The sequence below is a fragment of the Dreissena polymorpha genome, chromosome 4 (assembly GCF_020536995.1).
Source record: "Dreissena polymorpha isolate Duluth1 chromosome 4, UMN_Dpol_1.0, whole genome shotgun sequence".
In the NCBI taxonomy this organism is placed as follows: Eukaryota; Metazoa; Mollusca; class Bivalvia; order Myida; family Dreissenidae; genus Dreissena; species Dreissena polymorpha.
This window is the reverse complement of record NC_068358.1, coordinates 132095960-132226091: the sequence shown is the minus strand read 5'-3', so window position 1 is coordinate 132226091 and position 130132 is coordinate 132095960. Positions and strand designations below refer to the sequence as shown.

At 35.4% G+C, this 130132-nt stretch overlaps 2 protein-coding genes and 1 long non-coding RNA gene across 3 annotated transcripts; 1 reads left to right on the top strand and 2 right to left on the bottom strand.

The window, feature by feature from the left end:
• Positions 1-9946: 9946 nt before the first annotated feature.
• Positions 9947-119165, bottom strand: LOC127878793 (coiled-coil domain-containing protein 18-like). The gene is made up of 13 exons (XM_052425322.1): positions 119000-119165; positions 111220-111328; positions 93100-93200; positions 86594-86662; positions 75805-75885; positions 65039-65146; positions 46193-46255; positions 43109-43189; positions 32261-32338; positions 30045-30113; positions 18020-18313; positions 15233-15434; positions 9947-10078 (listed from the first exon to the last, which is right to left on the bottom strand). The coding sequence occupies exons 2-13, from the start codon at positions 111325-111327 to the stop codon at positions 9947-9949; spliced, it is 1386 nt and encodes a 461-aa protein (XP_052281282.1). The 5' UTR covers position 111328; positions 119000-119165.
• LOC127876579 (uncharacterized) lies at positions 12810-13482 on the bottom strand. The gene is made up of 2 exons (XR_008047936.1): positions 13219-13482; positions 12810-13056 (listed from the first exon to the last, which is right to left on the bottom strand). It is a non-coding gene; the product is annotated as an uncharacterized LOC127876579 (long non-coding RNA).
• Positions 117239-118000, top strand: LOC127878792 (putative deoxyribonuclease TATDN2). The gene has a single exon (XM_052425321.1). The coding sequence runs from the start codon at positions 117239-117241 to the stop codon at positions 117998-118000; it is 762 nt and encodes a 253-aa protein (XP_052281281.1).
• Positions 119166-130132: the final 10967 nt, after the last annotated feature.

The window sequence follows — 130132 nt, the reverse complement described above, 5'->3', positions numbered from 1 at the left end:
ACAAATAATTAAAGGCATGCCATGTTGACCAACATTTGATTCCAACAAAACAAATAAGTGATGTCATATACCTTTAAATTACTTCCGGTATACACTTACTTTGCCGTGGGCACTATTTCCAGTTTATAGAAGAATTTACATTGCAGGTAAACTTAATATATTTCAAGCCAAATGATGTCTTTTTTTTACCAAATAAAGTGAAAAAAGCTGCAAAACAGTTTTTGTGCAGCAGTTAGTCATTAACAGGAGCTGTCCAAAGACTATTTCTCCGCTTTGATAGTACATTGTATAATGTATATTTTCTGTTAGTGACCTGATATTTGTCCAAAAAAACATATTTGAAGAGGAATAGCTGACGTATTTATTACATATAAATTTATAAATAGTGATCATACAAAAAATAAGATTTTCAAACTATTGCCAATTCATTAAGTTGCATTTAATAAAGTGTAAGAGCAGTGTATGCTTGGAGCTAAAATCACACAATGATACAGTCCAATACCTTAATCCAAACTAGAGTTATTGATGATATTTTATTTATCTTTTCATATTGACTTTGACCCAACCGGTACCAAATGAATCCCACTCGAGGTCTGCATGTCTAAGTCCTACAAACATAATTAAAGAACAAACCCTCAATCCAAACTAAAGTTATGAGACAGAAACACTTGTTTCAATTAAAGGTATCAGAACATTTACCATTCACACACAATAACATCACAATATCTCAATCATAATTTAAAACAAAACTGTCGATTTAACAATTGATTGTGACTGTTAAGTATCAGTCCTGAGTGTTACACTTCAACTGGTCATCAGGTATACTATATACAGTAAACTGAATGTAATAACAAGTAGAACATTATGATGTTGAGTAAGTGTATCATTAGGTAATGGAAACTTTAATAATCCAATGATTCCCAAAGTATAATTTATTAAAAATAAGTAACGAATGATAGACCATGAATATCATTCAAGTGCCATTCTTATGAGCTATGTAACATAAACTTAATATACAGGTTTAGCTTCTCATAAAACAAGCTTTATAATAACAATCACATAATTGACATCATTATATGATATAGTCAGTATTACATACAAACACATACATTAAACAAGATGTGTTGTGAAAACACTATGTCCCCATTTATTTGACCTTTGACCTTGAAGGATGACCTTGACCTTTCACCACTCAAAATATGCAGCTCCATGAGATACACATGCATGCCAAATATCAAGTTGCTATCATCAATATTGCAAAAGTGTACATTAAATAAGCGATTTTGACCCATATATTTGACCTTTGACCTTGAAGGATGACCTTGACCTTTCACCATTCAAAATATGCAGCTCCATGAGATACACAATCATGACAAATATTAAGTTGCTATGTTCAATATTGCAAAAAAATGAACATTAAAGGATCTTTTCACGGTTGGTAAATTGACAAAATTGAAAAAAGTTGTTTCAGATTCGCAAATGTTCGTTTTAGTTATGATATTTGTGAGGAAACAGTATTAATGAACATTTACCATAGTAAAAATATAGCCATTATATGTATCTTTTAACGATTCGAAAACCTAAAAAATATAAAGCGTTGCAACGCGAAACGATTGAATAATTGGAAAGTTCTGTTGTTGTCTTTTAAATTTACGAAACTATGAAGATTGCTTATATAAGGTATAACAGACTTATTCGTGTATGCTCGGCGGAATAGCCGAGAGGGCTAATGCGTTTTTACATCAGACTAACTCCAGGACTCACTGGTTCGAGCCTGGTACCGGCTACTTTTTTTTCTTTGTTTTAATTTTATTCTTGATTTTTACTGGAGCTTTTAAGATCCAAGGTTTACATTTATCAATATAAAGCATTTAATGACAAACTTCAAAATATGCCAAAATCTGCGAAAAGGTCCCTTTAAATAAGCAATTTTGACCCATATATTTGACCTTTGACCTTGAAGGATGACCTTGACCTTTGACCACTCAAAATATGCAGCTCCGTGAGATACACACGCATACCAAATATGAAGTTGCTATCTTCAATATTGCAAAAGTTATGGCAAATGTTTAAGTTTGACGCAAACAAACACACACACAAAGCAACAGACAGGGCAAAAACAATAGTGGTGGGGGACATAAAAATGTCTAAAAATATTTTAAAACAAGAAACCGTCGGAGAGGGGTGATGCTCCCCAAAGGTTTTTTTTTGTCACAATATTGCACTATATATTCAGATAAAAGGAAACGTTTAGTAGTTGGGGGGACAAGAATTGCACTATATGAACAGTTAATGGAAAATTTCAAAGGGTCATAACTCTGTGAAAAATCATCCGACCAGAACCGGCTGATAATATGCACATCTCCTCTTGGTAGTGAAGCTTCCCATAAAGTTTAATTGAATTGCGGTCATTCATTGCTGAGAAATAGCCCGGACAAAAATTGTGCATGGTCGGACGGACAAACGGACACACGCACGGACAGACGAGGCGGCGACTATATGCTCCACCCCAAAAAAAATTTGGGGGAGCATAAAATAATCTTATACGTTGAAATCATAAAATGACATAAAATTAAATAAGAATAGATAACAAATTTGGAAATGATCACCCATGCATATGCTTCAAACATAGTCTTATCAAAAGTAAAATGAACATGCTTCCAACATTTACATGCAAAACATGTTTTTTTTCTGCAGAGCTGTTGCAAATTGCTATTGAACCATCACCTTGATCTTTAATGGACACACATTTTGTAATGTATGTGTCTGGTCTTGGGGAATAAATGTCCAATATATTCAATTTTGTCATCACACTAGAAGTTATGGAGCAGAAATTAAACATTGAACTGACATTCAAACCTTCAAAAACAAATAATAACAATTGCATCAACATAATTTAAATTCACTTTTTTTGTGTTGCTTTAAACATCAAGGATAAAAAATACATAAACCAACATTACAAACAATACAGAAAAGCTTACAAGTACAAAAGCTTGGTAAATAAATAAATGATGTTATATCAAAGGAAGCTACACTTAAGTGATGCTTTCCAGATAATTGATGAAGTTCAGTCTCAAAAAGGTTTCCACAGTCATACAAGAACAAAAGTCCTTCCACATTTCAGGGAAGCTAAATATATTTAACTGAAGTTCATATACCTTCAAATACATAACATGATTCTGGACGAATCAATAAACTGGATTATGTTTATTGTTACAAACAATGCATTTACCAGTGATCAAATTAAGCTACTTGACAATTATTTTTTAGGTGGCTTTCCTACTTTTCTCTCAGTTGAAACAGTTCCCTTAGAAAGCATGCACCACCTTCTTCAGCATTGTACAGTGGTGGCCAGACCAGAAACTGGACTGTGTCTCCCGATTCGGAGTGTGCAGTATGTCGATTAGCATCAATATTTGTCGCCTTTTTTTATATTGAAATCAATATGGAGGGAGGTTCAGCTAATACCATTAGCCAACAAACATCAACACATCCTTCGAGGTATTTCAAGCAATCATCACTCAACTTCTGGTTTTTCTTCATTTTCATTATGAAACACTGCAAAGCACAAGTTTCAATATTACATGTTACGAAAATGACATTTTCCTCAACACAATTGTTTTTATACAATTATTAGTTTCAGCAAAATGTATGACTCTCCTGATCATAATTTAACAACACTAATGCAAAAGAACAAAACATGCAAACAAGCCTAAGCACATTTTAAAGTACACATTTGCATTATTAACTAGAGCTATCACTGACAATGATATATATGCCCACACTCCGTTGAAGGTCACAGGATGGTTTATGTCCTTCAAAAAAGAGTCAAAATTGTTTTGTTGTTTAAAAAATCCATGAACACATGCTTTATTCTTAGATTTGAAAACCTTATTTATTTAAAACTCTGGAATTTTCTGACATTCGACCTCTTAGTATGACTTTAACATTGAAGATTGTGCATACAACATCAACTAATACTGTTGAAATCCAATGGCTCAAAGAAGTTGTGAACGACAAGAAAAGTTGGAGACATCAAAAATTAGAGCCAAACGATTTCTAATGTAATGTGTTTTGTCACAAAGACATATTTAGACCTGTTAACTTTGGTTTAAAATCACAATAATATGTTAAGAAGATTAACATTATTTAATTATTGGAATTAACGACTTGCATACATTATGATCTGATTGTTTGTTAACAGTTTGTATGATTTATATTTATTACCATTCTGCCATTTTAATCCATACCATATGTGTTGATCATTACTTTCTTAGACTAAAGAAATTGTTATTCACTGATTAAAAATTAGTTAGTACATGTCAAGATAGGAAATTGTATATAAGAAATGAAATATAAACATTTAGGCAGAAAGAAACTTTGTAAAGTTATTTTGCACATCTTGTTATTAATATAGTGTTACATACTTAATTTAGTGTTTGAGCTAATTCCATTAAAGAAAATTTATTCCCAAGGACCAGGAATTTCCTTTGTGAAAGTTTACTTATATTCATAGTCTGCAGCAGATTCACATCTGGAAGAGTATTTATACTACCTAAATTTTGTACTACTTTCTGCTTATAAATTAATAAGAATAAAATATGTATTAATGTTTTTTAAATAAATATTAAATCAGTTTATTTTGCCCGATTTTATAGCCGAAATTCGGCTATGTTCCCAATCCCAAAAAGTATACTTTTTTCTCAAAATGGGCAAAAAATTCCCAATTGCCAAAAAAAAAAATTTTTTTTTTTTTTTTTTTAGAAAGAAGTCTTATGTGTCTTTTATCTCAATTTAATTTAATTACATCTAACAAAGTATTATATGATATTTTTCTTTTAATTTGAATGATTATAAAGAGTTAATCAAATTTAGTATTTCCCTAATCAGTGACTTTTCGTTTGGAAAAAAAGGCTAATGAATTTATTTTCCCATTTCATGAAAATGCCGATAAAATTCCCAATTCCAAAGCCATGGCTATCTTCCCAAAAAGTGGAAAAAACCCTGTATAATTAAAATACATTTACACGTATATTAAACATATTAATGTATAAGTAATGGGTTTCATATGGTGGAGTCGCTTTCAGCAAAACAAACAAATAAAATAAATGAATATATAGCAATAAAACAGTGGGTGATACGAGCCAACCAGAAATTTGAGCCATGAGAGTTCAAGCCATCGGGTTTTCGACTGTATTGTTTAACTTAATTCTCACATAAGGATGTCTACCTGTTTCACTAGTACTCCAAACCGTTGGTGCAATCTTTCGACATGCATCTCTGATGACACGCTGGTCCTTTGACCCAAGCCGCACTACTGGTTTACTTCCTTGCATTTCTGAATCATAACCATACAGGATTAATGACCAATGTGATAGCCACATTTACCAACAAACAGTTTTATGGAAACTTTGTATGAAAACGGTTTGAGAATTTAAAAGACTCAACATTTTATTTCCAGATAGTTGACTGTACCAAACACCTAAAAATACACTTTAAGTGATTTGTTTGTGTTTAGTTTATCTTCAAGTCTGCATGTATCCTTCTAACACAGAAAAGTTCAATGGAATACCTCAATCCAAACTCAAGATAACAAGTGGAAACTATTTTTTTTACATTAATTTACAGCAACCTTGGTTTCGAACCACTAGCCCTAAATGCAAACCAAGCTAAGCATGTACAATACCTGCACACACAATTTCAGCACACTATCTCCATCATCACTAAGTTGTGATCTTTTACCCGACCAGCCCCAAATGTAATATCCTGCTACGTTGTCATAAAAGCTTGCTACATTAATTTAATCAAAATAAAAAAGGTTGCTGTTTCTACATTTTAGTAACAGTTACTTTGACCTGACAGCACTTGAAGCATTTCAAAGCCAGGTCTTAGTGTAAACTACATACACATACAATTTTCGATTCACGTTCAAATTGTTGAGCGGAACAGTTTTTCCATTATCAATTAAACAGACCTTAACCTTTTACGCAACAAGCCCCAAATACAATTGAAATCTAGGTCTCCATGTAAGTTAAAGTTATTGACCAGAACCACCTGTTGAAGCTGCTCTCCCACATGTACTCAAGCCCCCCCCCCCCATTCCCAAATCTATTTATTAGGATTTTCAATCTATTTATTAGGATTTTCAATCTGTTGAAACAATTGTTAAACAAGAGCACCGCCTTGTGGGTGCAGACCGCTCATCTATTTTCTTTTTAAAGGTGAAGGGACTCTCATTTTCAATCACAAAGGAGGGAGGGGTGGAGTGAAGAGGGGTGTATAGTGTGGGGGGTGTGGAATTAATTACATTATCTTCAAAAAATGCGAAAAAAAAAACGGAAAAAAAAAATCCGGGGGGGGGGATGGGGGAGAGTGTGGGGGGGATTCTTGGGTACAATGGTTGGACGTTATTTCAAACATAAAATAATTAAAAAAAAATATTTGTGTTTTTTAACCGTTTCAACAAAAAAAAATTGGGGGGGGGGTGGTGGGGTGGGTGGGGTATAGTGTTGAGGGTGTGGTGGTAATTTGTGAGATGATCTTAAAAAAAAAAAAAAAATTTAGGGGGATTCAGGTGGGGGGGGAGGGGGGGGGTGGGGGGGTGGGGTGGGGGGGATTATTGGGTGCGATGGTTGGACGGTATTTTAAACATAAAACAAGAGCACCGCCTGGCGGGTGCAGACCGCTCATCTATTTTCTTTTTCGAAGGTGAAGGGACTCTCATTTTCAATCACAAAGGACAAAGGAGGGAGGGGTGGATTGAAGAGGGGTGCATTGTGTGGGGGTGTGGACATTTATTACATTATCTCCAAAAATGCGAAAAAAAGGAAAAAAAAAATTCGGGGGGTGGGGGGGGGGTGGGGGGGTGGGGTTGGGGATTCTTGGGTGCGATGGTTGGACGGTATTTCAAACATAAAATAATAAAATAAATATTTGTGTTTTTTAACCGTTTCAAAAAAAAAGTAGGGGGTAGAGGTGGGGGGTATAGTGTGAGGGTGTGGTGGTAATTTGTGAGATGATCTTAAAAAAAAAAAAAAAAAAAAAATTGGGGGGGGGGGGGGATTCGGGTTGGGTGGGGGGTGGGGGGGAGGGGGGTTGGGGGGGATTCTTGGGTGCGATGGTTGGACGGTATTTCAAACATAAAATAATCAAAATAAATAGTTTTGTTTTTTAACCGTTTCAAAAAAATTGGGGAGGGGGTGGGGTGGGGGGGGGGTATATAGTATGAGGGTGTGGTGGTCATTTGTGAGATGATCTTAAAAAAAAAAAAAATTGGGGGGGGGGGGATTCGGGGGGGGGGGGATTCGGGGGGGGGGGGGGGGAGGGCGATGGTTTGGGTGGAGTCTATTGTGGTATGTCAGGTAAGAGTAGTTTTGTCAAAGTATCAATCAAATCTAATCATAAATAAAAAAGTTATGGCAATTTTAGCAAAATTTAATAATTTGACATTGAGAGTCAAGGTCATTCAAAGGTCAAGGTAAATTCAACTTGCAAGGTACAGTAACCTCATGATAGCATGAAAGTATTTGAAGTTTGAAAGCAATAGCCTTGATACTTAAGAAGTAAAGTGGATGGAAACACAAAATTTAACCATATATTCAAAGTTACTAAGTCAAAAAAGGGCCATAATTCCGTAAAAATGACATCCAGAGTTATGCAACTTGTCCTTTTACTGTACCCTTATGATAGTTTGCGAGTGTTCCAAGTATGAAAGCAATATCTATGATACTTTAGGGGTAAAGTGGACCAAAACACAAAACTTAACCAAACTTTCAATTTTCTAAGTATAAAGGGCCCATAATTCGGTCCAAATGCCAGTCAGAGTTACATAACTTTGCCTGCACAGTCCCCTTACAATAGTTAATAAGTGTTGCAAGTATGAAAGCAATAGCTTTGATACTGTAGGAATAAAGTGGACCTAAACACAAAACATAACCAAATTTTCAATTTTCTAAGTATAAAAAGGGCACATAATTCTGTCAAAATGCCAGTCAGAGTTACATGACTTTGCCTGCACAGTCCCCTTATGATAGTTAGTAAGTGTTTCAAGTATGAAAGCAATAGCTTTGATACTTAAGGAATAAAATGGACCTAAACACAAAACTTAACCAAAATTTTCAATTTTCTAAGTATAAAAAGGGCACATAATTCTGTCAAAATGCACGCCAGAGTTATCTAACTTTGCCTGCCCAGTCCCCTCATGATAGTAAGTAAGTGTACCAAGTTTGAATGCAATAGCGTTGATACTTTCTGAAAAAAGTGGACCTAAACGCAAAACTTAACCAAAATTTTCAATTTTCTAAGTATAAAAAGGGCACATAATTCAGTCAAAACGCACGCCAGAGTTATCTAACTTTGCCTGCCCAGTCCCCTAATGATAGTAAGTAAGTGTACCAAGTTTGAATGTAATAGCATTGATACTTTCTGAGAAAAGTGGACCTAAACGCAAAACTTACCCGGACGCCGACGCCAAGGTGATGACAATAGCTCATATTTTTTTTTCAAAAAATAGATGAGCTAATAACAAAAAATATTTGTGTTTTTTAACCGTTCCCAAAAAAATATTTGGGGGTGGGGTGGGGGGAGTATAGTGTGAGGGTGTGGTGGTCATTTGTGAGATGATCTTAAAGAAAAAAAAAATTAGGGGGGAAGGGGGGGGAGGGGGGGGGGGGAGGGCACACGGGATGGTTTGGGTGGAGTCTATTGTGGTATGTCAGGTAAGAGTAGTTTTGTCAAAGTATCAATCAAATCTAATCATAAAAAAAGAAGTTATGGCAATTTTAGCAAAATTTAATAATTTGACCTAGAGAGTCAAGGTCATTCAAAGGTCAAGGTAAAATTCAACTTGCCAGGTACAGTAACCTCATGATATCATGAAAGTATTTGAAGTTTGAAAGCAATAGCCTTGATACTTAAGAAGTAAAGTGGATGGAAACACAAAATTTAACCATATATTCAAAGTTACTAAGTCAAAAAAGGGCCATAATTCCGTAAAAATGACAACCAGAGTTATGCAACTTGTCCTTTTACTGTACCCTTATGATAGTTTGCGAGTGTTCCAAGTATGAAAGCAATATCTATGATACTTTAGGGGTAAAGTGGACCAAAACACAAAACTTAACCAAATAAAGGGCCCATAATTCCGTCCAAATGCCAGAGTTACATAACTTTGCCTGCACAGTCCCCTTATGATAGTTAATAAGTGTTGCAAGTATGAAAGCAATAGCTTTGATACTGTAGGAATAAAGTGGACCTAAACACAAAACTTAACCAAATTTTCAATTTTCTAAGTATAAAAAGGGCACATAATTCTGTCAAAATGCCAGTCAGAGTTACATAACTTTGCCTGCACAGTCCCCTTATGATAGTTAGTAAGTGTTGCAAGTATGAAAGCAATGGCTTTGATACTTAAGAAATAAAATGGACCTAAACACAAAACTTAACCAAAATTTTCAATTTTCCAAGTATAAAAAGGGCACATAATTCTGTCAAAATGCACGCCAGAGTTATCTAACTTTGCCTGCCTAGTCCCCTCATGATAATAAGTAAGTGAACCAAGTTTGAATGCAATAGCATTGATACTTTCTGAGAAAAGTGGACCTAAACGCAAAACATAACCAAAATTTTCAATTTTTTAAGTATAAAAAGGGCACATAATTCTGTCACAATGCAAGTCAGAGTAATCTAACTTTGTCTGCCCAGTCCCCTCATGATAGTAAGTAAGTGTACCAAGTTTGAATGCAATAGCATTGATACTTTCTGAGAAAAGTGGACCTAAACGCAAAACTTAACCCGACGCCGACGCCAACACCAACGCCGACGCCAAGGTGATGACAATAGCTCATATTTTTTTTTCAAAAAATAGATGAGCTAAAAATAAAGAACTATAAACCATCATTTTTGTATATAATTATATACTTAAAAAAGTAATTCAAAAGTGAAGCCACTAAAGCCGTAAGTTGGGTTCAAAAACAACACTTACACTTACGGCCTCTATGTCCTGTACAGGATGAGCAAATACATTCTGAAGAGAGTACATCCATGTTTCAGCCTCTTTCTTACACATACCCCAACATTCCTGAATATTAAAAATAAAACTAAATTAATTCATTTAATGATAATTAACATTAATATTGACCTGTGATTAATAACATCCAGCTACTACAGAAACCATGTCAAAACCAGACACCACTAGTTAACAACAAGAAGCCATCAAAGACAGTGTATCCTTGCCACAGTTCCATTATTCTTAAAACGGTACAGTAAGACTTCACATTCCAATCAGTTGCCCAAAGAAGCATTTATTAAAATTTTTAACAGGGTTATTTCTCTTTTCTATGTAATTAATAAAAGGACAATAACTCTTTCAAAATAAGTGAAATAGTTAAACGTTTATGATATGTACTGTAGCAGTTGGCAATAATTCTTCTTTAACAAGAGGGCCTAGAAGGCCCAAAGTCACTCACCTGAGATAAGAGAAATGACCTGTTCTTTGCAGCCCAAGATATCAATGGAACAAATGTTCTAACCAAGTTGCATGAAGAATGAACAACAAATGGCACCCTGGTGGCCATGTTTTTTAACAGACCTGAACCACTTTTGAACTCTTCCAAGATATGTCAAAATTTCATGAAGATTGGGCAAAAAATAAGTCTTCTATACTGTTCACATGTTTTCACTATATACATATTTAGTAAACTGCCCACCCCCTGGCAGCTTTGTTTTTCCACTGATCATGACCATTTTCAAACTCGTCCGAGAGATCCACATAACTAATGTTTTGACAAAATTTCATGATGATAAGGCAATAAATGTGACTTCTAGAGTGTTCACAAGCTTTTTTACTATATAAATATAAGGAAAATGCCCCCCCCCCTGGCGGCCATGTTTTTTTACCGATCCCAACCATTTTCGTACTCAACCGTCATATCCAGAAAACACATGTTCTGACCAAATTGCATGAAGATTGGACCAAAAATGTTACTTCTAGAGTGTTCACATGTTTTCACAATATACATATAGAGAAAACTGCCCCGTCCCCTAGCAGCCATGTTTTTTTCCGATCTGGACCATTTTCGAACTCGTCCGAGATATTAATGAAACCAATGTTTTGACCAAGTTTCATGATGATTGGGCAAAACAAATAAGACTTCTAGAGTGTTCACAAGGTTTCTCTATAGCCATATAAGGAATACTGCCCCATCCCCTGGCGGCCATGTTTTTCAAGCGACCGGAACTATTTTTAAACTCAACAAACATATCATTTAGACAAACATTTTGACAAAGTTACATGAAGATTTTGCATCAAATGTGACTTCTACAGTGTTCACAAGGTTTTTCTTTTTTTTGACCTAGTGACCTAGTTTTTGACACAGCATGACCCAGTTTTCAACTCAGTCAAGGTATCAATGGGACAAATATTCTGACCAAATTTCATAAAGATCGGACTATAAATGTGGCCTCTGGAGTGGCCACAACTCAAAATGTTGAAGCTGCATGACTCACCAAGCACGACGGACAAAAGGCGTTCACAAAAGCTCACCATGGGCACGTTGTGCTGAGGTGAGCTAAAAAGGCAAATAACTCCTCAAAATTTACATCATCACAAAGCCTTGATAATACGTACTGTTGCTTTTGGAGATAATTATTATTAACAAGGGGACCTGAAAGGCCTAAAGTCGCTCACCTGAGAGGAAAGGAACTGACCTGTTCTGTGCAGCCAAAGATGTCATTAGAACAAAATGTTCTTACCAACTTTTATGACTAGTGAACACCCTGGCAGCCATACTTTTCAACAGACCAGAACCATTTTCATACACATCCAATATATCATTTAAACAAATATTCTGACAAAGTTTCATGAAGATTCATGAAGCCATGTAAGGAAGAATGCCCCGCCCCCTGGTGGCCATGTTTTTCAAGCAAATGGAACCATTTTTCGAACTTGTCCAAGATATCATTGGGAAAAATCTTCTGACAAAGTTTCATGATGATCGGACAATAAGTATGGATGCTAGAGTGTTAACAAAGTTTTACAATAGCTATATAAGGAAAAATGCCACGACCCCTCGGCGGCCATGTTTTTTCCTACAACCGGAACCATTTTCAAACTCATCCAAGATATCATTGGTACAAATCTTGTGATCAAGTTTCATTATGATTGGACAATAAATGTGGCCTCAAGAGTGTTAATAAGGTTTTTTCTAAATCAATATATAGCCATATTAGGAAAATTGCCCCGACCCCTGGTGGCAATGTTTTTAAAGAAACCAAAACCATTTTCAAACTCATCCAAGATATCATTGGCAAATCTTCTGACCAAGTTTTATGAAGATCGGAAAATAAATGTGGCCTTTAAAGTGTTAACAAGGTTTTTCTATAGCCATATATGAAAACTGCTCCACCCCCTGGCGGCCATGTTTTTCAACCAACTTGCATCATTTTTTAACTCGTCCAAGATATTATTGGGATGATTCTTCTGACCAATTAAATTTCATGAAAGCGGACAATAAATGTGGTCTCTAGAGTGTTAACAAGATTTAACTATAGCCATAGCCATATAAGGAAAAATGCCCCGCCCCCTGGTGGCCATGTTTTTAAAGCAACCAAAACCATATTCGAACTCATCCAAGATATGATTGGGGCAATTCTTCTGACCAAGTTTCATGAAGATCGGAAAATAAATGTGGCCTGTAGAGTGTTAACAAGGTTTAACTATAGCCATATAAAGAACAAGGGACAAAATTGTCACAAAACCAGGTTTTCATTGTGAAAAAAAATCTGATAAAGGGAGAAAACTCAAACTGAACTTTTGAAATGACCAAAAAAAATTAACCCCCTTTGTAAGTTTTTTTTTTTTTTTTTAAATCTATTTTTAGTCGTGGCGACCTTGACATTGGAGATATTGACGTGATTCTTTCGTGGGACACACCGTCCCATGATGGTGAACAAATGTGCCAAATGATTTTAAAATCTCACAATGAATGACATAGTTATGGCCAGGACAAGCTCATTTATGGCCATTTTTGACCTTTGAACTCAAAGTGTGACCTTGACCTTGGAGATATCGACGTAATTATTTCGCGCGACACACCGTCCAATGATGGTGAACAAATGTGCCAAATGATTTTAAAATCTGACGATGAACGACATAGTTATGGCTCGGACAAGCTCATTTATGGCCATTTTTGACCTTTGAACTCAAAGTGTGACCTTGACCTTGGAGATATCGACGTAATTATTTCGCGCGACACACCGTCAAATGATGGTGAACAAATGTGCCAAATGATTTTAAAATCTGACAATGAACGACATAGTTATGGCCCGGACAAGCTCATTCCGCCAGCCCGCCAGCCCGCCAGCCAGCCAGCCAGCCAGCCCGCCCGCATTCGCCAATCTAATAACCAGTTTTTTCCTTCGGAAAACCTGGTTAAAAATGCCCCGCCCCCTGGCGGCCATGTTTTTCAACCAACAGGCATCATTTTTGAACTCGTCCAAAATATTATTGGGATGAATCTTCTGACCAATTAAATTTTATGAAAGCCGACAATAAATGTGGTATCTAGAGTGTTAACAAGATTTTACTATAGCCATATAAAGCCATATAAGGAAAAATGCCCTGCCCCCTGGTGGCCATTATTTTTAAGCAACCAAAACCATATTCAAACTTGTCCAAGATATGATTGGGACAATTCTTCTGACCAAGTTTCATGAAGATCGGAAAATAAATGTGGCCTCTAGAGTGTTAACAAGGTTTTACTATAGCCATATAAGGAAAAATGCCCCGCCCCCTGGTGGCCATGTTTTTCAACCAACGGGCATCATTTTTGAACTCGTCCAAAATATTATTGGGATGAATCTTCTGACCAATTATATAGCCATATAAGGAAAAATGCCCCGCCCCCTGGTGGCCATGTTTTTAAAGCAACCAAAACCATATTCGAACTCATTCAAGATATGATCGGGGAAATTCTTCTGACCAAGTTTCATGAAGATCGGAAAATAAATGTGAAGGTTTTACTATAGCCATATAAGGAAAAATGCCCCGCCCACTGGCGGCCATGTTTTTCAACCAACCGGCATCATTTTTTAACTCGTCCAAGATATTATTGGGATAAATCTGCTGACCAAGTTTAATGAAGATCGTAAAATAACTGTGGCCTCTAGAGTGTTAACAAGAGTTTATTTTAGCCATATTTAGCCATTTAAGGAAAAATGCCCCGCCCCTTGGCAGCCATGTTTTTCAAGCAAAGGTTACCATTTTTGAACTCATCAAAGATATCAGTGGGACAAATCTTCTGAGCAAGTTTCATGTGGCCTCTAGAGTGTTAACAAGGTTTTACTATAGCCATATAAGGAAAAATGCTCCGCCCGCTGGCGGCCATGTTTTTCAACCAAAGGGCATCATTTTTGAACTCGTCCAAGATATTATTGGGATGAATCTTCTGACCAAGTTTCATAAAGATCAGACAATAAATGTGGCCTCTAGAGTGTTAACAAGATTTTACTATAGCCATTTATAGCCATATAAGGAAAAATGCCCCGCCCCTTGGCAGGCATGTTTTTCAAGCAAACATTACAATTTTCGACCTCATCCAAGATATCACTGAAACCAATCTTCTGACCAAATTTTATGAAGATTGGACAATAAATGTGGCCTCTAGAGAGTGAACAAGGCAAATGTTGACGACGCACAACGGACAACGCACGACGGACACCGCATGACGGACGATGGACAAAAAGCGATCACAAAAGCTCACCATGAGCACGTTGTGCTCAGGTGAGCTAAAAATCGTAAGCAATTGTAGGAGTAACACAGAAGATTTTTTTGTTACTTTAAACAAAGGGGAGTAACTCTTAAAAAAATAAAGCAATCTAAAACCTAGACAATAATCCTGTAAAACTTGGAGCTAATTATTCTGTAAAATGCTGATGAAATTTCCATGCAAATGTATCAAGAAGCTTGTATATGTATGCGTCAGCAAAGAGCAATAATTCTTTCAAAATTAATGAATTTACATAGCCTGGAACAAATGCCGTGTTAGAAGTACTTAAAAAATAACTATTCTGTAAAAGTCTAAAAAATTGCATGTCAAATCCATGAGGAGTTGCCCACATAAGCTTTTATATGTAGTTTTAAACAAAGGGCAATAACTTTTGAATAATAGCTTAAGCACAAATAGCAGGGCCTTATTGTGCTGTAGGAATTGGAGATATTTGTTCTGAATGATACCTTCAAGCTTTCCAAAAGAAATTGTATGGCCTCATTTGGTTTCTGTTTCTGTTTGTTGGTAAGGTCTTCAAACGCATCTGTCCATGCATCATCATACAAAGCTCCAAACTTGTCAGACAACTTCATGGCTCTGTTAGGATCACTAAGATCAGCGATATCTGGGTTTTGATCAGTAAGCATGTGACCCGCTAATTTGCTAAATCTGCAAGAATAGAATGTAATGTTGGGCTGTTGAGATTCAGCCTTTTTTTATACAACATAAGTCAAGTATTTTCCTAAATTTCTAATTAAAAACTATTTCTGAACACACCTACTCCTTGATTTTGAACAATGTGTGCCCCAATGCACAACATGCACAATTAAAAAGGAAGTTTCTATTAATGTTTCCATTTTTACATTCTCATCATAACAGCTAAATTTATCATTTAAATATAATAAGCTGAAACCATTTTTTACTTTAAGTAGCAGTGATATTGACCTAGCTTACAATGTCATAAACCGGAATCCATTTAAAAAAAATTTACAACTGACACTGAACATAAACTCATGAAAGTCCTATGCAATCCAAGCCCAGTCTGATACTAAGATTTTTGCAAGACATATATATATATTTATATGTAGTTTCAATACAATAGCTAAGTTTTATCTAGAGATATTGAGCAGGACTTAATTTTCAATATGTACTGAAATGACCTTCACCTTGACCCCATACAAATTTGCAATCACACTCTATGCATTTATTCAATGTATCCATGTATGAAGTTTCAATACACAAACTTAACCCTTTCCCACTCAGAGGCAAAGTGAAAATGGCTATGTGCAAACAGCATAAAACCAGAACAGCCTGTGAGTAACTGCTCGCTGCTCATCAGTAACTAAGGATTGAAAATGAATCCTTTGAAACTTCAATTCAGTAAGAAAGGTATTTTATTGAATTTAACTTTTGAAGGGACTACAAATGCGTCAAAATACGTACTTAAGTGGTAAAGGGTTAATTCAGTGTTAAGAAAGACAACATAATTCTTTTTTCAGTTTGAACATTTTTCTCGCGTTTCTTTCCATATCTAGCTTACAAATGAACTCATTAGCCTTTTACAAAGAGAGGAGTATATCTGCATATTTGTAGAAACCATGGTATTTTTACTGCCTTTTGATATATTATGGTTGTTATCAAATGAGATAAAGTGAGGTTTAATGTAAATTTTTAACTTGAGTTTGACTCACAGACTGTACTTGATAGTTTTTTACAAGTCAGTTCAGTTCGGTAATAATATTGATGGTGAAAAGTAAAGGAAAACAGAAAAGTTAAATCTATTTGAGAAAAAAAAAGAAATGTAACAAATTACTAACAATTCTTTTCTTATGTTCACCAACACATTAAGGTCATTGAACCACACAAGTTTAAGTGAGATGCAGCCAGTCTTTTATGAATTTTGGATATTTTCTTTAGCAGAACAAAGAAAATAGGGCAAATAATTCTGCCCAAAATCGTTTTTAAAAGTGCTTTCTTTACACAATAAGCTTTTTCATATGGGCACGATCCATCCATTTGTTTAAGAATAATTGAACACACAAGCTTCATGGTGTTGAAACTCCCACACATGTCAATATTTCTGTCAAACTTGCACAAATTTCTTTCTGTACAATCATCTGCACATTAAGTTCATTCAACTTTGAAAGTCTGAGCATGATCCACCTAGGAGTTAAAGAGGAGTTCAAACCATGAGATTCATATTCTAGAATAACACACAAAGGGCCATTATAATGCCAAAACTTTAAGCAACACAAAATCCTTGCTTTTTATCATCTTTCTGATGAGGGTAATTAAACTGAGAAAGTTTATGCACAATTCACCCAGCCTCTATAAAGAGCAGTTAAAACAAGAGACTAATGTGTTTGTCAGAAACACAATGCCCCATACTGCCCCACTTTGAAGCCATATATTTGACCATTGACCTTGAAGGATGACCTTGACCTTTCACCACTCAAAATGTGCAGCTCCATGAGATACACATGCATGCCAAATATCAAGTTGCTTTCGTCAATATTGCAAAAGTTATGGGCAATGTTAAAGTTTTCTGACGGACAGACTGACTGACTGACAGACAGACGGACTGAAGGACAGTTCAAAATCTATATGCCCCCCTTTGGGACATAAAAAACAAGCATTCGGATGAAATTATTTATTTATTATGTACATGTACCAATGGCAAGGGCAATTATTATTCCCTTCCATTTCGGGGTCTAAAAATGTGGCCTCTAAGAGATTTAACAAGCTAAAATTAGACAATGCCAGACATAGGTTGACCACACTTAGTGATCAAGTGAGTAAAAAACAATATGATTTTTAAAAAGTATTGACTCATTGGATGCTAACTAGTTTTTGTTTTTAAAAATGCACAACAAAATATTCTTAAAATTATAAACAGGTGTGCCCAGGGACACTTTAACAGGGGGTGAACAAAATTGTTGGAATTGTTTATATTGTGTCCTAAATGACTTCATCACAATACATTGTAATTGGATAATTATCAACCAAAAGAGGTACTTAGTATTTTGTACTAAATGCAGGAGGAAATACTGTCAATATTCCCCTTAAAGGTTCAATATAATCCCTCAAGACATTAAAGAGAAACTGTCTTACTGAACAACTTTAACTTAGCCAAGGATGCTGACGTCAACACTGGGAGCTGTAGAGAATAGCCAGCCTTTTTTTTAAGTCAAGCAAACAACAATAAAAAATTGTTTGTTATCATATAAACATACATATATATATACATATTTTACCTGCTTTTCAAATCGTTATGTTCTTTGGATATGCTTGTCAGATCATTTCCCAGTGACATGATAGTACTATCTCTATTTTCAATGTCTTGTTGATACTTCTTTACATCGCTGTCCAGTTTAGACACATTTTGAAGAAGTTGATTTCTTATATCCAATAAGTCTGTATAAGCTTTGTTGTTTTCCTTAAGTTGTGTTTCTGCTTCATTCCATCCCTTTTCAAACTTGCCAACGTCCTGTTTGAGGCTATTAATCTCTTCACTTAACTTCCTGTTTATTTGTTCTGCTTGCTCAATTCTATGAAAACAACAACACATTTGCATTCACCAAGTATAATGTATTTTTTAACCTTAACGTTATAGTAAAACATTTTTTTTTAAAGAATGATATCTGATTTCCAAAATGGTTCTCCTGCTTAAATGGTTGAAAAACAATGATAAAGATGTCATTGCAAAAGTCACTGGGTACTGCTCAATACATGAAAATCAGAGCATGGGGAAACAAGAGACATTTTCACGAATGAAACCATTTTTTCAATCATAAACCATATAATTTACTCTATTTACAAATTTAATTCTATAAATGGTCAAATCCCAAGCTAGGTCTCTAACTATGCCAACTTCACACAAAGTTTCAGCCCAATGTCACCAATTCCCACACAAATCAATGGTTGAGTGTAAACTGTTGTATCTGTGAATTTTTTTAAGAGATACAATAGATTTATACTCAACCCGCACTCTGGCAGAGAAAGAAGTTCCCTTTGAAGTGACAAAATTGTCTTATTTTACATTGTGTTGTTGAATAAAATGCTAAGAAGATATTTTATAGACAATGGTCTGAGCTAACAAAACATTCAACAAAAACAGAAACAACTTTATTATATAAATTATGCAATACAATACTTCAAAGTCATGAAGTAACACTGCAAATTTTTGCAATCCAACAGTGTATTTTATGCAGAGAAAAGAGGTGAAGTTTTGAAATATTTAATAATACAATTGATTGTCATAAATAATTTTGATGAACATAGAAGTTTATCAGAATAACAAATAAATAAAACAATTTAAAAAAAGAAATTACGTTCTATTGCTTTATGTTTATTCTCATCAATTGCGGAAAAAAGTAGTATACAATGCAGAAATTGTTTATTTTTGATAGGATTAATAATGGACGAGATAACATTGACTTTAAACATTATGATAAGCTTATAAAGAAGACACCTATATCCCCCTCCCTCAGATTGTATTGACCTTTGAGCTTTCATTTTGTGTGTTTGAATGATGACTTCTGGACATCCTTTGAATAACATAAACTGTTCATGAACATCCTGTAATAAGTATGAGAGATTTGCAGCAGATACAAACATACTGAATTAGGCTGCACTATTGACCTTAGTTCAGTTTTGACCTTGAACTATAGCTGATGTGACTGACTCATACCTTCCACACATCATCTCAATGAATTTAACATAGAAGCTCAGTTCCATTAAATTTCTTCAGAATATGAGATATAGAGCAGACAATAGTCTATTGAAATCTTATAGATTATGAGATATAGAGCGGACATCAGTCCATTAAAATCTTTCAGTGAATGAGATAAGCGCAGAAACAAAAAAGAAGGCTCAACATTTTTAGCTTAAAGTATACCTTGACCTTGAACCGAAAAAGCTGTTTTATTCCCCTGTAAACTGTGTCCATTACCTTAACATCTGAGGCAAGTTTCATGGACACAAAAGATATCGCTCAAACGTTTCACCTTCAAGTTTGTCCTTAACCTTAAAAAAGTGGGACTGACTCATGCCTTTAGAACTCATTAACCTAAACATTTTGTTGACTTCTTCAAATGCAAATTCATACCAGGGTAAAGATGATGAGGACCAGGGCACAAAAATGTGGCTCAGACATTTGATCATAAGTTTGGCCTTTATCTTGAGCCAACATCAATGACGTAAACATTTGAGCCAAATTTAATTAAAATCTTTCAAATAGTAAAAAAATGATATTTTGCTGACACAAAATTGGATACTGAAACCTTTGACCTTCAATCCTGACCTCAACCATTAACCCTTTCCCACTCAGAAGCGAAGTAAAATGGCTTTGTGCAAACAGCATAAAACCAGAACAGCATGTGAGTAACTCGCAGTCTGTTCAAGTTTTATGCTATTTGCTGCTCATCAGTAACTAAGGGTTGGAAATGATGCCTTTAAAACTTTAATTTAATAAGAAAGGTCTTAAATTTAATGTAACTTTCTAAGGGACAACAAATGCCTAAAAATACGTATCTAAGTGGTAAATGGTTAACTGGAATGACTGACATTTGCCTTCTTCATGTATTCTCAATCACTTTCATACTGTTAATATTGTTTATATTTTTATCTTCAATTATTACCTTTATCTTGAGCCAGAATGACTGACTCATGACTTCTGAGCAATGTCTCAATGACATCAAAATTGAATGAAAATCCTTAAATGTGAATAGGAGATATGAACCCCAGAGAGATGTTATGTACAAATTGACAAATGGATGGACAGACAAAGGCCATTCCAATAGTCCCACACCTGCTTTGATGAAATGTATTAAAGTTTGAATTAAGATCAATGGAAAAAGCAACAACAATGTGCTGAAATGTCATTTAGTAAAGGTGATTTACATTTAATTCTATTACGTCATACTATTTCCAGAATCAAATGAGATGTGCAATGACTGTATCATAATTCGTCAGTGCGCTGTTGTATCTCATACAGTGTACACCTGTTTTTGGTTTTACACTGAGAACAACTAGACCGTGACGATTTTTTCTCGTCAGTTAGAGACTTACTAGTTTTTTTATATTCTTCGAAATATTGGTCTCTACGCAAAAGCTATCTTGTTAGCTTAATTGTATTTTATTGTTTTCGGACAAAATACATTAAAATATATCTGCTCGCAGATTTAAATATAAATGTACGACTTTGTTATTTTACGGCAGTTGTCGTTAGGTAGTCTTTTTTCTCTTCGTTGCACGTGTGTTATGGCGGACAAAGAAGTTCAAAACTCTAAACAGTCCACGGTTTCGGCCGTTACAGGCATGAAAGAGCCTAAACCTCCAAATGAAAATGCAAACGCATCAAAGACTTCATCTGTGAAGCCAGGTAACTCCCATCAGGTACCCGCCACGAATGCGAACATGAATGAAGTGTTAGAAATTTTGCGCGTGCTAAATTCTAATGTCAATGCTCAAAATGAGCGCATAGAAAAACAAGAACATCGTTTCAATGAATTCATGGCTGCTTGTAATGAACCCATGGAGGATGACAGTAATTATGATGATTGTTATGATGTTGAAACAGAACACGAAGAATCCTCTATTGAGTCGGAACAAAAATCCATTTTCAAACAGCTGTCCGACAAATTTTATCAGCATGAACAAGTTGATGTTGATATTTATCCTGACGTGGCACGTCTTGTAAACAACTCTTTCAGAAATGGTTTATCTGAAGACAATCTTGATGACATTTGTAAGCGAATTTATTGCCCAGAAAATTGTGACTCACTGGTAAAACCAAGAGTTAATCAAGGCATTTGGCGCCTGTTGAAAAGCTACACTCAAGCTGAAGACGCACGACTTTGTGCCATTCAAGGAGTTGTGTTAAAAGCATCCATAAATATGGTAAAACTTGTTGAAAAGCTTGGGACAAATGAGTCGGAGAATGTCGAGTTAGGAACTACTGCCATCCCCCTGTTGGTCAGCTAATAAAATGATGAATACAAAGTGAAAAGAGCTCCATAAGCAAGATTTAGACTATAAATATCATTATCTTGCTTCAGCATCATTACCCTACACAGCCCTGTTGCATGTTGAATGACACAGATGTTAATAACAATGTTAGAGAAATCAACAACATGAATCGTATTGGCAAAATGGGGCTTGGTGGTCCTATGAGGGGCTTTAGCCGGGGACCCCGAGCTGGGTTCAACCCATATGGTCATCGCGGACGTGGCTTCCGCGGCAGAGGCAGAGGAAATGGCCCTTTTCGGACTGAAGCCTTTCCAAAAAACTTGAGACCCCAACAGAAGAAGTAGATAAGGTTGGTACTTTTGTTGCTGGTAATACAAAAAAAATCACATTGAAATTGGAGAAAAATTACAAATGATAATAATGTCCTAGATATTATTGAGCATTGCCATTTGGAATTTATTGAAGGCGAAAATCCTATCAAAACAACCTGTTATAGAAATAGATTCTCAGAAAAAGAAGAACAAATTATAAATACAGAAATACAAAATTGATTGGCAATGTGTGTTATTGAGGAAGTTGATCATCACCCTAATGAATATATTTCTCCAATTTTCATTATTCCAAAACAAAATATGGGTGAAAACAGGATGATTTTAAATTTAAAATTATTAAATAGTCATATTCAATACCATCATTTTAAGATGGACACCTTTGAAGCAGCTTTAAAATTGGTAAAGCCTGGTATTTATTTTGCAAGTATTGATATTCGCCATGGCTATTACAGTGTACCAGTTGCTGAGGAAGAGCAAGTAAAGCTCAGATTCAATCAATTAGGAAATATTTACCAGTTTAAAGTACTACCGAATGCCCCATCTGCCCCAAAGTTATTTACAAAACTCATGAAGCCTGTTTATGCATCTCTTCGTATGCTTGGGCATAAAAATTCTGGTTACATAGACGATTCGTTACTTCTGGCTGACACGTATGTTGAATGTCAATTAAACATACAAGATACAGTAAATCTCATTACTGATTTAGGGTTTATGATTCACGAAAAGAAATCGGTATTAGTACCAACTAAAAAAATAACATTTCTCGAAAACATTATTGATTCTGAACAGATGTCAGTCACTCTACCAGAAGTAAAAATTCTAAAAATAGTACAAGCATGCGTAGATTTGTACACACAGAAAAAGGCAAAAATTCGAGATGCTGCAAGGGTTTTGGGTTTTCTCAGCTGTTGAATATGGTCCGCTTTTTTACAGAACTCTAGAATATGAAAAAATTCATGCCCTTCAGCATAATGCTGCTGATTATGATGCAATCATGTTCATTTCGGAGAAAATGAAGCAGGAACTTAGCTGGTGGATTGAATGTCTACCACAGCAACAGAGAAAAATAACCCATAAAAACCCTGAGTTAATTATAACAACAGATGCAAGTGCTTTTGGATGGAGTGCTATATGTCTTAATGATAAAATTTGTGGTAGATGGGATGAAACTGAAATCCAAAACCATATAAATGTCTTGGAATTACTTGCTGCAAGTCATGCTATGAAATCTTTCTGTAAAACAAAAAGCAATATTCATGTATTGATACGTTCAGATAATTCATCAACTGTTGCTTATATAAATAATATGGGCGGAAAAACTGTACTTCTGAATGACATTGCTAGAGAAATTTGGCTGTGGTGTAAAAACAGAGAAATTTGGGTTTCAGCTACACATATCCCAGGTATAATGAATGAAGCAGATTTTAGTTCTCGAAATTTTAATGAAAATCTTGAATGGAAATTGGATGAATCTGTTTTCTTAAAGGCAGTGTAATGCTTTGGTTTGCCAGAAATAGACATGTTTGCTTTTCGTTTAAATAAACAGATCAGTAGGTTTGTGTCGTGGAAGCCAGATCCCGATGCTGAAGCAGTAGATGCATTTTCTGTTGATTGGCATAACAAATACATATATGCATTTCTGCCTTTCATATGCATTGCACAAGTTCTGCATAAAGCCAGAAAGGACAAGGCAGATATTTTACTGGTGGCACCATTTTGGACTAGAAATGGCGCGGCAGAGGCCGACGCGTATCCCCACGCCGAATGTTTGACCTAGGTGTGCCCCAGGATTGGTAATGGGGCCATGCATAGCTGAGATTGACCGTATTGTCATAAGAGAAGTTCATCATCAATTAGAAGTGAATTGGTGTAGAAATGAAGAAGTTATAGTAAAAGGCAATTTTGGGTGGGTGTGGTCTATGTGGGCGGGGCCCCAGGGTTGGTAATGGGGCCATGCATAGTTGAGATTGACCGTATTGTCATAAGAGAGGTTCAGTATCAATTTGAAGTGAATCGGTGTAGAAATGAAGAAATTATAGTAAAAGGCAATTTTGGGTGGGTGTGGTCTATGTGGGCGGGGCGCCCCAGGGTTGGTAATGGGGCCATGCATAGTTGAGATTGACTGTATTGTCATAAGAGAAGTTCAATATCAATTTGAAGTGAATCGGTGTAGAAATGAAGAAATTATAGTAAAGGCAATTTTGGGTGGGTGTGGTCTATGTGGGCGGGGCCCCAGGGTTGGTTATGGGGCCATGCATAGTTGAGATTGACCCTAATGTCATAAGAGAAGTTCAGTATCAATTTGAAGTGAATCCGTGTAGAAATGAAAAAATTATAGTAAATGGAAATTTTTTGGTGGGTGTGGCCTATGTGGGCGGGCGCCCCAGGGTTGGGATTGGGGCCATGCATAGTTGAGATTGACCCTAATGTCATAACAAAAGTTCAGTATCAATTTGAAGTGAATCCGTGTAGAAATGAAAAAATTATAGTAAATGGAAATTTTTGGTGGGTGTGGCCTATGTGGGCGGGGCGCCCCAGGGTTGGGAATGGGGCCATGCATGGTTGAGATTGACCGTATTGTCATAAGAGAGGTCCAGTATCAATTTGAAGTGAATCGGTGTAGAAATAAAGAAGTAAATGTAAAATAACCTAAAAAAATGAGTGATAATTTCTGACGCGGCCCCACCCCAACCGCTATAACTTTTGACCCAGGGGTCAGATCAAAATTCCAAATAGTGCAGGGTCGCACATATGCTCATAGCTACCATGTGTGTAAGTTTCAAGGTTCTAGTGCTTTTAGTGTAGGAGGAGATAGTGGCCAGGACGGACGGACAGACGGACGGACGGACGGACGGCGGAGATAACCACAATATCCCCACCTTTTTTTCAAAAAGCGTGGGGATAATAATACAGAATTTCTATACCAGCATCCTGGAGATGTTGACTCACGATCCTTATATTCTGAAGGTTGGTCCGAAAATATTGAAAATACCACAAACACAGAAGATTCATCCATTAACCAACAAACTACATCTGATGGTACGTCGCATATCCGGAAATCCTATGAAAAGCGAAACCTATCTAGCTAGTCTATTGACATCATCATGGCATCATGGAGAAAAACTACACAGAAGCAGTATTCCACGTACATTAACAGATGGGTTTACTTCTGCAATAAAAGGAAAATTGATCCATTTCAAAGCTCTATAGAATATTGTATTGAATTTCTTACAGAATTATATGAATCTGGACTGAGATATGAAACACTTAACGCAGCTAGAAGTGCTTTGTCTAATTTGTGTGAAAAACAGGATGGTTATTCAGTTGGATGTCATCCTTTAGTAGTTCGAATCCTCACTGGTGTTTATAATATAAGACCCGCAAATCCAAAATATCAAGAAACTTGGGATGTATCTAAAGTTCTGTGTTATCTCAAAACACTAAAACCAGTAAATGATTTATCATTGAAAATGTTATCTTACAAACTTGTTATGCTTATTGTTTTGACTCAAGCAAGTCGAAGCCATTCAATTTCATTATTGACATTGGAAAACATTGTTTTAAACAATGACTCTTATGTTTTGTTCTATAGTGGGTTGTTAAAACAAAGAAGGAGAGGAAAAGTTAATCCAATCCTTAGATTGTGTAAATATGTGCCAGACAATGATGTTTGTGTATATAGTACTCTTACTGAATATATTAAACGCACAAGTACACTGCGCAATAGTGAAAAGAAATTGTTAATAAGTTACATTTATCCTCATAAGGCTATAGCCTCTACTACTGCGAGTAGATGGATTAAATGTGTGATGAAAAATTCTGGCATTGAAGTTGACAAGTTTAAAGCCCATAGTGCGCGGTGTGCTGTAACTTCCAAAGCGAAACAAAGTGGCCTTCCAATTCCTGAGATTTTGAAAATCGATGGTTGGTAAACAGATATGACATTTGCTAGATTCTATGACAAGCCATTGGAAAAAGAAAGCAGCTGTTCTTTTCAAGACGCTACATTACAGGGTTGAGGTTTGTTTAGCAAAAAATTGGTGTTTTGCCTCAAATTGTTATCCTGCAAGCAAGGTTTGGTTTTGCGTTGAAATCTCATTTGATTCCGGAAATAGTATGACTTAATAGAATTTCCACAAACAAACAATACTTACCTGTAAGTTGATGTTTGGTTGGAATTCTATGTAGTCATATTACTATTGAAGGGATCAAATGCCCACCTCATGTTTGCCTCTCATGGCCCACCCTCTTTTTAGGAATAGAATATGTTTGATCCTTCAATAGGACAAATCTGGCTTGCAATTTCAGCGTTAAATACTGACGAATTATGATACGGTCATTGCACATCTCATTTTATCCCTTAAATAGTAATATGATAATATTAAATAATAACTGTAACTTTTAAAATGTTATTTCAAATACATCTATGCTGAACAAAGTCACACAGAGGATGACTAACAAGGGTTGATTTCTTGTATTCACAGTTGAGCTTGAACTGTGACTAAGACCTCGACCTCGCTCCCGCAATTTTCAATCCTGTTAACAATAATGTTCCTTTTCTGCAATGTTATACAATATTATACAATTGGGCAAATGTGAGCTCTGGACACAGGGTTGACAAATGTTGATGTGTCGAATTCCATCACATAATTCTTGTCACACCTGCCAAATTATTTAAAATTCTATATATGCTGAACAAAACAATTATCTCGACAAAATTTTAAGGTTGATTCCTATATTTTATCCAAAATGATGACCTTGGCCTTTTGGACCAGATTTTGGTGTGCACCTAATCATTCTGATTCTGTCCTCCAAAAAGTGATTGAAATATCAAGGTGTAATATTCGACGTTTAATATGCTTTGGGCATATTGTTTAGAGCCTGATTTCCAAAACTGACTCTAGACCTTAAAATACCTTGATTTTGAAAATTGGTACCCAGTTTTTATTTGTGTAACTAGTTTGTTTATCAGGTTTGCTTTGAAAAATCAAATGGACAAAGTCATTTTCCTGATGTGATAATCTGAGGTCTGTTATCCACCAACTTATGTCAAATTTAAAAACTGTTGCATAAATGTTGTATCCAAGTTTCTTTAAAATTGGGTAATAAATGTGTCCTATAGTTATTACCAATCTTTTTCTTTTCTCTGACTTTGCGATCTAGTTTTGACCCCACATGACCCAGTTTCAAACTCGCCTGAGGTATCATTTAGAGAAAAGTTCTGACCAAGATTCATTAAGATAATCAAATAAATGCCGCCTCCAGAGAGTTCACAAGGTCAAATGTTGATGCCACAATGAAGTAAACCCGCGATATAGAACAGACAAAAGGTGACCACAAAAGGTGACCATGAGAACGTTGTTCATGTGAGCTAAAAAATGAGTGATAATGCAGCAAAATTGTCTACACAAAATTATAGTTTATCCTGTAAAAACTGCAAAAGGGCTATTACGCTTCAAAAACTATGGGCAACAAAAAAGTATTTCTTCTCCATAATCTTCACATTAAGATCATTTAGCCATTAAAGATTGAGAAAAAATGCACCACTCTAAAAACAAGAGTGCCAAACTGTCACAAGATACGCCCATTTGAAGGTTTTTGACAGCTTGTTAACTTTACCATTCGAGTGGCAAAATGATAATTTCTGAACATTCGTGGAAAGCACGAATGAAAACTGGCGAAATAAGTGAAGCATGATATCAAAACTAATGGACTAGGGTAAGAGACACAATTAATGGTGATTGTTTTAAACACATTAAGTGACCATGTGACCTATTTTTTGACCCCGCATGACCCATATTTGAACTAGACCTAGATATCATCTAGACACAACTTCTGACCAAATTTGGTAAAGATCGGAAGAAAACTACTTCAATTAGAGAGCAGACACCATGCTAAATGCTTGAAATGCACTGTTACCTCATGACCTAGTTTTTGACCCGGCATGACCCATATTTAAACTTGGTCTAGATATTACTTAGACACAACTTCTGACCCAAGTTGGTGAAGATCGGATGAAAACTACTTCAATTAAAGAGCTTCAATCATGCTAAATCCTTGAAATGCACTAAGTAACACTGTGACCTAGTTTTTTACCCGGCATGACCCATATTCGAACCTGACCTAAATATTGCCTAGATAAAATGTCTGACCAAGTTTGGTGAAGATCGGATGAAAAATATTTGAATTAGAGAGCCGACACTGCTGTGGGCGCCGCCCGCCAAGGGTGATCTTATAATACGTCCCAATTTGAAAACGGGTGTATAAAAAGGATTTGAATAAAGAAACTTTGGGTGCTAATATTTTTTATTGGAAAAACAGAAGACATAATTCTGCCAAAACATGTCGCAGCCAATATCCTTCCTGTATATCCCTGTTCATGGTTCAAACAGAAATAGCAAACCTAAATTCAAGCACTTTTCAAGGACTTTTTAAGGCCAAATTTTCATTTTCAAGGCCAAGAACAGTACGCTAGTTTCCTTTAAAAAATGCATTTTCAAGCCAGATTAACACAGTAAATGTCATTTATTTGCTCAAACACATTAAACTTATTCAATATTAACTCATACATGTTATTTAATTACATACAAATACATGTTATCCATCCTTAACTCAATGAGTCTCACATATGTATTTACTTTTTAAAGTTATTACAAACAAACACATTGATTCTCAATATCATGTTTTCTGTGTCGGTTTCCCCTTTCTTGTGGCTTTTCAAAGCGCTTTCCCCCAACCCCCGACATCAATGGTCTAATGGTCTTCATACAGACTTGACAATGTGCTTTTCGAATGTCATTTGTTTTCTGTAACCAGGAATATTCAGTTAACCACCCTGGTTTGAAACGACACTTCCCCATCGCTGCGTTTTCACTCGCGAAAATTGATCACAACGAAGTACCTCTGACGTAGTACACATAATCTGTGACGTGTACACATAACATTTCGTACTCAATAGTGTACGAAGCTTATATTTCGTACTCAACTTTTTGCGCGAAGGAATTTATGATAAATTTTCATAATATTTCCCTTAAGAACGATTTAAGTTAATAATTAAAGCGATGATAAAAGTATTTTTTGAGCAGAAATAAACATTTTCAAGGCTTTTTTACATGAAACAAGCACTTTTCAAGCACTTTTTCAAGGCCAACCTTTGTTCAAGGGCTTTTCAAGCCTAGGACTCATTTTCAAGCACTTTTCAAGCCCTGTGCGAACCCTGCTGTTACACTGGATTGGCGTCCTGTCTATAAACAAGTTATTTTCAGAAAAGAACAATAGTGGTAGTAAGAACACAAATGTGTTTGCCCCAAATTATTTATGATTTATTATCAGTTAGGACAAGATATTGTAGGTTGGTCAAATCAATCTTGGGCTATATAACAGCGTCCACACTACATTCTTGGCATGTATTATATGACGCCACTGCCACAATGGGGTTTGTAATGAATTAAATCTGGATTTATGGCGTCCTCATGGCGATCCTACATCATTCTAGCCAGAATGCCAAAAGAATGCAGAGCCTAAGCTTTTACTTTGAATTTATCAATATAAGTCGCCCTTATGTTGCCCACTTTGGTATTTTTTGCATATGGATGTCCTTTTAATGTGTTCTCACTAACCCCAGCGTTCTTGGAAATCCTACCTCATCCTGGGTTGCCATAAGAACTTAGTAGTAATGGATTTTCGGCATTAAGGGGGTGTTATGACCATCTACACTGAGTTTTGTAAATAAACACAGAAATTAATGATAAGTTGAGTACACAATCTTGAGCATATATGTATGTTCATACCACTAGATGGATGGATGGACAAGTGCACTGCATAATTCCTCCCACTTGTTAGGGCATCAACTTTAAGTTGAAGTTATTTTGAAATCTTTTAAGCATAAGAAAGTAGATGGCCACAATAAAATATGGTCACACACACAAAATGATGGACTATCATCCAAGACTATTACAATATTACAACTGAAACTTACCTTTTGTTAAGTACAAAGTTTTCTTCTTTTTGTTTAAAGAATTGTTCTTTTGTCATCTCCATGTCATGTCTGTAAAAAAAAACCTTGAACCTTAAAAGTAATGATAGAAACTGGACGTTCTATGAACATTGGTATGTTGATATATAAGTGCCCACGTGTCAACAGAGTACAGCATTGTTGTGACACACATGTACAACATTAATTATTTATTGTACATGTGTTGCCCTTCGAGGACAAAATATTTAAGTTACCTTCATAACTAAAACAGGAAAACTTAAGAGAGGATATCAATTCATAACTTGCTACACAATAATATTCTCTAATTTGTTTTTTTACAAACATACCAAAAAGCTACAACCTCCAATGAAGGAAAGTCAAATGTTAATACTCATTCAAAGTAACTCATTTTTAATTCACACTTTTTATAGCATTATTCCTATCACATAATTTATTTTGGTAACGCGCTTACACCACACAATTCCATGTATTCTGACGTAGCAACAGCTTGTCACCTATGATAAATACCCCGACACAACATATATATATTTTGTAGCAAGTTGTAACAATAAATAAAGCACATTATTTGAACAGAGTTTGTAGAAAAATATATTAAAATGTAGTTTTTTACAAACTACAAACGACTATTGGGCCTTATAGATTTATCAAGTAATGTTGATATATAAGCCTATATAAACTATTTTTGATCAAATGAGAGTAGCCAGGTCTGACCACTGATCAGTATTTGATGGACTTGAGTAAAGGACCAATATACAAATTTACACACAAAGAATAAACACATGAAAACGTTTTAGTTTCATTTATATACTTTTCCATTAATAAAGTTGATATTAACACAAACAATTATCTTGTTTAAATCATTATTAGTTATACTGTAACTTGTAATGCAGGATAATAAAAATTGCACAAGAAGACCTTCTTAACAAAATAAACAATCCATGAAAGTTTGAATGCTGTACATTAAAAAGAACAGGAGATCTCATTTAGTCAAATTTGTGTCTACGGACTGGCGGAGAGACCAAATAGTAAATTCAGCATCCCCCATTAACTTACAAAGTTTTATATTCCTGAAATGATTTAACAGTAAATTTGGTACATATGAATAAAAATAGCTAATACTAAGTCCCAGCTTTGCCCCATCATGCTTATAATTTTGCCCTTCAGTTTTGCAATGCATTCCTACTGGACCAAGTTATGATCCACAGTGTTGACAACTTATGATTTACATTTGACATTTTTACTTGACCTTGGACCATGGCCACTTATACTAGTCACATAACTTCCAATATGTGCATATTTATTATTTTTGCTAAGTTTATAAAAACAAAGCAGGACCAGCTGTGATACAGAAAAAGTGTTGAGAACTTATTTCCTAATTAGGTTTTGGCCTTGAAATGTGGCCTCAAGACCTAGTTCTCAGGGGTCACACATGCTGCAGTCAAAGACAATTATTCATCGTATAGTCAGTCTGACCCAGCCCAGGTATTCCCTACTAGGGCCATCTAAAAAATTGGCATGTTTAAACACATGATAGTTGTTTCGGTGTGTTGATAAATAAAACACAAGATTAATGTGCATAGGATAAACATATGATTAGGAGTTGTATAACCAATTTACATTTATTTTATGATTTCCAATGGTTTATAGTGAAATATCAGTGAAATAAAACTGATATTTTACTGTTTCATTCAGTGAAAAATAACAGTGAAAATTATCGATAATTTATTTTTTTTAACCAGAACTATTTTTAGATATCTTTGGTTTCCCCACTGTGACCACCTCAATGTTACCAAGGGCGATTACTCTACATCAAATGTTTATAAAAACATATGGATAACCTACCCTTTAACATACATGTAATAACATTTACGGGTGCCCAATGGGGAATAATATTGTCCAGGATGTCAAAAATACAAAAATAATCATTTGTAACCATACAATTAAAAGAGAATGTGTTTGATTTGATGAATATCGATTTTAATTCACTCATGATCATAGAAAGAAATGCTGCGCCACTCATGAAAACCTCTTTTTCTACGATCACTTGTGAATTTAAATTGATATTCCACCAAATCCAACAAATATCTTCTATATCTTTTGCATATGATAAACAAAGGCAATGTCAAACATCACCATTTATATGTGAATAAATCAAATATGGTTTTGTAAAATGCTATTGAATATGAAAAAACTCATACTCTTTCTTTTTGTGTGATTCGCTTTCTTCTGGTGAGTTCACAGATTTTTTGTCTGCACCAGTGGCTGACGATGTGGACCTGAAACAAAGAAACAGCAATAAAGGGTTGCTACTTTACATTGAGAAATAGAAAACCCACTTTTACACATGCTTTCAAATTATAGTTTATTATGAAAGTTATTAAACTTGGCACTTTGTTATTAATTCAGTCCAAATTATAAAGGTAAATCTGATGACATATTAATCTCAAAATAGTTTCAACTTGTATGACTTATCAATTTAATTTACTGTTGTTTGATCACCTCCCTTATTTGATAGCACTGTGGCTTAAAACTTGTAAACAAGAGGGCCATAAAGACTATAAAGCGCTACCCTAAGCTCAAGTCACCTGATTATCGGACAGTTTGAGATCACTTGATTCAGAGGCTTTGATTTCCTCCTTACAAACATTTTTACCATGTTTTATCAAAATCGAGTCATAAATTTTCCTTTTAGAGAGGTTCTTTTTGCATTTTCGAACATTTGACCTTGTGGCCAAGTTGATTACGCCAGGTTTTGACATTGTCTAGATATTTCCAAAATAAACATTCTGACTGAAAACAAATCAATTCTGTCAAGTCCAAGTCATATATGTCACGTTTTTTTCGCTGTTTTATACCCTTTTTTACTTGTATTGAATTTGTTAATGCTGCTAACTTTGCAGCCATATAAGCAAGAAAGTTACTAGTGTTTATTTTGCATTAATATTTGCTCTAAATCTCGACATAACTCGCTACAAAATTTCTTAGCAGGATGACCCAATTACAGCTCCACTAAGAAAATTTGCAGAGAGAAAAGTATAGATATAAAGCAAATTAAACTACCAAATAAAAGCTGATCATTTTCTTTATTATATGGCTGGTAAATGAGTGTCTTTTTAAAATGAAACATTTTTTTTTTTCCGCAATTTTATACCTTTAAGGGTATAAAATTGCGAAAAAAAATACCCTTCTCGGCATGGACATCGCCATCTTGACTATCACGAGATTACCACCTATGATACTTCTTGACCATGTTTTGACCCCATGTTTCCAGGATTTGAATTGGGCTAAGATAGATATTGTTACAATAAACACAGTGTCTTTTGATGTTTGACATTTGTGCATAGTTATTTTAAAATCAATCATTTTATGGCAAAGTTTTGGCTGAGAAATGCCTTTTCAAGCTCAATGGGGAGAATCACATGGTCAGAATTGAGAAAACATGGCCGCCGATGCCTCGCTTAGATTGAAAAATTGAGTGTTCAAACAGGTACATCTTCCTTATTACTTACTTGTTTTTAATCGGATGACGCTTATCATAGGGCCAGCCGGACGCGGTTTCATTGAGTATCAACCGTTTCCCTCAAGTTGGTCTGAGTGTGGAGATTACTCATGGAATATTTTGCGATTTCCTGAACCGTCAATTGCTGTTGTACACGGACTAACAATAATATAACTGTTTTCACACTAATTAGCACTGTTTAAGTACCAGTTGTTCATGTGGACGCATTGAAACTGGCAAAAAAATGGATACATCAATTGCTAATGGCGTTATTTTCAAGGTAAAGTTGAGTTTCAATTGGTTTTACGATTGCTGTTGAGCACGCACATGGCTGTTATACACGGACAACTTCTAGAACAACTGTTGTTGAGCACGCATATGTCAGGGAATACCGTTATCTCCGCCGAATAAGTCTAAAACAACGTCGCATTGGCATGTTCTGATACATGTAGCGATACATATCTTATTCAAACGCACTGAAAATGTTAATTAGTATACGAAATTGGCAATCTGGATCATCAAAATTTTATTTTCAATAGGAATTTTATTGCTAGTCTCTTTCGGGGTGTAGCTGCCTTTTGTAATGGCTTGCGAGTATTTGAAAATGTTGCTTTTCCTCCAGACAGTTTTATTTATATTTGTTTTGGATTGCTGTTTTTTGCTTGAAGAAATCCCTTCATGATATTGTCATTTAATTGAATGTTCAATTGTTTTCAGAACAATTTTTTTCATGCTAAAGGGAAAAGTACATATAAACTTTATAAAGACAGGATAACATTTTACCCTATTACTATACAGTTTGTGACCAGAACATAAAGGATGAATATGATTTGGAATTGGGCATGAATTTAAACAACTTGAAAATGTATTTTATTTCCTACAGATTGTGTACTGTGTTTTACGCTTTCAGAGATCAATTCATCAAGTATTTTTGTAAAAAGTATAATTTTTTCGAGTGAATATACTTAACACATTTGATGATGTAGATTAGTAGCATTTTTTTTCGTCCCAGGTTAGTATTATCAAGAATATTTTTATTGAAATGATAGTCTTGCATTGGTCTCTTTTCAGTACTCGTTTTACATGAGCCGGATAGAGGACAGACTGTACATATAACCTCGAAGCGGACATAAAACCTTATAGCTACAGACACCAACTCAGACACATTTCAATTCACAAGGTAACTAGTTTACAACAGCAATCATCAATAAGCTTTGATCCTATAACTTCATTACAGTGGCAATATAAAGGTTAGGCCGCCGTGACCGCAGGTAAGTATTTCTGTAGTACTTTGATAAAAAGCTATTAAATTATGAATTAGTACTGAAAATAAGCCATATCAGACATAGAATAACGTATAATACGTATCAAATATGTTTTGGACACGACATTTATAGTCAAAATAGCAAGATGGTTTAATATGGACTTGGAAGCTGCCGTCGTTGGGAAAATCAAGAGTGGGGTACAATTATTTAATCTACGAAACAAATGGTTAAAAAGTTATGTTTGAAATTACCGTTGTTAAACAAGTCTGTCATACAGTATGAAGCCATTATCTGATCGAGCTGTTATTGTGGTAACAATCAGAAAAATGTATTGGTTTGACTGTTCATTCATTTGTCAAGATTTGGCCATATAACACTTAAGCCCCCCGCCAGAGGTGTGAATACATACTGAATGAACACAATGGGCGCATTCCGTGTGCATATCCACCCCTCTGGCAGGGGCTTAAGTGGTATTTTGCCCAAGATTTTATTATGTTTAGACTAAACTTCGATTATTGACGATTTTTCTAGTGTAAGAATCAGTTTCCAATATTATATCTCTACTGTAAAGCATGTATAAAACAAATAAAAACTTCAAAATATCTCTTCCTTTATCAAAGTTGACTCAATGAAACAAATAATATGATCTTGACATAATAGATCTATAACAGTGTTCTATAATGTATGTTCATCAGAGATCAGGCATGATGTGCATCAGCAGATACAGATGAACACCCAAGTTGCAACAGTAACAAGAAATAGCCTCATACTAAGTATGTATATATGTACGTATATAACTATTTGTGGACCTTGTTTCATTTATATAAGCTAAAAATTCAACTTTAAACTATATAATGATAATGTCATATTCTTTAAATTGAAATTATTTGCTAAGAATGAAACGGACAAACTGAACCAATAGAATCAGATCATTGCTTAACAATAACCATAATAAATTAGCTGATGGCTATCAATTATCAAAATCATTCAGAACAATGCTTATCATTTTTGTAAGTAGATAATAGAGTAAACCAAGAAAAACAAAAATATTTAAACATATACTGGTCACTGAGCGAAATGCAGATGGTGTACTATGCCAAACAGAACAGCTTGGCAGACAAACACGATAAGTTCTACGAAAGAATCACAGTACAGACTGATATTCTCATTAAAAAGATCCAAAAATGAGTGAGTACAAATGAGGTTATTACCTAAACATTGTTTCAAAAATATTATATAGGCATTGAAATAATATATTTTGTTCACTGAATGGTTGTTCCAATGCTGTTAAACCCACATAAACAAACAAGGAACCAAACTATCAGTGTATGACTCCGAGATATGTACAAGCACAAATATAATGAAAAAAAGTATAATTAATCTGTTAATTTCCTAAGTAAATTAATTTGCGACAATGGTATCTCTAACTCTTCTCCCATCCGATACAGCCTGAAACATATCTCCCTTGGCAACCTCTTCTAAAGGTTCCGGATCAACTGCTGGTTCCCCCACATCAACCGCAGATTATGAAGAACAGCACAGGCAATGATGATGCGGCTGACCTTGGCAGGCTTCATTCTAATCTGTTATAAACAGAAATTGGAGGAATAATATTGAAAAATAATGTTACATCAAAAGTCATTGTTAAAAATGTTGTCAAATTTGTCCCCAATGCTTGATGCAGAGTAAATAGTAACAACTACTTTTTCCCCCGAGTGTAACAATTTACTAATATCTTATGTATTTCTTATGAGCACTAACAGATACACAAAAACATATCTAAAAAGGTTTTAATTGTTTTAGCTGGCATTCAGTAATGTATCAGTACTTTACAGGCTGTTACATTGACTTGTTCAATATGTCGAAATCCAATACATTTATTCATATTTAGAATATTCAGCATATTTTTCCGTCTATTAGTAAGTTGAATTTAAGAACTGAAGCGTGTCTATGGCATGCAAAAATAATGTTAAGTTATTTATAGACTTGATTTGCCTAGAAATATATGATGATGTCAATTTCGATTAACAATCTTTGTTGATTAAATACATTTTATTTTTAATCTTCAATAAATTGTATCATTAATAATATAAATAATTTCCTTACATACCTTACCATGAAGGACATGAAAGGTTCGCTTCCAAACCCCCAAGGCCCTTTCAATACTGTTTGGTGCCTAGGTGAGCAGTATTATACTTTTTCTGAGCTTCTGACTCTTTGAAAACAGTTATAAATATGTTGATAGTTTTAATACTGAACTATTTTATTGGGAAAGTGTTAGTACTTAAAGAATCCAGGAAAATCTATTTCATAATTATATGCGTTGATTATATGTTTAGCATACATGAATGTTGTTTTGTCTGTTTCGTTTTGTTTTGCAGTTCATGAAAAAAACAACTTGTCATTATAATATTTCCATTAAAAGAAACATGGCAATTTTCAATTAAAATGTGTGTTTTGCTGGACACATAAGATATGTATAGCCACATTTACCAGAACATGCCAATGCGACGTTGATTTAGACTTATTCGGCGGAGAAAACGGTATTCCCTGACATATGCGTGCTCAAAAACAGTTGTTCTAGAAGTTGTCCGTGTATAACAGCCATGTTAAAACCAATCGAAACTCAAATTTACCTTGAAAATAACGCCATTAGCAATCGATGTATCCATTTTTTGTAAGTTACAATGCGTCCACATGCACAACTGGTACTTAAACAGTGCTAATTATTTTGAAAACAGTGATATTATTGTTAGTGCGTGTACAACAGCAATTGACGGTTCAAGAAATTGCAAAATATTCCATGAGTAATCTCCACACTCCGACCAACCAGAGGGAAATGGTTGATACTCTATGAAACCCCTTCCGGCTGGCCCTATGATAGGCATTTTTTTCAATCTAAGCGAGGCATCGGCGGCCATGTTTTTCTCAATTCTGACCACGTGATTCCCCCCATTGAAGCTTGTTATTGCTAAATTTTACTTTAGACCTCTTCATGACCTTGACTTTTAAAGAATGGAGACAAGTTTTACATGCACAAATGGTCTTATGATGATTTCCATTTGTTCAAAGTTATTTAAAGATCTTTGAATATATAGCAAAGCAATTGCTAAGAAGTGAATTTTAGAATAGACATGCAGACACTTGTTCAGCGCAACTGTTACATGCTGCCTTCCTCAAGGGGGAAGGGTTTGTCACTGAGCAGTGCATACTTGAATAATACTCAATACTGCAATCGATCAATGAAAACATATTGACTCTGTTTAGGTATTTATTTCACAATATTGTAAATCCAAATGAACATTTCTAAAAACAAATGTGTAAACCATGGAAAAACAGACATTAATTCAGAAAATCTTAGTCATACTCACAAGTAACTAAAAAATTGAATTGCAGTTGGAACCAAAACAGTCAAACTGTGTTTAAGGCAGTTAAATCGATATATTTCTTAATATAACAAACATGCAGCATTCTCCTGAAATAGATTTAAGTTAAACAAGAGAGCCATGATGGGCCTGAAGCACTGACCTGAGTTCAAGGTAAACAAATTGTCAAAACTTGAATTGGTGACTTGCTTTTGAACAACATGATTTGGCTCAGTAATTATAAAAATAACATTCTGACCCAGTTGTATCAAGATTGAGTCATTAATTGTGGCTTCTATCATAGAAACACGTTTTTTCTCAGAAATGATAAGCTGACCTATATTGGATGCACATGACCTGCATTCAATCTTGCCTAGATATTGTAAAGATTAACATTCTGACAAAATTCCATCAAGACTGAGACATAAATGTGGCCTCTACAGTTATAGCAAGGTGTGGTCTTGGGACCTGACTTTTGAACATGTGTTACCCTAATTCCAACTCTGCCCGTGTATTGTTAAGATAACCATTCTAACCATACATGTGGTCTCCAGAGAGAAATTAAGATTTTTCTAAGAATTTACCTGGACACCAAGTTTTTGGACGTACATGACCGAGATTAAAACTTAGCCTAGAGGTTGTCAAGTTAAAAATTGTGACCAAGTTTTAGTCTTAAATGTGGCTTCTACTGTGATAACAAGGTTTAACCTAGTGATTTTGTTTTAAAAAATACACATGACAAGCATTCAATGCGGGCCTAAATTTTGTTAAGATTTAAATTCTGAATAAGTTTCAATAGGATACAATGAGGCCCTTACAGTGAAAACAAGATTCTTTTTAAAATTTGGACACACAAAACCCAGATTTGAACTTGGCCTATATTTTAAAAATGTACATGTACATTATGACAATTTTTCATCAAGATACAGTCATTATTGTGCCCTCTTACAGTTTTAACAAAGGTTTTCAAAGATTTGCCCTGGTGATTTAGTTTTATCTCGCATGTGACCAATATTTGAACGCATCCTCCACATTTTCAAGAAAAAAATCTGAGCAATTTTCAACAAAATTGGATGAAAATGGGGCCTCCAATGTGATAATGAGCTTATCACTGACGATTTGTGTTTTGTGTCATAACGTTAATCTAAGTTTCTTTTCTGTATGACACAGACTTTCTGTGCTCTTTGCTCTTTGTCAGTATTTGTACAAATTATTTCTTTTTGTAAACATACATAAAAACAAGCAAGTTTGTTGAATCGATAACCCCAGCCAAATAACATTTTGTATATGGATGGGTGCATATCTCTTGATATACCGTATAATCATAAACTTGCAATTCTCCACATTCATATCTGTACACTCATAAAGTTTAATAAAGGAAATCTATTAGAGTTTCTGAGATAAAGCCCTGAAAAGTTACACCATACAAAAAACTAAAAAGGCAAACACTCTTATTTAAGAATTTATAGGGTTATGGTTCTTAAGCATGGCAACTCTCCTCATTGATATAAATACACCCATGAAGTTTCAAGTTGAAATTTTGTATTGTATCTAGATATATACCTGAAAATTTACAACAAACAAACAAACAAAGGGCCATCCATTTTATTTACGAAATGTTGGGTTATGGTTCTTGTGCATGGCACCAGTCTCCTCATTGATATTTATTTATCCATGAATATTCATGTTGATATCTTATATAGTTTTTTAGATATAGCCCTTACAAAATTTTGTGACAGACTGAGGGATAGACAGACAATGCCACTTCTATATTCCTCAACCTTTTGCGGGGATAAAAAATCAAGTAACCGCTGGAGTGGGACAAAATTTGACGCCAGACACATGATTTAAACAAGATACGTGTTAGTCAGAAACACAATGCCTACTGCGCCGCTTTGAAATAAAATTTCTATTTATCATTTGGCAGGTATAGAAATCATCTCCCTTTAAAGCTTATTACTTCCCTTGGATTTTGTCCAATCCAACCGAGGGGGGGGGGGTCTGTAGACAGTCAAAAATGACCAAGTCAGACATCACTGACAACCAAGGCCTGTGGTTTATCAAAGAGATCATAGCCAGAGTTCATCATGTATCTATGGACATAAGTCCACAGGTATGTAATAAACCCTACCATTCACAAATTAGTACAGGAAAGAAATGATAATTATATCATTTAAAACAAGAGTGCCAAACTGTCACAAGATACGCCTGTTTGAAGGTTTTGGACACCATGCTAAATGCTTGACATGCACTAAGTGACCTAGTGGCCTAAATTTTAACCCGGAATGACCCATATTTGAACTTCACCAAGATGTCCTTTAGACACAACCACTGACCATATTTGGTGAAGATCGGATGAAAACTACTTCAATTAGAGAGTGGACACCATGCTAAATCCTTGAACTGTACTTAGTGACCCCGTGACCTAGTTTTTGACCCAGCATGACCCATATTCGAACTTGACCTAGCTCTTGTCTTGATACAATATCTGACCAAATTTGGTGAAGATCGGATGAAAACTACTTCAATGAGAGAGCGGACACCATGCTCAATGCCTGAAATGCACTAAGTGACCTCGTGACCTAGTTTTTGATCCGGCATGACCCATATTTGAACTCGACCTAGATATCATTTAGGCACAACTTCTGACCAACTTTGGTGAAATCGGATGAAAACTACTTCAATGAGAGAGCGGACACCATGCTAAATCCTTGAAATGCACTAAGTGACCCCATGAGCTAGTTTTTGACCCGGCATGACCCATATTCGAACTTGACCTAGATATTGTATAGATACAACTTCTGACCAAGTTTGGTAAAGATCGGATGAAAACTATTTGAATTAGAGAGCGGACACTGCTGTGGACGCCGCCCGCCGAGTGCCTGCCCGCCAGCCGCCAGCCAAGGGTGAAACTATAATACATCCTGTTTTTAAAAAGTGGGCGTTAAAATTTTTTTGACAAATCAATTATTAGATATATAAACAATCAAAATAAAAAAACTGTATAGTAACTGTGAAAAGAACTTATATTCTTGGTAAGGAAATATATAATCTGAGATTTATAATTATATAAATTACTTCCCTTGAAAATAATTGTCTCTAACAAATCTCTATTTTTAGTAGCAAATAATTAAAAGCCACTACTGTGAGTGTAGATTCACCATTTAAAATGTGCAGCTCCATGAGATACACATGCATGCCAAATATCAAGTTGCTATGTTCAATATTGAATAATTATCTCCCTTTAAAGCTTATTACTTCCCTTGGATTTGTATTTTTGACCTTAGACCTTGAAGGATGACCTTGATCTTGACCTTTTACCATGATGTATTTGTCAGAAACACAATGCCGCCTACTGCACAGCTTTGATTTATTTAACAAAAAAATATATATTGGCAGGTCAGATAATTATGTCCATTTAAAGCTTATTACTTCCCTTGGATTTGTTTTTTCGACCCCGTGACCTAGTTTTTGACCCGGCATAACCCATAATCGAACTTGACCTAGATATTGTCTAGATACAACTTCTGACCAAGTTTCGTAAAGATCGGATTAAAATTATTTGAATCAGAGAGCGGACATGAAAAGTGTGACAGACAGACTGACAGACGGACAGTGCAAAAACTATATACCCCCTTTTCTTCGAAAGGGGGCATAAAAAAATCTTAAAAGAGGTAAACCATAAAATATTCTACACCAAATATTTAACCCTTGACACTTGCACTTTCATAGAATAAGATTTGTTTTAAAATCTTATTTACTATACAAGTCATTATAAATTATGTTACCCCTGCAAGTGGTTTGTTTTGAAACCATGTGTATGATTTGAATAAACTAGGGCAGACCAATTAGGACCCCAGAGGCATGATTTGAACAACCTTAGTAGAGGACCACCAAAATATGTTAAATGCCAATTATAAAACATCTGGCCCTAGTGATTTAAAGAAAAGTTTTTAACTATTTAAATCATGTTACACTCAGACATGGCCAGTTTTGATCCCAGATTCATGATTCTTACAAACTTGGTAGAGGACCACCATTCAATGATACATGCTTAATACCAAACCTCTCTATCATGTGCTTTCAGAGAAGAGATTTATTTTTTTTACTATATAAATATAAGGAAAACGAGAAACACTTAAGATGGGGCAAATTTTACCCAGGGGCAATTTTTTAACAACCTTTGAAACCAATACCATCATTTAATGTTATGCACCAAATATTAAACCCTTGCAATTATGTGGAAGAACATTTTTTAAGTGTTTTACTATACAAGTCTAGATAAATCATGTGATCCCTGGGGCATGGTCTATTTTGACCAAACGTGGGGGAGGGGGAGGATGGTTTGAACAAATTAGGTAAAGGAAAACAAAACGAAGTTAAAAACAAAATACTAAAGCCCTAACTTTCGTGCTTTCAGAGAAAAAGATTTTAATTAACAATGTTTTTCAACTCACCATAATTTATTTCAAACTCAGTCTAGTTACAATAAAACAAATATTCTGTAAATATTTGGGACAAAAAAATGTGACTTCTTTAGAATTTGCATTGCATGTGAGCTATTATGGAGTAGAAACAACTGTACTTTTTTATTTTGAAAATAATTGACCTTAATCTAATTAGGCACACAAATATTCCTAAGCTAGGTCTACAAGTTTGTTATATCCAACATTTGACTGTGTTGAAAACCAGAAGATATACTCACAAGTGTTTTCATTTGCATTTGTCAGATATATTTTTTTTTATACATGAATGCGGAGAATGAATGAATGCCTTCAAAAACTAAACAAAACAGAATAAGAAATGAACAAAAGATGCAGAAGTGTAAGCAATATTGTGGAGGTAAGCAACAAAATGTTTGATAGTGTCTTATAATGGCGTGAAATAGGATATGTGAGGACACAGGAAATATGATACCTGGCATCAGTCTCCTGATTGGTAGGCATTGTTCCAGCCCTGGTTAGTGGGTTTCTTTTTATTCCAATTTTAGATTGTCCACTATGTTAAACATTTAAATAGTAATTAAAAAAACATGCACAACATATATACATAATAAGGGCCAAGTTAGCTGACCTGTAAACATGTTTTTTATTTTGTGCATAAAGGTTTTGTTTAACAATTACCAGTTGTGACCCCAGGGACATAGATCATCTAGACAAGCGGCCTACAGACCTTTAAACTTATTATCAGCTGAGATATCATTAAAACACAAATGTGAAATGTTGTGAGCATGTTGCATAATGAGTTTGACTTCTACCATGTATTGCCAATATACGCAAATTGCCATGAGATTTAATAAGGTTTCACAGTTACTATGACCAATAACCTCCCACATACAGCTGTGTATTTCAAAAGATATAACTTGTATTTGTGTATAACATTCTGAGAAAAATTGATGATTTATTATTGCTATGTAGTGAAAATTGCATTCATCTCTGCCCCTGCGAAAATTTGTTCTAGAAATTGGAACTGATCTAGAACATCAAGAACAGTTCTAGAACATTTTATATTCACGTTCTAGAACTTATGTTTTGGAATTGTTCCAGAACAGTTTTCTAGAATAATTCCAAAACATTTGTGGAACAAGGCTTAGTTCTGAAACTGTCCCAATAATTTAAGAACATTTTTAGAACATTTCAAGGACAAAATAAGTTCAAGAAATTTCTAAAAATGTTCTAAAATGTAGTTCTATAACACATTTAGAACTCTTTAAGAACCAGTAAGTTCTACAAAAGTACTAATGGGGAATAAGAACACATATAGAACAGTTCTATAACATTCCATATTCACATTCTAGAACTTATGTTCTGGAATTGTTCCAGAACAGTTTTCTAGAATAATTCCAGAACATTTGTGGAACAAGGCTTAGTTCTGAAACTGTCCCAATAACTTAAGAACATTTTTAGAACATTTCAAGGACAAAATAAGTTCAAGAAATTTCTAAAAATGTTCTAAAATGTAGTTCTAGAACACATTTAGAACTCTTTTAGAACCAGTAAGTTCTACAAAAGTTCTAAATGGGGAATAAGAACACATATAGAACAGGTCTAGAACAAAGGTCTACAATTGTGCTAGATCTACATATTTCAAATAAACTAATTCCGACAATGATAATTTGACTTCAATTTCAAATAAGTAAGTTCTACAAAAAAAAATGGGGAATAAGAGCACATATAGAACAGGTCTAGAACCAAGGCCTACAATTGTTCTACAATTGTTCATGATATTTAAAATAAATATGTGTAACAGTGTGATATTACTTTCCTTTAAGATTAATTATACTTATTGTTTATATATAATGTTGGTGTGAACAATAGTATACTTATTTTTTAATTGTGTAACTATTTGAAGTATATTGTTGTAGTTAAATAAAGTTTATATATTTTCTTATATAAACTTTATTTAATAATGGAAGTTAAGATCAATCATCCCACCAGTTGGGCAAGGTAATCAGGTTATTCCTGATGAATAGTTCTCAGTTACAAGTTCTGAGGGGAACAATGTCCTAGAACTGTTCTAGAACATTTGTTCCAGACTTTCTTGAAGCAAACCTTCGGAACTGTTCTAAAACATTTCTAGAATTGTACTGGAACACACCGACTAGAATTGTTCTGTAATCATACTGAAAATCTACTAGAATTTTTTAGGAACAGTTGTTTAACGTTAAATGTGAATAATTTCTAGAACAATTGTTCTAAAACAGTTCTGGAAATTTATACAATAACAATTCTGGAATAGATCTAGAACAATGGCTCAAGAGTTGTTCTAGAACAAACCTTCAGGACTGTTTTAAAACTATTTGTTCTACAAATTATTCTCATTTAACGTTCAACAACTGTTCTAAATCATTCTAGACCATTTTAAGGATGATTCCAGAACACTTCTAGTCATTTGTTCCAGTACAATTCTAGAAATTTTATAGAACAGTTCTAAAACGTTTCGCAGGGGTGGTAGCCATGTATTAAGGCCATGAACTCAGCCAAAAATCATGGGAACAAATGTTGTGAGCAAGTTTTATGAATATTTAAAAAAAGAGGCTCTGAGAGTGTTCATAAGGTTTCAGACCATAGCCATAAAACAAACAAACAAAAAATGCTCCCTTCCTTCAGATATTTTCAACATTATATATTTTACCTAACTGGCTCCAAATAAGCCATGACGTCTGGACATAAGCAACCTACATACAAAACTTTAATGCAAAACCACCATCAAAACTATTCACTAGAAACCCATTCCCAATGTCTAACTACATATATTAACAGTATCTTGCCTGCATCCAAAGTCAAGTTATTGAGCTGAAACTGTGTTTCTATTTTTAGTAATAGTTGCCTTGAAATTGATCCAACATACCACAAATACAATTTGAAGGTACTTTTCTGATTACCATTCAGACCAAGTTTTATCAGGATTGAGTCATAAATGTGGCTTCTACAATAGTAAGAAGGTTTTCCTAAGATTGCATCCAGTGCCTTTGATTGTTTTATTCTACTCAGATTAAATTTCACAAGATTTTTTCTAGACATACATTCTGACAAGTTTCATTAAGATGGGTAACAAGCTTAGGGTCCAAAACTAGAAAGCAAAATTAAGTGTGTGAAAAACAGAATCTACAGTAGATATGCGTAATATAATTTATTGACAGGTCATGATATATCGGATGTGGCTGAAGTCTAATGGAACTAAATTTCACATTAATGACACCCAAGAAACAGTGACATACAAATCTACCAATTTTCTAATTAATATGGTCAATTTAAGTCCTGTCTAATAAAAAGACTGCTTGGCAAAAATTACCCTTGATCACTCACCTGTGTAAAGGGGCGTGGCCAGTTGTTACCCTAACAGCAGAGATTTTTTAAGTTAGGTCAATATAAATCTTGTGAACCCTTTTGCAAGGCTCGTTTTAAATACAGGGGCATGATTTGCACAAACCAAGCAGACAAGTTAGATATGCTATGATGGGACTATTTAATCATCTGTTAAGCTTAGAAATTTTCATACGGTTTTGTTGTTGGCGCAGAGCCATGGGCAACTGTTTCTGCTTCTTCAACAGTCTTTCCGTGTCTGAAAATAACCAAGTAGTTAATTTTAACATGGATGTGCCAGTCACATACCAGGGTATGAGAGAAGCAATAAAGATAATTGGCATCTGCAAATATATTTTGAAATTAACTCATGCAGGATAAAGAATTGACATGGCATGAACATTACTTTTCTAGTTTTCTAGTTTAAATATATCCAATCAGTAGTATTTGTACAATTTTTGTATCAATTATGGTTTGAGGTTAAACAGACTTGCTTACAGATTTCTGTATTTTTGAAAAATTACATGACATGATTTTTATCACTGATTTATTTGAAATGTTTTGAATAATTATAAAAACAAGTTAAAAGAAAATAAAAGAGCCAATTTATCACAAAAAATGCCAATGATTTGAAAATGATATATTAATCTGTTTTCATAAATGATAGCACAGAAAATAATGGAACAAAAATAAACATGGCAATCTGATGAAACCATCTTCAACATGTTAAGATTTATTCATCTATTTAAAAATCAAAGTACTGATAGTACTGCAGGTGTGACCATGCTTTTGAAGAGGATGGATATAAAAGCATCAATTTAAGTTTATCGACATCACCACAATTGTGTATGTGGGTACGAAAATTTTGGGTACGAAAAAAAATTTGGGTACAAAAATTGTGGGTACGAAAAAATGATGCCAAAAAAAAATGGGTACGAAAAAAAAATAAAATTGGGTACGAAAAAAAATTGGGTTAAAAAAAATTTGGTACAAAAAAAAAATATGGGTACGAAAAAAATTGGATACGAAAAAAAAATTGGGTAGGAAATTTTTTGGGTATGAAATAAAATTTGGGGGTACGTGGAAGTAGTACCCGTGGGGAACTTGACCCATTCAGCTAAACTGGGAGGCAGGTTACATTCTAGATCAAATCTAAAAATAACTACATTTGGGGTTTTCCCAGCGTCACAGCGTTTGAAGATCCACCTGGCAGTTTCGTGTCTGATTCCTGTCCCAAACCTCTCGATAAATTTGAAAGAGGACGGGAACCAAGCTGCCTTTACCTTTATTAATGATAATCAGTGAGGTATGCCGATTGAGAAAATTTAGCAAACTCAATCGGACTGGCTCGGTCTTTTACATAGGTCGTCATTGTGAAGAATTTTTTCATTGTATGATAACTTAGACAAGCTGCCTCGCTGAAGCAGCATTGTCAAAAACTAATGTGTAATCTCAAGAAGGGTCTGTAGAATGTCAGAAAAATACCTCCAGCCAAACTCAAGTAAATGAACTGGACCTTTTTTCTTTTCAGCATTTGAGACACTGACATATTGTAACGTAATGTACATATAATATATATAATAATAGAATTTATCTCATAGAACCTTCGGGTAGGGTATACATATAATATATATAATAATAGAAAAAATTCATTTGAAAGAGTGAGTTGTGTAACGTAATGTACATATAATATATATAATAATAGAATTTATCTCATAGAACCTTCGGGTAGGGTATACATATAATATATATAATAATAGAATTTATCTCATTGTACATTATTGTGTTGTTATTGTCGTGTTATTGTTGTATAAACAAACTAATTTAGGAAATAGAACCTTCGGGTAGGGTGTAATGAAATTTGAAAATTGATTATGTAGATGTGTAATGTAATGGGGTATAATGAATATATTACTTTATGAAAAGTCAATAGAAATATTTCAGCGAGATGTAACTAACAGAAAACATAAGAATCGTGACTCGCAAAATGCATATAAACAATTAGTAAATACATTAAGCGGGGAGGACCAGAAAACATAAGATTCGTGACTCGTAAAATGCATATAAACAATTAGTAAATATATTAAGCGGGGAGGACTGACATTCCGATACGTGTTCCAGGTGTGAATACACCTGTGAATACAAATTGGCTTGTCAAATTACATAGGGGCCCGCGAGTACAGGCGGTGTAAAATCTGTAGGGATCATACATCATCTGTCTATATACGTCAAGATACACACGTTGACGTCCATTACTTATTGACAGGCGTGGGTCACGAATTAAGCGAATACACAACGGGATCAGTATAAATAACCCTCAAAATAGGCAGACGGGACCTCTCTTTCTCTTAGGAATTATTCATGTTATGTTATTTACCTTGACTTTGAAATTACTATAGTACAATTTTGGTGTTAGGGAATAGAGTAAAATAAAAGAAATATTTTCGACATCAGAGACTTGTTTTATCTTCACTAAGTACATTCGATTACGTGACAATATATCCACCGGGCCCATATGCGATCCCAAGCTCAGCCTATATGGCAGCTAACTTCACATACATTTCAGTGAGAAACCTCTATCCAAACTCAAGTTATTCAGCAGAAAGTGTTCTTCTATTTTGTATAATCAGTGACCTTTACCTAATACTGGTCACAAATTCAATACCAAGCTAAGTCTTTAGGTAAGCTTATTGACAACCATAATATCAGTGTAAGTCTCATTCTGAACCTAAGATACATTTGAGAAGAAACCGTGGTTACATTTTAAAAAACCTTGACCTTTACCTGAAGAGCTCAATATGAAATGCCTAGTAGGTTTCCATACATGTAAGCTAGTTTCACACAAAATATAAATGCAATGCTTCTATACAAATTAAAGTTATTAGGCGGATTTTTTTCCTATTTTAAGTAAAAGTAACATTGTCCGACTATACCCAAATACATGAAGATTGGTTAATGCAAACTAAAGTTATTAACCAAAAACAACAATTATAGAGCAGACACTATGGAACGGTATTTAGGTAAAAATAACATCATTTGTGGTGAATATTTACATTATGACTGATGTTTATTCTAATATGCTTCATGACAATTCCAACATGCTTGTTGTCTATTTGTTTGTACTTGATGATTGTTGCAACATTACATCATTCATGGTGAATATTTACATTATGCCTGATGTTTATTCTAATATGCTTCACTACAATTTCAACATGCTTGTTGTCTTTTCGGTTATACTTGATGATTGTTGCAACATGCTTGGTGACTATCCAATGTTTGTGTGTTCATTATTCCTGAAACCAGTCATAATCGGTTTTTCCACTAAGTGTCATTAACAACAGGCAGTAAGCAGAATGCAACTAAGCAGAATGCAAGTTACCAAATTATGACAGCAGGTGGCGCATGTTTATTGTCCGTAAAGTGAATAAATTACATTTCCGAAAAAGTGAAAACATCCGAACCATTTTTACTACTACACTGAATAAGCTGAATTAGTTCCCTTTGTTTTATAATCTCCATTAAACAAAATACGTTTATTATTGCCATTAAGACCAGTAGGCCTACACAAGAAATTGACTGCCGTGAATGTTTTTGTTATTTGTAAGTTGCAGTTGGTACTCAAGAAAATATACATGTATTTTATTCAGGACATAACGGAGTTTATGTGTTGGTGATGCTGGTTTTGACACCAGACGCATATAAATTTATGAATGAAAGGCTTCTTGAAAGTTGACGTCGCTCTCGGTTACCAGAAAAATTCCCGCCCACGGATTTCAACCGTCATTGTTTACAATCAATTAAGTACACAAGTACTGGAATTGGTATAGCATTTTTTTAAGGTGTATGTCCAGCGCGTGTGCCGGGAAAACAGGGCTTAATGTATTTTTTTGTTCAGCTTTATTATATCTATATCAAATCTGTATGAAAAAATGTCGGTGAACATCAATCCGGTGTTTTTGTAATTTTTGAAAATATTGAGGCGTTAATTAATTATGGATCTAAAACGGAGATATAATCCGCATATAAAAAAAAAACACCGGGCATATTGCATATTAGTTCGGAGACATGAAATTATTTCGAAAGAAAGCAATAAGAGGTTCAATTCTTTATGAGCAAGTCTCGCTGCGCACGATTACGCTCTTACATCTTGTATATATTTGACTCTTATGAATCTTGGCAAATACCTAGGGTCATGCATCTATATGTACTTTAAGCAGCATAGCATGACTTCCAAATGACCAACAGCTCTTTCATATGTGAAAGAGATTGACATGAAATACCTACCCATCTATAATAAAGTTTATATGTGCACTTCAATATTATAGTTTTATAGCATTTTACGTAGTGCAATATAAGTGTAAATTTGAAATTATGTAATGGATTTCCTCTCAACATACACGCTGAGTTCCAGATAACTTTTTCAGCAAAATCTTGGTTTACACTCTATTAACAAATTCAGCCTTAAAGTGTATTATGAATTCCTTTTTACCGGTAAGTATAATTCTGGCACATCAGCATTGAGGTTTATAGTCTAAGAAGAGCTCATGACAATTGCCGGGTTACGGCAGACTTTTTGCGAAAAAAGTACCAGATAATGGAAATGTTTGGCTTTTCGACTGTTTTAAAGATGGTCTGTAATTCATAATAATGTAATGTGCTGTTGATTTCATAATTTTAATGAGGGCCTAGACGAGTGAGAACTCATTGATGAAATGTTTACATTATATGCATTGATATCGAGTTTTACGCATGATCACAAATTTTGAATTATTTTATTTTTTCAATGTGTAACCGTACGCACAGAATTTAAGTATACTTTTTTTACTAAATTTAATTAATTTTTCACGACTTTTTGCGTCTTATCTGGAGCTCTGCATACATGTATTAGTAGCATATTTTGAAATATATCCATAGAGTTTCTTTGGTTATTGAAGGTAAATGACTGTACAGAATTTATGGTTAGTCATGAACAAAAATAAAGTAACGTCTAGAAACACGCGGTTAATTTCGGTTCAGTAGCAAATATCACACAAAGGGGCGCAACTTCTGCTATAACATAACTTTTCCGTTATACGCCGTAAATTTCCGTAGAAGTCCGTAGCATTTCGGAACGACTGTCAATTGACATCATTGTATCATGCATGATTGTATGTTGCTTTGTGCTTGGGTGAAACTCACATCTTGCCATCGCGTTAATTTATTCAACGCATCAATGTTTGATTCCATTATGCACTGGGCTTATTGCACAAGTCTCTCTGCACAAACCAATATACACATACCCAGCATGCAATTTACGAACAAGAATGTTGCATATGTACACATGAATGATACCATTAAGCAGAATGTAAATAGACATTGATCATCAGGTAAGATGTAAGTGTCATCAAGCATGAAAAGGTGTCTACATACAAAATAAAAGTACCATCAAGAATCAGGACACAGTGATGAAGAAGGATGTAATATTTACCTAAATACCGTTCCATAGACAACAATATGTTGGCAACTTTTGGATAATTTGAGATCCATAGTTCTGGAGTGCTTCATGTAATGTGGCTGGTAAGCAAACCTAGTGGAAATTGTATGCACACAAACATATCCAATAATTATCAGGATGATCTGATTTTAACTATTACATTACACTTTATCTGGCTTTTTCTATCAATTCAAATGCAACAAGAGCCATGTTAACATGGCCATCCCCGCCGAAATGTGTTTGCTTGTATGAGAACATTTGTTTTAGAGAGTAGAATAATATTAGTAAAACATTGCACCTGTGTCATCTATTTATATTTCAAGGATCAATTAGTTAGTCCATAGTGTTGGAGTTATGCTGTAGAGAATAAAATATATCGAAATGAAAGAAAGGGAGGTAATTAAAAAAGAAGACTTTAAACAGTTACTGTTCTTGAGATAACAAGAGATGTGTTCGTCAGAAACACAATGCCCCCTATTAAGCCGCTTTGAATTTTTTTTTATTTTTATTTTTTACCTTTGACCTTGAAGGATGACCTTGACCTTGAACTTCCACCACTCAAAATGTGCAGCTTCATGAGAATGCTGCTTTGAAATTATTTTTTTTTTTTTTTTTTGACCTTTGACCTTAAAGGATGACCTTGACATTGAACTTCCACCACTAAAAATGTGCATCTTCATGAGAATGCCGCTTTAAATTTTTTTTTTTTTTTTTTTTTTTGACCTTTGACCTTGAAGGATGACCTTGACCTTGAACTTCCACCACTCAAAATGAGCAGCTTCATGAGATACACATGCATGCTAAATATCAAGTTGCTATCTTCAATATTGAAAAAGTTATGGCCAATGTTAAAGTTTTCGGACGGACAGACGCCATATATTTGACATTTTACCTTGAAGGATGACCTTGACCTTCACCTTTCACCACTCAAAATGTTCAGCTCCATGAGATACACATGCATGCCAAATATCAAGTTGCTATCTTCAATAGTGAAAAAGTTATGGCCAATGTTAAAGTTTTTGGACGGACGGACAGACACCATATATTAGACATTTGACCTTGAAGGATGACCTTGACCTTTCACCACTCAAAATGTGCAGCTTCGTGAGATGCACATGCATGCCAAATATCAAGTTGCTATCTTCAATATTGAAAAAGTTATGGCCAATGTTAAAGTTTTCGGACGGACAGACGCCATATATTTGACATTTGACCTTGAAGGATGACCTTCACCTTCACCTTTCATGACTCAAAATGTTCAGCTCCATAAGATACACATGCATGCCAAATATCAAGTTGCTATCTTCAATAGTGAAAAAGTTATGGCCAATGTTAAAGTTTTTTTCGGACGGACAGACAGACTGTCATACTGACTGACGGACAGTTCAACTGCTATATGCCACCCTACCGGGGCATAATTAAACAAGAGGGCCAAGATGGCCCTAGTTCGCTCACCTTAGAGGAGTCGGTTCATTCAATCTTTACCTAATGTCAAACTTGACCTAGATATTGACCAGACAAACATCCTGGTCAAGTTTCATCATTATTGAACCAAAACTCTGGCGTAGGGAGTGTTTTTGTTTTTGTAAGATTTGAAATGGTGACCTATATTTTGAGTTGACCCCCCTTACCAAACATCAAACTTTGCTTACAAGGATTTTGTATAATATAATGAAAATTTGGACAATCTTAGGGCAATAATTATGGCATTAATTATGTGATTTTGCTCATCATCAAACTTGACTGAGATCTTTCAGCAACTTTGATAAAGAATGCTTGAGAAATGTGAATGCTAGAGTGTTTACAAACCAAATGTGGACGGATGGACAGCGGACAAAGACCAATCCTAAAACCTCACCTGAGCAATCAGGTGAGCTAAAAAGTGTGTTTCACCGATCTGAGCCATTTTCCAACTTGTCCAAGAAATCAATAAAACCAATGTATTGACTAAGTTTCATGATGATTAGGCAAAAAATGTGACTTCTATAGTGTTCGATCACAAGGTTTCTCTCTATAAAGTCACATAAGGAAAACTGCCCCACCCCCCTGGCAGCCATGTTTATTGACCCATCGGGACCATTTGCAAACTCATCTGAGATATATATAAAACAAATCTATTCAACAAGTTTCATGATGTTTGGGCAAAAAATGTGACTTCTAGAGTGTTCACAAGCTTTTTTTTACTATATAAATATAAGAAAACCACCCCCCCACCCCCCCCTGACAGCCATGTTATTCAACTGACCAGAACAATTTTCCAACTCAACTCTCGTATCAAGGAATCAAATGTTCTGACCAAATTTCAAAAAATGTGACTTCTAGAGTGTTCACATGTTTTCACTATATACATATAGAGAAAAATGCCCAGCCCACTGGCGGCCATGTTTTTTCGCCGATCTGGACCATTTTCCAACTCGTCTGACATATCAATAAAACCAATGTTTTGATTAACTTTTATGATGATTGGGCCAACATTGTGACTTCTAGAGTGTTTACAAGGTTTCTCTATAGCCATATAAGGAAAACTGCCCCGCCCACTGGCGGCCATGTTTTTCAATGGACCAGAACCACTTTTGAACTCAACCAACATATCATTAAGACAGACATATAGACAAAGTTACATAAAGATTGGGCATGAAATGTGACTTCTACAGTGTTTACAAGCTTTTTCTTTTCTTTTGACCTAGTGACCTAGTTTTTGACCCAGCATGACCCAGTTTCAAACTCGATCGAGATTTCATTGGGACAAATCTTCTGACTAAGTTTCATGAAGATTGGACAATAAATGTGGCCTCTAGAGTGTTTACGAACAAATGTGGACGGACGGACAGACGACAGACAAAGACCAGTCACAAAAGCTCACCTGAGCAATCAGGTGAGCTAAAAACAAGAGCTGTCACCATAGGATGACATATGCCCCCTATAAACGCTTTGATAGAAGTTATAGCATTTTTCGAAACCTAAACGCAGATTTCGAAACCTAAACGCGGACCCTAAGTTCAAGATCAAGGTCACAGGGGAAAAAAATGTGTGCGTATGGAATGGCCTTGTCCATATACACACATACCAAATATGAAGGTTACATCTCAAGGGACATAGAAGTTATGAGCATTTTTTGAAACCTAAACGCAGATTTTGAAACCTAAACGCTGACCCTATTTCAAGGTCAAGGTCACAGGGGTAAAAAATGTTGTGCGTATGGAAAGGCCTTGTCCATATTTACATGCATACCAAATATGACGCTTATATCTCAAGGGACATAGAAGTAATGAGCATTTTTCGAAACCTAAACGCAGATTTCCAAACCTAAACGAGGACCCTAAGTTCAAGGTCAAGGTCACAGGGGTTAAAAATTGTGTGCGCATGGAAAGGCCTTGTCCATATACACATGCATACCAAATATGAAGGTTAAATCTCAAGGGACATAGAAGTAATGAGCATTTTTTGAAACCTAAACGCAGATTTCGAAACCTAAACGCGGACCCTAAGTTCAAGGTCAAGGTCACAGGGGTAAAAAATTGTGTGCGTATGGAAAGGCCTTGTCTATATACACATGCATACCAAATATGAAGGTTATATCTCAAGGAACATAGAAGTTATGAGCATTTTTTGAAACCTAAACGCAGATTTCGAAACCTAAACGCGGACCCTAAGTTCAAGGTCAAGGTCAAAGGGCTAAAAAAATGTGTGCGTATGAAAAGGCCTTGTCCATAAACACATGCATACCAAATATGAAGGTTATATCTCAAGGGACATAGAAGTAATGAGCATTTTTGGAAACCTAAATGCAAAGTGTGACGGAAAGACGGACAGACAGACAGATGGACGGACAGACAGTCTGATCACTATATGCCCCCTTTTCTTCGAAAGGGGGCATAAAAACATCCAACCTCTATTAACTATTAACACATAAATGAAACACAACTACACTGTATTATTATGAAAACATTAATAAGCAAAGGGGAGTAACTACTGTAAACTTAAATGCAATATTTAGAAGAGATGTCGCGCATGTTACATGACCTTAATTCATGATTGTTTGCAAGCCTTTTTACTATATAAATATAAGGAAAACTGCCCCGTCCCCCTGGCAACAATGTTTTTCAACAGACCGGAACCATTTTCAAACTTAACTCACGTATCTAGGAAACAAAAGTTCTGACAAAATTTCATGAAAATTGGGCCAAAAATGTGACTTCTAGAGTGTTCACATGTTTTCACTGTATACATATAGAGAAAAATGCCCTGCCCACTGGCGGCCATGTTTTTTCACCGATCTGGACCATTTTCCAACTCGTCCGAGAAATCAATAAAACCAATGTTTTGACCAACTTTCATGATGATTGGGCAAATTGTGACTTCCAGAGTGTTTACAAGGTTTCTCTATAGCCAAATAAGGAAAACTGCCCCGCCCACTGGCGGCCATGTTTTTCAACGGACCGGAACCACTTTTGAACTCAACCAACATATCATTAAGACAAACATTTTGACAAAGTAACATGAAGATTGGGCATAAAATGTGACTTCTACAGTGTTTACAAGTTTTTTCTTTTTTTTGACCTAGTGACCTAGTTTTTGACCCAGCACGACCCAGTTTTGAACTCGACCGAGATTTCATTGGGACGAAGCTTCTGACCAAGTTTCATGAAGATCAGGCAATAAATGTGGCCTCTAGTGTTTACAAACAAATGTTAACGGACGGACGGACAGAGGGACGACGGACAAAGACCGGTCACAAAAGCTCACCTGAGCAATCAGGTGAGCTTAAAACTAAGGTAGATAGAGTTATGGTATTTGGTCACTGCACTCTTCCTAGTTGTCATCTGTTTATATTTGAAGTTTTAAGTTAATCCCTTCAGTAGATTAAGAGTTAATCCCTTCAGTAGATTTAGAGTCATGCTCCGGACAAAACAGATACAAATTTACTATGAAAAACAATAAAGGGAGATAATTATAAAACTACGGCCAATAGAGTAATGGTTCATGTTTACTGCACTTCTAGTTGCCATCTGTTTATATTCTAAGTTTTAAGTAAATCCATTGAATAGATTTGGAGTTATGCTCTGGACAAAGTTTCGGACGGACAGATGAACTGAGACTATATCCTCTTCCAAATGTTTGGCGGGGATAATAATTCAGAAGAGCATCATGCAATATGGCTGGTTATTGATCTAAGCTTTAAGAGTGGTTATAAGTTTTTTCTAACATTACTTCTGCTGGCATGGTTGATAACGCTAAATCTGAACTTGGCCTACATATGGTAAAAATAAACATTCCAAACAAATTTCATCAGGACCAAGTCATAAATTTGGCTTCTGTTTTTAAAACAATGTTTTTCTAAGATTTGACCTTTTGGCCCTGCTTTTGACCCCATGAGACCAAGATTTGAATTTATACTAGTAATTTTCAGTAGAAGAGCACAAGACCATATTAAAAGACAAATATTAATGCCCTGACCTGGTTTCAGAGCAGATTTTAAAAGTTATCTTTTTTCAATACTATTCTTAGATCAGGTAATCTACAAATCGAATTGACAGGTACGATTTGAAAAATTTTGGTAGAGTTTCACCAAATGATAGTCTCTGTGATATGCATTAAAATCTGTCCAGCAGTTCAGGTGGAGAAGTCCTTAGCAGGATATCCTAAAAACCTTATAATGAGCATTATGTGCTTAGGTGGGTTAAAAAATGCAGCATAATTCTTATGAAGTCATTTGAAGTCATGCTGATTGAAGATTTAGGTGGTGACAATCGACCTTGAAGGGATTAAATTCAACAACAAAAGAACAGCAAATGTCTCGTATGAACTATTTATATGCATTGTGTTTCATTGATTATATTCTTGTATAATCAGTTATTAATTCAAGTATTTATTGTATGAGCCAGTTCTGCACAGTTTATACAGTATTATCTGTTTTATAAATTCACCATGATTCATAGATACAAACAACGCTGACCCATTTTATGCAATATGTCTTTGTTTCTTTGTTGTTTTTTTCAGATGTATTGCCGTTTTTAACAGTATTTTAGTCATATCACAGCTGTCAATTTACCAGCTCTAGACTTTTCCTGGGATTGATGGTTTATTAGTCATAAAAGAGCAGGATAATCAAGTAATATAATTGCTAGAATTAAAATAAAATTCAATTTACAAATAAACAAAGGCTTTTAGGTGCTCATGTGAGACTTTAAGGAACTTACCTGTTTTGAGAAGGTAAAGTTTTCATACGATAAATATGAACAAAAAAGACACATTTTAAAACTTGTCGCGTAATCGTTCTTTGTTCAGGGACAACACATAGTTACTAACAATGTTCAATACTCTTAAATTACCAGTGTGTAGCCTATCATTCGATATCCCGTCATGCGCATAATGCCAAGATGACGAGTTTTGCATTAACTACCATTTTCTCGTAACGCGCATGGGACAAGTCGGTCCCTCTCTATTTATGTTAATTTCTCTGCATAATATAGGATAAAATATTCAACAACACCACATATCAGTTTCTAGTCCAATTTAATGTCTAACATACTTAATATTTTCAGTTATACAAATACGTTGTGATTGCTACATGATTGTGTCTTTCTGGATCTGTACGTCTCCAAGTCTAAACGCTAACTGTCTTGTTTCCCTCTTACATCTGGCCCGTGAAACTCAGTTATGAATCCCATTGGTCAGTGTTCTATACGTGCTTGTTCCTGATTGGCTGAATTTCAACCTACTGGAGAAGTCACTATTCAAGTATGCACACGTTAATGAGCGTTGTGGTACAAATAATAAATAATGCAAATACAGCCTAAGGCTTGTGTCAACAGCATTGTAACCCCTTTGTTGTTAAACACACACCAGATCCAAATATTTAATCTTTTGACCGTCATGCATACTCGCTACTGATATACTTGTCAATATTTCGTACATAAAGAAAACCCAAATATTTCACCCAATTTCTCATCATTATTTGACAAACTCAACCAAGACATTATTAGAAAATCTCATCTTAAAAGCAAGTTGTATAATGAGTGGGTAAACATTTGACTTTGTGTGTGTACAAAAGATATTTATATTGCATTATATTGCATTACAAAGGTAGTTTCCTGCTCACCAGCAGCGATGTTTTTGAATGGACTTGAATCGATTTCAAACTTGGTCTAGAGATTGTTTTGACATATGTTCTGACACAATAACATAACAAGAGCACTGCATAACGGGTGCCACGCTTGGCTGCGGGTGCAGTTTTGAATAAATGAAAGCTTGTCAGAATTTTTTTTTTTTTTTTTAGAAGTCACAGTGACCTTGACCTTTGACCTAGTGACCCAAAAATGGGTGTGGCATGTAGAACTAATCATGGTGCAGCTACATATGAAGTTTCAAAGTTGTAGGTTGAAGCACTTTGATTTTAGAGCCAATGTTCAAAACCTTGACAAAATGTCAAGGTTTCAGCATGACGCGGACAGCGGAATACACAACGACGGACACGACGAAAACAGCCAAGCTAAAAATTAGGCAGAAGGATGGGGCTTCTAGAGAGTTCACATTGGATGTTAGCTACCTATACACTCAGCTAAAGTGCAATACCTTCATCCACACTCAATAATTGAGTGGAAACCATTGTTCTCTTTTAAGGGGAAGCCGTTTAACCCAGCTTTTCATCTTGAATGATCTTGGCGGGACAGTCCTGCTTTTGGGGTGTTTGTCCCGATGTGACACAATGTGTCCCAACATTCATAAAAACTACATACGTTCTATAAGACCACACTAAAATTCGCTATTCAAGCTCTGTCTGGCTTTAATTACCATTGGTAATCCCTTTATTGCCCCCTATTAACAAACCATCTCTACTAGTCGAGTGATCCAGTGTTGTTTTTGACACCTAATCAGCGATTTATCGGCAAATTACTGATTTTATCGGGCATTCATGACATGGTGTTTTTTTATGATAGGGGTCGCTAATTGCTAGCAAGAGATGCATCGTAGTGAATTAAAAGCAGACTGCTTTTGTATTTCATGGCCAAAATCAAGTACAAAGATACTATTACGCGGTATTCTGTGTATTATACAACCTGAGGCTTAAAAACCTGTCAAAACACCAGTTTTGTATATAAAAAAGATTGAGCGCTAAACAATACACATTGATGTTTCACATAAATTTACTTTCATTTTTGACCAATTTTCAGAAAATAATTTGTAGATATTGCATCAATCTAAATTTAGAGTTAATTGATGATTGGTTGAATAAAAACAGTGCTCCATGCGCGCACATCGCGTTGAATGAAACTACGCATGCCTCTGTTCCAAATCGAACTCAAATAGAGGCATGCCCCAATTTCACGTTATGGATTCATCCGCATAGTGCACATGTCTGTTTACATCCGGAAAATAGAGAACGTCTGTGTTCATGAAACTCTTACACACATTTATTGTCAATATTTGCCAGAAATAATGAGGTTTTATATGTAATAAATGGATTAATGCCTACAGTAAAGGTGGTATGATTGATCGTTTTAGGTGTCCCGCTTTTTGGTCAAATGTCCCAAAAAAAATTAATGGAATGTCCCGATTGGGACCTGATAATTTCTGGCATGTATGCATCAATGACCTTTACATAATTCCAGCAGACCGGACTGAATACACTCCATTCATTCCATAGGCTGATTTGAGCATAATCCTGCCAAACATTGGAAAAATCACCGTGTCTATGCAGTATCGGATGTTACACTAAACAGTGTAGGGAAATGCGGACTACTCTATGAATGTTCATACGAAACATGACACACATCAGGAAATGAATGAAAACTTACTGGAAATGCAATTTGTATTGTATCGTGAAACAAAACTACCAAAATAGTATAATGTCCATGATAGAAAAAAAAAGTTGAATTATCTAGTCTGTCAGTCTGTATGAAAATCTTACCTAAGTACCCAGAATATGCTACTTACAATTGCCAGTTTGCTATAAATAAAACAGTATGACTTCAATTTTCTATTGGAAATTATGGTCCATTTACAAGACACAATAGGATTTTAAAAGACCCTCGTCATGGAAAATGGGTCTTATGCAATATGCTGCCAGCATAGCTCCAGCCCAGCCTACGCATTCGCACAGTCTTGTCAGGGTATGCATACTGAGAAGGATACTCAGGAGATAACATGAAACCTTGCATGCTTTTTTATAGCAGAAAGCGAAGCACCTGTGCAAGTGCTCACGTAAATTTTGTGTCTACGAACACAGTGAGTATTATGTGATTTACTATACGTGCACTTCATAAGAAACATTTCATGCGGTGGATATGTGACTATTAAGTAAAAGAAGAACACAACAATACTTAAACCTTTTTTTTAAACTTAATTACATATATATAGAAACAAACATTTTCCACCTTTATTACAAAGTCAGGATATACACCGAATATCTTTTTAAAAGATTGTTATTGTTATTTTTAAGACTGACCTTGACCAAACTAGACATAATATAATCCCAAATGCACCTTACTGACAAGAAAACAAATGTTTGACTACTTTAAAAATCTGATTAACTACTCACTCAAACAAGTGTTAACTGCTTATTTGTCACACATCAAAGTTTTGATAAATGAATTCTGAGAATTAAATGAAACAGGGCTTGTAAGCAATTAAATATCATAATATTTGCTTCAAACCTTCTGATTTTGCCTAATAAAATCTAACTAATTTGAATAAGTAAAATGGACAAGAAATATCTTTTAAAAAGATATACGGCGTTCATTGTGGTTGGAGTTGGTGAAAGGTAAAGAGCTGAATGAGATCAAAGATAGCGAATGCCTTTTTATGTGCAGTTCTTCTAAGCTGCATCACACTCAGTACCCGGAGTTTTCGCGGCTTATTTTACATTATTACATATTGCTGGTCATAAATCTATAGATACAAAACAGGAAACCAAAAAAAAAATGGAAGTGAAATTAAAACATATAAATCAACCAGCCACACGCAAAGTATCCGTACATATTTTTAAAATTTATACGCGCGTTCTTCGAACAAACCTGTTTTAGTGGTTTGTCGAGCATTGCTATTTGATTTTATTATTGACAGTATCGAGAATCATCGCGCTCATGCTTAATACATTAGTCAATATGGTGGAATAATTCTTGTTAAATTAATCAAAAATAATATTTATCATGGTATTGTTGAAAAGACATTAAGAAGCTATTATTGACATACCATAATTATATCGCTGAATATCTTCATTTAACATATTTCTGGTCTAAAGAAAATTCCAGTTCACCTAGTTACCGTGATAGTGTCTATATTATAGAACGATTATTTTACTGGCCGCGAACTGACCCTGATACCTTTCAGGTTAGAATGCAATTCATTAAAGTGAGGTCACGCTTCCACTGCTGGAACAATGGCTTGTTTAAAACTTCATACTTGCACATGTTTAATGTTCAATTTCAAAAACAATTAAAATTGGTTTGGCAAAAACAAATATCAGGATAGGGGAAAATGATACTATTATGAACTTAAATATACTAGTACACAGACAGCAATATGGAAGTAATTACTAAATATGAGAACCTAGCCTTTAAAGTACAAATGCTCTGGCGCTGACAATCCTCTGAATATATAGGGGCACACACAAGCTGTATTGATGTCAAGAGTTGAGTGTAAAACTGTTCTATCCCTTTTCATCAGAGATAAAATTGTTTCATGCTGAACACGCAGTAAAACAGTGTTACAAAGACGCAGTCATGTTTCCAATGTTCTGGTGGATTATGCTAAAATCAGCCAATGGAATAAATGAAGAGTATTCATTGTGTCTAGCCGCGGGAAATTGTATTTGAATTTTATTTCTACACTTACAAAGGTCAGGTAAGGTGAAAAGCTGGCTTAGACAGCTACGCCGAAAAGATACAGAAGTGTAAGCACTGTTGTAAAGGTAAGCAAAAATGATTTGAAATTGGCCTATGTGATGTGTGATACCTGGCATGGGTCTTCTGTATGAAAGTCATTGATCCGGCCTTGTTAAGTGAGGCTATCTGTAGCTCAATTTTAGATGATCCCCTATGTTTAACATTAAATAGCTATTTAAAACAAAAAGTTGCTCACCTGAGATAACAAGATATTATTGGGAGAAATCTTCTGACCATGTTTCATGAAGATCGGAAAATAAATGTGGCCTCTAGAGTATTAACAAGGTTTTAGTATAGCCATATAAGAAAAAATGCCCTGCCCCCTGGCAGCCATGTTTTTCAACCAACCAGCATCATTTTTTAACTCGTCCAAGATATTATCGGGATGAATGTTCTGACCAAGTTTCATGAAGATCGGACAGTAAATGTGGCCTCTAGAGTGTTAACAAGATTTTACTATAGCCATATCAGGAAAAATGCCCTGCCCCTCGGAAGCCATGTTTTTCAGGCAAACATAATTATTTTCAAACTCATCCAAGATATCATTGAGACCAATCTTCTGACCATGAAGATTGGACAATAAATGTGGCCTCTAGAGTGTTATCAAGGTTTTACTATAGCCATATAAGGAAAAATGCCCCGCCTCTGGTGACCAAGTTTTTAGAGCAACCAAAACCATTTTCCAACTCATCTAAGATATCATAGGGACAAATCTTCTGACCAAGTTTCATGATGATCTGAAAATAAATGTGACCTCTAGAGTGTTAACAAGGTTTTACTATAGCCATATAAGGAAAAATGCCCCGCCCCCTGGTGGCCATGTTTTTCAACCAACCGGCATCATTTTTGAACTTGTCCAAGATATTATTGGGATGAATCTTCTGACCAAGTTTCATGAAGATCAGACAATAAATGTGGCCTCTACATGGTTCAAACAGAAATCTTTAACCTTAATTCAAGCACTTTTCAAGGACTTTTCAAGGCCAAATTTTCATTTTCAAGGCCGAAAACCGTACGTTAGTTTCCCTTAAGGGGTGTTGCGGCAGTTTATTTAACCGAGGATATATTTATAGCAACACTGATGATGCTATTATCACAAATCATTATTTTTGTTATCAGAATCATCAGAAATGACCGAGTTGGTTCATAATACAATTGTCAGTGGTTCGATCCCAGGAGGGATTTACTTTTTTTTAAACTTTTTTTCTTTCTTTAATTTTATTATTGTTTTATACTGGAGCTCTTAAGTCCTGTTGTTTACATTTATTAATTTAAAGCATTTAATCACAAACTTCAAAACATGCCGAAACCTGTGAAACAGTACATGTAAGTTATTAATGATTAAGGTCGAGTTTGATACTGTATGGTATTATGTTTGTGATTAAATATTGTTTTTTATTAATGTCTTTTGGTAAGCTGTTGTAATCCCAGTTAAGATTGTAAACAATTTCTAATGTTTATGCATATCCGATTCGTAGCTGTCCCAAAACAATTGACACGTTAAGATATCGCCGTTAAATGTCATGAGGTTGAACTTCGGAAGCTAGTGAAAATAACTGGGTTGGTTGCATTACGTTGGTGTCAGCGATGGTCGTTGCGACTTAACGGGGTTGATGATAGGCTGGAAGCAAAGACTAATTTACGTTCTTTGATGATGTCGGTAGGGTAGGTTACTGTAGAGACGCGCGTGGTTCTTCCTCTACGCTTCGATAACATGTATTGGATATCTCGGGTTGCTGCATAACGGACATCGACAAACTACAATCATGGGCGGCTGTACTACTTGAAGATAGGTGATCACGCATATTTTGACGATATCTCCAAAGCTTTGCTTCCATGTCAAAATCATATATCTGCGAGTCCAACAGCTCGTCTTGTGTCGATTCCGCGTTTGAAAGTGATATTATTTTCTCATTTAAACCATGTATAATCTCCATCTGGTTCTCTATTGCAACGATGGTTGGTTCAAACTGCAATTTGTCATTTTCCTCCAATCTTTCGATCATTCGCTCGAATACTTTCTGAATGCCTAGTTTCCGTCTCTTTAACTTATCTGTATTTGTTGACGGCATCCTTAGATTCTGGTCACGGCACCAAAATGTCTACTTGAAATGGATAAGTAATGCAAGAGTTGTTTACTATGTTTTAATGGCGTCCTTTCTCCAAGTATAACAATTTATAAAATAAATAATAACAAAATGACGTACATGAATATGATGTTATGCGGCGGCGTCACATGACGTCGCGCCAAATTCCAAACAATATAGAATTTGCAAGAATTTAAAGAAGCCAAAGTGACCTTTACCTTGAAAAACGAACCGTGGTATTTAATGCACCACATCATCTTGATACGAAGATCAATTGATTTTTTACGTCCATCATGCATAAAAAGTCATAAGCCAGAAACAAACATGCATTTTCAAAAACTTATACTGTGACCTTGGCAAGTGAAATGGTTTTTGCATGCGAGAAATTGTCTTGATATGATTATCAATTGTGCAACAATTTATTTGAAACGCCTCTAAAATATAACAAAATAATGAGCATGCAACAAAATGTCCCAAACAAACACATACGCACAAACATGCACACCTACGGACAGGGGTAACAATCTATTTTCTTCCGCCATTATCATGTGGCATAAGAAGGTTGCAATTTACAATGTGTGAAATTTAAAACTTACTTTTGTTTCAGTTCACTTAATTCTGTTTGCAATGCACTTATTTTTGTCTCCAGCTCCTTGATTTGGTTTAACGGGTCATCTACGACTTTCCTAAGATCCTTATCGTCTCTAAAACAAAAACACAAACTCGTTATTAAACATATGCTATAAATTATTGAGGGATATTCGGCACATTTTTGCAACAACTCAACATTTAACACGGCAACTATAAACCAGTCCTTTGTAGCTTTTACAATTGTGTAACTTACACAATTGTGACATAAGCCTTAAAGCAAGCAAAACTGATATGATGATCATTTTGCCAATTTATTTCAGAATATACAGGGCCATCAAACAAAATTCTAGTATCACTGTGCGAAAACTTTAAGTACCTGTGATTACCTTAAAATTGAAGCGAGCAACATGGTTATAGCACCCCAAACGTCATTCTGAACTGATGATCATTAGTGCAAAAGTATTCCGAAATCTAATTACTATTAATAAAGTTATTGATCGCACACTAAAATGTGCTTTCAGTATATCCTTAAGTACTAATCATAATGTCCAAGTGTACACTGTGACAGTCTTATATACATTTAACATATAAGGTAATCTAACTGCACACAAAATGTGAGCATAATACCTTTTTCCAAACTCAAGATATTGACCAGAAAAAAGTTGTTATATTTTAAGCAACAGTGTCAATTTGTAATTTTATGTAAAAGACCTTGACCACACATCAAATCCCAAGTTAGGTCACCATGTAAGGTCTCCATAAAGTTATTTGTTGTAGCACAAAATTACCAAAAACCTGACAACAATTTCCCACGAAATTGCCACATTTTCCCCAAAACTCAATAAGATTATATTTTTATACAGCTATAATTCCGTAGAACGAATTCCAATAAGTGTCGAGAAATTACAATGTACAAAGAAAATGACAAATCAAATTAATTACGCATAATCTGATATCATATAATTGTAGCTACTATAGAGAATAACAGGTAACTGCCTCATCTTTTTGTAATATATTAGTTTTCATCTTTTTGTAATATATCAGGCGAGGCTTAGAACAATATAACGACAAGGCTTGCCAAGCCATTATTTTATTCGTGCCGAGCCTGATATATTACAAAAAGATCAGGCAGAAACATGTTTTTCTTTTTATCATACATCAATGTTTTAAAGAAATAATGAAAATAACAAGGGCTGTTTGTAAAACATGCATGCCCCTCATATGGGCTGTCAGTTTTAGTGGCAGCCATTGAGTGAATACGTTTATTGTCACTGTGACCTTGACCTTTGACCTAGTGACCTGAAAATCAATAGGGGTCATCTGCCAATCATAATCAATGTACCTTTGAAGTATCATGATCCTAGGCCTAAGCATTCTTGAGTTATCATCCGGAAACCATTTTACTATTTCGAGTCACTGTGACCTTGACCTTTGACCTAGTGACCTGAAAATAAATAGGGGTCATCTGCCAGTCATGATCAATGTACCTATGAAGTTTCATGATCATAGGTGTAAGCATTCTTGAGTTATCATCCGGAAACCATTTTACTGTTTCGAGTCACTGTGACCTTGACCTTTGACCTAGTGACCTGAAAATCAATAGGGGTCATTTGCCAGTCATGATCAATGTACCTATGAAGTTTCATGATCCTAGGCATAAGCATTCTTGAGTTATCATCCGGAAAACATTTTACTATTTCGAGTCACCGTGACCTTGACCTTTGACCTAGTGACCTGAAAATCAATAGGGGTCATCTGCCAGTCATGATCAATGTACCAATGAAGTTTCATGATCCTAGGCGTAAGCATTCTTGAGTTATCATCCGGAAACCATTTTACTGTTTCGAGTCACTGTGACCTTGACCTTTGACCTAGTGACCTGAAAATCAATAGGGGTCATCTGCCAGTCATGATCAATGTACCTTTGAAGTATCATGATCCTACGCCTAAGCATTCTTGAGTTTTCATCCGGAAACCATTTTACTATTTCGAGTCACTGTGACCTTGACCTTTGACCTAGTGACCTGAAAATCAATAGGGGTAATCTGCCAGTCATGATAAATGTACCTATGAAGTTTCATGATCCTAGGCCTAAGCGTTCTGAATTATCATCCGGAAACGATCTGGTGGACGGACTGGTGGACGGACCGACGGACCGACATGTGCAAAACAATATACCCCCTCTTCTCCCAAAGGGGGCATAAATATTAATGCACTGACCCATGTAGTTTCAGAGCAGATTTTTAAAGTTATCTTTTTTTAATACTATTCTTAGATCCAATAATCTACAAATTGAATTGACAGGTACGATTTGAACAATTTTGGAAGAGTTTCACCAAAGGATAGTATCTGTGATATGCATTAAAATCTGTCCAGCAGTTCAGGTGGAGAAGTCCTTAGCAGGAAAATATAACCAGACTTACCAACAAACTGACTATGAGACAACTGACAACAAAAATAAGGTATCATAAAAACCTTATAATGAGCATTATGTGCTCAAGTGGGCTAAAAAATGCAGCATAATTCTTATGAAGTCATTTGAAGTCATGCTGATTGAAGGTTTAGGTGGTGACAATCGACCTTGAAGGGATTAAATTCAACAACAAAAGAACAGTAAATGTCTCGTATGAACTATTTATATGCATTGTGTTTCATTGTTTATATTCTTGTATAATCAGTTATTAATATATGTATCCCGGAAAAAGCATTTTTTTGGAAAAACCCACTAATCTGCCGGTACAAATAAACATGACCCATTTATAATCAAAATCACACACAGTATCAACCGTTATTATTTAAAGAAGGTTATCATTGGTTGATTTAATGGACCAGCGTTGTATGTACCGGGGTGATTAGTGGGTTTTTCTATACTGGTGCTTTTCCGGGATCAGTCTATTCAAGTATATGTTGTATGAGCCAGTTCTGCACAGTTTTATACAGTATTATCTGTTTTATAAATTCACCTTAATTCATAGCTACAAACAACGCTGACCCATTTTATGCAATAGTCTTTGTTTCTTTGTTGTTTTATGCCCCCCAATAGGGTGGCATATAGCAGTTGAACTATCAGTCCGTCTGTCTGTCTGTCTGTCTGTCTGTCTGTCTGTCTGTCTGTCTGTCTGTCTGTCAGTCCGTGTGTCCGTCCGAAAACATTGACCATAACGTTTGCAATATTGAAGATAGCAACTTTATATTTGGCATTCATGTGTATCTCATGGAGCTGCACATTTTGAGTGGTGAAATGTCAAGGTCATCCTTCAAGGTCAAAGGTCAAAAAAACAAATCCAAGGGAAGTAATAAGCTTTAAAGGGATATAATTATCTGTACCTGCCAAATGATAAAAAAAATAAGTCAAAGCGGCGCAGAAGGGGGCATTGTGTTTCTGACAAAAACATCGATCTCTTGTTTCAGATGTATTGCCGTTTTCAACAGTATTTTAGTCATATCACAGCTGTCAATTTACCACTTTTAGACTTTTCCTGGGATTGATGGTTTATAAGTCATAAAAGGGCAGGATGATCGAGTAATATTATCGCTAGAATTAAAATAAAATTCAATTTACAAATAAACAAAGGCTTTTAGGTGCTCATGTGAGACTTTAAGGAACTTACCTGTTTTGAGAAGGTAAAGTTTTCATACGATCAATATGAACAAAAAAGACACATTTTAAAACTCAACCAAGACTTTATTAGAAAATCTCATCTTTAAAGCAAATTGTATAATGAGTGGGTAAACATTTGACTTTGTGTGTGTACAAAAGATATTTATATTGCATTATAAAGGTAGTTTCCTGCTCACCAGCAGCAAAAATGTTTTTAAATGGACTCGAATCGATTTCAAACTTGGTCTAGAGATTGTTTTGACAAATGTTCTGACACAATAACATAACAAGAGCACTGCATAACGGGTGCCACGCTTTGCTGCGGGTGCAGTTTTGAATAAATGAAAGCTTGTCAGAATTTTTTTTTTTTTAGAAGTCACAGTGACCTTGACCTTTGACCTAGTGACCCAAAAATGGGTGTGGCATGTAGAACTAATCAAGGTGCAGCTACATATGAAGTTTCAAAGTTGTAGGTTGAAGCACTTTGATTTTAGAGCCAAATGTCAAGGTTTTAGCACAATGGGGACAGTGGAAAACACAATGACTGACACGAAGAAAACTGCCGAGCTTAATATTAGGCAGAAGGATGGGGCTTCTAGAGAGTTCACATTAGATGTAAGCTACCTATACACTCAACTTAAGCGCAATACCTTCATCCACACTCAATAATTGAGTGGAAACCATTGTTCTCTTTTAAGGGGAAGCTGTTTAACCCAGCTTTTGATCTTAAATGATTTGCACATGCCAGATGTCCCGATCTTGGCGGGACAGTCCTGCTTTTGGGGTGTTTGTCCCGGTGTCCTGATGTGACACAATTTGTTTCGAAACTCGTAAAAACGACATACATTCTATAAGACCACACTAAAATACGCTATTCAAGCTCTGTCTGGCTTAAATTACCATTGCTAATCCCTTTATTGCCCCCTATTAACAAACCATATCTATTAGTCAAGTGATCCAGTGTTGTTTATGACACCTTATCAGCGATTTATCGGCAAATTACTGATTTTATCGGGCATTCATGCCATGGTGTTTTTTATGATAGCGGTCGCTAATTGCTTGCAAGAGATGCATCGCAGTGAATTAAAAGCAGACTGCTTTTGTATTTCATGGCCAAAATCAAGTCCAAAGATACTATAACGCGGTATTCTGTGTATTATACCACCTAAGGCTTAAAAACCTGTCAAAACACCAGTTTTGTATATAAAAACAATTGAGCACTAACCGATACACATTGACGTTTCACATAAATTTACTTTCATTTTTGACCGATTTTCAGACAATAATTTGTACATATTGCATCAATCTAAATTTAGAGTAAATTGATGATTGGTTGAATAAAAACAGTGCTCCATGCGCGCACATCGCGTTGAACGATTATGCATGCCTCTGTCCCAAATCGAACTCAAATAGAGGCATGCCCGAATTTCATGTTATGGATTCATCCGCATAGTGCGCATGTCTGTTTACTTCCGGAAAATAGAGAACGTCTGTGTTCATGAAACTCTTACACACATTTATTGTCAATATTTGACAGAAATAACTAGAGCTCTGTCACAGACGTGACGTATACCCCCACGTGCCGCATTGACACAGACTATTTTGCATGCTGTCTTCACAAAACAAGAGAATCTATTTTATGGCGATTTTTAAGAATTATTATGCCATTATCATTTATAGCCATTTTGACTTTTGAACTCTTAAATTCTAATTCACATGACACGCAGTCCAATGACTGTGAACAAAATTAATGTACAGAGTTATTTAAAAATCTCATAATGAATGACATAGTTATGGCCCGAACAAGATCATTTATTGCCATTTTTGACCTTTGAACTAAAAGTGTGACCTTGACCTTGGAGATATCGACGTAATTCTTTCATGCGACACACCGTCCAATGATGGTGAACAAAAGAGCAAAATGATTTTAAAATCTGACAATGAATGACATAGTTATGGCCCGGACAAGCTCATTTATGGCCATTTTTGACCTTTGAACTCAAAGTGTGACCTTGACCTTGGAGATATTGACATAATTCTTTGGTGCGACACACTGTTCAATGATGGTGAACAAATGTACCAAATGATTTTTAAATCTCACAATGAACGACAGAGTTATGGCCCGGACAAGCTCATTTATGGCCATTTGTGACCTTTGAACTTGAAGTGTGACCTTGACCTTGGAGATATCGACATAATTCTTTCGAGCAACACACCGTCCAATGATGGTGAACAAATATGCCAAATGATTTTAAAATCTCACATTATGAATGACATAGTTATGGCCCAGACAAGCTCATTTATGGCCATTTTTGATCTTTGAACTCAAAGTGTGACCTTGACCTTGGAGATTTTGACCTAATTCTTTCGCGCGACACACCGTCCAATGATGGTGAACACATTTGCCAAATGATTTTAAAATCTCACAATAAATGACAAAGTTATGGCCCACACAAGCATTTGACCTTTGAACTCCAAGTGTGACCTTGACCTTGGAGATAAGGACATACTTTTTTTACATGACACACCGTGCCATGATGGCAGGGGACAAAAATACCACTCGTCCGCTCGTATTGACGAGTAAAATCTCGAAAGGACGAGTGAATTTCCCAAAAGCTCTCGTCCTACAGGACGAGTGAAAAAAGCTGATGTTAAAATATGTATTTTCTGACGAGTAAGACTTGTTTTCATTAAATAAAATCATTTTCTTAAATCATATCTATTCCGAAAGTAGATCGCGAATGAACCGGAAATTGTAATTGTAAATTTCAAACAGCAGGTGCACGTTGTTATGCGAGACTGTGTCCCCAGTAAATATTGGCTTTTTGGTGTAAACTTTGCGCGTCCATGGTGACAGGGAACCAACCTATGCATTCACTGTAAGTATTGATTTTTAAAGAATTATTTAAACGCGAAGTAGAATCTACGGTTTCAAACCAGTCTGAATTTCGTCAGAAAAATGTCTGACATACGAGCGTTCTTTAAATTTGGCGGTAGCGATGTTCAAACGTCCGAAACCGAAAGCACGCGAGTATTAGAAAAACGGCAAACACAAAATTGTCTTCAATTATTTATTGTGTGTTCCTCATAAATAAAGTAATTTATTTCACTGCTTATCATTTATTTTGTGATCAGCTGGCATGAACAACTGAGTAAGCAGCAATTTAGCAGTGATACAAGAAACTTTATTAGTCATATCAGCCCTTTGCAATCTTCATTTCACCCATATTTTAAGGACAAGTGCATGTGTTTGCAGGACGAGTGAAAATTCTAATGAACTTGTCCTGCAGGACGAGTGCAGTTTAGAAATATTTTTGTCCCCTGGATGGTGAACAAATGTACCAAGTCATTTTAAAATCTAACGATAAATGACATAGTTATGGTCCTGACAAACTTTCGGTTTAAAACACACTAAGTGACCTAGTTTTTGACCCCGCATGATTCATATTCAAACTTGACCTAGACATCATCTAGATACAACTTGTGACCAAGTTTGGTGAAGATCGGATGAAATTTCGGGACATACCCACAGACAGACCGAAATAATGAGGTTTTATATGTAATAAATGGATTAATGACTACAGTAAAGGTGGTATCATTGATCATTTTAGGTGTCCTGCTTTTTGGTCAAATGTCCCAAAAAAATTTAATGGAATGTCCCAATTCAGACCATTAAAATTTCTGGCATGTATGCTTAAATGACCTTTACATAATTCCAGCAGACCGGACTCAGAATACACTCCATTCATTCCATAGGCTGATTTGAGCATAATCCTGCCAAACATTGGAAAAATCACCGTGTCTTTGCGGTATCGGATGTTACACTCAACAGTGTAGGGAATTGTGGACTATTCTATGAATGTTCATACGAAACATGACACACATCAGGAAATGAATATAAACTAGCTGGAAATGCAATTTGTATTGTATCGTGAAACAAAACTACTAAAAGTAGTATAATTTCCATGATAGAAAGGAAATCGTTGAATTATCTAGTCTGTCAGTCTGTCTGAAAATCTTACCTAAGTACCCAGAATATGCTACTTACAATTGCCAGTTTGCTATAAATAAAACAGCGTGACTTCAATTTTCTATTGGAAAGTATTTTCCATTTACAAGACGCAATAGGATTTTAAAAGACCCTCGTCGTGGAAAATGGGTCTTATGCAATATGCTGCCAGCGTAGCTCCAGCCCAGCCTACGCATTCGCACAGTCTTGTCAGGGTATGCATACTGAGAAGGATACTCAGGAGATAACATAAAACCTTGCATGCTTTTTTATAGCAGAAAGCGAAGCCCCTTTGCAAGTGCTCACGTAAATTTTGTGTCTACGAACACTATTATGTGATTTACTATACGTGCACTTCATAAGAAACATTTCATGCGGTGGATATGCAACTATTAAGTAAAAGAAGAACACAACAATACTTAAACCTTTTTTTAAACTTTATTACTTATATATAGAAACCAAAATTTTCCACCTTTATTTCAAAGTCAGAATATACACCGAATATCTTTTTAAAAGATTGTTCTTGTTAGTTATAAGACTGACCTTGACCAAACTAGACATAATATAATCCTAAATGCACCTTACTGACAAGAAAACAAATGTTTGACTACTTTAAAAATCTGATTAACTACTCACTCAAACAAGTGTTAACTGCTAATTTGTCACAGTACAAAGTTTTGATAAATGAATTCTGAGAATTAAATGAAACAGGGCTTGTAAGCAATTAAATATCATAATATTTGCTTCAAACCTTCTGCTTTTGCCTAATAAAACCTAACTAATTTGAATTATTAAAATAAACAAGAAATATCTTGAAGAAACAAGAGCTGTCAGAGGACAGCGCGCTCGACTATTCGAGTGCTTGACAGTATAACGTAAGCCATCATGGGGAAATTGTTCATATTCAATATTTTATTAGACGATCTTTCAAAAATAAAAAAAGGAAAAAATAAAAAATATTTTTTTTTGGGGGGATGGGGGGTGGGCAGGGATTCTGGGTTGGGGCGTGGGGTATTGTTTGGGTGGAATCCATTGCGGCATTCAGGTAAGTGTTGTTTTGTCAGAGTATTAATAAAATCTGATCATAAGTAAAGAAGTTATGGCAATTTAAGCAAAATGTTCAATTATCTAAGTATAAAAGGGGCCATAATTCTGTCAAAATGCTTGATACAGTTGTCTGCTCTTGTTTATAGGCTGGGGTAATGTTGGTAAACAAGTATACAAAATATGAAAGCAATATGTCAAGGGACATAGGAAACATTTGGGGTAGTACAAAAACTTTAACATAGATTTATCAATAATATGCATATTCTAAGTATAAAAGGGGCAATAATTCTGTCAAAATGCTTGATACAGTGGTCTGCTCTTGTTTATAGGCTGGGGTCATGTTGGTAAACAAGTATGCAAAATATAAAAGCAATATGTCAAAGGACATAGGAAATATTTGGGGTAGTACGCAAACTTTAACATAGATTTATCAATAATATGCATATTCTAAGTATAAAAGGGGCAATAATTCTGTCAAAATGCTTGATACAGTGGTCTGCTCTTGTTTATAGGTTGGGGTCATGTTGGTAAACAAGTATGCAAAATATAAAAGCAATATGTCAAAGGACATAGGAAATATTTGGGGTAGTACGCAAACTTTAACATAGATTTATCAATAATATGCATATTCTAAGTATAAAAGGGGCAATTATTCTGTCAAAATGCTTGATACAGTTGTCTGCTCTTGTTTATAGGTTGGGGTCATGATGGTAAACAAGTATGCAAAATATGAAAGCAATATGTCAAGGGACAATGAAAATAATTGGGGTAGTACACAAACTTTAACATTTGCATGCTCACGGAAACCCCAATGCCGGGGTGAGTAGGATAGCTCCACTATATATATTTCATATATAATAGTCGAGCTAAAAATGATTGTGGTTGGAGTTGGGGAAAGGTAAAGAGTTCAATTAATGAGATCAAAGATAGCGAATGTCTTTTTCTGTGCAGTTCTTAGCTGCATCACATGCAGTTCGGGATGTTAAGCGAAGTTTTCACGGCTTATTTTACATTATTACATATTGCAGGTCATAAATCTATAGATACAAAACAGGAAACCAAAAGAAGAATGGAAGTGAAATTAAAACATATAAGCCAACCAGCCACACGCGAAGTATTCGTACATATTTTTAATTTTTATATGCGCGTTCTTCAAACAAACCTGTTTTAGTGGTTTGTCGGGCATTACTATTTGATTTGATTATTAAAAGTATCGAGAATCATCGTGCTCATGCTTAATACATTAGGCTATATGGTGGAATAATTCTTGTTAAATTAATCAAAAATAATATTATCATGGTATTGTTGAAAAATCATTAAGAATCTATTATTGACATACCATAATTATATTGCCGAATATCTTCATTTAACATATTTCTGGTCTAAAGAAAATTCCACTTCACCTAGTTCACGCGATAGCGTCTATATTATATAACAATTATTTTACTGGCCGCGAACTGACCCTGATACCTTTCAGGTTAGAATGCAATTCATTAAAGTGAGGTCATGCTTCCACTGCTGGAACGACAGCTTGTTTAAAACTTCATACTTGCACATGTTTAATGTTCAATTTCAAAAACAATTAAAAATGGTTTGGCAAAAACAAATATCAGGATAGGGAAAACAATACTTTTTTGAACTTAATTATACTAGTACACAGACAGCAATATGAAAGTAATTACTAAATATGAGAACATAGCCTTTAAGTACAAACGCTCTGGCGCTGACAATCCTCTGAATATAAAGGGGCACACACAAGCTGTATTGATGTCAAGAGTTGAGTGTAAAACTGTTCTATCTATCAAGCCTTTTCATTAGAGATAAAATTGTTTCATGCTGAACACGCAGTAAAACAGTGTTACAAAGACGCGGTCATATTTCTAATGTTCTGGTGGATTATGCTCAAATCAGCCAATGGAATAAATGAAGTGCATTCATTTGTGTTTAGCCGCGGGAAATTGTATTTGAATTTTATTGGACACTTACAAAGGTCAGGTAAGGTGAAAAGCTGGCTTAGACAGCTAGGCCGAAAAAAGATACAGAAGTGTAAGCACTGTTGTAGAGGTGAGCGAACATGATTTTAAGTGGCCTATGGGATATGGGATATGTGATACCTGGCATGGGTCTTCTGTATGAAAGTCATTGGTCCGGCCTTGTTAAGTGAGGCTATCTGTAGCTCAATGTTTGATGATCCCCTATGTTTAACATTAAATAGCTATTTCAAAAAAAAGCATCACACATATATAAAACAACAGAATGGGCTAGGTAGCTCACCTGTAAAATTGTGTTTATATTCTTTATCATATTAAAAGGTTTCATTATTGCCTTATAACAAAAGTTGCCAAGATAATTCATAAGGTTTCACAATAGCCTATGACACATTCACCCCTTACAACATGTTTTTGACTGACCAGCAAAAGTTGCACTATGAGAGTTTAATCTTATTAAGATTTAATTATGGATTCCACCATCTGAATCAAGTTTTAACAAGAGCTTTTCACAGTAGTGCCAAATCCCCGCCAAAATGTGTTTGCTTGTATGACAACATTTATTTTGTTTTAGAGAGTAGAATAATATTTGTAAAACATGGCACCTGTGTCATCTATTTATATTATAAGGATCAATTAGTAATATAGTGTTGGAGTTATGCTGTAGAGAATAAAATATATGGAAATGAAAGAAAGGGGGGTAATTATACAAGAGGGCCAAGATGGCCCTAGTTCGCTCACCTGAGAGGAGTCGGTTCATTCAATCTTTACCAAACGTCAAACTTGACCTAGATATTGTCCAGACAAACATCCTGGTCAAGTTTCATCATTATTGAATCAAAACTCTGGCATATGGAGTGTTTTTGTTTTTGTAAGATTTGACCTGGTGAACTATAATTTTTTTTTCTAATTTCACAATTACTTATTGAGATGTAGTGCAATACAACATCAAAGCTCCTTTTCTCTTCTGGCTGAATTATCAGTCTGTTAAACCCTGCAAGTCAATTTCTAGCAGGATGTAATCAATATACTTGGCCCCCAAATTTCTCATTAATACCACAACTTGACAGTATGCAGGAGGCTTATCAGCCATGGTCAATACAACCAATTAGATAGCATCTGCCTGGTCATAGCTCACATATTTGTTAACTGAACATTTCTTATCACTAGAAAATATGGAACATAGTTTTAACATTCCTTTCTGTTTTACAATGTTTTGACAGTATAATATTATTGTTTTTATTTTAAGAAAATGGGAAGTGTGATTCATAGGTCGTTTGAACAATTAAATTATTCAGAGATGAGACCAAATCAAATTTCCAGTTATTACAATACCGTATTTTACCATGTATAGGGCGCTACCATGTATAACGCGCATGCGATTTTTTAAAGCCAAAATGGAGAAAAAAAAGAATTCAAGACCAAAAACTTGAAAATTGGGCTGAAAATGGCCGCCATTCTTATATTGCACAATCATTTAATCTGAGTTTTTCAGGCGCTTAATTTTTTGTTTTAAAGTAGGGAGCGTTTATACGATCAGGAGCATGGGTTGCATAGCACTATATTTTCGACAATTTTTAAGATTATTCTCTCGAGAACACCGTATATGTCCTTATTGCCGCGCACTGCGCGTGTTTTTTCAAGACCCCTGCGCGTTAAATTCAAACCACTATTACCTATTCCTCACATTTGAACAGTGAACATTTTTATTACCTGCCGCTCACAACATCGTATGACATAGTCTTCTGCAGACCCGCAACATCGCAATGTTCAATTTTACGCAAATCGTCCGTAGATCCCATTTTATTTTTCATCGACTTAAATATTTCCCCATTAAGAGATGCTCCCCATTAAATCCAGTTTGACCTTGTATTTCGCGCCTTCGCTGCCTCTAGCTGATCAGTATTTATAGTGAGACAAACAATACACCAGAACGCTCAATTCCATACAGTTGGCGTTATCGGCGTAAAGCCATTAGACAAATATCATCAAGAAGATGCTGTGGACAGAGCAATTGTTATATTTCCTTTATGGACAAGTTCATCCGTTGTCAAAGTAAAGCCGGAGGCTGAGCATGTATAAACCCAACCCTTTTACATATTTTATGAAGACTGTTTTTTAATCCCATATGTATTGGATTCCCTCCCATGATACGGGTATTCACAAAAAACGCCTAGCTTTAAACTTATGAGAAATGTGGTTGTTGACGTCATAGGGTTTGCTCAATTGAATGATTTTCAATTGGTTAAACCGGTTCTGTAAAGAGCGAGTCGCTAGAACGATATGCTAATTAATACATGCTCAGCCTCCGGCTATACTCCAATAATGCCCCTTCATCCCTCACTAAAGCTTGGATGAGGGGACATTATCATTCAGGAATAATATAAACATTAGATGGCCAGAGATATAATAAATCACTGCAGCACCACTGTGGCCCATCAGCTGGCCATATCAGATTACAATCTCTCCAGGTCACATAACCCCAAACCGGAACTCCTGTTTACAGGGTTACATGCTGTCAATTTGATATATAGCACACATTGTTCAGTGAATGCTGCCTAGGATTTGTAAAATAGAATGCAAATGGTAGTTTTGGTATTAATGTGAAGGTATATTTGTAAGCAATAAGAAAAAGAGCCATTTTTGTGCTCTACTTTTTCTGTTGATGGTTCCCGGCTTTGAAAGTAGGTCATACTATTTGAGTAAAAATGGTCGCCTCCACATGTGTCAAAACTGGTGTGCCTATTCTAAGGTAAATATTTTGAGTTACAACACATAGAATTTGATGGGATGCATTTTTTTTCAAAAGATTATGCATTTATCTTTCCAATGATGTATGATGATATAGTGTTGAAACGCTTGGTCGTGGTTAAAATTGATATCAAACATCAACTATTTTATATGTGATATAGAAGGAACTTAATTGCGCATGCGTAACCTTCAGGATTCTGCCCACCTTTCTCGCAGGGTTTAACAGTCCTGCATATAAAGCAGATAAGAAAACATAACTCTGTATAGTATAAGTACAGTACAAGAAGTAGGAGAGAGTTATCTTTATAAAATGATAATGCAGGGCTGTTAACAGTCTAGTTTTCACTATATACATATAGAGAAAAATGCCCCGCCCACTGGCGGCCATGTTTTTTCACCGATCTGGACCATTTTCGAACTCGTCCGAGATATCAATAAAACCAATCTTTTGACAAACTTTCATGATGATTGGGCAAAAATTGTGACTTCACAACTCTAATATCAAGGAAACAAATGTTCTGACCAAATTTCATGAAAATTGGGCCAAAAATGTGACTTCTAGAGTGTTCACATGTTTTCACTATATACATATAGAGAAAAATGTCCCGCCCACTGGCGGCCATGTTTTTTTTTTACCGATCTGGACCATTTTCGAACTCGTCCGAGAAATCAATAAAACCAATGTTTTGACCAACTTTCATGATGATTGGGCAAAAATTGTGACTTCTAGAGTGTTTACAAGGTTTCTTTATAGCCAAATAAGGAAAACTGCCCCCCCACTGGCGGCCATATTTTTCAACGGACCGAAACCACTTTTGAACATAACCAACATATCATTAAGACAAACATTTTGACACAGTTACATGAAGATTGGGCATGAAATGTGACTTCTACAGTGTTTACAAGTTTTTTCTTTTTTTTGACCTAGTGACCTAGTTTTTGACCCGGCACGACCCAGTTTCGAACTCAACCGAGATTTCATTGGGAAGAAGCTTCTGACCAAGTTTCATGAAGATCGGACAATAAATGTGGCCTCTAGAGTGTTTACGAACAAATGTGGACGGACAGACAGACGACGGACAAAGACCGGTCACAAAAGCTCACCTGAGCAATCAGGTGAGCTAAAAAGAAGACTATAAACAGTTACTGTTCTTGATCACTGTATTTTTCCTTAAACTTATCTATTCATTTTACAGTGAATACTTCAGTGTTCAAATTAAAATATTATTGTAAAATTAGATAAAGGGCGATATTAAAATTTGAAAAGCTAAAATATTTACTATGAAATTAAATTAAATATAATTTAAAATTATAAGTAAATAAAATATAAATAAAACAAGAGGGCCATGATTGCCCTGAATCGCTCACCTGACTAACCTTGCTTCATGAACTTAAATTTTATTAGACCCATATACAATCCCAAGCCAAATTTCATTAATTAATACATTCTGACAAAATTTCATTAAGACGTGATGAAAACTGTGACCTCTTTCATCTACACAATGTTTTACTAGAATTGGCCCGGTGACCTAATTTTTGACCCCAGATGACCCATATACGATCCAAAATCAGATATTATCAAGATAAACATTCTGACCATATTTCATTAAGATCATATGAAAACTATGACCTCTATTGTCTTCACAAAGTTTTTCTATGATTTGACCTAGTGACCTAGTTTTTGACCCCAGATGACCCTAATACAATCCCAACCCAGATTTCTTCAAGATAAACATTCTGACCAAATTTCATAAAGATTGGATGAAAAATGTGACCTCTATTGTCTACACAAGGTTTTTCTATTATTTGACCTAGTGACCTAGTTTTTGACCCCAGATGACCCAAATACAATCCCAACCCAGATTTCATCAAAATAAACATTCTGACTAAATTTCATATAGATTGATGAAAAATGTGACCTCTACTGTCTACACAAACAAATTGTTGACGGACACATGAACGCACGCACATACGGACGCTGGACATCACCCGGTCACATAAACTCACCATGTCACTTCGTGACAGGTGAGCTAAAAAATAAAAAAAATAAAATAAAGGGAGATCATTCAAAAACTACGGCCGAAAGAGTTATGGTTTATGTTCACTGCACTTCTTCTAGCTGCCATCTGTTCATATTTCTAGTTTCAAGTAAATCCCTTCAGTAGATTTAGAGTTACGCTCCGAAAAAAGATTAATTTGAAATTAAATAAAGGGAGATAATTCAAAAACTATGGTAGATAGAGTAATGGTTCTTAGTCACTGCACTTCTCCTATTGCCATCTGTTTGTATTTCAAGTTTCAAGTAAATCCATTCAGTGGATTAAGAGTTATGCTCCGGACAAAAAATTAAATTTGAAATTAAAAAAAGGGAGATAATTCAAAAACTAAGGTAGATAGAGTTATGGTTCTTAGTCACTGCACTTTTCCTACTTGCCATCTGTTTATATTTCAAGTTTTAAGTAAATCCCATCAGTAGATTTAGAGTAATGCTTCAGACAAAAATTTACTTTGAAATTAAATAAAGGGAGATAATTCAAAACATAAGGTAGATAGAGTTATGATTCTTAGTCACTGCACTTCTCCTACTTGCCATCTGTTTATATTTCAATTTTCAAGTAAATCCCTTCAGTAGATTTATTCTCCAGACAAAAATTTACTTTTAAATTATATAAAGGGAGATAATTCAAAAACTAAGGTAGATAGAGATATGGTTTTTGGTCACTGCACTTCTCCTAAATGCTATCTGTTTATATTCTAAGTTTAAAGTAAATCCATTGAATAGATTTGGAGTTATGCTCTGGACAAAGCTTCGGATGGAAGGACGGAAAGACGGACGCACAAACAAGCAGACGGACGGTGACTATTACTATATCCCCTTCCGTATTTTGATAATAAACAATATGACTCTCTTAGCCTGGATTTACCCCATGGGTATCATATGGTCAAATTATTTTTTTAATGTTGCATAGCAAATATGAAAACTATAGTCTTTGTAGCTTGAGATAATAAAGTTATATAAAAAAAATATATACTTAACAAGACAGTAATTATGGCTCTAAAGGGTTTACCAGAGATGAAGGTTCCAAAAATGTCAACGATTTGACCTGGTGAACTTGCATTTCACTTTATGAGACCCAGTTTCAAAGCAACATGGCATTATTCCCGTTCATGCATAAATGGACATAAATCACGCATAATTATTAAAATTCACCTATTAATAAATAGCTTTATGCACATGTGCGCTAACATCAAAAAGTGTAATAGACAGTTGTAAAAACTCCAAAAATCCCAGTTTCTATTTAGACGAAAATTCAGATTGTATAAAATAATATGTTAGCCTAGAAACACTATACCTGCATACAGTCTGGTATGTGGATTTGAATAGGTCGAATTTGATTGATTTATGTAACTAGTGTATCACTTATGAAGATAAAAGGTATGTATTTATTGTAAGCACACACCAGCAAAATTTCACAGTAATGGGTACATCCATCTTCAAATAAAAAGTGTAATGTAAATATGATAGACATTCAGGTCCATTTTAATAAGGGCACAAATGAGGCATTCAGAATGTTGAAAATGGTTTTTCTTAGACAAATCTACCCTTACCAAATTATTAAAAAAAACAATTCTTACAAAGTTTCATCAAAACTTGACCATAAAGGCCATTCCAAAGTCTTAACAAGCTTTATGTAAGATTTGATTGGGTTCTTTATCCAGATTCAAAGGAGGCCAAGATATTTTCCTAATTATCATTTTGGCCAGTTTCCTCAAGACTGAAACATAATTGTTTCTTTGGTTTTTAATTGTACTTGACACTCATTTGAACTTAACCAGATTTTGTGAAGACAGTATGACAAGTTTCATTCAGATTGAGCTAGAATTGTTGCATCTACATGGGTCACTAGCTTCAGGTTGTTGGCAAATGATGCACACTGGATTATCACCGACTTAAATCGATGACAATAGCTCACCTTGAGCACTTCATGCCCAGGTGAGATAACAAGAACACCCCGGAGCATGTAAGTATTTAACCCAATTGCCTATTGGCAGAAGTTATTTTACAATACAATATAATTCTGATGATCATGGGTAAAATCCCAGCTCCAGATCATAACTTGTTTGGGGATTGGTAACGTATTCCTTTTTAAAGCCATTCTCCCCCTTGCTAGTATTACATATGGTGTTGTTAGTTACTTGCATAAGTATGTGCACTTTACAAGTACACTGTCTAACCCAGGAAAGTGTGAGTTGGTAAACTGACAATGATATGACTAAAACAGTGTTGAAAACTGTGAACAGTCCGACAAACAAAAACAAGAGGCCCATGAGGGTCTGAATCGCTCTACTGCTATAAACACTGTGCAAGTTTGAAAAGAATAAGATGGAAACTGTGTACTTAATCGTGCAAACAGGGAGAATTTTCTCAAACTCAAGGGGAGATTATTGTGTACTTATTTCTCCGATACTGCTCATATTCAATAGGGTTCAAGTCCTCATTGATATAAAGATACTGAGCAAATTTGGAAATAATTGGATGAAAACTGTGGAATTAATAGGGGAGATAATCCTGGACTTATAACTCCGATATTGCTCATTTTCAATAGGGTTTGACTCATCATTCAGATAAAGACACCGTGCAAGTTGGGAAATAATTGGATGAAAACTGTGGACTTTATTGCGTAAACAAGCCTTATTTCATAATTTTCTCAAATTCAAGGGGAGATAATTCTGGACTTTTTACTCTGATGTAACCCATTTTCAATACGGTTCGTGTCCTCATTAATATAAAGACACTGAACAAGTTTGAAAAGAATCGGATGAAAACTGTGCACTTTATCGCGTAAACAAGAAAAAGTCTAACGCACGCACGGACACACGCACAGACAGACTAAGCGGCGACTATATGCTCCCCCTAAAAAAGAATTGCACTATAGGTACAGTTTATAGAAAATTTCAAAGGGCCATAACTCTGTGACAAATCACCCGACGAGTACCGGCTGATAATATGCACATCTCCTCTTGGTAGTGAAGCTTTCCATAAAGTTTCATTGAATTCCAGTAATTAGTTGCTGAGAAATAGCCCGGACAAGAATTGCACTATATGTATAGTTAATGGAAAATTTTAAAGGGCCATAACTCTGTGAAAAATCATCCGACCACAACTGGCTGATAACATGCACATCTCCTTTTGGTAGTGAAGCTTCCCATAAAGTTTCTTTGAATTCCGGTCATTAGTTGCTGAGAAATAGCCCAGACAAGAATTGCACTATATGTACAGTTAATGGAAAATTTCAAAGGGCCATAACTCTGTGAACAAGAGCACCGCCTTGCGGGTGCAGACCGCTCATCTATTTTTCTTTTTAAAGGTGAAGGGACCTACCGTATTTCTTCGATTATAAGACGGGAAAATTTACCTCAGAATTTGATTAAAAAGTTGGGGACCTGTCTAATAAGAGCGTCCTAAAAATTATTTCAAAATTTTTCATAGATTTCTGAATGTAAATATTGATTTTAACAATCATAAGACAGCTGAAGATAATACCCTGTATATTTCGTGTACAAATTGTTTATTAAATACGTAAGTTCACCTTACCTCAATATATTTATATCCAAATATATAATGAAATATATAATTAACATGTGCATTTTATGATAAAAGACGAAAGAAACCCGCCATTTTGTGCATGGGCCAGGAGTGTGACAAAGGGAGACTACTGTACAAGATCCTCTAAATTACTTCCCTTTAATTAAACTATACTGATCTAGAACTCGTGTGTAATAATGAATCTGCAAACATGTACTGGCATATGTACTTTTATAAACTAAGTGATTGAAAATAAAATAAAAAAACTTAACAAGATTGTACATCCAGTTTCAACCATACTATATAAACAACTAGCGTTCCATATAGGTACATACCATCACATAAATGCCTTGCAATATGTTTAATCCTGATGCATTCCGACTTGAGATATTCGTTACATATTATATTATTATTGAACGCACTGTTAACCCGACTGCCTGAAGCAGTCAAAACACCCTTTATATAAAATTGCTATCACCTAATAGTCTGTATACACTACATGCTGACAATTGGTGTGTACTATTTCAAGGCAAGTCAATTATAACACAGTGCCAAATGTGTCACTCCCTGTGAAAGTGTAAATGGTTTCCTTTGTCGGCAGATAAAAAGCTGCTTAGAAAATTCCCCACGCTCAACACCTGTCAAAGTGGGACAATTTGAAACTGGTTCAGGGCAGTTTCTGTCTGTTTAAAGTTGGGTAGTGAATTTACGTAGTGTTCTGGAATGGTTGGATTACATAACTTGAAGGTATATCTGGCTTTGTTGAAAGAAAAAAATGGGAAATTTTTGACCCCATCTTATAAGAAGGCCGATGCAAAATACGGCAAAATTTACGCAAAAGAGGGGGCCCCGTCTTACAGTCAATCCATTTTATAATCGAAGAAATACGGTATCTAAATTTCAATCACAAAGGAGGGAGGGGTCGAGTGGAGAGGGGTGTATAGTGTGGGGGTGTGGTCATTTATTACATTATCTTCCATTATCTTTTTTTGGGGGGGGGGGGGGAGGGGGATTCTTGGACGGTATTTCAAAAATAAGATAATACAAATAAATATTTGTGTTTTTTAACCAAGTTTAAAAAAAAAAACTTTTTTTTTTTGGGGGGGGGGGGTGGGGGGTAAAGTGTGAGGGTGTGGTGGGGTCATTTATTGGATGATCTTAAAAAAAAACAACACAACAACATTGAAGGGGGGATTCGGGGGGGGAGGCGTTGGGGATGGTTTGGGGGGAGTCTATTGTGGTATGTCAGGTAAGAGTTGTTTTGTCAAAGTATCAATAAATCTAATCATAAATAAAGAAGTTATGGCAATTTTAGCAAAATTTAATAATTTGACCTTGAGAATCAAAGGTCATTCAAAGGTCAAGGTAAAATTCAACTTGCCAGGTACAGTACCCTCATGATAGCATGAAAGTATTTGAAGTTTGAAAGCAATAGCCTTGATACTTTAGAAGTAAAGTGGATCTAAACACAAATTTTAACCATATATTTAAAGTTACCAAGTCAAAAAAGGGCCATAATTCCTTAAAAATGACAACCAGAGTTATGCAACTTGTCCTTTACTGTCCCCTTATGATAGTTTGCGAGTGTTCCAAGTATGAAAGCAATATCTATGATACTTTAGGGGTAAAATGGACCAAAACACAAAACTTAACCAAATTTTTAATTTTCTAAGTATAAAGGGCCCATAATTCCGTCAAAATGCCAGTCAGAGTTACATAACTTTGCCTGCACAGTCCCCTTATGATAGTTAGTAAGTGTTGCAAGTATGAAAGCAATAGCTTTGATACTTTAGGAATAAAGTGGACCTAAACACAAAATTTAACCAAATTTTCAATTTTCTAAGTATAAAAAGGGCACATAATTCTGTCAAAATGCCAGTCAGAGTTACATAACTTTGCCTGCACAGTCCCCTTATGATAGTTAGTAAAAGTTACAAGTATGAAAGCAATAGCTTTGATACTTAAGGAATAAAATGGACCTAAACACAAAACTTAACCAAAATTGTCAATCTTCTAAGTATAAAAAGGGCACATAATTCTGTCAAAATGCACGCCAGAGTTATCTAACTTTGCCTGCCTAGTCCCCTCATGATAGTAAGTAAGTGTACCAAGTTTGAATGCAATAGCATTGATACTTTATGAGAAAAGTGGACCTAAACGCAAAACTTAACCGGACGCCGACGCCAAGGTGATGACAATAGCTCATAATTGTTTTTCAAAAAATAGATGAGCTAAAAATCAACCGACCAGAACCGGCTGATAATATGCACATCTCCTCTTGGTAGTGAAGCTTCCCATAAAGTTTAATTGAATTCCGGTCATTAATTGCTGAGAAATAGCCCGAACAAAAATTGTGCACGGACGGACGGACGAACACACGCACGGACAGACGAAGAGGCGACTATATGCTCCCCCCAAAATTTGTTTTGGGGGAGCATAAAAATACCATCCCAAAAGGCCATTATGTGTATATGAGCTTGAAACAGATAAATTAAGTAAAAGCAAAATTAAAGATCAATTGTGAATAATTACAAAGTCTTAGTAGTATCTTAGAAATTTTCTGATACATGTAATTACCCTTCTTTCCTCTTTGCACCTGGTGATCTAGTAAATTTTTGCCCAGCTGATGACGATATGTTGACTGGCCTGCAATAATTGAATATTTACAAGACACAAGTTATTAAGGAATACATATGTAGTCAAACTAAAGGGAACAATCATTGTCACTATAAAGGATATGTTCTCAGAGATATTTTTGAAACAATATGCTGAATTCAATAAAGGCATAGCTCCACTGGAAGCATTGTCAGTATTGATTAATTGGCCAATTGGAATGAGTCTTAGTCATAGGGGAGGCCAGTGTCAAAGTCAAAAAGAGACCAGGTGGTGTGGGTGTGATGATAGTGTTCAAAGACATCAGTCATTTAGGTATCAAAACTTAGTGGCAAATGATATTGATGTTAGAACAAATGCATCATTTTCGGTATAAGTCCAGAAGTAGGTAAACGTGATTGTCAAAATTAGATCAAATGATGATGAGGATGTTTTTAAATTGTTCAAAATAATCCTGCATTTAAGTAGGGGTAACAACGCTTTTTAGGAAGCATTTTTGATGTTCCACAAAATGTCTTATTTTGGGTTAACCTCATACGGAGAGACAGACAGATGTTATAACTGACAGGCCTATTGCTGCACTCTTTAAGGTAATTTTGTTGACATAACAATTAAGTTGAAATGAGGTGTATACTGAAATCATTAGATTCTCAGGCATAAAAAGCCATGGGAGTAAAAGGACATAAAGATCATGGAAAGCGCAATATAGGCAAAACACGCAAAACTGTTAACTTTGTAATTGTGATGTACAATGATGGTGCCAAAATAAACAAAACTGGATTTAATTATGAAGGTCTGAAAATAGAAAGGGAAATAAAGTGTGTAAAACGAAATCTACAGTAGATGTGCATCATATAATTTATTTGGACATACATGATTTACTGAATAACAGGTCACAATATATCGGATCAGGCTGAAGTCCATTGAATTTAATTCCATATTAATGACACCCAAAAAACAGAGACATACAAATCTACCAATCTCTCATTTATATTGTCAATTTAAGTCCTGTGTAAACAAGGGCTGTTTGTAAAACATGCATGCCCCCCATATGGGCTGTCAGTTGTAGTGGCAGCCATTGTATGAATATGTTTTTTGTCACTGTGACGTTGACCTTTGACCTAGTGACCTGAAAATCAATAGGGGTCATCTGCCAGTCATGATCAAGGTACCTATTAAGTTTCATGATCCTAGGCCTAATTATTCTTGAGTTATCATCAGGAAACCATTTTACTGTTTCGAGTCACTGTGACCTTGACCTTTGACCTAGTGACCTGAAAATCTATAGGGGTCATTTGCCAGTCATGATCAATGTACCTATGAAGTTTTATGATCCTAGGTGTAAGCATTCTTGAGTTATCATCCGGAAACCATTTTACTATTTCGAGTCACTGTGACCTTGACCTTTGACCTAGTGACCTTAAAATCTATAGGGGAAATCTGCCAGTCATTATCAATGTATCTATGAAGTTTCATGATCCTAGGCGTAAGCATTCTTGAGTTATCATCCGGAAACCATTTTACTATTTCGAGTCACTGTGACCTTGACCTTTGACCTAGTGACCTGAAAATCAATAGGGGTCATCTGCCAGTCATGATCAATGTACCTATGAAGTTTCATGATCCTAGGCCTAAGCATTCTTGAGTTATCATGCGGAAACCATTTTACCCTTCTCAATTTAAAACTCAATTTTTACCAAAACACACATTTAGCGCACTTAAAAGTGCGTTAATTCTGTGTTTTTTGGTAATATCTGTGTTTTCAGTGTTCAAAAGTGCATTTAAGTGCGCATTTTGTGCGTTTTTTCTTTCCAAGTGCGTTATTTAAGTTAAACAGTTTGTTTTTTGTGTGTTTTCTTCATCTGTAAGTGCGCTTTCGAGTGTAGATGTAAGCAGAATGTGTGTTTTTTATCTAAGAAGTGCGTCTTTTATCAAGGAAGTGCGTCTTTTATCTATGAAGTGTGTTTTAAGATTTACAGATGTGGGTTTTTTCTCTTTTAAGCACAAGTTAGTCTTTTATTTCATAAGTGCATTTTTATCATATGATCTGTTTTAAAAGGATTTATCTAAAAAGACACCTGTTTAACACACTTCTTAAAAAGTGCGTCTTTAACAACCGTTTTGTTGTACAGAAATTGAACAAGAAACAAAATTGTTGCAGGCTCTAACAATTTATTTGCATCAAATAAATAATTATAGACATATACCTCAGTAACCTGTTATAATATAAAGTGCAGTTTGAATTCAAAGCGGTTACTGGTTGTGCATATGAATCTTTTTAATGTTAACATACTTTATAATACAATTTCAATGCATATAACATTGCTTTCGTTTTAATCTCAAACATTTCTAAAAAAATCCACCTAAATCAGGCTGTGGGTAACTAATTAAAAATATTGAAAGTGTCAAAAATATTATGTGGGCTTGCCAGCATCAATTTTATTTCCTCAACATAAAAAAATGAGTATTTGAACTTTCTTATACTGATATTTATACCCCAATACAATTAATGTCTACCACATTGACTATTAACATACATTTTAAATGGCAATTAAAATAATATTGATAATATTATTATTATTTGCTTACGCCATTCAGCATGTTATATTAAAATATTCACAATTAAATATAGTATCCTAAGAGTGCTGTGTATTATTCAATAAATATTTTGGTGTTGAAGTGTGCCTAATTATCAGTGGATATTTCCCAGATTGAGTAATTGGCTGAGACAGTATGATATCAGATAAGAGATAAGCATCATAAACATTAATCCCTATCAGTGCTCCATCTAAGCCTAACAAAGGGGTGTTGATAGACTTTTGATTGGTTGAGGCACCATCTATTTGAAAACAAGCGACTTTTGATTGGTTAAAGGGCAGGAAGTTATTGAAAACAAGCTGGCTTCAGCCACTGACTTTGAGTTAAATTTTAGGTATAATTAAGCAACATTAAGACATATAATTCTAGAGTAAAATGTCTTGAAATACTTTCAGCATGAAGTATTGTGTGATGAAAACAATGTGTATTTACTACAATGTGTAAATCAACAATATGTTTGTAGCAAAGGAGATTCAAAGTGGGTGGTTAAAGTGATATGTTCTAGTCCAGCATCTGCCTGTATTTTTGGAATACTGAAGAACAGTCTGTTGTAACAGGTTTGTATTTTCAATTCTGCATCCCTTTTTTATTAAGTTTATTGAATTAATTATGATCATTATCATATTTATGTATTGTCACTGGAAAATGTAAATGGATGAGTAAATGTAATGCAATTTTAAGGAAAAACAACACCATTTGAATTATTATGGCTTTATTTTATGGTTATTGTCATCTTAAATGTTATTTATACCTATTTCTGGTCATTAATGAACAGATTTTCTCCCCCATATTAAATGAGAACTTTTATATTTTAAATTTAAAGGTTAAACCCCATGGTGAAATTTACATTGATCGGAAGATGCTTTGGAAAGAATGTGCATCATCGCCTGCCAAAAAAGGGAGCAAAAGGGAGACTACCTGATGTATTGACTTGAATACCAGGTTTTACCCTGCACAAGCTGGCCAACGTGAGGAGAACAGGAGTGGGAAAACCGCGCCCTGTCCTTGAACAAGAAAAGCTGGATTTGTTTAGAGGTAAAACTATACAGGGTACTGGTTATTGCATTTTAAAGGTGTCACACTTCTGACCAGTCCACACAGCCAAATGAGACCACGTATCTTGGTACATTTTCAAACAGTATTTTCTACCAAACGTATTTTCTTTTAATTCTTTATGAAAAGCGTTAAGTCACATGTGATCAGGGGATTAAAATTGCAAAAATTAACAACCGAAAACAACAAGCAAACAAACTAGTTTTGATTTAAATTTATAATTTTTATAGCAACGAGATTACCATAACAGCAATATTCAACACTTACATTATAAAATATCTTTCAGGACCTGATCTCAAATGAAATCATGCACGTGACGCGCCGCGCAAAGGCCATGACAGTATAATAGTTGCAAAGAAGTTTGACCCGCTGGTGGCAGACGTGGAGAGAAAGATGAGAGCCGCACTCCGCCGCCTCAAAGAAATGACAGGCCTTGATTGATTCTCATCTTTCCTATGTATATAGATGTTCCTGTGTATATACTGTGCATGTTATTATTAGTATGCTATTATTGTTTGTTTATTTATAATCTAATTATGTTAATATTTATTTCATCAAATTATCATTAATATTTAAATACTCATGTATGTTAACAAATGTTGGTGTACATTAAAGTATAAAATTGAATGATCTTGTAATTATTTAAAATATACAAATATATTTTTATATAATTATTGTTTTTTATTGTGTATCTGAATTAAAAAAAAATTTTAACAGCATATAATTGAATCAACTGTTAAGGTAAAAGATGCACCTTTAACGCACATGCATGCTTTTTTGTGAGTGGGTTTTTGAGTGCCATTCATGTGCGTAAATTGTGAGCTTTTATGTGGGTTAAAACTGCGCTTTTAACCAAGTTAAATGTGCTCTTTTTATAAGACAGTACCTATAAAAAGCGCACATTTAGCTCGCTTAAAGCACATTTTCAACCCACAGAAAAGCGCACATTTAACACACATGTGCGCTTTTATGTGGGTTATAACTGCGCTTTAAGCGAGCTAAATGTGCGCTTTTTATAGGTACTGACTTATAAAAAGTGCACGTTTAACCCACATAAAAGCGCACATTTTACACACATGTTTGTTTTTATGCTGGTTGAAACTGCGCTTTAAGCGAGTTAAATGTGCGCTTTTTTATGAAAAAGCGCACATTTAACTCGCTGAAAAGTGCAGTTTTAACCCACTTAAAAGCGCACATTTTACACACATACATGGCAGTCAAAAACGCACTTAAAAAAATGCACACATTTAACGCACTTAAAAGCGCACATTTACCCACATAAAGTGCACATTTCTTGTTTGTTTGTTTTCGTTAAAAAACTCACTTGGTAAGAAAAAGCGCACATAGAACGCAGTGCCAATACCGCCACGTTTAACACACTAAAAAACGTACTTAAAACGTACATTTCACACACTTTTTTGAGAAGGGTACTATTTCGAGTCACTGTGACCTTGAACTTTGACCCAGTGACCTGAAAATCAATAGGGGTCATCTGCCAGTCATGATCAATGTTCCTATGAAGTTTCATGATCCTAGGCCTAAGCGTTCTTGAGTTATCATCCGGAAACGATCTGGTGGACAGACCGACTGACATTCGCAAAATAATATACCCCCTCTTCTTCGAAGAGTGGCATAAAAAGACAACTGGGTTAAAATGGCCCTTGATCACTCACCTGTGTAAAGGGGCGTGGCCAGTTTTGACCCTAACAGCAGATTTTTGAAGTTATTTACTAGATGTCTATATAAATCTTGTGAACCCTCAAGTGTGCCCAGTTTTGAACCCAGGAGCATGATTTGAATCAACAAAAAAGAGATCCACTTAAATATGTGACAGGCCAAAATAACAAACCTCTTGCAGTTTCAGATATTTTTTAAAAGATCAATACAAATGTATATATAAATAAATATATATATATATATATATTTTAAGTTATTTATTATGTAAGTCTATTAAATTATGTGACCACAAGATGATATTACATACAAAGTATTAAAGCCATGACCCTTGTTGATTTAGAAAAGATTTACTTAGTTTTCATTTTTAAATTGTATTTTAAGCTCTGGTGACCTAAATATGGACTGGACAATTTGAACAACTTTGAAAAATGGTCATCCAATTATCATTCCTGTATTTATTTATTTTCAATTTGTCAAGGGGTTCAGGATGTGTCTTTTGAAGAAAACCTTAAAACACCACCTCACGCACTGATAGACGACAGCCATCACAGTACCCTTAAAGCTCCCTGTGAAAGCTATATTGTGCTAAGGTGAGATAAAAACACATTAAAAGATACAAGTTACAGTTAAGATTTTAAGATTGCAAAAGACACATTTATACTAGATTTTTTATTATTCACAAGAAAATTGCATACATTAGCCAGACTTAAATATTTCTACAGTATAAATTTCATTGAATAACTGTAGTAGAAACATTGATACACAAAAGACAACCATGACATTACTCAGATCCCAAGAAATGGGCAGGTAGTAAAGCACAAAATATTCAAGCTAAAAACCTAATGGCAGGAAAGAGGGCAAGACAAACATCATGATTAAGAATACACCCCATTTCAAATTTGTTGTTTTGTCAAAAAAAATTACTAAAAGTATAAGCAACAGCTTAGTTTAAACGTTGGCAACTCTGGTTGCCATTATTTGTTATTTCGTTCTTTCTTATTTTGATTATATTATTATAATCATTTTCTCTTCCTCTTCTTATTATCATCTCCTTCCCTTCTTCCTCCTTCCCCTCCTCTTCCTAATCATCATCATATATCAATAACATTAATATTTAACAGTTGAAAATTTATCATTCATACCTTGCCGAGTCCATTCTTTCTGTTACAAATCTCACGGTTTTAAGAAAGTTGCCGCCCTGTGGTGAATCGATAGCTGCAATGACGTCTGGCGGGGATTTTCCCTTTAAAGAAAGGTTAAACATCAATTAGATTTTTTTCACAAAAGTGACACCCACACCCACACAGAATTGTTGCAATCATGGCAGCAACGCCTATGACTACCAGTAAGTTCAACAGTACATAACTAAAGAATTAATGGGTCACACATCTAAATTTCATAATGATAAAATATTTCTTGAATAGGAGTTTAAGTTAAAAACTTTAATCACATGAGACACACACAGAAGCTAGCTCCACACACATAAACTTTTCAAATGGCATATAACTTAAAAATAAGTGCATCACTGCCGAAGATTGTGCGTTGCACATCTAAACTTAAATACACTAGGTTGAAAAATGTGGAAGATGTTCCCTTCTCCAAATTATAATATGTTATGCAGGCAGACCCACAGGCAGTCCGGCACACTGTGTCAGAGAAATTGTGCCTTTATCGGGTTCAAATTCATGTAGGAAGGCAATTTTCTTTAGTTTTAGAAGCCCTAAGGTAATGTAATTGTCGTTGTGGATCAAACTTGATCTGAATTGTTCTGGGTTAATGGGGTCAAAAACTAGATCACCAATAAAATCTTATAGAACCTTGCTATCATCAATTTTAATCCTATTTAACACTCTAGAAATTGTCACTGAGGCAACATTACAAGTCATAGTATGTAGCAAGTGTTAATAATAATGTTCAGGGGCGTACCTAGGCATACGGCAGTACGCCCGTGCGTATACTGTGAAACCATTATTATTCGTCAGACATTAATTTTCGTCTTTTTCGTCCTTCGACCGATGGACGAATTTAAGATCCTAACGAACAATCATGTCCCATATTTGAAACAAATAAGACTGAATTACCGTAGGCATGAGGAATTTTAAATCCAGTGTAATCCACGCATATACTGCGCACACTCGCAAAATGCGAATAAAAAAGATTGCAAGATAAGTTATAAGCCACTAGTATTTTTTGCAAGTAAAGAAATAGTGAAAAAAAAAAGAGTTATATTGCTAAATGCGTTCGACGGCGTGAACGCTAAACTATAGGTCAATTTTTTTAACATCCGAATACCCATATGCGGAAGCGCGCACCTTGTTTGTAGACTGGTATACTTATAGTACAGATACCCGGATGGTATTGATACAAAGAACATGAAACAGTCGACTATTCACACTCAAGTTAAATCCGGTTTTGACACAAAGGGGTGTACATTATACAGTGTACTGACACCTGACATTTCCTGTAAAACGCGAATGCAATAAGGCTGTATCAAATGCGTCGACTTAGTTTAGGTATAATAGTGTTGATTAGCGCTAATTGTTAACAACTTTATTACCCATTGTGTGTATTGTGATTTTCAGGGGTGTTGCAGATTATACAGCCAACACGCGGCGAATCCGGATAAAAGACAATACTATTAAAATATGACGATGTGTGATCAACACCTGACTGAAATATATTCTGCGCTTTTATTACAAATTAATAAAGAACATATTGATTTGTGTTTGGTTGTCCGTGATTGTAATGGAAAAAGACTAATTGGCAATTGGCTTCGTTGTTTAAAACACTTGTTAACAGTTATTCAGTCCCACCTATCCGCTAATCATAACAAAGAACTTGTCAATGACATTAAATAATAAGGGACAGTTACTATCACCTGAAATAACAGACTTGTTAATTGGCATATGCCAAACAAGGCCCACCTCCTGCAAGTGTCACCCCTCTTTCCCCAGCACGATTTTTCGCAACCGCGTATTACATGTATTACAAACATTACAAACAAATCGGACGCTTTTTTTCAAAACCAGAAATGGACGAATTTAAGTGCTGACAAAATAGTCATTTTTGTAAAAAGGACGAAATTTCGTGCTGACGAAAATTAATGGTTTCACAGTAATTCAGTTTCAAACTTAAAACAATAAAAACTCTTAAAATTCGAAAAATGCAATAAAAAGTGACAGCTAAGGGGGGTTAGGGGTGTAATTATGTAAACAAGCAAACAAGACGTCCACTTTTAGAAAATAACATTGGGTACAAAACACAACGCAGCCTTAACTCCAAACATACAAAGTCTTTTTTCACTGATGAGGGGTAGTTATCACTGTGTAGACTTTACTCGTTCCACAACTGTGTTGTCGCCCTTCATTTTTTGGAAACAAATAATCTGACACGGGTACCAGATAATGTTTACATGGCGCAAATTTTCAGAGTGTCAGCGAACGCTCTGTTTTATCCAGATTTTTTTAGAAATAGCGTCAGCGAAACATGTTAATTAGATGATACTCAGAAGCTAGCTCTTTTGACAGATAAGTGGGAAAATTTTCACAGCTTTACATTTCCCTTTAGGTAAGTTGATGTATAGATGTATGAGTTAAATAAAATTTTATTATGCTCGCTCAAGACTCAGCGAGCATGCTGTTGTTCCATTCAAAGAGTGTTAATTTCTTTTACAGTTTTATTAAAAACAAATATAATTTTCTGTTTACCAAAAACCCCAATTAAAATCAGTTTCAGCAGAAAATAATTACAGACTTAGTTTTTGGCGCCACGTCGCACCAGGTTTGATGACTCGTCTAAACAAATACACACGTCGTGGGCGTGGCACTACATTTTTACAGAGTCGCAACAAAAACACGGACATGGAAAGGTTTCATGGAAAACAAGCTAAATCCTTTACTTTTTTAAGAGGAAGAAATTGAGGAATAAAATTGCCAAATGTCCTGAAAGATAACAACAAAACGCTCCTGCAATGAAATTCAACATTTTCTGGGGGAGGAATCAAACATTTCTTCACATTTACATGTACATACCCATTCACTCGCAGTCATAGGCTTCTTGATTTAAAGCTTTGACACTCAAACTTAATAGATTATGGTCAAAAGTATATTTGCCGTTGGCAGTGTTTATTGAAAATATTTATTTCTTTTTTTTCAAGCTAAAATTCAAGGATAAACATTGCAAAAATGTGCCTGAAATGCAACACCAAATTACTCCTTTTGCAAAGAAATTTCCAAAATGTTCTAGGGGAGGACCCCATAATCCTGCCAGCAATAGAGTTGAACACCCTCGCACACCTATGCAACTACGGATCCATTCTCCCTCACAATAAGGCAACTTGATTTTTAAGCATTGACACTTAAACTTAGTAAATAAATTATGGTCGAAAGTATATTTGCTGTTGACAATGTTTTATAAAATATTTCCTTTTATCGGTCTTTTTCTAGCAAGAAATTGATGAACAAGAAACCGTCGGAGACGGGTGATGCTCCCCAAAGGTTTTTTTTGTCACAATATTGCACTATATATTCAGATAAAAGGAAACGTCTTGAGGGGCATAACTTTGGACAAAATAATACGATGGATGGTTTAGCAACTTAAAAATTTTAAAGGGCCATAACTCTCTAAATAAATCATCTAACCAGAACCCACTAATAACATGCGCATCTCCTCAAGGTAGTTAAGCTTCCCATAAAGCTTCATTGTATTCCAGTCAGTAGTTGCGGAGAAATAGCCGGACAAGAATTGCACTTTATGTACAGTTCTGACTAGAACCCGCTGATAATATGCACATGTTCTCTTGGTAGTGAAGCTTCCCATAAAGTTTCATTGAATTCATTAGTTGCTGAGAAATAGCCCGGACAAGAATTGCTCTATATGTACAGTTAATGGAAAATTTCAAAGGGCCATAACTCTGTGAAAAATCATCGGACCAGAACCGGCTGATAATATGCACATCTCCTCTTGGTAGTAGAGCTTCCCATAAAGTTTAATTGAATTCCGGTCATTAATTACTGAGAAATAGCCAGGACAAAAATTGTGCACGGACGGACGGACACACGCACGGACAGAAGAAGCAGCGACTATATGCTCCCACCAAAAATTTAGGGGGAGCATAAAAAAATTGCCAAAAAGTGGCTGAAAGATAACACCAAAACGCACCATCTGCAATGAATTTTCCCAAATTTTCTTGGGGGAGACCCCCCAAACCACCCCAGCAGGAGGGGGAGAACCCCTCCCGCACCTACCCCCCACTTGCAGCTTCCTGCTCGATCGTCCGTATAGCTGAAATAGCCTCAGGAACACCTCCGCTGTTAAGCGAACAGAATTGAAAAAACAATTTGTTTATTGGAACATGTTTGAAAACGTTGGTCTATTTTTAAATACTGCTCACTTGCTGTATTCAAGTTTGCAGACACCAATTGTTCAATATAAAGAAGTGAAACTCCAGCTGCTGGAGCAGTATTGCATTCTCATTATAAACAATTAGTTGGTCCTTTATTTAAGGAAAGTGACCAATTGCCAAATCAATCAAGAATTGACCTGGTTATAATTTTTTGACCCCAACTGACTCAGATTCAGTCATGGCGTTGATAATGTCAAGATAAACATCCCGGACCAAGTTTCATCAAGATTGAGTCATGAATATGACCTCTTGATAGGAAACATATTATTCTTTGACTTGGTGAAGTAGTTTTTGTACGCAATTGACCCAGATTCGAACTTGGCCTAGAAAAATTGTAAAGATAGAAATTCTGACCAAGTTTAATCAATATTGATTTATAAATGTGGCCTCAATAGTGATATGGTTGGTTTTCCTAGTATTCAACCTGGTGACCTTTTTTGGACACAATAACAGGCAATTAAGATTGGAGGAAAAAATATGGCCTCTAGAAGTTTACCACACATGCCAGAGTACTCAATATGCACAATGGCATATGTTGGATATAGAGTCACTCCAATTAGACTAGTAGGAAAGGAGGTCCACGGTGCATAATTATGCTGATGATGTTCTTCATTGTCTTGGGTAAAAGAAAAGTTTTGTTCCCAAGAAAAATTGTATGCCCACTGGGTCTAAATCCAAGATAGCCGCCAAGATGGCCCACCAATTACCGTATACGTGCGCTTATAAGACGCATTTTTGAGACTTAAATTAATAAGTTACAGTTGGGGTCGCGTCTTATAAGCGAGATACTGGTGAAAATAAACAAAAAATTTCAAAATATCGAGTTTACTGGGCTTATGCTAGCCAAGTTGGACACTTTTCAGTTGTTTTGAATCATCGCGGCAGCCATTTGCATTTTCTCTAAAGTCTGTATTGGCCCATACCGTGTATCAGAACGCTATGTTCAGTTACCGATTTATTTGTAATAAAATGTATTGTTACTGATTTAGTTGTCTATTATTTTTAATTTGAATTTTGTTATTTTTGGGGCGTAAGACGTTATATTGTCCGTGATTATTCTTGAAAAGTTTTTATCACCTGATTGTCTGCGCGCGACGTCGTTAAATGCCATATAAATTGGCCATTATAGTATACGTGTGTAAGCGGCAACACGATGCCAACATGCTTAAAACAACAGCAAAATCAATTCTCAGTTTGAAACTGTCAATTGTTTAATAAACACGCTGCCGATTACAAATGCTATTTGACAAGTTTGTATCACCTGATCGTCTTTGTTCCACGTCGTTAATTTCAATTAAGACATAATTGGCAATTAGGGTATCCTCTGAAATAAGTTACCAGTTTGCAACTGTCAATTGTTAAATAAACACGTTTATTCAGACGACCCACTAATGCCGATGACACATTATTTATTAGGGGCCAACAACGACAGGAGCAAAGAGCGACCGCATGCAATTATCCGCATATGGCTTTCTTCTTGACACGTGATTTCTATCTGCCCTTCGGAGTCTATCACTCTATCACGCGATTGGCTAATTTTATGAAAGTAGGCGTTACCTATTGTTGATAGACAATGGGCGTAAAATTTGCATAATCTAGGTAATAAAACTAAACGCTTTCAAAATATCTGCCTATTAGATTTCAATACCTGTCAAACAATACAATTAAGATGACTGACACGATCAATTTTGCTTGTGCATTGATATTACGAACGTAATATGTTTGCAATTGTTTGCAATTGTTAGGGCAAATGATTAATACGCAATTGTTAGAAATTTTGTCAATTTGATAATTATTTTTATTGCATGAATAATACTTGAAAATAAATTAAAACCCACTAATATATCATAAAATAAACAAATATTATTTAATTTGTTGTTTGATTGTTTTATTTTTCAGACTTGCATGAATTACTAATTGTATGCAGCGCGAGTTTGAAAATTCTCAATGTTTTACTAATTGATGATTTTCTTTAACATTCTGCCATTTTTCGGCCATTTTCCGGCCGATGAATATGGCGAAATTTGACCGCGTCTTACACGCGGGTCAGTCTCAAATCCACCCATTATAAAGTCCGAAGTCGGGGTGCGTCTTATAAGCGAGGGCGTCTTATAAGCGCACGTATACGGTACATGTACATAGAAAATACCTTTTTTTTTGCAAATAACACAAACAACATATATTTTCCATGATTTTGGTAAGCTTTTTAATTTAAGCAATGCAGAACATATTATTCTTATTAAACCAAATAGTTTTTTGGTGCAATAATAAACAATTTATGAAAACAAGAGCTGTCAGAGGACAGTGCGCTTGACTATTCAAGTGCTTGACAGTATAACATAAGCCATCATGGGGAAATTGTTCAAATTATTCAATAAGGTCAATGTAATAGTTCAGGTATATTTTCCACAATGTATTGAACATTTGTAAAGACATAAAACAAACTAATAAGATTTTATTTCAAGTTTGATAGCAATAGCTTGGGTGGGAAGTTTGGATGGTCCTTCAAAAATAAAGTAAATAAATATTTGTTTGTTTTTTCTTAACCATGTTTCAAAGAAAAAAATATTCTTTTAGGGTTGGGTAGGGGGGGGGGGTTGAGAGGGGGGTATAATGTGGGGTGTGGTCATTTATTAGACGATCTTTCAAAAATAAAAAAAGGAAACAGAAAATTGGGGGGGAGCAGGGATTCAGGGATTCTGGGTTGGGGTGTGGGGTATTGTATGGGTGGAATCCATTGTGGTATTCAAGTTGTTTTGTCATAGTATTAATAAAATCTGATCGTAAATATAAAAGTTATGGCAATTTAACTAAAATTTATTCTTTTGACTTTGAGAGTCAAGGTCATGCAAAGGTCAAGGTCAAATTGAACTTGCCAATTACAGTACCCTCATGATAGTAAGAAAATATTTGCAGTTTGAAAGCAATAGCTTTGATACTTTAGAAGTCAAGTGGATCTAAACACAAAATTTAACAAAATATTCAGTTACTAAGACAAAAAAGGGCCATAATTCTTACAAAATGCTTGATACAGTTGTCTGCTCTTGTTTATAAATTGGGGTCATGTTGGTAAAGAAGTTTGCAAAATATGAAAGCAATATGTCAAGGGACATTGAAAATATTTGAGGTGTTACGCAAACTTAAACATAGATTTATCAATAATATGCATATTCTAAGTGAAAAAAGGGCCATAATTCTTACAAAATGCTTTAAACAGTTGTCGACTCTTGTTAATAATTCTTACAAAATGCTTTAAACAGTTGTCGACTCTTGTTAATACGTTGGGGTCATGTTGGTAAAGAAGTATGCAGAATATTAAAGCAATATGTCAAGGGACATAGGAAATATTTGGGGTGGTACGCAAACTTTAACATTTGCACGCTCACGCTAATGCTCTCGCCGACGCCGGGGTGAGTAGGATAGTTCCACTATATATATTTCATATATAATAGTCGAGCTAAAAATGACTATATCAATGAAATATATGTACAAAAGACACCAGTTTTTGTGATTATGACACGTTTCAATTTGTACCTGAAAAACAGTTTAGATACAATAAACAAGGTTACACTATAAAGCCATTTAAGGAAAACTACCCATCCCGTGGCAGCAATGTTTTTCAACAGACCTAACCATAAAGATTCTCGGCCTAGATATCATAAAAACAAATGTTGTGACTAAGTTTCATAAAGATTTGACTACAAATATGACTTCTAGAGTGTTAACAAGGTTTTACTGTAGCAATAAAAGGAAAACTGCCCCGCTCCCTGGCGGTCAATGTCTTTCAACAAACCGGAACCGTTTTCAAACTGAGCTGAGCTATCTTGCAGCCATGTTTATCTACAGACCGCAACCATTTTCAAACTGAGCTGAGCTATCATAAGAACAAATGTTCTTACTAAGTTTCATGTATATTGGAATATAAATTTGACTTCTAGAGTGTTAACAAGGTTTCACTAAAGCCATATAAAGAAAACTCAGCGTTCTAGATAAGCTGCGTATCAGCGTAATATAAGCATTAGAAATAGCAAGATACGCTCAATTTATAATTTCCGTGCGTACATTTAAGCAAGTCAATCTGGACTTCCGCAAATGATGTAAGTTCTATGCATACAAGGTAAACAAAACATATAAACAGCTGATTGTCTTTCGCCCAAATATGAGACTGGTTATCGTAAAAAATAGAGCTAATTTGTGCGATGGATTGTAGAAATAGTTAGCCAGTCAGTATGTATACTGGGTGTCGGCTCTTTCGGGCCCAAACTCTTTCGGACCCGTTTTTTTCATGCTCATTCGGCCCCAATTTCAGGCTCATTCTGCCCAAGCACCAGGCTTTTTCAACCCATTTTTTATTTGAATAAATAGTTGAAAATATGTTGGTCGAAACAATTTAAAACTATGGAATATTGTTTATTACAGTAATATATTGTCTTTATTGAGGATTAATCCATTTGAAATAAGATTCTCTTGTCTTTTGCTTCAGGTATATCGTCGTCGAATTGAGAAGAATAGATACAAGAGTATGGAACGGCTTTGAAAATAAAACAAACGATAAAATAATTCCTATAACATATATTTGGATAATTTGAAAGTTATAACAATAAGGAATGCATACGTCTTAACAACACAACAGGGTTTTTTCTGCCTATTTTGGGAAAAGGAGTCTGACCAAATTGGGAATTTTTATCGACAAAATTGTGAATTTATAATGCTTAAATAATTCAGTGGTTTAACAAATAAATTTGTTTTTATTTGTTTTTTGTCTTCTTTATATAAACAGATGCAATATTGGGCATGTTCAACGTTTATTCAAGTACTGCAGTTTTGTTTTTCAGTTACAGTTATACACTGATATTAGAACTGAACAGTCAAAACCTTATAGCAGATATTTTTGACCAAAACAAACACTGGTTAGTTACAAAGTTATCAGACACTTCATTCTTAAAAAAAAAAATAATAAAAATTTTTTATTTTTTTTTTTTTGGAAATTGGATATTTTTTTTTTATAATTTCGGTTTGGGATCGGGTCCGTTTGCTTTTGGAGTGCCTCCGTTTTCCGGAGGCGCAGACAGTGCTGAAAAACCCCTGCACAATACATTAATTTACTATACTGTTATTACATAATACATAATTTATATACTGCACACAAGTTGTTTATTTTATTAATATCTCAATTACATCATCATAATAATCATCATATTAATATTAATCATCATCATTCATCATCAGTGTCACAATCATCAGCATAATAATAATAATCATCATCATAATTATCATCATCATCATACTCATCATAAGAAACATTAGTATTTAAATCATCATCATTATAATAATCATCTTATTAATATTAATCATCATCATTCATCATCATGAGTCACAATCATCAGCATAATGATAACAATCATCATTATCATCATCATCATGAGAAACATCAGCATTTAAATCATCATCATTATAATCAACATAATTACACCATAATCTGCAGCATCATAATAATCCCAAGCATCAAAATAAGCATCATTATTACAGCATATTCATCATCATAATAATAATATTCATCTTAATTATCATCAACGTAACATCATAATCATCAGCATTATCATCAGCATCATCATCAAGAGGCGACGATTTAGAAGGCATACGTCTCCCCGATCTTGGCGAGGAAATCCTCGGTTGTCAGTTCCCGCTGGTCGTATTCTTCCCAGAGCTGGTCAAGCTGCTCGTCAAGATTAACATAGGCGTTGCGTCAGTTCCGCCCGGTTCCCTCTCGTACCAGCTGGGCCTGCACTGGCAGGTACTTGGCCTCGCGCCGCAGGAGAGGTACCAAGACATAGAAGGAGCACTTGTGGTCGGCTGCCTTCAAACTCAACCGACGGTGCCACCCTTAAAAACAAAACACTAATAAGACAATGCTATGTAATTTGTAATTCGCTTTAGTAACACAATGAAAATAAAATTACTCACAAAAGGTACTTACAAAAAATATTTAGTGAACATACAATATACAGACAAACTGAATGCATCACAAACCTTCTGTGTTGTTGTTAGTCCTGACAGTCTGTCGGTACAGGGACCACTCTTCCGGTGCCCAGACTGTACTCTCAAGCCAGGTTGACTTAACGTAGTCGAACACGGCTTCCGTCTCCATGGACATCGCTCGTTCAGCCAATCTGAATTAATAAAAGCATGTGTTACTACAATTATTTGAAAATGAAAAGTTTATTTAAAGTCCAATTATTATATATACTAGAACGTGTATATATGTTGGAAACATTAAAACCACGAACAGATTTTGTTGGGAATTGCTTGTGCCATGGTCCCACATTGGGCACCAAATGTTGCAGGATGGGTAGATGGTACAGCCGGAACGATATCCCCCCTCTTTGCCTTAAAATATTCTGTCGCGGATATGCCTACAACGTGTTTGCAAATTTTGTAATAAATTACATTACAACATAACCTAATTGATTTATGAATTGACACTTATGAACGAATCCATTATTGTTTTATAGACACTTATCAATTTATTTTCATAAACAATCAAAATATCAATTTTTATTCTAATTGACAGCATACACTTGTTAACACATCGTTAAATCGTTAAACAGATGTTGTTTTCTTTAATTACTCCGACCCTGTCATTCATTATTGAATGAAGCCATTGTCTAGCACACTCGCACCTATCCCAGGTTTTATGATCTTTATCAGGTTGTTAAATACATGCGTGGTGTGTATTCGGATAACAGGCAACAAGTAACAAAAAGGTAGATTTAAGTTGATAAATCCGTAAACTTTGAACTGACAATAAAATAAATTTAAAAATTGGCAAATTATAACCACGACAATATTAAAAATAAATTTAAAAATTGGCAAATTAGACCCATGTTCAAGCTTACTTGGGAAAATAATTTATTTGTTGAAAATCAGAGCTAGTCAGTTGCCATTGACACTAATCTGTATTGTCATCATCATCTTAATGTTTTATATAATCAAAATTATGAAAAATGTAAATATTGGATGAGACTATAATAAGGCCACGGCTTTTATATTTCTTGGTTTACAAAACCGCCGACCCTAATTTTTGGAAAAAGGGAAAAAAAATAAAATCGGAAAATCGTCTTTTTTTTAAATATTTTATTCCCGACCGCACTGCAAAACGAGCGAAACGAGAAAAAAAAACGATCCGGTTTGAGTACGGTTGCGAATAAAATCAAGTAAGTACAATCAACGATTGGTTCACATATATTGCAGAGATCGGGATATTTTTCAATGTGACACATTATGTACCAGTCCTTTTATGGGCACTTCTCAAAATTTATTTCGGGTAAAAATTACAGACAATAAGAAAATCAGCGTCAGTAAAATGTCGACCCCATCAAAATTTATTTCCGAGTCTGTGACGCAACTATATTGTTTAACATGTTAATTATATTAAACAAACCCGATATTATAGTAGATAAAAAAGTATTTGATAATTAGTATAAATAATCCAATAAAACACTGCCATTATTTACGATATATGTGTTTAGGAATTTTGTAAACACGTCCGCCATAGTTTATAGGAACTGTACAGAAAGTTTGGAAATCGGAACAAATCGGTATATCTCGGAAAATCATTGATAAATGTATTTGTCGTTTCAATGCTTAGGGACGAGTAATTTCGGCAAATCGGAACTCAAACTTGCGTAAAACACTAGCTCAATTAACCATTAAACTCCGCCTCCGTTTTCGGCAAAAGATTCGAAGGCGGAGCTATGCACGTGCTTTTATTAAATTGGAGGATTGCAATTGAGAAACAAACACACGATTGGTTCGGCATGTTGATTGCTAGACAAAGGAAGCCAATTTTTTCGGCGCGAAATTTGTCGCTTTATTGCTTCCGACAGAAAGCGGCTTTCCTTTGATGACGTCAAACTGTCAATTCACACAGACTGCACATTTTCGGAAGACTTTAACTGACTCCTTGTTTACAATTCCGGTAAAAAAAACACTTGCTAACATTAAACTTTGGATTAAATTATCAAAATAAAGCAAAAGCGAAGTTGACAAATATGATTAAATTAATTCGCATCAGTTCAAATAAGACGTTTTGCGTTGTAAATCAACGAGTTTTCATGACAACAATAACTTTGACAAACATTACCGCGACGACGCATGGATCGATCTACCTCGATTTTTTTTCATGTACGATCTCATAAGTCGAGTAAGAGCAAACACATACCGGGTAATTTGTGTATGAGTAGTTTATCTTATATAAGATTTATGCAACGGGCATTGCATTGCATAATGAAGCGCATCGAATTATGGAAATGAAGCGCAGTTTTTCGTTTTAATGGGAGAAGAACGCATGTCATGTAATGGAGTGTTTAAAATTGCCTGATGTTACAAAAGGTGCTTTTAGGACTCATTTCATTTGAAGATATAGATGTGTTTCATTGCATAATTTGATTTTTTGTCTCTGTGTTAATGTTATAAAAGATATGTTGTCTTTGTTCTGATGTTATTAGTATTAACTTTTTTTTCCGATGTTTTTTTTTTTTTTTTTTCGACCGCCCGATGGACCATTTTCAAAATAATTTTTGTAAACCAATAAAAAAAAAAGTCGTGGCCTAATAAACTCATAATTCATTAATTACTACGACCCCACCTATGCCCGGTTTTATGACCTTTATCAGGTTGTAAAATACATGTGTGTAACCAGATTAACAAATTGTAATAAGGCAATTAGATTTATTCACGTTTGCATTAAATGTCTCAGTTCTCATTTACAAGCATTTTTACAATATTTCGCGAGAGAATTTAGAATTTTATTGTTAGTATTTGTGACCAAAAGTATAAATGTATGAATACTAGGGCGGCTATAATAGATTTTGTCGATATTCATATACAACTTTCTAATATTGGAATATTGGTATTTGTATAAACGAAAATTTTGTAGATTAAATATTGTATAAACGAACCATATGTAGATTATATATGAGAAATATACTCTAAAATAAAAAACTTGCGAGCGGAGGGCCGAGTGGAAAATCTTAATAATTACTTGGACATAAATATAAAATCGCTTATATTGGACAATTAATTGACTTTTGAAAATCTTAGACATTATATTTAATAAATAGAGTTTGAATAGACACTTACCTGTATTGCAGGTGCGATGCTGCAGCGAGCAAACGGCCTTCTTACAAAACACACACGCGTCCTCCTCCATCACAAATTCACAATCACTAACACTAACACTTACACTGTTTGTTATAATTTATTTACGATTAACACAAGTAACATCAAATATCATACCAAATTTCACAGCACAATTATAGAACTAGTAACCTAAGTATAACATAGACAGCAAAATGATTTATGATACCAATGAACACAATAATAGCACTTTTATACGTTTTTGCAATAATTCCATTAATAACTGCTAAATAACCGACAAAAAAACAACAATGGAACATATCAAACAAATACTCATCATCATTTACACTTTTAATCAAACGCAATATTTAACAAACAAACCGACAATCGATGCAATTAAAAGACGGCACAATTGAACAATTAAAACAATTACATACATTGGTAACAGTTTGTAAAGGGATAATCGTTTACAATTTTCCATTTAATCATCAATAATCAAAAGCAATACAAAGGAACAAACAGACAGCACAATATATAATTTTAAACAACTTTATTCAATCATACACCCGCTGTAAATAGGTGTAATAAAATATAGGGCCGAATAATAAAATATAGGGCCGAATGAGCCTGGTCGATTTGGGGCTGAATAAACTTGGGTTGAAAGAGCCTGAAATTTCGGTCTGGGCCGAAAGGGCTTGGGTTCGAAGGAGCCTGCTACCTGTATACTCTGTATCATCTAGACGGATGGTAAATTTAGTATGGATTTTTTAACAGACAGTCAAGCGCTTATGTGTTTATTTACATGAAGAGGTCAGCATAGCTTCTTTGAAGCCAAAACAAACAAGAGGGCCTGAAAGGCCCAAGGTATCCCCCGCAGCATATGCTTTGTTTGAGGATGGGTGCAAATTGGACGGATGAACATAATGATAGATAGACCGACGGAGGACAATAACACAAAACTAAGACAAAGGAAGGTTCTTAAGCCTTCACAATTTATTTCATACCAAGTTTCAAAGAAATCCGCCAAAGCGCTTCCAAGATATGGCTCCGGACACAAATGCCTATAGTAAAAAGCATTTTTTCAAGATACAAAGGGCCATAAGTCTGTTTTTAACAGATGGTGTACAATGCCATTTGGCGTGCATCATCCTCTTATGCATATATATACTCATACCAAGTTTAAATGAAATCCCCCAAAGCACTTCCAAGATATGGCTCCGGACACAAAAGTGCCTATAGTAAAAAGCATTTTTTCAAGATACAAAGGGCCATAAGTCTGTTTTTAACAGATGGTGTACAATGCCATTTGGTGTGCATCATCCTCTTATGCATATATATACTCATACCAAGTTTCAATGAAATCCGCCAAAGAACTTCCAAGATATGGCTCCGGACACTAAAAAGCATTTTTTCAAGATACAAAGAGCCATAAGTCTGTTTTTAACAGATAGTGACTACAATGCCATTTGGCGTGCATCATCCTCTTGTGCATATATATACTCATACCAAGTTTAAATGAAATCCACCAAAGAACTTCCAAGATATGGCTCCGGACACAAAAGTGCCGGACGGACGGGCGGACGGACGGACAGCCGGACGGACGGACAACACCAAAACAATATCCCTCCGCCTCTGGCGGGGGATAATTACTTCTCAAAGTAAAATTGATTCGTTTTATACGGCAAAAGTTGTATCGAGTAAAAACATTGTACTGCCAATACTGAATGATTTCCTCTGTTTTCTAATCAAAAAGGACACACTTAAACGCAAATAAAACAACTGTTAAAAGTTGGCAAAAAAAATTTCCGTGGTGGACGTCTGACGTCACGATAAGGACGAAGTTCGTCTTAAATGTAAAATCTGCCAACAATACAAGGCTTATAAACCATGGACAGTTAAAAAAAACAAAAAACACTTTAAGAAACCTACTACTATGAAGGAATACACATAGTTAATGGTTTATTGTGTTTAATATGATTTAAGTAGTGTGTCTGTACCACGGCTATATTCTTGTTTTACTTTTAGCAAATTACCCTTCAAGCAAGGCAAAATTTGATCATTTACCCCCATGCTTTGAAAAGTGGGGGTATTTACCCCCATGGGTCAAAAATTATCTATAACGCTGAAACTGCCGCATCCCCTGGCGGCCATGTTTTTCAACAGACCGAACCCATTTTGGAACTCAGCAGAGATATTATTGGGACAAATAATCTGACCACATTTCATGAAGATTGGACTTTAAATGTGACTTCTAGAATGTTAACAAGGTTTCACTTTAGCCAGATAAGGAAAACTGCCCCGCCCACTGGCAGACATGTTTTTCAACGGTCCAGAACCATTTTCGAACTCAGCTGAGATATCATTGGGACAAATATTCTGACCAAGGTTCATGAAGATTGGACTTAAAATGTTACTTCTAGAGTTTTAACAAAGTTTCACTATAGCCATACAAGGAAAACTGCCGCGCCCCCTGGCAGACGTTTTCAACGGATCGTAACCATTTTCCAACTCAGCTGAGATATCATTGGGACAAATATTCTGACCAAGTTTCATGAAGATTGGACTATAAATGTGACTTTTAGAGTGTTTACAAGGTTTTCCTATAGCCATTTAAGGAAAACTGATCAGCCCCCTGGCGGCCTTGTTTTTTAAAGGACCAAAACCATTTTCGAACTCAGCCCAGCTATCATGAGAACAAATGTTCTGACCAATTTAAATGAAAATTGGACCATAAATGTGACTTCTGGAGTGTTAACAAGGTTTTACTAAAGCCATATAAGGAAAACTGCCCCGCCCCCTGGCAGCCATGTTTTTCAACCAAGCAAAACCATTTTCAAACTCAGCTGAGAAAACATTAAGACAAATGTCATGACCAAGTTTCATGAAGATTGGACAATACATGTGACTTATACAGTGTTAACAAGTGTTTTCTTTAATTTGACCTAGTGACCTAGTTTTTGACCTCACATGATCCAGTTTCGAACTCGACCAAGATATCATTGGGACAAATCTTTGGACCCAGTTTCATGAAGATCAGACAAAAAATGTGGCCTCTAGAGTGTTAACAAGGCAAAATGTTGACGACGCATGATGCACCGCACGATGCAGGACGGACAAAAGGTGATCCCAAAAGCACGTTGTGCTCAGGTGAGCTAAAAATACAACAACATAACATTCTAAGCAGTATAAATGACACTGTTTATGTTTCAAAACAAATATGTTTTATTGGACACTTTAACTGATATCTTACAACAGCGTGTGTTATTTGCCAAATGTGAAAGATTTTAATGCGTTACCTCAGTGTATAATTATATAATCTTTTTTTCCTATTTTACATTATCTTTTCTGTTAGAGTACAGAACATTCTAATTACATACAATGTTTATTCAGTCTCTTTGTTGTTTATGAATGTAGTTTGTATGATAATTACATCCAAATTGCTTTTCAGGTACAATTTGCAATATATCTTTTGCAAAAATAACTTATTGTGTGTACTAATTTTTGTGTTTTAAATGATGTTTGTGTCATTTGTTTAAAAAAATACTTGTTTATAAATTGCTTAAATTAAAAAGCTTAACAAAACTGTGGAAATTATATTCTGTTCATGCCATTTGTTAAAACACAGTATTTTCTTGATTTATGAGAGGCCACCAAGGTGATATAGACCCAATTGGAACAAAAAAACTGTGGGAACAAAAATAATATTTTACCCCAGACAAAGTTAGATTATCATCAGCATATTATTCAAATAAAACCTTCCATCATGCAGCGTGAGCCTGTTTTTCGTCTAGAGCTCAATTTGATGTGAGATTTGTTATGCCCTTTGTTGATTTTTTTTTTTTATCTTTACTTATACTATTATAATTATGAGAAATGTATAATGTTTAAAAACAATGTGCTTGCACATGAAAGTATCAAACAGATCCAAAAACATAAACATAACAAGTTAAAAGACTAGTATATCTCAAAATATATCAATATGCACATTAGGCATTGAATAATAACAATCTATAAGTTGTTGCCACACAACAGACATAGAGTGATCACACAAAACACAAACTTTTTTGTTAATGGAGAAAGAGTTTCTTTGCATAGTTATTCCTCACAATTTGCTTTATTAATACATGCCACATTACAATTAATTTTATACCAATTGTCATGCTTTGCACAATGAAATTTTAAGAAAGGGAAATTACTCCATTCCTAATCAAAGAAAAATGTATTGCTTTAACAAAAACACCAACACTGACAGATGGGTGAGTAGCATACCATGGACTATTCAATGAATAGTTAAGATAAAAATTGAAAGGAAGGCTCTTTATCTAACTCATAACATTTCTGTAATCTTGAACAATATTCATCCGTTTTAATATACAAAATGCCACTTACTAATTGTTTTATTTCACTGTTGTCAATGGAGTTGTTATAACAATATTCATCCGTTTTAATATACAAAATGCCACATACAAATTGTTTTATTTCACTGTTGTCAATGGAGAGTCGTTATTGCTAATTTACAGTAAACTTACCGATAACATATTAACAGCCGACAGCATTTACAAGCAGTATACAATATGAATTCAATATCTGTTAGTCTCACACTTCACAAATATCCCAAAGTTTTACAGTATTAATTGCTTTGGTGGAATTATTTCTATGTTGAATGGATTTTTTTTTCTAAATCAGAGTACCCTGGTTTTATTGATTTTTTAACTCTTACCTTTTGAGGAGAAGGTTGAAAAATTTCTTTCAAAAAGTCATACATAGACTTAAACTGTTTCATCATGTCATCCTCTTTGGGTGCAGTAGAACCAGAGGCCATTGTCATACTGTTAATGAAAAAGACAATATATAGCAAAACAAAACAAACACAGCTTTGACAGTATTGCAAGCGATGATGCCCCTTCTGGTGAATTCTTATATAAGACAAATTAATAATTATCCGTTCCCTTCATAATACTTTTACCTGATTTGCTCCAAAAATTGATCAAAGCTAATGCTAAATTGAGAAAGCAATGTGAAAATTATAATTTTTTTTTAATGAAGTGGGTTTTTTTGTTCAAATTCGTTGCCAATATTCAGCCGCAGTCCCAATGGGAAAAAGTTTATATTTTTCAAAAATGGAACCTAAAAATTCCCAATTGAAGGTTCAATTATATATTTTTTGAAATATCAGAATTTAGTTCACCTCCAATTAAAATTCAGCTCTATTATTTGAACCTTAGTAAATCTAATATTGAAAAAGACTTTTATTCTCAATTTTGAAGCATTTGTTAGCAAAACAAGAACAATACTAATGTCCCTATTTTAGTCAAAATGACGCAATTTTTCCCAATCCTATAGGACCCAGCCCCATTCTTAAATGGTGGAAAAACACTGAATTACCAGACATACATATTGAAATATGTAGCAAGTTGATACTATGAAGAAATATTATCCCTTTGGCGTGGATAGTTTTGAATACAGGAGCATGCTTTATAAAACATTATGTACAGGACAACTATATATCAATATTTCACACACTTCTAATCTTAATTACTAGTTCTTCTTGTATTTTTTTTCGGTTTATATTTTTTTCTTCTAAATTTTACAAGAAATCTGATGTTTAATTCAAAGTCCGCTATTTCTGATTATCAAGGTCTTTTTTTTGCGAACAAAAATCAAGTGTTGATTGTAACAATGACATTGAAGCTAAGCAACATGCTTGTTGAATTGCACAATTTGACTCAAAATATAGGGATTTAGCAAGCCTAAAAAATAACAATGGTCCTTAAAAAGGAAGGGCAACCTGTTTCTTGAAAATTTCTTGTTGGTAAACTTTGTACATGGTAAGTGGCTACACTGTTCAGTTTCCACTGAAGAACTAATATTCAAGCATTCATACAGCATGAGGGATGTTCCTTATTTAAATTATTTAAATGTGAATTAACAAGAAATTCTTATGTAACTCAATAAAAAATTCAATAAGCCAATACAATCACATATGCTGGTTCTGCATAAATGCAAATAATTGACAAGTGAAAAAGGTATAAAAAGGAATTTAAAAGGGTGGGACTTGATTTTATAAGGACAAGACATAATTATGGACGGGGGTCACATTTTTTGAAAGGGTGAGGCATAAAAGAGTAAGGGTGGGCCCACTGTCATTTGGCTAAGCAAAGTCACTAATAATTATATGATGATAATTTGTGCCAATTTATTTTTAAATCTCATATAATATTGAATGGTTAAGCTATGAGCGGAAGTAAAACACACATACACTAGGACATGGGTATGACTATAAACCCTTTCATCATCATAGAGAATAATTGGCGACGAGGATGAGAGTATGCTGATGTATTCGTAGAGAGCGAATATGACCTTGGAAACTTCACTTGTATTGAACATACTATTGACACGGGCGATGCGAAACCTATAAAGCAACGCATGCGCGGCACTCCAACATGTTTTGTTAATGAGGAAGAAGCTCATCTTAAGAAAATGTTGGATGCTGGAGTCATACAGGAATCAGTGTCTGAATGGGCATCGGCTCCAGTGCTTATCCGTAAACGCGACGGATCTGTACGTTGGTGCATCGATTACCGTGCTTTGAACAATGTTACTATCAAGGACACATTTCCACTCCCTCTAGTAGAGGATTGTTTGGACACATTGTCTGGTAACATATGGTTTTCAAAGTTAGACACCAACTCGGCTTACTGGCAAGTTAAAGTCAGTGAGCCTGATAGAAAGAAAACTGCGTTTGTCACCAAGTATGGCCTGTTTGAACATAACAGGATGGGTTTCGGACTCACGAACGCGCCTGCAACATATTCTCGCGTTGTGAACCTGGTACTTAGAGGTCTTACTTGGAAAACAGTCCTCGTGTTTCTTGATGACATCCTAGTTATGGGAAAGTCCTTTGAAGATCACCTCAACAATCTTGCAGAAGCTCTAATGAGGTTTCCGTTACATGGCTTAAAACTTAAACGTAAAAAATGCATATTTTCCAACAAGAAATTGAGTTCTTGGGTAGGATGGTGGATGGTAGTAAGCTGTGTATGTCACAAAGTGATATTCAAACTGTAGCTGAATGCTCTAAGGACGTTGAAAGGTTTTTGGGTTTTGCCAACTATCATAGAATGTTTATACAGGACTGCGCAAAACTTGCACAGCCTCTGTATAACCTAACAGGCAAGAATTTGTTTAGGTGGTCAGAGAAGGAACAAGAGGCATTTCAAATACTCCGTCAGGCCTTGGTACAGCCACCTGTCCTGACGTTGCCAAACAGTGTTGATCTATTCATTCTCGACACTGATTCCTCAGACTCTGGTATCGGTGGTGTGCTTAGTCAGGTTCAGGCAGGGCAAGAGCGTGTCATTGCATATGGCAGCTTTGCTTTAGCACCTGAGCAGAAAAAGTACTGCACCACTAGAAAAGAACTACTGAGCATTGTACGTTTCACACGACAGTTTAAGTACTATCTGTTGGGACGAGTGTTCACAGTTCGTACAGACTATTCAAGTCTGACTTGGTTGTTGAAATTTAAGGACCCTCAAGGGCAATTGGCTAGATGGCTGGAGGAGCTGGCACTATACCACATGGTGGTACAGCATAGGTCAGGGTCTAAGCATGAAAATGCAGATGCCCTATCTCGAATTGCTCCTCCGCTGTCTCCTTGTCCATCATATGTGACAGGTATTAAGCCCAGAGATTTGCCTTGTGGGGGTTGCCAATATTGCACCAAGGCAGACCAGCAATGGGGAAGTTTTACCGAGGAAGTGGACAATGCTATAGGGCTGTCCACAGGCGGTAGTCTTTCCTTTGCTTAAGTACATTTCATTCAGGAAACTAGTCCTGTGGATCCCCATGATAAATCCTCTGCTGGGACAGGACCGAAGCAGGGTCCTCAGCATGATGGGCGCGTGTGGGACCCGGGAGGACAAGTATCTGAATGTATGGTCTGGTCAGATCAGCTTAACAATGGCCTGCACGCAGAGGTTTTGCAAAAGTCCTGCAATTGTGATTCCTGTTTTGAAATAGCCATATCACATGACCCATTGAACGTTTGCACTATACAAGCTCAGTTAAAGGCAACTCCTGAGGTTCCAGCAAGTTGGGGTTTTATCAATCAAGAATTGTGCTCTGCTCAGGGGAGAGATACAAATTTACAATTCATTCTTTCTTGGCTGCTGGAGAATAAGGCACCAGATGAAGGTGTGTTATTTTGTCTAGCCCTGAGGCCAAGTATTTCTGGATAAACAAAGAAATGTTCAGCCTGCTGGACAATGTTTTGTTTAGAAAGAAAGATGACTCTCCTGAATTGGAATTAGTTGTGCCCCAAGAACTTAAAGAGCAAGCAATTAGGTGGCATCATGATATACCGTCTTCGGGACACCAAGGGGTAGCACGCACAAAGGCAAAATTAAAGGAAAAATTCTTTTGGTTTCATTTGGCTAGATATGTCAATTCATATGTTTTGTCATGTGATGTGTGCAGTCGAAACAAGAAAAACAAAGCTTATGGGGTAGTACCCATGACTGAATATCAGGCAGGTGCTCCCATGGAACGGGTACACATTGATTTTTTAGGTCCCTTACCTAAAACTGATAATGGCAATGAGCATTGTTTGGTAATGGTTGACCAATTTACTAAATGGGTTGAATGTGTACCACTTCCATCACAAAAAGCTGATGTTACAGCTAAGGCTGCTATTGACTCATTTTTCTCGAGGTTTTGCTATCCATTTCAATTATTTTCTGATCAGGGTCGAAACTTTGAAAGTAAGCTGTTTGAAGCACTTTGCAAAGCATTGCAAATTCACAAATCCCGAACAACACCCTATAGACCATCAGCAAATGGTCAGGTTGAAAGATTCAACAGGACTCTGATGGATGCAATAAGATGTTTTCTTGGCAAGTCTCAAAACAGGTGGGACATATATGTGCAGCAAATAGCTGGTGCCATCAGGGCTTCAGTAAATCGCAGTACGGGTTATACACCTAACCGGTTGATGCTTGGCCGTGAGGTGAATACATCTGCACAACTTATGTTCCCAAATGTACAACAAAAGTCTGAATGTACTGATGACTATGTTAGAGACTTGACTGAAAACATTGAAAAAGCTCATTCTGTAGCAAGAGATACACTAAAAAACACCCTTAAACGTATGAAAAGAAATTACGACATTAAAGTATTGCTGCGGCCATATGCAGTAGGTGACATTGTCTATTTGTTGGATACAGCCATCAAAAAAGGCAAGTGTCGCAAGCTGTGTTCACCTTGGAAAGGGCCCGCTTTAATTTCTAAGAAATTGTCTGCCTATTTGTATCAAGTGCAGCTAAGGAACGCATTCTTTGTTGTGAACCATGACAGGATAATGCCTTGTCATGATCGCAATATCCCTGACTGGATTGTTAGGCTTAAATCTCATATTCCAGATGCAGTCATTGATGCACCTCCTTGTGAGGAAACCGACTTGTACTGTGTCTGTCGAAAACCTTGGGATGGTCAATTTATGATACAATGTGATTTTTGCGATGAATGGTTCCATGGCTCATGTGTTAATGTAACATCCACTGAAGCACTTGATATCAACAAATACAAATGCCCAACTTGCCGTAACAATTAATGCCTTTATTAACTAGTTTCAGTATATGCTGAAAAAGTTATGTTTCAACTAACATGTTATTAACAAAACTGATAAATGTAAATAAAGGGTGTCACCGAAATAATGTTGTATGTTACAGAATGGATCTTGAAAATTTAATTGAGATGACGGAGGCAGAGGCTGAGGCCCTCCTCCATTCTGTTAGTGAGGCCCCGGAAGTTGAGCAGGGATCCAAAGACCCTGAAACTTGCCCCGGTCCAGTAGCGCTGTCTAATATGGGGCAGCCTACCTCACAACGCCCAAGACATCGTACGCGTTTTAGGAAACGACAGCGGTCATTAGTTAAAGTAGGCATGCCTGCATCCTTTTATCGTGGTGACTGTCTGCCGCACTCGGCTGCGCAGCCATCATGCACAATCACTCATCCAAGTAGCGCTGTAGTAGGAATTCTTATTCCATTGATGAGTGAGGAAGACAATATTGGGAGTGAGCGATCTGAGCTTCCCCCAATTTCGGCTAAGCTCATGAAATTAGCCGATCCATGCACGGCAGTGGCTCGCATGGATGTCCATGTGAGTCAGGTCCGAGAAAACTTGGACAAACAGGAAATGCCCACTAACCAGGGGTGTTGTGTGCCCGGCTGTACTCTTGAGGGACAAGATCTTCCTCGGGTACATGCTTTCAGGCATCACATCCCAGGAATATTTGATGATCGTTTGCCATGTAATGATGCATCAGTGGTTAAAGGACGAGTAATGGCACTGACCCAGGTGGCGACATGGTTGCTCCGCCGTCCTTGCATATTGTCTGAGCTGGTTGACCTTGTTAATCGACAAAGAGTGCTTGCACCTTTGTCTGGCGTTCGAGTGTCCCCAGATTGTAGGCAAGCGATGGTGGAAGTATGTAACTATTTGGGGGTTTAGGTCCCTCAACAATTTGTCCTGTCACCTGCCAACTCCCCTGCCGTGTTAATTCACTGGCGCGTCCTTAGTTTACTAGCTGCAATCCTTCAGCCAGAAGACAGGGATTATTGGAGATCGGTTTTCCCTTGTCCTTCTGACATACAGCTTCAGTCAGTTAAGAGTCTACCGGTGGCCTTCGATTCGCATTTTCATATTGACGGTTGAGAAATGGGGCTCTGGTCCCTTGTATGCCGGTTGATGAGTTGATGGAGCTGGGTCAGGTGGAGGATCACCAGCGAGTAAGATTGGTTGGTGGCATTGGGATCTTTTGTGATCCCAACACCTTCCCATCCCCCCAAGACATGTCAGGTCTACCATCCAATGTTGGAGTGGTAATCGGACTGCACCCAAAACACTCTACTATGAGCAATGACCGCATTAACAATGCTCTAGATCGCGTCCGCAATATGCTCAAGTGTGAAAGGGTAGTTGGTCTTGGTGAAATTGGTCTGGATCACTCAGTACCTGATAAACAGTGGCCACACCAGAATGATTTAGTGCGTGCAATGTTGCACTTGATCAATGATCGCCATGTGGTGGTCGTTAACTGTCGTGGGGCATCTAGTGACAGTGGAGTTGAGGCCTATCTTCTGCTTCTGCACCTTCTGAGTCCCATTTCAAGGACACAGAGATTTCATGTCCATTGTTTCACGGGCGACACATATGTCTTAACAAAGTGGCTTGCAACCTTCCCGAACACTTTCTTCAGTTTTAATAGAAATGTTCAGGGATTCAGTCTGGACCAACCTGAGGCTTTACGCTCTCTTGATGAAAACAAGCTCCTTCTTGAGACAGATGCTCCCTACTTCCGTGCAACTGGCCAGTGGTTTTCAGCACCAAATCAGCTTTTTCAAATTGCTGAGGGTGTTGCCAAGTGCCGAAACGTACCAGTAGAGCATGTCCTTGAGGTGAGCTGCAATAATGCCCTCAGATTGTACAGAATGCAGTAGTCATCTGACTCATCTCTGTGCTGTAGATTTATTGTTATTAGATACTTGAGTGATTCATAAATATAATTTGTCATCTTCAAGCAAAGATGATAAATTCATGCATTTAAATTGTGTTACCTTCTCAGAAGTAGAGGTTATCTTTAATAATGCATAGGCTTTAATTTGATATCTTTAAGTAAAGATGATAAATTCATGTATTTAATGTTATATGTGTACTTCCTCAGAAAATACTGAGTAGAGGTCACCTTTAATGTTCCTTTTAGGATCCTGATTACTTTACTTGTTAAATACCTGTAAATTCAGTAAATATAGGAATTACCTGTCTGCACCTGGATGTATAACTTATATCGAAATTAGTCCTTGTTTGTTCTCTTTCATTATTAAGTTCTTTTTAAAGAAAGTAGGGGGGAGTGTAGTGTTTTGACCGAAATGACTATGACCGTTCTGTCTTGACCTACTTTGGGACCGATGAACAGGTAAGTTGTTTCTTTTACTCACTTCATGATTACTTCAGAGGGCACACATTATGTGAACTAATCTCTTAAAAAACAGTTTGCCACCAGTGACTACCTTTTTATGGACACATCCTGCTGTGTCCAAATTGTTGTTTAAATTGCTAAAAAGTTTAAGTTATTGCTAAAAATATTTTGAAATTTAACACATACTTAAAAGTGTAAACTGTTATTAGATAACAAAAAGCAACTCCTTTTAAACATGAATCAACGTGATTCTATGGAATTATTCACCCTTCAAGGCACCCCATTTTTGTAATGCCTTAAATTTTAATAAAATCTGTCATTCGAGCATCATGAACCAGTCAAAAGCATTACGATATGAAGAAACAAAATGAAAGAATACGTGAAAACTTTAAAAAAAAGATTTATCTATGGAAATGCATTAATAATTTAGAAAATTATAATATTGAAATCGAAAGTAAATCCCATTCTACACGTCCTTTTAACTTCCTTATCCGTTTTATTCACAATAAAATATCCTTACCAATGTTTATTGTGTCCACTACAAAATTAAAATGTTTGTTTGACTTCGTCGCCACCCTTCGACTTATGTTTTCTTTTAAAACTCGCTGTTAAGGCCTATTTTCGTTATCGAAATTGGAAGTTGTAAATGACTGCGCTCAGTCGTGAAAGAGTTACGTCCCATTATCTGCAGAGATAGAGGGTCGTTAAAAACGTACTGTGTAGTGCACTATATTATATTTGAACTTTAATAGTACTTATATATAAAGAATAACACGTTACATGCGTTACTTCCCGATCTATTTGTAATATATCAGGCGAGGCTTAAAATCATATAACGGCGAGGCTTGCCGAACTTTGAACTTTGAAATCCACACACAGATACACTTGGAGCATAACAAATTTAAACAATCACTGAAAAAGTGAAATTCTCAGAAATTCTCAGAAATTCTCAAAATCGTACATTGTAAAATAATAATGTAAACAGTTAAACGCATTAACTTACACGTCTTAATGACCGACCGGCTTGCAACATTGCGCTTACGAATATTAATACGAGCCATATTATTTTTCTAATTAATGTTATATGACTATGTGTTCCTGGTGTAAAAACCCACCGAGAATGATGGAACTTAATTTCAATTGGAACTATATAGAGTTGTATAACAATTGGTGAGTTTTCGAACGCAGCATTTTTCAACCTTCTCAATCATGGGTAAATATTTTGATTTGCAATTGTACATGTGATCATTTAACTACAGTATGTGCAAGCAAACGATAAAATCATTCATCTGTGACGATCGGATGCTTCAGCAAGTGGGGAAGGTAGCTTGCAACATGCCGAGTGCGCTGTTGCGGAAATTTTATACGAGACATATTAATTTTTAATTAATGTTATGGTTTCCTGGTGTATCAACCCACCTTAAAGGAAGACATTGAAATAAAATTAGGTCCGCATCGTGTTTCACCATTTTCCCGTGCAAAAAGATGAAGCCACATGTACAACACGTGCAAAAGCGCCCGAATGTCACGGATGAATGAATCTTGCACAGAATATAGTCAAATAATCACATGTGAAATTTTAAATCAAAATCTTAACTGATTACTGAGATCACGGAGCGTATATTCTAGAGTCCATGCTGAAATATTCAAGTTTGAAAAGTGTTGCGTTAGAAAAGTCTGCAAGTGTACACTTTAAATATTAAAATACTAAGCGGATCTGTTTGAATAATTATGTAAATATTTGCAAACAAATTTATGTTAAAAGATTAAACAAGCTTGTCTTCCATGAGATTGTTGTAGCTTAGCTGTAAAAAGTGCCATCTGTTTTAAAACATGAAAACAACGTCTTTTGAAATTAAATCGTAATATTTTTGTCGATCGAAGCTAAACATATTAAATTAATTGGCAATTAAATTTTGAGCGACAAGTTATCAAACATTTTCTTTGATCAGTAGGATACTATTAAAAAGAAAGCGAAAATTCGGACGAAGCACTATACTAGTAAAATTCTTAAAGACCAGATATTGAATTATACCATTCGTTCAGGGTCGGACAAACAATCTTGCAAAGTGAGACAACTAGTTTGTAAAGTTTGATCAGTTCATGACAAATAGTTAAATTTTTATTTAAAAGAAAACTTTTATGAAAAAAAACAACAAAGTACATGTATTCACATTTCGGACGACTTAGGGGACATTGACAATGAATATGTGTCGAAACTGAAACAGATTATAGAACATACAAAGCGAGAAAAAAAGTTAAAAATATCGTAATGGTGCTTTTTTATCGGTCAGCGCTACACCGGCACAATACAAGAATACATTGCAACACCATTCGTGACGAGTGGAACAATGGAATAAGAAAAATACGCAGTTATTCTCCTTGATAAACGTTTTGACATGGATCATAAATGAATGGACAGTCTTAAAATTGTTTGCAAGGAAAAAATAATGTCCTGACTGAACGCAGACATCATATGCGGGACAAAAACAAACCTCAAAATACCCGAACTAATTAAGCAAGAACTACGCAACTTACTTATTTAACAGGAAATCATTCAGTCAAAGTGCACCGTGTGTTTCGGTGGGGAGGCCACGCTAATAAAATACTTATTTGAATAACTATTATATAACATGCTTGGACACGTCTTTTGATGAAAGTATCAGCCTAAAACTGGCACATAACGTATATTATCTTGAAAACATTGTTTGCTACTTACCCACAGAAGGCTCAGAGCGCGGCTTGTTGACTTATTCTTGACCGCAGAGAAACTTCATCTGGTGTTTTGCGGTGACACACATAGTAGCATCTCGGTCTTGAACCGAAACTGTTATAAACGTAGATATCATACTGTTTAGAAAGGCAATAGGTCGCATAAAAAATATACACGGTAAATCGTTTCCCGATTTTTTACAAAATATAAAATTATGTGTATTAAATTGACGATGAACGCCAGACAATGACAACTTGACTTCCATTTATCCGAAAGGTAAAGCGGCAGTAGATAAAATATTAAACCAAAATTTAACCGTTACTTTTTTAAGAACATACTGTAAAGGATCTTTGTGAGAACTTTGGTATTAAACTGAATTTTTGATACCCGACCATTCGGTACTTTATTTCACATACGCGCGAACAACCAAACAAACCGTGCGACGTCTAAAGTCCGAGTGATATTTATGGAACGAGCACATACACTTATAATCTAATAAGCGGCAAAAGTTCATGTTTAACTCAATTCCTGCTGATTTCATGGACAGGAATATTACCATTCCTTAATTTATCACATATACCATTGCATTGGCAATCACAGTGAGATGGTCGCGTTATATAACTATGTGTGTCGTATGTAACAACGAAAATGTTGACTTTAAGTAATCACCAAAAAAAACTCTGAAGAAATCTTTCTGAATTAATTATAAACCCTGTTGGGATGACACTCAACATGTATTCTACCAAAAAGGGCAAAATTGGAAAAGGCGTTTTTCAACTTGCACCGGTACTAAAACGCGAAAAACTCGAACTTAGTTGTATCAAATGAGAAATCAAAAGGCGTTAACAACATAGAGACCAGCACGTTGAACTAGAGGAAATATGCACAAAAGAACTCCATAAATGTTTGCAGATACTTGGAGGCATTTAGCTTGCCCATTATTCCGTCCGTCCGTCGTACGCGATTGACCCATGTTGACCACATCTTGACCTTTACATGAGCCTGCTTTTGAACCGAGACTAATGCAGAAGGTCCGAGTTCTCGGTTAACCAAAATGATGCGCGTTTCGTATAATATCGATTAAGCTTGCTACACAGTTTTGATACTTGCTTGAACGACGAATTTGAATACTATTACCACATCCTCCTCATCTAACCTCATTATAAACTCGACTTTGACCAACGTTTTTATGTAGACTAGGGCAGAGGGTCCAACTTCTTATTTCACCTAAACTGACATGTTTCCTATAACACCAATGTCTATTGGCTTTGATACATGTATTGACGTTATCATTGTTATATTCTCTCAATATCAACATCACATGACCTTAGTTTGACATTGAAATCTGCTTACAGCTCAGTAGTATGGGGTTATAACAAAACCGTATTCAATATCTGTCAAGATACAATACCATACTATCTGCTAATTTCTAGGCGCTCATAAACATGCATTAACAGTTGTTATCAACGGGATTGGATTGTCAAATGATTAACAAAGAAAATATTCCTTTGCAAACACGGTCATTGATAGTGATAAGACTTTTACACTAGGGGTCAGTGTTTCGAGCCCAGTTGAGGGTTACTTTTTTCTTTCTTAATTTCATTCTTGTTTTTTTACTGGAGCTTTTTTTTAGATCCAATGTTCACATTTATCAATACAAATCATTTAATGACAAACTTCATTACTTGCCAAAATCTGTGAAAAGGCCCCCTAAATACCCGTGTCATATTTCTTTACGATAGCGTTGTCAGTCAACATAATTCCAAAACCAAGTTTAATCAGGTTCACAATTTACATAACTTGTCAGGATAACAGAACAATATTGACTCATATTTGCTCAAGTCTAGTAATGCATTTATTGAATTACTAAAGAAGTAAAATTATCGCGATTTAGACGTATTCATTGCATTTTTAATTCCTACATAGATAAGTATTTGATGTAGCCATTATACATGGAGAAAAAGAGTGTACGGTCAGTGGGACGCGTAAACAATATTTTTTATATATTTATTAGAACAATCTCATTGACCGGGAAGATATATTAAAATGAATGCATAGTTTAAGTTATTATTTTGTAATTTTCTATTTTTCTATGTTTACTTAACCATAAATCAACAACATTGAACAAATGTAAACATTTAGGTGGTTGTGCGAAGGCAAATGAAACATTGCACCTTATGGCAAATCACGTTTAGATAATGAGATTAGTTTTCTGGAATTGTATACTTACTTATTCACCGTCTATCATCACTACCGGAAATAGATGACCCGCGAAGCGAAAGTAAACATCACGCAAGAGGTAGTGCTCGTGAAAAGAATTAGTTGTACCATTTTTATCGCGAACGTTTTCCAAAAACTGTTTGACAAATTAATAGTGGACATATCAAACTTCTATCATAAGTAGTTGCAGTTCTTTATTTATACATTCGAGTGTTGAAATAGATCAATCATCAGCTACCTGGTACCGAAAGATAAGTTCATTGGGAGTCTTTTTTCCTTTTGTCCGAGGAAAGTATACATGTACTATTTTTCTCACTTACGCCACGCCAGTTACTTGCGTACGATCCACCCCCTGTTTAACGTAACCCATGCGTAAAAAAACGTGGTTTACTTGGAGAATTTGATTTTCCACTTGATATACAAACAAAACAATGCTCAACACAAAATGGACAGTAAATAATTTTATGTTAAAAAACTAATAAGGAGTTGTATGGAATGCCTTTATTGAAGCGCCTTTATCATTCAAAATTGTCTACCCTGAATTCACGCTTTGACTCTAACTCATGATTATGTCCACATATTGTTTTCATTGCATCTCTACCTTTCTCTCGTTCCAAATATTACAACAAGCATAGACTTATAATACGGTCATCGGCGCAATAATTATATCAAACCCATGTAATTAGGATCCCTGGGTTTAGGGATAGACCGTATGCGAAATTCGGTTTGCAGTTGCATAAACTTCATTCTGGTTTCTCTTCTTTAGCATAACCATATATTGTGGATGGATTCTATTCAAAAAAGCGAAACAAGTATACCGTGTTCCCGCAATGTATGACTTTAACTATTCACCATACACGACCTTTTCCATAAACAACTGTTAGCCGTACACTACAGTTATTTTATTTTAATAGATTTCCACGAACAATAATCTAACCAAGACCAGAAATAGCGTAAAGATGGTATATATTGCCTATAAGAATATGAAATAAACTCCATACACGATGACAAACCATGAAATCATAAAAGAAAAGCTGTTTCTTCGAATGGTACCGATTTCAAACCTATACCAAGCAGTCATAAATCTTTGTAAATAACGGTTCATTAATACGAATTGCAATCAAGATACACATTTTTAAACATATTAATATTTCTGTAAGATGCCCAACACACATTGGTTATCCAGGAGCGAGTAAATATTAGATATTGTCGGTTAATACTCATTGCTTTCCATGGTTGGTTTGTTTGATTTCGCTTCGCTGGTCATCAATTTCCGGTGGTGATGATAGACTTTGTTATTGTCTAGCAAACATAGCCTTTGGCCGCATGATCTCGCCCATGGCTCAACAACCACGAAGCCCTGAGTATGTCGTTCTCAAGCATTCCTTAATGTTGTACCGCTGCCTTCCTCTTAATTTATTGATCCTGTTAGACCTTATAGGATGGTGCAAAGCTTTGTAACTTTAAACATGTTGTGCTTAAGAAAACAAGTGAATTAGCTCGCAATATTAAATAAATATAAACAATACAACTACTAAAATACACGCATGTAAAAGCGTGAATGCATTTTTGACTAACACATCTGCAAGCCGTTAATAAGCCATATCAGAGGCACATGTATCAGTTGAATTTAAGAAATCTTTTAATGTGAATGTGGGTTTGGACAAATGTCTATGAGTGTTAAGCTGTAGAATGATGACCACATATATCAAAAATAAATTGGGCAAAAAGAGCCCTTTCATTTATTAATAAATGCTTGCAGATTGCACAATCGCCTTTGGTATTGTGATCGATCCTTTGTTTCTCAAATGTGGAACGTGATCAGTCAGTGATGAACGTTTTCTTCGTTTTGTTATCATGTCAAAATGTCCGATCAGACAACAAACGGCTTCATTGGTGTCTGTTCTTAATTCTTAATTTCTTAATTTAATGCATGCGATCTTAAATATCCACTCAAATATACATTGAATGCGTTGATTCGGTTTTACCTATTTGGTAGACAAAATGGCGTGCTGAGCCTTACGCAGAGGTGTATGTGAGAGCAAGGAACGACAACTCTGCGTGGAGATTGGACAATTATATTCATTTTACCGGATATCGTATCGCCAGACGATTCGATACAACGACTATCTTTATCACCCAAGACATATACATTTGTTGTAGTTCCAGAAACTATTTTTATCCGACAAGAGTGTACAGCCTCTTTTAAGCTCATTGAATAAACATTATATTAATGTGTTGTTTATATGTTGCTTTGTTTTTACTTCCAATCAATCTGATTTATATAAACAAAATAAAATACAAAAGCAATACTTATTATATATGAAATTAAATCAATAGAAAAAACACATACGCTCCAACACACACTCCGAACTTTTATAATGTCTTTTGTTTACTTATGTCCTCATTTCCATCGCAAAACAATATAGATTGTTTTAATTATTTCGATAATAAACAATATAAAGAGATAACATATTTACATGTTTAAACTATGTCAACACATTAGGTATACATGAATATATATATGTAGTATTTTGAGCACTAAGTCATGTGACTCATGCCATGTTGACCTTCAATCTCGGGGGGTCAATCCTCATGCAGATAGTTGCGCTAAATCTTTATAAATCTTGAAGTTGTTCGGTGTTTGTAAACTTGTAAACTCAACGGGGCTCGAACCACTGAACCAAGGAGATCTGGAGTAAAAGTCTACCGCTTCGACCACTCGGCCATCCGTGCTCATACCATAAATGGATTTATTACTTTATATAAGCAACTCGTGGTATCACAAAATATAACGACAACAATAGAACTCACCGAATTATTCAATAGGTTTCGCGTTGCAACACTTTATAATTTTCAGGTTTTTAAATCGTCAAAAGATGCATATAATGGGTATTTGAGAGCATGGTAAATGGTAAGTATAACTCTTTCCTAACAAATATCATAACTACAACGAAAATTTGCGAATCCGAAACAATTTTGTTTTAATTTTGTCAATTTACCAAAACGTGAAAAGGCCCCTTTGATTCTCAGGACAAATTATTGATAAAACTGAATTCATAAACATCTGCTCAGGTGAGGGTATATGAAACTGCTTTTATTAACATACGAGAGATTTGCTCCTAAAACTTTATAAATCTGACCGCAACAAAGTTAACAATAAACCTTGATCTATAAAGTAACACATTTATGTACTTTCCTCTATTGAAAGTCAAAGTCGGTACGATTCTTCATGTGTGGTGAAACAACCTGGGCTTCCAAGTACAGCTTGTTTTCCACAATCAACATTATCACCTTTACTCGAACATTGTCGTTACTTTTCGGTAATTCGACAGCGACTTCCCCGAGGTATTTGCAATCATCCTCATCGACAAATTTTAGCTCAAAATTTGTTGATTGAAATATTTTCAATATCATTGTTTTCTGTTTGGCGTTCAGTGCGACATTTATTCCCGATCTGGTTTCTTCTAATCCGACGGACTCTCATTTTTAAATGTACCATTTGAAAATGTCACGGCAACTATCAACCTCCTCGACGGAAAATCTGTAATCTTCCTTGTGGATTGTTGAATCAAACAGCGGTGATATATTAATACCATAGATGTATCTGGCGACACGGTAAGACAACATATGATGACCGTAAATAACGGTTCCCTTAACAACACAAATACCAGCTTCATCTGGACTGATTATTTCCCAATCTGGAAATGCATTCATCACAGCATTCTGCAACACGGCACTCTCAGAAAATCAACCTACCATAAAAAATATTTTCGTATCTATGACTTGTGGGTCTTTAAGAAGACTTTTGACATGGGCTACAATTTGCTCTGTGCATGGCTTAAAAAAGTCCCGAAATACTTCTGCATCGATCCTGAGTTTGTTGCTCAGCCATTTTATTTTTCCCCTGTAAATTGATCCATCTATAGCTTCATCAATAGTTTCTCCTGAATCCTTTTCATACGTCTGAACACTTTTTACTGGCACTGTGATTGTAATTTTCTCAGTGGATTCAGTAGTGATATAGCGTTTTTTGGTTTCAAGTTCCGTCTGCAAGTCATGGTAATCAGACGTGTTTTCGTCCTTGAATTTGGACCAAACTGGAGCACCTATAATCTTGATAATCATATTGTAAATTTCTTCGTCTACTTTTGTACCGCCCCAAGCTCCACCTCTAGCTTTATGTAGTTCCTTGAGCCCTCCGTCCGCCATTCTCTGATATTCGGTTATGTTAGATGTGCCACCTGAAAAATAAGCTATTTTGTAAGTTCCATATTATGAGAAAATAACGAAATTAATCCAAATATGTTATAAAGTGAAATATAGAAGTGCATCCTTTTGAAACAGATTCGCGTGGCATATGCCACTATCCACAGAAATAAATATTGCGAATAAATTCTGTGAAAAAAAAACCGTGAACATTTCGTAGAAGGTAATGACATTTTCCTGTCAAATTATTACGCATTATGTCTATGATTGACAGTTAAAGTTCGCGTAACATCGACGTGAAACGAAAACCATTTACTACGGATTCTCATCATACCCGATACAAATATGTGACCCCGTTGTATGCTAATTGAACCTCAAAGGGGAATAATGTGAATTTTTTATATTTAATCTGAAATTTTGGAATCAAGTTTGTGTCTCAATCAAGATATTTGAGGTCATAATTGTACGAATCATTATAGAGGATCTACATTCGAATTCCATTTACAGAAGACAAAATCTCTGGGCCTTGTTGTTAAAGAAACTATTTTCAATGTTTTTTACTATAAAATCGTTACTATGCAATGCGTGCCTAAAAGATCGACTTTACGAAAGGGTTATTATTGAACAATCTTTACACACCTGATGCACGATATTACTGGTTAAGCAATATGCACTATATTACCCGATAAGCAATAAGATCTATTTACCGTTTGATCGATATCGATACGAACATATTTCAGTCACAAACGGCAGAATTCATTGATATATATAACGTTCATATTAATTGTATTGTATGTTTTAAGCGTAGCTGTCTAAGACGATGTTTGAATAAGTTTATGGCGATTAGTGTTTTTAGTGGGAATACTTACTGAATCGCCCAAATTTTCATGTTAAAAATTAACAACAACGATTTAAGGCATTTCAAAACAATTTAAATATTGTATGTTATACTAAGAAACATTTATTCGCAGAAACAAATACATATTTTATTTGGCCTACAAAACGACCATGTCAAGGTAATTTCGACGGCGTAATTCACTGATTGGTAAGCAAGAAGTAGTAATTCTATTAACGTTTGCATAGAAATAAACTGTTCATGCTTAATGGCAAAAAAACAACAACAACTAAATAATTAACGGTAGATTTGCTTGCTAATTTTGTAGAGTTATTCGATCTGAACAATGACGCTAACACATAGATAATCTTTCCTTTTTTATTTTTTGCTCCATACATTTTTATTCATAAACTTTCCAAAGCCCAGATCCCAAATCCAATAGTTAATCCACAAGATGCGAGCGAACCCATAAACAGGGCCTAGCCCAATACAACAAGGAATCGTGCAACTACATCCTTGCCTGTGTGCGTGATACTCCTATTAATGCAACAAGTGACAGTTTGTATATAATTTAACAATAGACGTTGGTATGTAATATAAGGAAAGGTCCAGCCAATTAAGGAAAGAGTTTGATTAATAAATGAAATTTTGGCCTAAGCAACTGACAGCATATGCAGTGCATGGGGAAGATGGCTGGGTAAATTAATACATAACTTGTAATAAGGCCACACCATAAAATTGTAAAATGATTTTCTCAAATGTTAAGTAGAAATTGCGCGACAGAGGCCGACGCGTATCCCCACGCCGCATGTTTGACCCAGGGGCGCCCCAGGGTTGGTATTGTCATAAGAGAAGTTTAGTATCAATTAGAAGTGAATCGGTAGAGAAATGAAGAAGTTTAAGTAAAAAGGCAATTTTGGGTTGGTGTGGTCTATGTGGGCGGGGCGCCCCAGGGTTGGTAATGGGGCCATTCATAGTTGAGATTGACCGTATTGTCAAAAGAAAAGTTCAGTATAAATAAGAAGTGAATCGGTGTTGAAATGAAGAAATTATAGTAAAAGACAATTTTGGGTGGGTGTGGCCTATGTGGGCGGGGCGCCCCAGGGTTGGTAATGGGTCCATGCATAGTTGAGATTGACCGTATTGTCATTAGAGAGGTTCAGTATCTATTTGAAGTGAATCGTTGTAGAAATGAAGAAATTATAGTAAAATGCAATTTTGGATGGGTGTGGTCTATGTGGGCGGGGCGCCCCAGGATTGGTAATGGGGGTCATGCATAGTTGAGATTGACCGTATTGTCATAAGAGAGGTTCAGTATCAATTTGAAGTGAATCGGTGTAGACATGAAGAAATTATAGTAAAAGACAATTTTGGGTGGGTGTGGTATATGTGGGAGGTGTGCCCCTGGGGTGGTAAAGGGGTCATGCATAGTTGAGATTGACCGTATTGTCATAAGAGAGGTTCAGTATCAATTCGAAGTGAATCGGTGTAGAAATGAAGAAATTATAGTAAAGGCAATTTTGGGTGGGTGTGGTCTATTTGGGCAGGGCGTCCCAGGGTTGGTAATGGGGCCATGCATAGTTGAGATTGACCGTATTGTCATAAGAGAGGTTCAGTATCAATTTGAAGTAAATCGGTGTAGAAATAAAGAAGTTAATGTAAAATAACCTAAAGAA

Coding starts and splice junctions, on each gene's coding strand:
- LOC127878793 (XM_052425322.1), bottom strand. CDS start 111,327: ATGACAATGGCCTCTGGTTCTACTGCACCCAAAGAGGATGACATGATG. Junction 86,663..93,099: donor GAAAGAATGGACTCGGCAAG/GTATGAATGATA, acceptor CAATTATTGCAG/GCCAGTCAACATATCGTCAT. Junction 32,339..43,108: donor AATCAGGAGACTGATGCCAG/GTATCATATTTC, acceptor TCTTTGTTTCAG/GTCCACATCGTCAGCCACTG.
- LOC127878792 (XM_052425321.1), top strand. CDS start 117,239: ATGCCGGTTGATGAGTTGATGGAGCTGGGTCAGGTGGAGGATCACCAG.